Source organism: Oncorhynchus mykiss, chromosome 20, assembly GCF_057628025.1.
Source record: "Oncorhynchus mykiss isolate SJ-2025 chromosome 20, ASM5762802v1, whole genome shotgun sequence".
NCBI lineage: Eukaryota > Metazoa > Chordata > Actinopteri > Salmoniformes > Salmonidae > Oncorhynchus > Oncorhynchus mykiss.
The window spans coordinates 11535408-11668304 of NC_143041.1; the positions used below are offsets into that span (position 1 = coordinate 11535408).

A 132897-nucleotide genomic window follows, 5' to 3' on the forward strand; every position below is an offset into this window, starting at 1 on the left:
AGGTTCGATTTGACACACTGAACTCTATCTGAGAAGTAGTTGGTGAACCAGGTGAGGCAGTCATTAGAGAAACCAAGGCTGTTGAGTCTGCCGATAAGAATACAGTGATTGACAGAGTTGAAAGCCTTGGCCAGGTCGATGAATACGGCTGTACAGTACTGTCTTTTATCGATGGCGGTTATGATATCATTTAGGACCTTGAGCGTGTCTGAGGTGCACCCATGACCAGCTCGGAAACCAGATTGCATAGTGGAGAAGGTACGGTGGGATTCAAAATGGTCGGTGATCTGTTTGTTCACTTGGCTTTCGAAGACTTTAGATAGGCAGTGCAGGATGGATATAGGTCTATAACAGTTTGGGTCAAGAGTGTCTCCCCCTTTGAAGAGGGGGATGACCGTGGCCGCTTTCCAATCTTATACGATACGTAAGAGAGGTTGAACAGACTAGTAATAGGGTTGCAACAACGGCGGCGGATAATTTTAGGAAGAGAGGGTCCAGATTGTCTAGCCCAGCTGATTTGTAGGGATCCAGATTTTTTTCCATGGACTTTACAGTGTCCCAAAACTTTTTCTGTTTGAAAAAGCTAGCCTTTGCTTTCCTAACTGACTGTGTGTATTGGTTCCTTACTTCCCTGAAAAGTTGCATATCGTGGGGACTTTTCAAATCAAGTGCAGTACACCACGGGGTGTTTTTGTGCTGGTCAAGGGCAGTCAAGTCTGGAGTGAACCAAGGACTATATCTGTTTTTAGTTCTACATTTTTTGAAAGGGTAATTCGTATTTAAGATGGTGAGGAAAGCACTTTTAAAGAACAACCAGGCATCCTCTACCTACGGGATCCCTGGGCCAGGTTAACTAGAAAGGCCTGCTCGCAGAAGTGTTTTAGGGAGCGCTTGACAGTGATGAGGGGTGGTTGTTTGGCCGCGGACCCATTACGGACGCAGGCAATGAGGCAGTGATCACTGAGATCCTGGTTGAAGACAGAAGAGGTGTATTTAGAAGGCAAGTTGGTCAGGAGGATATCTATGAGGGTGCCCATGTTTACAGATTTGGGGTTGTACCTGGTAGGTTCCTTGATAATTTGTGTGAGATTGAGGGCATCTAGCATCAGACCCAGGTGGCAAAACAACCCATGCCATGGTGTGATGAAAGGATACTGTGGAATGTAGGAGTCTAGCGTGACACACACAGTCACACACACACACACACACTGGAGCGTGCTCTACTAACACTAGCCCAGGCAGGTCAGTTATCAGTAGGTGTCATGTGAGGTAGGAAGTAACCAGAGAAGAGCAGGTTCAACAGATACCGGCTCAGGTCTCAGCTGTTTAGGTCAATGTTTCCACTCATGCCCCAGCCCTCCACTCAGACAGTACACCTGTTAGTACGTATTCAGGAACAGATGAATTCAGGTTGTGAGCCCTGGGGTTTCGTCCCATGGTCAGTTTAGTATAACCTGAATGCATCAGTTTTAACACTGAGATATTCTTTGTCTTTAGTGATGCTAACATTTTAACATTTAACATTCCCGACCTGATAGACTGTTATTATTCTGGCTGTGACTGAAACATTTCACACCACAGTTCAACTGCAAGAGGCAATTAAGTACTAATTCATACTTGTTAATTTGAAAATCCAGAAGTCGCATCATGCGGAAAAAAACAACACACATACTGGCGCATGCACCAATATGCGTGTGTGTGGGTGTCTATGCCTGCGTGTGTGTCTGCCTGTGCGTGTGTAGTTGGGGGGCAGAGCATGTCACATGCGAGTCCTTCACATAACCCTGTGTACTTTTTCAGGCTCCCCAAAATAGAACTGTACTTGTGTCGCCCCTCAATGCCTCGTTATTTTAAGGGTCGAAGACATAGGCTGCAGGGAGGTTCACACACTATCTCTGAAGCCTCTATCCCTCAGTTCTTTCCTGCCTCGATTTACTCTTTCCTTCTCCTTTCCCTATGTATCAATCTCTCACTCCCTTACCCTTTCCTTTTTTAAATGCTCCTTCTCTCCCTTTCCCTTTCCTCGCTCGCTCCATATTCGCTGTAGCAGCTGTGATTTCTCTCTCTCTTTCTCCCTCCCTCCTCTCTCTCTGTAATATTAGCAGGCCAGTTGGCTGCAGTGTGATTAATTGGTGGATAGACAGACAGGCTTCTGGTTGTAAACAGAGATGTTGTACCCTCCTGTTTGTTTTCCTGGTTGGGAGACCAGAACGAATCACAATGCAAACTGAACACTGAGCAGCAGGACACAGAACAGGTACTTCAAGCCATACGCACAGTTGGTTGGGGATTCAATCTGATTGCGTGTGATAGTCAATGCGCCATTTAAAGGTTTAAAGGTACTTTCCGATTGAGCTGACATCTGCAGCTTTTTACCGTGAATGCAATCTCCAGTAATGCGGATGTAACACTGCCTTTATAAGCCACGATCGGGTTGAATCCCATTCTAGGAACACTGGATATACAATAGAAACATTTTGTCTCTCTATGAGAAAAATGATGGCTGTTAATCCTTTCTATTAAGATATACCAAAACAATAAAGGAGTGCCTTTGAATCCAATTACCCTCGAATCCAAAGAGCACCCTCTCTACTACCATCTAACATTATGAGCTAAGTAGCACTTCTACCACCAACCATTCTGTACAGAAACCAGCTACGCTCAGCTCCATGTACAACAGTCAGTTAGTGTATAATGTATTTTAGCCCTGGAGGTGGCCATTATAGACTGCTATCCCAGACTGCAGTGCCAGCAGGCCAGCGGTTGACACAGGTTGTTTTTATTCATGAGTCATGGGCCTGAATATACTGTCAGTCCTGTCTAGTGACTGACTGGCAGGTGGTGTGTGTATCCTGTTTCAAAGGGGATCCCATTTACACCAACACACACAGTACCTAGTCCGAAAACAATACAGTAAGTCAATTAGCAGAAGGGATCCATAGTTTCCTATATATCCATATACGGGCGTATCTTTACATGACACCTGATACTGTCAGAAATTTGATCATGTGAGGTAATGGACACAGAGAAATGGCAGTAAAATCCTGAAAATATATCTTCTGGTAAATATAGACAGTCATACTGTATATAGCCACATGCCTATTAGGACAAGATGTAAGAGGAGAGAGCGAGGACGATCAGAAAGAGAGAGAAGGAAAGAGAAACAGATAGAAAGATAAAGAGGAGAGAGTAAATATAGAGTGTCTTCCTACTCTGATGGATCAGGGGTACACTGGATTACTGTTGTTGAGTTCCTCTGCGAACATTTGAAGATGTCCCCTCTAACCCCTCACACAATCCCCCCTCCTGAGGCTCAGTTTGTGGTCCACATGTCATGTGTGAGGAGTTTGGAATGTTGGTTGCGTGGGCCTGCCTGCTTGGCCAAAACGCCCTAGAAAGCCGCCGACCTAGTTGAAGGTAATAACGCTCACCCTTGACCCTAGTGCCGGTCTTGAATGCAATTCTAGACGTTGTTGGAACCTGGAAGGACGTCTAACTTTGACTTCAAACTAGAGTGATCTCCCTGGCATGGGGCATCAGCTCTTCACTGGCACCACAGCAGCTGTAAATGTGTGAGATGTGTGTTTGTTCTCTCTCTCTCTCTCTGTGTGTGTGTGTGTGTGTGTGTGTGCGCATGTTAATGTGAGAGAGGTACAGAAATAGAGTTGCTGTTGTTGACCAGAGTTGTCCATGAATCACCCTCTGCTCTCCCTTCAGTTTTACATCAAATCTCTCTCTCTCTCTCTCTCTCTCCCTGGAAAAAAGAACCTAAGACACCACTTCACTGCATCATCACATGACAGGGGTAAAATAAGAAGGAGCTGAAGTAGACTGGTCTAGGGTATGGACATGATTGTGTCAGTAACTACCATACACCTCTAAAGACACAAACTCCACATAATTCTCCCTCAGGCAGATTGGTTTCTATATGGTTTACAAGCCTGAAAAGATTGTCTTTGAATTCTTCCAGTGTAGCTCATTTAGTGAAATGGGATTCCAGCCCAGCTGAAAAGCAAGTCGAGTCAATCAGCTGTAAACACACAATCTTTCCATAAATTGTATTTTCGTTCTGCTGAGCCCAGGGTCCCATGGCTAATTCGTCCAAACAAGATGGAAGTATCAGTGGCGTTCACTGTATTGATTAAACTGTCTGATAATTACAGCCAAGGACTCTGTGTTTCTGTAGTGCAACTTTATGTATTTCTTATCGTCCAATTTATAGCATGGCTTTGCCGCAGTACCACTTACCAGCGCAAACTGTGTATGGTAACAACATAGTTTACCGACGCAGTATGCAGGGGCGGAACTATGCATCTTTCTATTTGATGCTACAGCTCCCATATGCTTCACATACTGTATGTTTATATACTGTTCTGTAGCCTGAGACTCCATTTAACCACTGTGAGTGGAAGAGTAAGTGTGTGTAAGTGTTGTGTTCTGTTGTATACCATCTCCTTTGCTTTACTCTGTACAGAAGGTGGCCATAGGTCACTACAGAGTACAGACTCTGTCTTGAGGAAACACTGGCTAATTAGATCCCCACACAATACAAGCTCAGTCAAGCGTTAATATCAAACAAACACGCATGTGCATGCACACAGGCACACACACACGCATACACAAACACACGTACGCAAACACACACAGACACAAACATATGCACACAGACACACATGTATGTGCACACACACAAACACACATGCACGCACAGTCGCACACACAGACACATACTGGGACACACACGCACAGCCTTATCCATTGCGGGAACTGGAAATTAAGCCTGATTTGACCCTACGTTTCTGGAGGGGTGCTATAAAAGGGAACACTCCTCCTGGAGTTGTTGTTGAGATTGCGTAATGTCTGTGATGTCAGCACTCTGCTCGTCACGGTATCCAGTGACGTTGAATGGCAATAAAAAGCAGAGAGTGAAACACACACTCAGATGGGGGGAGAGAGGGAGAGAGCAAGAGAGAGAGTGAGAGTGCCTGTGAGGTAGATCAGTGAGTTGTATATAGCTAAGTCAGTAATCTGTATGGGTTAATGAGCTAAACTGAGCATGGTTAGCCATGGCTGCTGTTCAGTCTGACTGGCCACTGACACCACAGAGGAAAGCTTCATAGAAAATCCTCAGTGGGACAGTTGAGACACACACAAATAAGAACGTGAATGTCACTGACTCGGCATTCATTATGATCTCTATCTCTCATTCTCTACAACTGTGTTGAAACGATAGTGTCATATACTACATTTAAAACCAACATCTTATCTATGTCATATACATTTTATTGCTGTTATATTAGGCAAAGTGCATACGCGTTTCAACTCAGTGTAATTTGTGAAATTGTGTTGTGAAAAGTAGGATCTTAATTTGAGCCAGTTTGCTACAGCAGGAAAGTAATCCTTCAGCCTCGGGAAATGTGATTATACTTAATGGCCATTTTTGTCGGGGTTGATACATTTCAAGTCTTCAAGTGTAGATGACTAACTTCAGAAGCCTTTTTAAACCTCAAATACATTACAAGTTTTAAATGTCCTGCAATGCTGGAATGTTCTCTTGCAACAAGGCTATCGAATTAAGATCCTACTTTTGTACTTATATGACACATCTGGTGTATATACCAGTATGTCGCAATCCTCTGGTGACCCAGACAGTAGAATTAATCCTTATGATAACTATGCATCCAATATAACCACACAACAAAAGCCAGACAAATATGTGAACCAAGTAGCATTGTCATGAAGTGGTTTGTGCCAAACAAGTGACGTAATCACTGGATTGAACACCCTGATGACAGCTGGTTGAGTAAAATGCCTATTTTCCCTGTGTATGCTCAGTAATCTCTCCATCTCTATACCTCTCCACTCCTCTCCTCTTCCCAATTTTAATGTTTGACTGAAAGCCTAGAGATAAATCCCAAAATAGAAGGGCAGGAGAGAGGGATGAGTGAGTCATCCAGATCATCTGCACTGGGGTGTGTGTGTGTGTGTGTGTGTGTGTGTGTGTGTGTGTCAGGGGGGAGAACACGGTGTACCCTGATAGTTTTCCTGGCCCGTGTTCAGCTACAGGAGTCTGCATGCAGCTATGTGCCTCGGGGTCACCGACACTCACATCCTCACCCCTCTCTCCCATCTCTCCCCCTTCCTCTGTCATCCTCCCCATCATTACCCCTTTCAACCCCCTGCTCCCTCTCTCCACCTCTGTTTCCATCCCCCTCTACTTACCCCTTCTACTTATCTCGCCTTCTCTCTCACTCTTTGTCTCTCTATCTCGTTCTCTCTCCGCCGTGTCCTCTAGTATCTGAGTGGTGTAGTGGAATAGGTCATGTGAGGAGAATGTCGTTTGCTGTGCCAAGCTTGCAGGCTGGCGCCGGTAGCACAGAAACAATGCTTAAAACTTTTCCACCAGAACACCACACACGCACGTGCGCACCCACGAACACAATTATGTGAAGACCTGGCATAACCTAAACACTCTCTCTCGCACGCACGCACGCGCACGCGCACACACACACACACACACAACTTCCACCAGCCAAGGACTCTGTGGGAAGGGAACACACTGTTGTAGTCTAACCAGACTCTAACATGGGAGCATGAGGTGTGTTGGTGAGTACAATCTGTGTACCTTCTGTCATGGCCTTATGAAGCTGTATGGAAGCCAGTATTAACACTTATGAAGCTGTATGGAAGCCAGTATTAACACTTATGAAGCTGTATGGAAGCCAGTATTAACACTTATGAAGCTGCATGGAAGCCAGTATTAACACTTATGAAGCTGTATGGAAGCCAGTATTAACACTTATGAAGCTGTATGGAAGCCAGTATTAACACTTATGAAGATGTAGGGAGGCCAGTATTAACACTTATGAAGATGTAGGGAGGCCAGTATTAACACTTATGAAGATGTAGGGAGGCCAGTATTAACACTTATGAAGATGTAGGGAGGCCAGTATTAACACTTATGAAGATGTATGGAAGCCAGTATTAACACTTATGAAGATGTAGGGAGGCCAGTATTAACACTTATGAAGATGTAGGGAGGCCAGTACTAACACTTAAGGTCCAATTCCATGAAACCAGAAGGGTGGTCAATTGTTAGAATAAAGCATCTTTATTTTGTATTAAATTACCTGACAGTCCCAAATTGCCCCTTATTTAAATTCCCTTTTAAACTAGGTTAAAACGGGAAAGAAAAGCCATGAAACAACTAGGATGGAACCTCTAAGCGACGCCCCAAGTTTTTGGTCCATTTTCAGCCCCATTCCACAGTCATGCTTCTGATTCCTCTAAAGTCTCCCACTCTCTGTTCTTCAAAGCCGGCAATACCCTCCTCAGTGTGTGTGTGTGTGTGTGTGTGTGTGTGCGTGCGCCTGTGTGGGTCTCTGCTCAGTGTGATCACTCAGAAAGAGGCTGTTCACCTGTTCAGAATTCTTATGTAATTCTACTTCAAAGCTTCTGATCCGAATGCTTCCTCCCTCCTCTGAGCCCACTCTCTGGTCCCTAGACAAGACTAATAGGGAGGGGGGAGGGAGGCCGAGGGGTAGGGTAGTGAGTGATACAGAAAGATAGAGAGAGGGGGGAGAGGATGAATGATGGATGAACAAGGGAAATCAGGGTTTAAGAGCTTTGCTGTTCTTTAAAGGGAGCAAATTATACGTAGCCTCAAAACAATGGGAGAGAGGGAGAGAGAGAGAAGTCAGCCGAGATGTGACCATGTAGGAATTAATGAAGTTCTCAGACAGACGATACACCAATGAGGGATTTTACAGGCTAAGAGCCGAGCCTGAGCCCCACTCCTATAATTGTATTTGGATAAAAATGTCACATTCCTTTGCCTCAGATCTATTTTGTATTATAATTACTGATTATAAATAATGATTTTTGTCATGCAATTATAACTGTGCAAATCCATAAAAGTTGAGTTATTTAGTTACATAGGTACTAAGACTCGATTTCTATTACTTATTCATACTTCATTCATACAGAGCCTCAAATCAGACCCTATGAGACTAGACCAAAGATAGCAAATACGCTATATTATACTGTATACCACTAATTCAAATTCAGTGCCGTCACCCAAAATGAAGAAAGCCAATAAAAAACCAAGAGGGTCAGCCGACACCTACGGTATGCCTGTGCTTCACACATATCAATTCACTTCAGATCTCAAGGAGTCCCTGGAGGTGATACAGTAAACACAAACAAAGTGTTAGGAGAGGATTGTTGTGGTAGCTAGGATGTGCTAGATTTCTCTCCATTCTGAAGCTGGACTGACAGGTAATCAACATAATGAAAATGTTCTCGTCTGAAGAGACAAACAACACATCTGTGAATTCCAAGGAAAGTGATACAGAAGCGATAGAACTGTAAGTAGAGAAACGGGTCTGTATTAGACTGAGCAGGACCTACCACAGGACAGGTAGATGACTGTGTATTAATTGTATCTTCCGTCTCTCTCTCTCTCTCTCTCTGTCCTCCTCCCTTTCTTTATCTTGTGCATCAACACCAACAACTGATAAAGCAGATTGCATAATGCATGGAACAGGAACAGGAGCAGTGGAGATTTAGAGCAAATCTCTCTCTCTTTCCCTCCATCCCCGCTTCTCTCTCTCTCTCTCTCTCTCTCTCTCTCTTCTCTCTTCTCTCTTCTCTCTTCTCTCTCTCTCTCTGTTTGTGATGGAAAGATTACATAAGAGAGGAGTAGAGATGGATTCAGGTCGAGGGGTGGAGTGCTGGTGTGACTGATTAGACCAGACACTCAAATGGACAGGCTCCGGCTATGGGAGAAGGGAGCGAGATGAACCTTGTCCTGCCCAGGGCCAGAGGCATGGCTGGTTGTAGGAGCTGTTCGGTCCATTCCACTCTACTGGACTGTTCTATCCTAACCCCTGTGTGTACTGCTCCAAAAATAAACACCATAAAGGAGAGGGAGAGTGCACACACACACACACACACACACACACACACACAGGAACATACACACACGCATATGCACGCACGCACGCAGGTACATATATATACACACACACACACACACACACACACACATTTATGCACGTACGCAGGAACATGCACACACATACACACACTTTGTGTTCTATTGAAACGGTCTCTTTTGAGGTAGCATCTTCAAGCAAAACTTAAAGCAAAAAATCCCACTAAGAGCCACACTCACACTCTAATTTCTACTGCTCTCATAAACACCCATACTTAAATATTTCCCTGTTACCTCTGTGATGTGTTTATGTAATAGAGCTTACTGTAGCAGCTCTGTTGACGTAGTCCTGGACTGTTCAGTGGATCACCACGCATGCAAGGCCTGCTTTATGAGTCACTCATGCTTGAAAATGGCTCTTCAGACGTTGATGAAACGTCACAACTATGACTTTTGACATGCGATTTGAATGCCTTGGTGTTGCTTTATTAAGCTAGTAGCTTAACTACTTAAGTAAAACCAAACATCTTGCATGCATTTTAATTCACTGCTTTAGTTGTAATCCTTTTCTGGTTAACTAATGCGGTTGTACAGTCACTTAATGGCATATGGGCATGTTAAAGTGATGTCCAAATCTCAGACTACGTTTTCACCAGTCATTGTTTCTAGTACTAAAGGTCGAGGACAGTTGTGTGTGTGTGTCTCCGTAAATGCGTTAGCGTATGCGTCAAGTGTGTGCGCCGTGTGCATGTGTGTATGTATGTGTGAGACAGAGAGTGTTGTTTAGGTTATGCCAAGTCCTCACATAATTCCATAATAAGGACAACACCAGTGAAGTGGAAGTGACCATGGGCTCATTAACTTAAAGGGCTTAAATAGTGAGGTCCTTAGGCTGCGTTTACAAAGGCATCCCCATTCGGATTATTTTTTCATTAAGAATTGGGCTGACTGTGTAAACGAAGCCTTATGGTGTCATCTATCGTCTGTGTACACAGAATACATCAGAATATATCAGTCCTACACTGACACCTAGTGGAGAAAAATCCTCATTGCATTCCTCTACTGTACGTCAGAAAGTTCTGCGTTATAGCTCGATTGAAATGTAAAGGCAATGTTCGCCCGTTCGCGGAGACTGCGTTCACAGTAAACTCCGCATATGTCTGCTCAATCTTGAAATGACCTCTACAGTTTAACGAGGATCTTCCGCGATACGGATTGAATCCAGCACTTAGTTGACTTAGGTAATATTGTTAAAGTATTCTAGATCATGTTTGATTGTTAAATAAATATACACAGCAAATAAGATACATTTTATGCGTATTTATGGTGAGGGGGTTCTCTACAAACCAAACTTTTATTCTCAAATTAGGTTTTACGTTTCCCAAAGTTGTATTTGTCCTGTTGTAGATTTTTTTGTTTATCACTCCCAAAATTACAATTGTTCATAGAGAACAACGAGATTGGATGTTCTGGGTCCATGTCAATAGTTAAATAAATCACATCAGAAGGCCTGTTTTTTGTTGGTCTGGAGGAAAACAAACAAATATATATTTGATTGTAATTCCCCTTTAATTGTGCCTCTGGCCCTTAATTGCGAAATGTGCCGTCTAATGTTAGTTCTGTACTGCTGCTGCTCATTTCATGGCAAAGTTTCCAAACACCAAATAATAGATACATATTATATATATACTTACTCATTGCAGTTAACATTTAATTGAGAAGGTTTTGGGGAAGTATTTCTGTCTTCCCACAAGACAGTTATCACATCAACTGGCTACACAGAGTGGTTGACAAACGCGCGCACCACATAGACAGACCGAGGCAATATTGCTGGACATGAATAGGCAGATAGTGTTAGGTTTGGCTTTTTTAAGCCAATAGTGGCTAACCAGGGACGGGATAATGTCAATGTTGCATTGATTATAGTAGCTGGGACCTTGCGGTGTTGGATGCGTGTGAGATTTGTTTTAGATAGTTTGCAATGGAACACATGAAAAATTGCATGTACTTTCGGGAATTGTTTGCCGAGCTACTGATAGAGCTACTGGTAGCTTGCGATCGACCTGCTGGAGACCCCTGCACTAGAGGATGCTAGATGGAACCAACTCTCTCTATAGTCAGACAACAGCACCAGCAATACATTATACTTAAGCAAAAAGGTCTGAATGGGTGTGGTATATGGTCAATATACCATGGCTAAGGGCTGTTCTTAGCACGACACAACGCGGAGTGCCTGGACACAACCCTTAGCCGTGGTATATTGGCCATTTAGCACAACCCCCTTAAGTGCCTTATTGCTATTATAAACTGGTTGCCAACAGAATTAGAACAGTAAAAATACATTTTTTTGTCATATCCATGGTATACGGTCTGATATACCATGGCTGTCAGCCAATCAGCATTCAGGGCTCAAACCACCCAGTTTATAATTAAGCATAACCCTAACCCTTTCTTTTGTTCCTCATTGTTCCACCAAATAGGATTAGGAATGGATCCAATTTTTATCTAATTTAAACAGCACCTGAGTAACATTAGCTACTGCACAGTATATTCTCAGTAGACATCATTTTTCTGCACCTTTTCAATATTTCATAATATTGCCATACCAGATGAGTTAACTACAGTATTTTTTCAACAGAATTTGTCAGTAATATGGCCATACCAGATGTAGATGATGAATCTTGGGGGCCAAAACCACCCTGCTAGTTGATCTGTTCTGCAGACACTAACATATCCCAGGGGAGAATGCAGAGGCAGATAGCCATGTCCTCTCTGACCTGTATATTTCTATCAAATCTTCATGACAGGCAATCATGTACATTTTGTTTCATCTTTATCTGTGATGTGCCTCATTAAATTAGAATACAATACAAGTGTATTAATCTCCTGGGGGTAGTGTTCTGTTCTTTCATCTTGGTCCTGTAAGCCCACACAGGGTGTGCAGGCTTTTGTACCAGCCCGCACTAACTAATCTAATTCAGATAGCCTCCACACCCTAGAACTTGGCTGGAACAAAAGCCTCCCTGTGGATTCCCAGGACCAGAATGAAAGAATACTGCTTTAGAAATGTTTGTTTCAGGGCAGGAGCATCTGTTACAGCCACATGGCAATGCACAGATACTTGTAACAACATTGGCTGCGTTTACACAGGCAGCTTAATTCCAAATGTTTTCCCCCTAATTTGTAAACAGAGTAAAACCGATGGAATCTGATATTTTGACTTCCAATTTATACCACCGCAATATGTGGATCTGAATCTTGATTACAAACTTGATCCTCCATATGTAACCTCTGTCTGGACACTCAGATCAGATTTTTTTGTTCTGTGTTTTTTGTTGTTGTTGCACATGACCTGTCGTTACCATGACAACCACCCCAAAAGGAACAGTGGCAGAAAATGAGCCTTGCATCTGTGTGCCACTTCAGAGGCTACATCAATGTGAATGCTACAAATCTGATAAAGGTCCCATTTTAAAACAGTGTGGACAGTCAGCAAAAAAAAGATTGGATATAGATTTGGGTTCTAATGGTGGCTGTGTAAACACAGCCAGTGTGAGTTGCAATGGGCTTTTGAACCCAATCAACCCAATAAGAGTTGCTAATGATTATTACAAACCTAGCATACCAAAATATAACAACAACTAAATCAGATGTAGAACAAATCACCTGCAGAGAAAATAGTCAAAACTAGGCACTATAAAAACAAGGTTCACACGTGTTCCTCATATGCCGGCCTTTAATTGGAAATAAATAGTGCTATTGTAGATCCAAACCATGCATTTTTGTTTTTGAAAGTGTTGTTTTAATTGACGATTTGGAAAGAGAGAAGGATAAAAATATAATTGGTGGTGGTTTTACAATTGTTCTATCTGGCTCACTGGCTACATTGAACTGGTTTACCCTTCAATAGGTTCCCACAGTGCTCACACTGGTTAAATCAACGTTGTTTCCATGTCACTTCAATGAAATTATGTTGAACCAACATGGAATAGATGTTCAATTCACATCTGTTCCCAGTGGGTTGTTCCCTACATGTTCTCCAAAATTCCCATAAATGCTATATAATTAATTAGTTGGAGACGATCCAACTAAGTTTGGCTTGTTAGCAGATTAAGTATATACACAATAAGTGGTTTCTTTAGAATGATATGTATCCTTAAAGAGGTTGCATTTGGGGGAAGGTGGGCAGTGGGGAGGAGGGGGGGCGGGGATGGAGGGTTGCTCAATCGATGGTCTAAGTTTGGCAGGTGGGGGAGAAAGAAACTTGTAATGGTGGGAGGGAGGATAGGTGGTTGGCGGGTAGGGCGGAGGAAGGATGGGTGGCGGGGAGGGAGGATGGCTGGCGGGTAGGGCGGAGGAAGGATGGGTGGCGGGGAGGGAGGATGGCTGGCGGGTAGGGCGGAGGGAGGATGGGTGGCGGGTAGGGCGGAGGAAGGATGGGTGGCGGGGAGGGAGGATGGCTGGCGGGTAGGGCGGAGGAAGGATGGGTGGCGGGGAGGGAGGATGGCTGGCGGGTAGGGCGGAGGGAGGATGGGTGGCGGGTAGGGCGGAGGGAGGATGGGTGGCGGGTAGGGCGGAGGAAGGATGGGTGGCGGGTAGTGCGGAGGAAGGATGGGTGGCGGGGAGGGAGGATGGGTGGCGGGTAGGGCGGAGGGAGGATGGGTGGCGGGTAGGGCGGAGGGAGGATGGGTGGCGGGTAGGGCGGAGGAAGGATGGGTGGCGGGTAGGGCGGAGGAAGGATGGGTGGCGGGTAGGGCGGAGGAAGGATGGGTGGCAGGTAGGGCGGAGGAAGGATGGCTGGCGGGTAGTGCGGAGGAAGGATGGCTGGCGGGTAGGGCGGAGGAAGGATGGGTGGCGGGTAGGGGTGAGGAAGGATGGGTGGCGGGTAGGGGTGAGGAAGGATGGGTGGCGGGTAGGGGTGAGGAAGGATGGGTGGCGGGTAGAGGTGAGGGAGGGAGGATGGCTGGCGGGTAGAGGTGAGGGAGGGAGGATGGCTGGCAGGTAGAGGTGAGGGAGGGAGGATGGCTGGCAGGTAGAGGTGAGGGAGGGAGGATGGCTGGCTGGTGGGTAGAGGTGAGGGAGGGAGGATGGCTGGCGGGTAGAGGTGAGGGAGGATGGCTGGCGGGTAGAGGTGAGGAAGGATGGGTGGCGGGTAGAGGTGAGGGAGGGAGGATGGGTGGCGGGCAGAGGTGTGGGAGGATGGGTGGCGGGTAGAGGTGAGGGAGGGTGAGTGGTGGGTGGACAGCCAGGAGGGATCTCACTATCTTCCTGGCGGGTGGAAGCTGGAGAGTGGGTGTTGGGTTGGAATTGGAAGGGAAGGGAAGGAAGGTGTTCTTATGGTCTTCCACAATGTTTTTATTTTTCATGCATGCTATGATTAAATTGTACCATTTGAAACATAAAACAATGTACTAAACTTTGCCTTTGTACAGTACCAGTCAAAAGTTTGGACACACCAACACATTCAAGGTTTTTCTTTATTTTCACTATTTTCTACAAATTCTAAGTGCATAATATGGCAAGGACAGCTCAAATAAGCGAAGAGAAACGACAGTACATCATTACTTTAAGACATGAAGGTCAGTCAATCTGAAAAATGTCAAGAACATTGAAAGTTTCTTCAAGTGCAGTCGCAAAAATCATCAAGCGCTATAATGAAACTGGCTCTCATGAGGACTGCCACAGGAAAGGAAGACCCAGAATTACCTCTGCTGCACAGGATAAATTCATTAGAGTTAACTGCACCTCAGATTGCAGCCAAAATAAGTGCTTCACAGAGTTCAAGTGATAGACACATCTCAACATCAACTGTTCAGAGGAGACTGTGTGAATCAAACATTCATGGTTCAATTGCTGCAAAGAAACCACTCCTAAAGAACCCCAATAAGAACAAGAGACTTGCTGGGCCAAGAAACATGAGCAATGGACATTAGATCGGTGGAAATCTGTCCTTTGGTCTGATGAGTCCAAATTTGAGACCGTTGGTTCCAACCTCTGTGTCTTTGTGAGACACACAAGGTGTAGGTGAACGGATGATCTCCGCATGTGTAGTTGCCACCGTGAAGCATGGAGGAGGTGTGATGGTGCTTTGCTGCTGACACTATCTGTGCATACGCCATCCCATCTGGTTTGTCCTTAGTCCCACTATCATTTGTTTTTCAACAGGACAATGACCCAACACACCTCCAGGCTATGGAGGGCTATTTTACCAAGAAGGAGAGTGATGGAGTGCTGCATCAGATGACCTGGCCTCCCCAATCATCCGACCTCAACCTGATTTGAGAACATTTTGGGGTGAGTTGGACTGCAGAGTGAAGGAAAAGCAGCCAACAAGTGCTCAGCATATGTGGGAACTCCTTCAAGACAGTTGGAAAAGCATTCCAGGTGCAGCTGGTTAAGAGAATGCCACAAGTGTGCAAAGCTGCCATCAAGGCAAAGGTTGGCTACTTTGAACAATTAAACATTTGTTTTAACACTTATTTCATATTTTTGATGTCTTCATTATTATTCTACAATGTAGAAATAGTCTAAATAAAGACAAGCCCTTGAATGAGTAGGTGTGCCCAAAATGTTGACTGGTACTGTATACTGTTTGCATATGAATTATTGAGGTAAAGAGACAGTATATCTTTCAAACATAAGCTGTCAGACTATTATTATATGTACATGTTGTACATTTCTCCCTTGGGGAACATGGAATTGTCTGCCAAGACATTCCTCAATGTATAGGCTATCCTTTTCCTGGTTTTGCTGATGGAATTGAGAGATATTTGCCAGAGGGGGGACATTATCATCAAGTAAGTGGTATTTATATTGTCATCTAGATCCAGGTGCTTCTGTAAACTGTGTTTTCAGTGCTCCTGTAGCATCCTTTTATGGCCCCACACAGATTTGTTGTGAAATTCGGATGTACATGCATTGTAATACCAACGCATATCCCAACGTATATCCCAAAGGTGGAGAGGACACTCTATTCTCAACATCCATTGTAATAAGTCCATACACACACACACAGAGAGATTTGTTAGGGCAACAGGTAGCCTAGTGCAGTCTTTCCCAACTCCGGTCCTCGAGTACCCTCAACAGTACATATTTTAGTTGTGGCCTCTGGACAAGCACACCTGATTCTAATTGTAATTTAATCATCAAGCCCTTGACCCATTTGAATGAGGTGTTTTTGTCACTAAAACAAAAATGTGTGCTGTTGGGGGTACTCAAGGATCAGAGTTGGGTAACACTAGCCTAGTGGTTAGAGTGTTGGGCCAGTAACCAAAAGGTCACTGGTTCAAATCCCCAAGGTAAAAATCTGTACAGTAGATGTGGCCTTGAGTAAGGAACTGAGCACTGTACAGAAAGCTGCTGTAGGTCACTACAGAGTACTGACTCTGTCGGGGAAACAATGGCTAATTACGGTGAGTTCCACACATTGTTTGGGCTCTGTACTCCAGCTCTTTCAATTTGAAATGATACAGAAAGTGCAGACTGTCAGCTTTGATTTGAGGGTATTTTCATCCATATCGAGTGAACTGTTTAGAAATCACAGCACTTCTTGTACATAGCCCCCCCCCCACCCCATTTTAGGGGACCAAATGTATTGGGACAAATTCACTTGTGTATTAGAGTAGTCAAAAGTTTAGCATTTGGTCCCATATTCCTAACACTCAATGATTACATCATGTTTGTGACTCTACAAACTTTTTGGTTGCATTTGTTGTTTGTTTTGGTTGTGTTTCAGATTATTTTGTGACCAATAGAAATGAATGGTAAATAATGTGTGTCCTTTGAGTCACTTTTATGTAAATAAGAACATAATAGTTTTCTAAACACTTCTACATTAATGTGGATGCTACCATGATTGTGGATAGTCCTGAATGTCATACCCCCCCCCCCCCAAAAAAAAAAAAATGCAGGACAGAGTAAAAAATAAATGAATAATCCCTGTCCCAATACTTTTGGAGTTCACTGTATATCTCTTTCACACACACACACACACACACACACACACACACACACACACACACACACACACACACACACACACACACACACACACACACACACAACAAAAAAAACAACAAGCTAGTTAGTTTCTTTGTGACATTTTGTAAAATATTTTAGTTTTGCCAGAACCATTGCACAACTGTTTTTGAGCACACACACTCATCAAAACATTGGTTGTCCAGTTCTGTCAAACTTGTCGTAAATCTGAATTCCAACACCAATGCGTATGGACGGGGTCTATGGAAGAGTACTACAGCCATGCAGAGAGGTCTGGACCTTTATGGCACAGAACATCAGGTAATGTGCTTGTCCTGCCATACTGCTGGCTCAATCTCAGCTCTTTGAGTGGGCTGTGAAAAGTGGGCAGAATAATTATAGAAGGAACCACAGTACATCTCAAAAATTACCAATGTTTTATTAAGTCAATGGTGAGAATGAAATAAAGCAACAGGTAATAGATCCTGCATATATCTTCCTGATAGCTTTAAAGCTCACCATCTCCTTGTCCTTCTCTAAACCAACAAAAGCAGTTTCACAGTAGGCCTGAGGTCCCAGGTGAATCAGCCTGTACTGGAGCACCATACCTGGGGATATCTACTGCTTCCCTCCCTCTCTGGGCTCAGAGCTGAGATGGGAGAACCAGAGGAAGGCAGCAGTGGAGGAACACCCTTGTCGAACCCCAGGCCCAGAACAGGCTTCTGGCAGACCTTGAAAGACATAACTCCTGAATGGGAGTGGACCTGAGGTTTACGGCTGAGCTGCTCTACCCAATTACACAGGAATTGGAGAGACTAAACAAAACACAGTGGAGTTTTTACTGTGCCACTGGGGGCTGTGTGTGTGTGTTTGAGGGGGAGGGTGGGAGTCGAGGAAAGTGGGCGGAAAGAGGGGCGAAGGAGAGGAGCGACCAGGGTGGGCTTGGGACACGCTATTCCCCTCTCTCTTTCATCACTCCTGTCAGACAAACCACCCAGGTACAGCACTTTTACTGTATAGACGCACGCACGGTCTCTGTTGCTTTACAGTCTGAGTGGCTCATGGCGGTGGAGAAAAAACAACTGGAGAAATGCTGTCTAACTGCTACCTTGTTTCACCTTTACAATGTATGCATATGGCAGTGTATATATAGAGTACCAGTCAAAAGTTTGGGCACGCCTACTCATTCAAGGGTTTTTCTTTATTTTTACTATTTTCTACATTGTAGAGTAATAGTGAACATATCAAAACTATGAACCAACACTTGAATGAAACATGTACTAACCAAATAATTGTTAAACAAATCAAAATATATTTTAGATTTTAGATTCTTCAAAGTAGCCACCCTTTGCCTTGATGACAGCTTTGCACACTCTTGGCATTCTCTCAACCAGATTTATGAGGAATGCTTTTCCAACCATCTTGAAGGAGTTCCCACATATGTTGAGCACTTGTTGGCTGCTTTTCCTTCACTCTGCGGTCCAACCCATCCCAAACCATCTCAATTGAGTTGAGGTCGGGTGATTGTGAAGGCCAGGTCATATGATGCAGCACTCCATCATTCTCCTTGGTCAAATAGCCCTTACAAAGCCTGGAGGTGTGTTTTGGGTCATTGTCCTGTTGAAAAACAAATGATAGTTGCACTAAGCGCAAACCAGATGGGATGGCGTATCGCTGCAGAATGCTGGCGTAGCCATGCAGGTTAAGTGTGCCTTGAATTCTAAATATATCACAGACAGTGTCACCAGCAAAGCCATCACACCTCCTCCTCCATGCTTCACGGTGGGAAACGTCATGCGGAGATCATCTGTTCACCTACTCTGCGTCTCACAAAGACACAGCGGTTGGAACCAAAAATCTCAAATTTGGACTCATCAGACCAAAGGACAGATTTCCACCGGTCTAATGTCCATTGCTCGTGTGTTTCTTGGCCAAAGCAAGTCTCTTCTTATTAGTGTCCTTTAGTAGTGTTTTCTTTGCAGCAATTTGACCATGAAGGCCTGATTCACACAGTCTCGTCTGAAGAGTTGATGTTGAGATATGTCTGTTACTTGAACTCTGTGAAGCATTTATTTGGGCTGCAATTTCTGAGGCTGGTAACTCTAACTTATACTCTGGGACATCCTTTCCTGTGTTGGCCCTCATGAGAGCCAGTTTCATCATAGCGCTTGGTGGTTTTTGTGACTGCACTTGAAGAAACTTTCAAAGCTCTTGAAATGTTCCGCATTGAATGTCCTTCATGTCTTAAAATAATGATGGACTGTCATTTCTCTTAGCTTATTTGAGCTGTTCTTGACATAATATGGACTTGGCTGTAATTTCTGAGGCTGGTAACTCTAACGAACTTATCCTCTGCAGCAGTGGTAACTCTGGGTCTTCCTTTCCTGTGACGGTCCTCCTGAGAGCCAGTTTCATCATAGTATTTTGTGGTTTTTGTAATTGCACTTGAAGAAACTTTCAAAGCTCTTGAAGTTTTCCCGAATGACCGACCATCTTGTCTTAAAGTATTGGACTGTCAGTTCTATTTGTTTGACATTTATTTGGTTACTACATGATTCCATATGTGCTAGTTCATAGTTTGTCTTTACTATTATTCTACAATGTAGAAATTTTACAGTGGCCTTTTGTCCCCAGCACAATGTGCACTTGTGTCGTGATCATGCTGTTTAATCAGCTTCTTGATATGCCACACCTGTCATGTGGATGGATTATCTTGGCAAAGGAAAAATGCTCACTAACAGGGATGTCAACAAACTTGTGCACACAATTTGAGAGAAATAAGCTTTTTGTGCGTATGGAACATTTCTGGGATCTTTTATTTCAGCTCATGAAACATGGGACCAACACTTTACATGTTGCATTTATATTTTTATTCAGTACAATTATAGCTGAAATGTGTGAAGGTATTTCCTCATTCTCTCCTGTAATTTTCCCTTTACTTCCTGCGGTATATTCCAATAATTTCTTTCAGTTTATGAAACAGTAAAATATCAAAGTAGAGACAGAATCTAATATTTTATTATATATTTACACGACAACGCAGGGATATGGATATCCCTGTTTGATCTTAATACAAGACATCATAAAATATTACACAAAAGACAAACAAGGAACATAACGAGAGAACCAAATTAAGAGAATGTGCTTTGGGAATAGGTGTGAAAGCGAATCAACAGCAGAGCAAAAAAGATTACGGTACAATAAATAGTAACATATAAAAGGGGAGCATTAACGTGCCTTATTGTTGATAGATCATTCTGATTCTCAACCACTGAGAGAATATATTACAACTTAAATCAGGTGTACTGACAAAACTTAATCACACAGTATATTACACAGACACACTGTCATCGGTTCTACCAGAGAGGTAAGGGAACAGCTTCATCATCCACAGTGACAGATCAATAACACGAAAACAATCTTAAAGTAAAGTATATACACAAACATCAGAACATGTCGTTTCTGTGCAGCGCTTCCAACGAGCAAAAGTCTGCTTGGTCGATTTCCAGATGCACCAGGAGAGGCGGGAGGAGGAAAAGGCCCGAGTCTATAGGGAATGAGACAACTAGAGGGTTTGATGAATGTCTCCTCTGTTCTGATACATGGTTTTTCAATTAGAAGCCAACAGTCAGACCACAACAGAGAGCATTGGGATAAACAGACAGGTTGGCAGGGCGCATCAAGAATGTTTTGTTCAAGTGAAACTCTCAGAACAAGGTACATTATGTACAGAGCTGTGTTACATTTTTTCGGTTTTATTTACTTTCTGCTTTGAACTTTGACGTTGCGTTGAATGCAATCTTGTGGGTAGGAAAAAGGATAAAAGATTTAAATTAAAAATAAATGTGTGTGTGTGTGTGTGTGTGTGTGCAATTGTCCTCAAAGCACCCCTATCCCTCTCCCTCTGGTCTACTGAATGACGGGGAACTCTTTGAGAATGTCACAGGTGTTCTTAGTGATGACCTCTCTGAGCTTCCGTACCCGGCGTGTGTTCGACGCTCCCACATAGCTGTCCGCCTGCAGCACGGCCATGCCGTCCCTCACATCTCCCATGACGATGACCTGACCTTCGCTGATGTTGGGACATTGGCAGTTCCAGTCCATGTTGGTGAAGGTCACCTCCAGAGGCTCCTTGCCAAAGAACCGGAGGCCCATCTTCTCATCCTTCAGGATCTCCTCCACTGTGACTAGGGCTTGGCCCGAGTCCCTCTCCTCCATCAGTCCAGACAACCTCCCCAGGATCACAAAGTCACTCTTACAGAAGCTGGTCACCATCTTTCCTCTGGGTTTACAGGTTTTACAGTGGTGGTTCTTAGGGAAGGGGCACATCTCTTCACAGGCCTCTCTGGACTCAAAGTTGTTGTCGTTGCCACTACAGCCTCCGTAGATGAAGGACTGGCACTGCCTCTGGCTGCTGCTGTAGGCCCAGCGGGGCTCGTAGGCCTTACAGGGACCCTGCAGGCTGGGCAGGCCACAGGGGGAAGACACCTCCGGACCACAGCACAACATACACACCTCATACGTCTCAAATGGTTTCCTGTTGCTGTTACAGCTGCCATGGGTGAAGGAGAAGCAACTGTTCCTTTTGGGCTCATAGTACCAGCTCACCCTCTCCTTTCCACCACACTCCTCCACCGTGTCAGGGGCCCTCTGGCACTCCTCGGCCGGGCAGCGGGTCATGTTCCTGGGCTCTTCTCTCCTCAGGGGATCCCTGGGCACCACGGTGAGGGCATGGTGGGCATGGGCCGAGCCAGAGGGGTTGTTTGCAGTACAGGTGTAGACACCAGAGTCCTGAGGCTGGGCGTTGTAGATCACCAGCTGGCCAATGTTGGTGACCACCACATTCCCCCTCACATGATTGGGTCTCATCACAACTCTCTCCCTTCCATCTCCCTCCACCTGGTGCTTTTGCCAGCTAATCTCGGGCCGCGGGTGCCCCGTGACGTCACACATAAAGCTGGCCGTGTCTCCCACGGTAACCAACTGTTGTGATGAGCTGCTGGCCATGACTGGCGGCTGGGGTTCCGTCAGGAGTGGGGGCGTCTCCTGGAGGGGGGCTGTGGTTGGTCGGAGGGTGGTCTCCAGGGGCAACGGGGGGCTGGTGTTGGGCCAGGTGAGGTGGAAGCGACAGGTGACCACAGAGAGGGCGATGCCCTTGGAGCAGGCCTCAGCATCCATGTAGCACTTGTTGTAGTAGGTCATGCCGTCGGAGGCGCAGGTGAAGTGAGGTTCTCTCTCACAGCGGTCCCTGCACTTACACACAGGCTGGCCTTCCCAGATGTCACACTGAGAGCCCTGCTGGGTGCACATGAAGCTGGCACAGGTAGCTTCTTTGGGCATGCCCACTGGACCCTTTTTCCCATTAACGTCCATGTAACGTGCCGCCACGCAGCTCTGGTTTCCACATACGTTGGGACAACACTTCTCAAACTTCTCACACTCCTGTGGGGAGAGGGGAGGGATTAAAAGGATTGGTTACTGTAGAATTTTACATGTTAGAGAAGCAATTGTAAAAAATATGTATTAAAATGATTAGAATAATAATAATGTAATGTTTATTCTCATTTAATACAAAAGCAGATGTTACAAATTGCAATGCACTTTTTGAATTATACATCATATAGAATTACAAATTACTCATATTCCATCATTAATTAATTATTTTAAACCCTGTAATTTAACAACTTGAATTAAAACAATATGTTATTTCTCACTGAGTAGAGTAGGACGTGATGACAGGGAACACTCACCTGGTCAGATTCGCACTCCCGCATGCAGGTACTCATGGCGTCTACCCAAAGGTTGGGGTTCATCTCGTTGGGGCAGATGCCGGCATGGGAATAGGCTGCTCCGGCTACAGACATGGCCCTGACCCGCTGGTCCAACCACAGAACCAGGCACTGCCCCAACAAGAACCAGATCCACCGGGGAAACAGCATCCACCACATCGCCAGCGTGTACCAGTTTCAAAGAAAATTTAGAGAGAAAAATGTATGTAGCCTATTTATTGATGCAAAAATATAGATTTTTCAATGTCTCCGCCGATTATTGAGGTTTGAAATTCAAAGTTCAAAAGATAAAAAAAAAAAACAAGTCTCCAGTAACCTACAAGTTAAATTGAGTGAAATTAATCTGTCGAGTTCCTGTTCGATCAGGTATCTGAAGTCTTGAGAGATGAAGATGCTCTATTTATACTTCAGAACTTTGCTCCAAAATATCCAATCGGCTTCTTCCCAGGCGATCTCCTGACCACATAACTCGCCCTTGCTCGCAAGTGACAGTTATGAATTGCTTGTGAGATGTTGAAAGAGTGGTAAAGCTGGGCTGGGACTGGCGGGGCACCTGTCTGTTAGAAGGATTGAGCTGGTATCCCCATTTAACCCAGTATGCGCCTTGTATGCACCGGGATACAGACTTGCGCACTGGAGGAAAAAAGACGCACGAGTTACTTGGAGAGATTGAAACTGTAGGCCTACTTCTATAATCTTAACAAAAATCCACTCTGTGAAAAATGTATTTTCTAAATAAAATACATTTTGTTGATACGTTTTGCAGACTATTTGTTCCTTGCGTGTGACTGCTTTTGATGAGTTTTGATGACAGGCAGCCTAAGTCTACATGAAACTACTGTCTGTCATCCCCTCTAACCGTGAATGCCAATACTTCTGCGATATTTGAATAGTCAATTATTTTGTATAAAATTATTAGGGGACGAATTCGTTTATTCATTTGGATAACAATTACTGTCAATGTGCAATTATGACCTTATTGTAAATTATCCATTTGAATACAGAACAAATTGACATACTTTTTGCATTACTTGAATCCGTTTTAATGCATCGACTAGGCCTACTGTGATTTATTTTGGTGAGAGAAGAGGGACTAATAGTGCTTGTCATTTATCTAAATGAGGAACCTCAGTGCTTTTCACAGTCATCTCCAAGCCCAGAAGTATGAGGCTGGTGGATATCAGCACTCAAATGTGTGTGGATCAGGTATAGCACTAGGAGCTGGCATTATTAGTACACACACACACACACACACACACCTAAAATGTATTTCCATTCAAAATTTCCCTAATCACTAAACCAACCGTAACCCTAATTCTAACCCTAAAATGGACTATACTTAGACCTGGGAAATGTCCCCATGATGGATAATTGTCCTTGTTTTACCATCCTGAGGACTAGTGGAGTCTTCTGGTACACACAGCGATAGTAAAACAAGCCAGCTGGAGGAACACAGGCAAAGTTCTGCTGAGGACACTGGATGGTGCCCATACTTGTTACTAATGGATATTCTTTAGACTCTCCTTTTGAAAGAGATTATATGTGCTCTGTACACCGTGTCTGTCCTTTTCTGTTGCTTTATTGATGGATTGGTTATGATATCCAATCCATGACCTTATAAGGTATTATTGAATGTTTTGTAACTGATGTTTAGCCATGCAAATGATTATGTTCTCCTACAACCTTAATGTCTTAAGTGTCTTATATGTGAATAGGAAGAATCATCATGATCATTTGAGGGGTTTAATTGGAGGTGCGGCTGTGTGCCGTTAAATAGCACTTGTTGTACTGTGTTGTGGGTTTAGTGTCTGCGCCAGATCGTACGTGACTCACGTTGCCCAGCCGTTTGAGATGCAACTCCCTCAAGAACATTGAGCTCCCTCCAATTTGCAGTACACACAACACATCCTCCAAAACCTGCCTTTGTGCCGTGGATCAGGCGTGCATCTAAATGACACCACCCGTCCCTGTTACAGGGGTTCCTGGAACATTACTTGCCCTTAACACCTTTCTGAAAAACAGCTAACTGTACCTCAGAGAGAAAATATAAACTTCTGATCTGTGATGCTCAGAGTTGACACATGGACAGTGACAGCCCAACAACAACCGGTGTTACTATAATCCTATCAGGCAGTCTGGTGTCTGCATAATACATATGATCATTCCTACTGTCGGAGTCTAGGTAGAATAGTACTTTGGTAATGTGATTGCCATCAGGTGGGGCTGGAAATGCGATGGACAACTTGCTGAGTTGGATGAACCTCTTTCGTCAGGACAGCTTGATTTACGAACAGGAAGATACGGGGACAATGTTTCTGTCTCTCTCAGTGGAGGAAGTCACAACACAGATATAGATGACCCACAAACCAACAAATGTTCGTCACCAACAATGGCATTGACGTAAAAGAAATGTTCACAATGTTCACAAATGTGCACATTAAATTCCCTTAGAAGAATCAACTATTCAGGCTGAATTTCTACCCAGTCATGCTAATAAGGATACAGGGGCCACATGAGTGCATTTTACTGAAACAAAAGTCGGCCCTACTGTGTATTTAATCAAGCCTTAGCTGCGTGCCAGTATGAAGAATTATAGTAGGTCTAACCATTTTAATCCTCTCAGATGGATTGTTGTGTTTACAATATGTTTTCAACCAACAAACATATGTTGTTTTTCCCAAGTTAGCAATTGACAATTATAATCTACAGTCTGATGTTGGTCACATCATTTCAATGAGTTTGGCCACAGGTACTGTCTAGTCACTGGGTAATCTAACATCTAGCACTGCAGGTTCAAGTTCAGGCCAGAATGGCCTAAAGCAGTGATATGGTACATTTCTGAAGCAAGAGGGTGTGTGTGTGTATGTGTGTGTTTGGATGGGGGGGATAGATGTGCTGAAACACCCACTTTCACCAGTCAAAGCAACTCAAAGTGTGATTGATGGATAAAGAGGAAGGAACAACATCGTACAATCTGTCACGTACCCCACATAGGAAAGATCTCTTACCTTACATGCCCTCCTCCACTCCATCTGTCATTGACAAATGCAATGTTTCATTTGGAGCCGAAATTAATAAACTCCTGTCATACAGGTGAGGATGGATGGATCTTGAGGCTAAAACAGGTATATAATAATAGGGTGATTCTTTAGAAGACATGAAAAAGTCAACACAGGCAGCTTTAAAATGGAAAGAAACTCGAAATAGAATAAAAATCATTAGACATCGCTCGAGCAGCTAGAAGAGGTTATTTAAGGTGCTCAGAACTGTGCGTTCGGAAAATATTCAGACCCCTTCACTTTTTCACATTTTGTTACGCTAAAGCCTTATTCTAAAATATTTTTATTTATTTTTCTAAGTCGCATCAATCTACACACAATACCCCATAACAACAAAGCAAAATAAGGTTTAGACATTTCTGCAAATGTATTCAAACTAAAAAACAGATACCTTAGTTACATAAGTATTCAGACCCTTTGCTATGAGACTCAAAATTGAGCTCAGGTGCATCCTGTTTCCATTAATCATCCTTGAGATGTTTCTTCAACTTGATTGTAGTCCACCAGTGGTAAATTCAATTGATTGGACATGATTTGGAAAGTGGCACACATCTGTCTATTTATGGTCCCACAGTTGACAGTGCATGTCAGAGCAAAAACCAAGCCATGAGGTTGAAGGAATTGTCTGTAGAGCTCCGAGACAAGATTGTGTCAAGGCACAGGGAAGGGTACCAAAACATTTCTGCAGCATTGAAGGTTCCCAAGAACAAAGTGGCCACCACCATTCTTAAATTAAAAGAGTTTGGAATCACCAAGACTCTTCCTAGAGCTGGCCGCCCAGCCAAACTGAGCTATCAGAGGAGAAGGAATTTGGTCAGGGAGGTGAACAAGAACCGATGGTCACTCTGACAGAGCTCCTCTATGGAGATGGAGAATCTTCCAGAAGGACAACCATCTCTGCAGCACTCCACCAATCAGGCCTTTATGGTAGAGTGGCCAGACGGAAGCCACTCCTCAGTAAAAGGCACATGACAGCCCGCTTGGAGTTTGCCAAAAGGCACCTAAAGGACTCTGGTCAAGATTCTCTGGTCTGATGAAACAAAGATTGAACTCTTTGGCCTGAATGCCAGGCATCACATTTGGAGGAATGCTTGCACCATCCCTATGGTGAAGCAAGGTGGTGGCAGCATCATGCTGTGGGTATGTTTTTCAGGGACTGGGAGACTAGTCAGGATCGAGGGGAAGATGAATGGAGCAAAGTATAGAGAGATCCTTGATTAAAAACTTGCTCCAGAACACTCAGGACCTCAAACTGGGGTGATTCAAGTCATAAGTATTTTAAGCATTTCGCTACACAGGCAATAACATTTGCTAAACATGTAAATGTGACAAATACAATTTGATTTGAGGATCACCTTCCAACAGGACAATGACCCTAAGCACACAGCCAAGACAATGCAGGAGTGGCTTCGGGACAAGTCTCTGAATGTCCTTGAGTGGCCCAACAAGAGCCTGGACTTGAACCCGATCGAACATCTCTGGCGAGACCTGAAAATAGCTGTGCAGCGACATTCCCCATCCAACCTGACAGGACTTGAGAGGATCTGCAGAGAAGAATGGGGGAAATTCCCCAAATACAGCTGTGCCAAGCTTGTAGTGTCATACTCAAGAAGACTCAAGGCTGTAATCACTGCAAAATGTGCTTCACCAAAGTACTGAGTAAAGGGTCTGAATACTAATGCAAATATGATATTTCAGTGTTTTTTGTTATGTTTATAACTTTTGCAAAAATTTCAACAAAAAAAGTTTTTACTTTGTCATTATGGGGTATTGTGTGTAGATTAATGAAAAAAAAACGATTTAATCAATTTTAGAATAAGGCTGTAATGTAACAAAATGTGGAAAAAGTCAAGAGGTCTGAATACTTTCGAAATGCACTTCCATTTGGACAGTGAGGCTATACTTTAAAATGTGGCTCTATATTCCAGTAAAATCAGGATTTTTCTTAATCATGACATTATTAGGATTCATTTAAATGTGTTGAGAAACATCTTATCCACTCAAAGAAAATTACTCCAGTCGTCATTCACCATTCAGTTCCTATTGGGCAAAAAAATTACCCAAAACACAATCAAAATAAACTGCAAATACATCCAACAAGTTTGTAGAGTCACAAGCCTGATGAAGTCATTTCTAGGAATATTGGACCAAATACTAAACTTTTGCCTACTTTAATACACTATAGGCATAGGTGAATTTGTCCAAATACTTAGGACTTTTCAAATGGTGAGAGAACATGCATAAAGTGCTTTTATTTCTAAACGGTAAAACAGACATGTTTAGCAATAGGACATTCTGTACTGTTGCCTCATATCAAACGTTTGATTTAAAATCTAAAACGCAATCCTGACAATTTGTTTCTCCCTGAACTAAATTGATCGATGAATGACAGATTGCCTAGACTAGAGCGTGCATATACCTGGTTTACTAAGTCTCTCAATAAAAGAAAATATCAAAATACAGACACTGACTGCGTCCCTTGACAGCGAGAGTTCTACCCAGTACACGTGTGATCTATACTTGGAACACCTGATTTAAGTTATCACAGACAATGGTGCACAATTTACTCAATTGTCAAGCTTCTGATAAATACTTTAATCCATCAACTTCCCCTGTGGCAATGTAAGTCCTATCAATATCAGATCCTGCTAAAGAACTATGTCTGCAACTGTCAGTGTCCTTACACCACCACCTCCACCTGGGAGGCTTTCGGAAAGCAGCTCTTTGATCCAAAAGCAGCCCAGAAAATATCTACCGTGCCAAAACTGACATATTGGCATTTCTCTGCTACCACAGACATCCTATATTTGGCAATACACTGACAAAGCAGAGAAATCAAGGCCTTAGAAAAACAAGCTTGGCTTTGTTCGATCCCAGATAAACTTCTTGCTTTGTCACCACTTCACTTGAGTTGTTTTCAATCTTGATCTCACTTCTGACTCTAGTGCCTGAGGTGTAATCTCTGTGGTGGGTAGCGAGGAGTGGAGCTCCAATCCAGCTTCTCTCTCATGTGGTTTTGCCCTATAGGCTGAGACGTTACTCAGCATCCTGATTCCTGGCACCCTGAGCTTATCCATCGTCAGCTAAACCAATCACCTGTCAGCGTTTGGTGCAGCTATTCTGCCCTTAGCCACAGATCTAGGATTAGTTTACTCTCCCCAAATCTTTAGCATAACAATTAGGGGGGGAAGCTCTGGAAGCAACTTCATCCTGAGTGACCACATCAACCACCCATCACACTGCAGCAGTCATGACTAAGGTTAATTATAAAAGAGTAAAAATAGCAGCTGAGCTCTCAGGATGATTGTGGAACAGATTCACTTTCATTGCGCAAATATACTTAATGAAATGCTTGACATTTCAAATGACTAATGTTTATTGGGGTATTTTCTGCATTGAAGACAATACTACTGCGGAGTCTTTAAAGGGTAAATGTGGTCCTTTGTGGCTCAGTTGGTAAGCACGTGGCACTAGCAACGCCAAGGGGGAACATTTCAGTTGTACAACTGACTAGGTATCCCCTTTCCCTTACTCAGACAACACCAGCTCCCATCAGTACTGAAGCCCGAGTCTGTGAGGAATGATGCAGCGTGATTTAAGATCCCCCTCTAGTGCTTATATGCAGTAACTTTAGCATGAATGTATTTACCTCACCGGGGTCGCCAACCCTGGTTCCGGAGAGCTACAAGGTGAGAAGGCTTGGATAATACCTTTTGACGCGAAAATTAATCAAACTATCAATTATGATGGTGGTTTTGGCACCACTTCCTCGCCTTTGAGTGACAACGGCCTCTCACTTTGCTTTTAACAAGGGGTCCATTGTACTAGTCAGTGAGATATTCCATGAAGAAGGCTTATAGGTTCGCTAAAATGTCAATGTTAATTAATCTAGGCCAGGGCTATTCAACTGGCAGCCATTGTACTAGTCGTGGCCAGACCATTTATTAATTTAGACTGGCCCTTTGATCAATTCTGAACATTAATAAAATATCTGCAAAAAAATCCCAGCCCAAATTCTAAATTCAGTGGCAAAATGATAAGCACCTTGGTTGTCTATACTGTAGCTTTGTGCTTTGCGTTTTCACATGTGGCATGTTGATTATTTGTCTCTAGCGTTTGAACGGTGTAAGCTACAAAATATCATGACCCCATTTCTGAACGCTATGACTATCAGGAACATGCCTTCTGTTCCCCTCTCTGATGCTCACACGGACTCTTTAGAAGGGAGGTTGACAAAAAAAATGCACCTAATGACTGAGGGAAATGAAATCAAAGCATACTTCCTTAAGACTGGACTTTGGCATTACCTGATTTGACATATCTTTGTTATTTATTGAGATGCATAGTTTTCAGATGATTTTATTACCTAATATCGTAAGAAACTTTTAATAGTTGTTGAAATAATAAATAATGCAAGCTTTGCGCCATTTTCATTTTCAATTATGATAAAATCATGATTTTCGTAAAAACATTCAGCAACATTTAAATTTGTAGAAAAGTGATTTATTGGTGTGTTGCTTTTTTTTATACAGTTCTTCCAAAATAATAATAATCTCTGGCCCACGTAAGAATATAGTTGAATAGATCTAGGCCATACGTTCTATGTATGTATGCTCTGTTGTGTTGTGAGGCCATATTTATCAAACCTTAATCCACACCGTAAATCCTGTTAATTCCTATCATTCAGCTAAATGTTCTACATACTTAATACTGTTTACCTCCTACATTGCTAACTATGTTGCAGTTGTAGCGTAGGCTATAGCAGAGTAGTTAACATGTACTATGACCATAAATGTATATAAAAAATTTAAAAAATGATTCACAAAAACATACAGAAGGCAGTCTTAATGTCTTTCTTTTTTTTAATAAAGGCATAACCATCTCTCATATTTTGGTAGTACAGAATTCAAGTTTTTACAGATTTGGTTCACAAAGGAATCACACATTGAACAGAGCAAACTTCCCAATCAGACAACTCTTAATAATAAAAAGTATAGCTTAAATAATAAAAATGATACAGTACAAAAATAGCTGGATTCATCCTGAAACTCACTCGTGGAAATTACAGTGACACAGTTTTTCTGTCTTTTCTTTTTTAGAAAAAAGTAACATTTAAAAAAAATAAACTAGCGTTTTTAATCCTGGTTTTGCCGCGGACTGCAGAGTATTGTAGAGTATAAAATGATACATTCACTGGCGCTCTGTGATCTGACACAAGGCACTATAGGTTTTATCTAGGTACAGGACTGTGTGTGTGTAGAGGAGAGGCAGTGCTATTGTGCCAGTCCTGCATCTTTAGCCATACCATAGAAGATTCCTCTCCGGAATAAGAGGTTTGTAGGAGTGTCAAATTCAGCAATCTGTCCCTTGTCCAAGACCAGCACTCTGCAAAGAGGTGAAGAGGGGTTAGTCGAATGTCTCATAACTTTATTAGGTTTCTGGAGAGAATAAGACCAAACAACACAATAACATGGCATCTTAGATCAAAATATGTATTTCTTTGTCTGTCTGTCGGTTTATGCGTGTGTGCATGTGTTATGTATTGTACATTACCTAGTATAGTCCATGATGGTGTTGAGTCTGTGAGCGATGGTGAAGACGGTGCAGTCCTCAAACTGTGTCCTGATGGTTGACTGGATGAGGTCGTCGGTCTCTAAGTCGATGGCAGCTGTAGCTTCATCCAGGATCAGAATCCTCGTCTTCCTCAGAAGAGCCCTGGCTAAACACACCAGCTGCCTCTGGCCCACACTGAACACACACAAAGGCATTATTATTTTTCAGAAGAGTAAAACATGAAAGATATTAAAAAGCTAAAATAAATATTCAGAGAAGGAATACATTCTTAAGAGAAAATCCTAATAAAGACATGTCTGTATTCCACATGTTTTCAGTGTTTAATTCCCACCTGAATATACAGGTAAAAAGCCTTGTACAGGTGCAAACATGTGTGAATGCAAATGGTATCAAAGCATGCAGTTGTTGAGTGGTTAGGATTAGGTTACCTGAGGTTCTCTCCTCCCTCTGAACACTCCAGCTCCAGTTTAGCCGGCTGGTTGCTGACAAACTTGTTGAGGTGGGACAGTTCCAGAGCCTTCCATACCTCCCCGTCACTGTACCTCTCAAAGGGGTCTAGGTTCATCCTCAGGCTGCCAGAGAACAGCACTGGCTCCTGGGGAGGGAGAGAGGGTAGTGAAGGTGGAGGTGAGGACGGTGTAGGGTGTGTGGGTGTGTGTGTGTTTACCTGTGGTATAATGGTGAGTTTAGATCTAAGGTCATGCAGTCCTATCTCTGATATCTTGACCCCGTCGATGGTGATCTCTCCCCCTGCCGCCTCCAGAAGCCGAAACAGGCACAGTGTCATAGAGGACTTACCAGCCCCAGTACGACCCACGATACCTATCTGTAAGGGATACATACACAAGGCAACTGTTAAATGGCTAATAACTACTGCCCCCCCCTCACACCTACGCTTCTGCTATAATGATTATTGATGAGATGTATTACTACCACTACACTGGTGTCCATCTTTTTCCCATCAGTATCTATTTATCCTGCTACTGGTCACTATTACTCCCATTTACATGTATACAGTGCATTCAGAAAGGATTCAGACCTCTTTACTTTTTCCACATTTTGTTACGTTACAGCCTTATTCTAAAATTGATTAAAATTGTTTTTTTCCCCTCATCAATCTACACAAAAAACGGAAACATGCCATTTATATTAGTATTCAGACCCTATATTCAGTATTTTGTTGAGCACTTTGGCAGCGATTACAGCCTGGAGTCTTGGGTATGACGCTACAACCTTGGCACACCTGTATTTGGAGAGTTTCTCCCGTTCTTCTCTGCAGATCCTCTCAAACTCTGTCAGGTTGGACGGGGAGCGTCGCTGCACAGCTATTTTGTACAGTATATCCGTCTATCACATCTACACTGTCACTCTTGCACACACACCCACCCACCCACCCACCCACCACTTATGCTGCAGCCATACTGTTTATCCTGATAGACACTTTCTCCTAATCCCTGCCTACATGTATATAGCCTCTCCTTTTCTTGCTTTTTCTTTATTATATGTATTTTGTAAAAAACGTTACACTATTTTGATATGTATTACTGCAATGTTGGGTAGAGCTAACAAGTTAAGCCCTTCACTGTGCATGTGACAATAAAACTTGAACATTTCCTGCGTGACATCTGCTGGTGTAAAAAGGGCTGTATAAATGCATTTGATTTGAATGAAACCCTGCAACAACCAAAAAACTGTACACTGGAGATGCTCCCATACTCAGTGTTGTTCATCGTAGTTCACCAGTCTCAATTCAAATACTTCTTCCAGATAAATAAAAAGGTTAGATCTTTTTTTTCTGGATATCTGCATGCTCGACACACACATCAGTGCCAGCTCAGATAAACAGAACTTTATCTGTGTATGAAATGTGATGGCAGGCGTACAGCGTTTTCATGGGGGTACATTCTATAAAATAGTGTGTTAAACAAGCATTTAACTTGTTCTGATTGGCATATGAAGCAATGTTTTTCACCCCAAAATGAACATCTGCCAGGTGTTTTCGTGGTGTCAAGTTTCTCTGTTCATTTGTGACTGAAATGAAAACCTTATTGCAGTATCTGCTGTACCAGTCAAAAATTTAGACACACCTACTCATTCCAGGATTTTTCTTTATTTAAAAAAAACACCTATTTTTTACATTGTAAATATGGAATCATGTAGTAACCAAAGAAAAGTGTTAAACAAATCAGAATATATTTTACATTTGAGATTCTTCAAAGTTACCACCCTTTGCCTTGATGACAGCTTTGCACACTCTTGGCATTCTCTCAACCAGCTTCATGAGGTCACCTGGAATGCATTACAATTAACAGGTTTGCCTTGTTAAGTCCATTTGTGGAATTTCTGTCCTCCTTAATGCGTTTGAGCCAATCAGTTGTGTTGTGACAAGGTAGGGGTGGCATAAAGAAGATAGCCCTGTTTGGTAAAAGACCAAGTCCTTATTATGGCAAGAACAACTCAAATAAGCAAAGAGAAATTACAGTCCATCAATACTTTAAGACATGACGGTCAGTCAATCTGGAAAATTTCAAGAGCTTTGAAAGTTCCAAGTGCAGTCGCAAAAACCATAAAGTACTATGATGAAACTGGCTCTCAGGAGGACCGACACAGGAAAGGAAGACCCAGAGTTACCTCTTGCTGCAGAGGGTAAGTTTGTTAGAGTTACCAGCCTCAGAAATTGCAGCCCAAAAAAGTGCTTCAGAGTTCAAGTAACAGACACGTCTCAACATCAATTGTTCAGAGAAGACTGCATGAATCAGGCCCTTCATGGTCAAATTTCTGCAAAGAAACCACTATTACAGGACACCTATTAGAAGAAGAGACTTGCTTGGGCCAAGAAACACAAGCAATGGACATTAGACCAGTGGAAATCTGTCCTTTGGTCTGATGAGTCCAAATTTGAGATTTTTGGTTGTTTCAACCGCTATGTCTTTGTGAGACGCAGAGTAGGTGAATGGATGATATCCACATGAGTGGTTCCCACCGTGAAGCATGGAGGTGTGATGCTGTGGGTGTGCTTTGATAGTGTGGGTGTGTTTTGGTGACACGGTCAGTGATTTTTTGAAGGAAAAACAGCCAACAAGTGCTCAGCATATGTGGGCTCTCCTTCAAGACTATTGGAAAAACATTCCTCATGAAGCTGGTTGAGAGAATGCCAAGAGTGTGCAAAGCTGACATCAAGGCACTGGGGGGCTACTTTGAAGAATCTCAAATCAAAAAAATATTTTAATTTGTTTAACAACACGTTTTTGGTTACTACATGATTCCATATGTGTTATTTCATAGGTTTGATGTCTTCACTATTATTCTACAATGTAGAAAATAGTAAAAATTAAGAAAAACCCTTGAACGAGTAGGTGTGTGTCCAAAACTTTTGACTGGTGCTGTATGTCATGTTTAATGTGCTTGTTTTCCCTCATCAGTCTACAGAATCAAGGCCTGTATGTCTGTTGTGCTCACCTTCTCTCCTCCTTTGACACTGAGGGTGAGGTTCTTAAGGACCAGCTCCAGCCCCTCTCTGTACCTCACACTGTAGTCACTGAACTCTACGTTCCCCTGGGACGGCCAATCAGGCGAAGGCTTCTTGTCCTCCACCTCCCACGGGGCCTAGCAACATACACAATTATACACAACAATAAGCTTGAACGCTACTTGAAATTCTGTCCACATCTGCAGAGGTTTAGGAAGGACAGACACATTTCATAAACAAACACACATGCACATACTGTAGCACAGTGTAAGACTATAAACTCAATCACATGATCAGTAAAGAGGGTGGCATATTTGTTGGGTGTAATAAACAAAGTGGTCTGAAATGTACAGTATACTAGTGCCCAGCCGCCCAACATCAAAGGTAGGCCTTATACGGCACATAATATCCAAGATATAGATGTAGTTACTTTTAGTCTTTTATGGTTGTGAGTTTGATTTGGCAGCCAAACAGTCAAAGGAATGTGTAAATTCCAGATTTTTTTAATGGATTATTTTCCTGGAAAACAGCATGAACAATGTTTCTCTATTAAGAGCAAATAAAACACACTTCAAGTGCCAATTTATGAGAGACAAAAAGGTAGTCAGTAAATAACAGACTGCAGGCCACAACAACATTTCCACTGTCGCTTTGCCTTGTACTTTATGAGCGATTAGACCTGGTTTATTTCCATATGTAATGTACCAGTCTAGTAAGCACCGTGTGGATGCATTTTCTTTGTACCTCAGTCTTGGTCTCAGAGTACTCCTTGACTCTCTCCACGGCTACGATGTTGCTCTCCAGATCTGACGTCATCCTCACCATCCAGTTCAGTGACATGGTCACCTGTTACAAGGAAAACACAGTAGCATGAGAGATGCTTATGGGGGGGGAAACACAGTAGCATGAGAGATGCTTATGGGGGGGGGGGGGGGGAACACAGTAGCATGAGAGATGCTTATGGGGGGGGAACACACACGCCATTAAGCCATCAGTCTGAAGTGTCCCCACTTGCGTTGCTGAATAGCTAGCTTTCGGTGGGTTCGAGCCTCGGTATGAGCTCAATTAGGAAGAAGCGGTAGTCGCCAAGCAAGCAGTGTGACGTCCTTAACACGAGCACTACAGAATCACAGTGGCAAGCAATGGGCACCATTTGCAGCAGACAGTTAAACGGACAGTAGATATGTTGTACTGTACCAGTAGAGCGTAGGACACAGAGAGTCCCACCAGTCCAGGGTTGAGCTTGTCTTTCCCGATCACAGCAAACAGAGCAGCAAACAGTACGATGCAGTTCCCGATGAACTCTATACGCACCCCTAACCACCTACACACACACAAGACACAGTTAGAAACCACACTGTGCGTCAGCGCTGCTCTACACAGTAGTTACACTGAACCTGTCTATGTAAATATACTGAAGGAAAAAAATGAAACGCAACATGTAAAGCTCAGGAGGTTGGTGGAACCTTAATTGGGGAGGACGGGCCCGTGGTAATGGCTGGAGAGGAATCAGTGGAATGGTATCAAATACATCAAACATGGTTTCCATGTGATTGGTGCCAATCCATTCGTTCCGTTCCAGATATTATTATGAGCCGTCCTCCACTAATGTAAAGTGTTGGTCCCATATTTATGAGCTGAAATTAAATAGAATTGTCCATATGCCCAAAAATCTTCTCTTTTTTAAATTGTTTACATCCCTGTTAGCATTTCTCCTTTGCCAGGTGTACCTTGTGCTTGGGACAATAAAAATCCACTAAAATGTGCAGTTTTGTCACAAAACACCACACATGCGTGCAATTGGCATGCTGAGTGCAGGACTGTCCAACAAAGCTGTTTCCAGATAATTTAATGTTCATGTCTCTACTATAAGCCACCTCCAATGTCTTTTTGAGTATTTGGCAGTACGTGTCCAACCAGCCTCACAACCGCAGACCATGTGTAACCACACCAGCCCAGGACCTCCACATCCGGCTTCTTCACCTGCGGGAACATCCGAGACCAGCCACTTGGACAGCTGATGAAACTAAAAAATATTTTGGTCTGTAATAAAGCCCTTTAGTGGCGAAAAACTAATTCTGATTGGCTGGGCCTGGCTCCCCAGTGGGTGGGCCTATGCACTCCCAGGCCCACCCATTGCTGCACCCCTACCAGTCATGTAAATTCCATAGATTAGGACCAAATGAATGTATTCCAATTGACTGATTTCCTTCTATGAACTGTAACTCAGTAAAATTGTTGAAACTGTTGCGTTCATATTTTTGTTCAATATACATTACCATGCAAATACATTGATTAGATACAGTATTAGGAGCACTTATTGTAAAGTGGGACACTCATGTTTTATGTACTTTGCGATGGAACGTGTATGTGTGCTTGTTGAGCATGCTTTCAACATGAGCACCAGTCAGTGGCTATGTTCCAATTCTCAAAATCCAATGGACAGACAAATACTGTACCGTCATTTTGAAGAGAGAATCCTAGCACCCTTGGGACTTTTACCAAGACCCTTCAGGGCAGTAGCCAAAAAAGGGAGCGAGGAAAGGAAGCAAATGAAGAATTTTATATTGGAGCCATTTAGCAGACGCTCTTATCCAGAGAGACTTACAGGAGCAATTAGGGTTAAGTGAATTGCTCAAGGGCACATCAACACATTTTCCACCTAGTCAGCTCGGGGATTCAAACCAGCGCCCTTTCGGTTACTGACCCAACACTCTTAAGGCAAGGCAACCTGCCGCCCCAAAGACAATTGGAACACAGCCGCTGTCCTCCAGAGTCCATAGTGAATGTACAGTAAGATATAGACACCACCTACCTGTTGGACACTATACCAGGGTAGTAACTCTTCTGGTTCTCATCCACCTTCATGTCACTCATTAGTACAAAGGCATCGTGTCTGCAGTAGGCTCTGATGACACTAGAGCCAGTGACGGTCTCAGAGAAATGGGAGTATATAGGAGACCTGCTGACCGACTCCAGACGCTTTAACTGCCGAGATGTGGCCACATAAAATCTCTACAGCCGTGGGGAAGAGAGACGAACAACGCATTATATAGTAACTGAACACGGGGATACAAGCTGTGACAGTAAGCAACTAGGAAGAGCACACTGCAGTAACACACTGTAAGGTCTGGGTTCACAAAACATCTGCAGAGTTCCTTTGACAGACTAATAGAGTAATAGATTCATTTCATAGTGATAGATATATTTAATAGTCATATTTAGCTAGCGTTTACATTAATTATGATAATGCCAGTTCTTGAACTCTGCGGATACTCTTTCCACCCGGCCCAGTCTACGAAATAAGGTATATTTAATTTGATTATCAAATCAATGTATAAATCATCCAATACTAAACACATTTGATTACACTTGATAAAATCAACACTTCAATGTCCATTAGTGCTTAAATGCCATCATAATATTGCAGTGTACGTACGGGTTGGCTTTTAAACACTAACACATCATTAAAGGTCAAATTCACACATATAGAATAATTAAAGTCCCAGTGAGTAAGAAATAGCCCTTTTTTCAATGATTGAGAGACACACGGAGAAGGTAAATAAAAGACAATGCAGATAAATCAAAAAGGAGAAGGAATATATGCGGGTGTTAGATCATGGCGACCCAGTCAACAGCGCTGCAGTTCCAGGTAGCGGACATCTCACAGAGGCACATGTGAACACACAGAACCCTGCTTACATTCACTATATAGAGCCCAGCCCGATCAATGCTTTTTTGGGGGTCAGATTCTGATTTATTAGGGGACAAAACATACCGATATGTCTTACTCACTGAATTTGCATAAATTGCCATTCAAAAGTGCAATTGTCCAATAACAATGCTTCAAATGTTGATTTCATACGTGACAAGAATGTATACAAATATGTCCCCTCGTTCTGAAAACGGCCACATTTGTTCAGAAAGGCATGAGATTTTTAAAAAATTGGTTAACGGTTGAATTATCATCTGATAACGATAGTGGTAAAAGGCCAATATCGGCCGATAATATTGGTGAACTGATATATCGGTCGGGCTCCAGAAATATATCAGTTTTCCAACTTCTGGAAACTCCTGGAAAGCACAAGCCCCAATGGCCCTCAGCGAAACATCCAAATGCAGATACTACAAACTAAACTATTTTTCGCTCGGGATCACGTAGTCTCTTTAGACCTTCTCAATCAAACTGATTGGAAGGTTGAAAGGAGGTGATTGCTTGTCGATTTCTTCAAATGAAATCAGTGTGCTGCAGGTGCGTGGACATTTCAAACAGATGAAAATCAGATCGAGAGCAGTCATGTCAATTGATGCTCAACACATTCTATCAGTGACCAGCAATTTGAAGAAGCCTTGTGGCTCCTATCAAGTGTCGTAATTTTGTGGGTCAAATCTCCAGACGCAAAAAAAAAAAAAAAACACATTACATTACAAAGCCATAGGGACCTTAAGAAGCCAAATCATCTTAGTGCGTTAGTAGTAGATAGCCAAACAGTTATTCACAACACATGGATGCTAAATGGATGTTGGATGATTTGAAGTTTAACTGATTAGGATGAGTTCTAAACGTCGGAATGAACATTCAGGAACCATGATGACACGATAATGCCTATCCCCTCCCACACACACACACACACACACACAACAGTATTCAATACAGATACCGAACGGCTGCTCACCATCTACCCCCGGTTGTTAACCGGCACGGATTCAGTCAAATTCAAAATTCAGTGCATCGAATTATCATAGTGAAGCCAAGTCAATGGAATATCAACAATCTTGGTTCTAATGCCATATGCTGAGGTTCCACATCCAGATACCTTGGGGTGGTGTGAACTAGAAGAACAGCCGTTCCACACAAACCAAACAACTAGAGACTGGAGCCTTAGCCTACACACTAAACCTCCACTCGCTAGTCTGCTACTGTGTCTACCCACCAAGCAAACCCCACTGCAACACTAAGACAACGAGAATGATGGTCACATCTACCACAGCAAACTGTACACACAACAGCAGCAATCTACCAGCCCACACACACACACACACTGTATTAGAGTTATTAATGAGTTGTGTCCTATTTACCTGGACCCACCAATAGAACACCATTAACGGCACTACGACTAGTAGGAACAGAGGGGTGAGGGCAGAGCATACGATCAGCACATTCACTGTGTACCAGAAAGTGCGCATCCATATATCAATATTGTCTGGGATGTGCGAGTCTATAATGTCCACGTCTTTGCTGAAGCGGTTGAGTACACGCCCCGTGGGGGTGCTCTCGAAGAAGCCCTGGGGTGCCCTCAGCAACCTCTGGAGCATGTGGAGGTGCATGAGTTCGGCTGCCCGCAGCATGCTGTAGGCCTTGGACAGCAGACAGTTGGCCAGCAACAGCACACCTGGGAGAGGGGGGAGGGGCACAGGTGACAACCACACTACTGTTAATTGGATCTTTCTCCCTCCCACTGGTATAGAAGCCTTTGGCAGTATAGAGTAATGACCAAAATATTAACTTCCTGGGTCAAAAACTAAAGGCATTGCATGGAAACCCTGCATACCAATACTCTATAGAGTCGGACAAGAAACAAAAGAACCTCAAACTCTCTAATGTGCGGACGGACACCTGCAGCAGCAGACTACTACTTGCCTTTCCATTCATTCACCACCAGAGGGCAGCAGCACACCAGAGTTCTCATCTTTCCTGTAAGCACAAACCTAAAACCCTCATCTTTAGATCAGGTCTAGGGGGCAACTTCATCCTACGCCACTCTAGCCTAAATCTATGTTCTCCAGCTACAATACATTCGCCACTGTGTCCCTGAGAAGGACGTTGGGTGGTAAAGAAAGCACAGTAGTGTTCTGAGCTCTCAGCTTGATCGCCTCAAGAGGACCAGAGTAAACAAACAAACAAGATCAGCTGAACTGAAGCCTCCTTCACTACTGTGTGTACACAGCACCGGCTGTGGGTGAACCAACCCTGCTGTGTGTGTCTGCGCGTGTGGGTAAACAGGCTGCAGGCAGGGCAGGAAGTGCTATAGGGCCGCTGAGAGGGAGAGAAAGGATGTGAATGCATAGTTAGGGGAGAGGAGACCGGGAGGAGAGCAAATGCTCAACAGATAACAGGAACACAAAAAGCTGCAGAGAAACAAAAAGCCAAAGGTCACAGAAACTGCTCCAACAATCAGGGTGCTGCATGCTGCATTCAGGAAGGTAAACAACCCACTTTGGAAGAAATTGAAATGAAAAGGAGGGGGGAAAAAACAAGTATTACTTGACACCATAAACTCCTGCCCTGGAGAGTAGAGCAACCAACCATTAGCTCTTCAGAACAGAACCAATACCTGGACAAAGATGTATATGAAAGCCAGCGGGGCTATGACCACGGCGAAGATGGGGGTGCTGGCCACTATGACTATCATGGTGGAGAGAGAGGAGAAGAAGGTCCCGAGGAACATGAGAACGGTGGAGGGCAGTGCCTCGTCGATGACGTAGATGTCCTTAGAGAAGCGGTTGATGACCCTGCCTATGGGGGTGGTGTCAAAGAAAGACTGGGGGGTGTGAAACTTGTTGTCCAGGAGGGCATAGTGGAGCTTCCTGGCTGCTCCGATGTTCCCCATGGCCAGGGTGAAGGAGGAGACCATGACCAGGAGCCCTGAGATGGAGGGAGGAGGAAGAGAGGGAGGGAGCGGGGGAGATGAGGGAGGAGGAAGAGAGGGAGGGAGGAGGAAGAGAGGGAGGGAGCGGGGAGATGAGGGGGGAGGGAGGAGGAAGAGAGGGAGGGAGCAGGGGAGATTAGGGAGGAGGAAGAGAGGGAGGGAGCGGGGGAGATGAGGGAGGAGGAAGAGAGGGAGGGTGGAGGAAGAGAGGGAGGGAGCGGGGAGATGAGGGGGGAGGGAGGAGGAAGAGAGGGAGGGAGCAGGGGAGATGAGGGATGAGGAAGAGAGGGAGGGAGGAGGAAGAGAGGGAGGGAGCGGGGAGATGAGGGAGGAGGAAGAGAGGGAGGGAGGAGGAAGAGAGGGAGGGAGGAGGGGAGATGAGGGATGAGGAAGAGAGGGAGGGAGGAGGAAGAGAGGGAGGGAGCGGGGAGATGAGGGGGGAGGGAGGAGGAAGAGAGGGAGGGAGCGGGGAGATGAGGGATGAGGAAGAGAGGGAGGGAGCAGGAAGAGAGGGAGGGAGCGGGGAGATGAGGGAGGAGGAAGAGAGGGAGGGAGCAGGAAGAGAGGGAGGGAGCAGGAAGAGAGGGAGGGAGCGGGGAGAGAGGGAGGGAGCAGGGAGATGAGGGGGGAGGGAGGAGGAAGAGAGGGAGGGAGCAGGGAGATGAGGGGGGAGGGAGGAGGAAGAGAGGGAGGGAGCAGGGGAGATGAGGGATGAGGAAGAGAGGGAGGGAGGAGGAAGAGAGGGAGGGAGCAGGGAGATGAGGGGGGAGGGAGGAGGAAGAGAGGGAGGGAGCAGGGGAGATGAGGGATGAGGAAGAGAGGGAGGGAGCAGGAAGAGAGGGAGGGAGCGGGGAGATGAGGGAGGAGGAAGAGAGGGAGGGAGCAGGAAGAGAGGGAGGGAGCGGGGAGATGAGGGAGGAGGAAGAGAGGGAGGGAGCAGGAAGAGAGGGAGGGAGCGGGGAGATGAGGGATGAGGAAGAGAGGGAGGGAGGAGGAAGAGAGGGAGGGAGCGGGGAGATGAGGGAGGAGGAAGAGAGGGAGGGAGCAGGAAGAGAGGGAGGGAGCGGGGAGATGAGGGATGAGGAAGAGAGGGAGGGAGCAGGAAGAGAGGGAGGGAGCGGGGAGATGAGGGAGGAGGAGGCAGTGGGTTCTGTACGTGTCCGCTCTCATGAATGCAGAGACCCTTTTCAATTTCATTCAAATCAAGCTCACAGTGTTACTGGAAAAGGACCTGAGGTGTTGAGGCCAAGGTCCTCACACAAGACCAACCACTCATAGTTAGCATCATACAGTAATAAAGTAAAACATAAAATTGTCATATACACAGCAAAATCTACAACAACAAAACCTCTTCGGCACAAATGACCCAAACACCACAGACAAATTGTATTCTTGAATACTGAGTACTTTCAGTCATCTTAAGGTGGATAGGTATTGTTATCCTAAAAGGTACTGGACAGCAGGTCTCCTCACCTTGCGCCATGCCCAAAGCAGCATACACCCCCACCCTCATGCTGACATTCTCCTGGGTCACGTTCTGAGCTGCGTCATTGGTCCACTGGCTCAGCCAGACGTTGGCTCCGATGGAGGCAGCACTCTGGCAGCCGTACAGGAAACAGATGAAAAGGGACAGCAGAGGCCCTACTGCCTTGACATACTCCCAGAACACCTTGCTCTTCACCTGAGGACAGGGAGGAAAGGGCAGTTAGAGGTCAGGGGTTAGAGATCAGTGGCTCTAAAGCTTTGGAATACTCCCATAACACCTTAATCTTCACCTGAGGACAGGGAGGAGACAGAGGTTAAAGGTCAGGGGTAAGAGGCCGTACTCTCTCGGAATACACCCGAAACAACTTCACCTGGGGGTAGGAGAGAGTAGAAGTCTACATCTTCAATCAAGTTTACTAAACTATGTATCCCCATAGCTCTACTCACCCTGCCTGTCTCAGCGGTCTCTGCTTGGATGAGTTTCTCCACCTTGGGTAGTTTCTTCTCGGAGTCAGATTCGGCATGCTTCCTCTCGCTGCACAGACGCTTCCGGACAGACCTGCTCTTTGGGTTCTCCAGGTCCCCTGAGATGATGCTGATCTGCCTGCAGGGAGAGAGGAAGTGATTGATCGGTCAATCAATCGTTGTGTATATCATACATTTGAAAAAAGTGCTTGACAGCAACTCAACTCCATAAAATATGACATTTATCTATTAAAAAGAGGTAAAACATACCAAAGAACTTTAAGCTAAATAAACAATCCCTGCATATTAAGCGAGGGCTTGCAATTTGAAACACTGCATTTTTACCAGATAAAATGGTTCAATCAAACAACACTTCAACAAACTTTTCCCCCTGTCAGCTAGAGTGACCACATGTTCCGGATTGTACGGGACAGTCCTGTATTTTGGCCCTTTGTCCCGCAACCAAACAATCATGTCCTGCATTTTATCAAACAAATTACAACGCCACTAATTTACAAAAAAAAATAGGTTGATTTGGCCCATATCTCTGTCAGACTTCCCATTAATTTGATAAGAATTGACATTCCAACCTGTCGCTTTTGCAGTCACATTGCACTTATGACAAGATATATACCATAAGGATGTGGTTCTGATGATGTTAAACACTTCTCCAATCTGTGTTGAGATCTGATATTCTGCGCAGTGCAAGATGAGACGCCAATGTGATATCGCCAACCAATCACATTTGTCAAATTTTCAGGCTAAATTCCAGCGGATAGTTATAACTACTTACAAAAAGTGTGCCTCTAATAAAGAGCTAAACAAGTAAGTCAATAGCTGTATTAGACAGAAAGATGTAAGTTAACTTGTGAGAGTCTCCATGCTCATTAGTTGCTCATTCAACATATTTGCTGCTTCTTCACTCAATCCCGTTTTTAAAAAAGTCTCCCTTCCTAATTGTTGTACATTCCCTGAGACCAACCAGAAACATTTCCTTGGACAAATAATCCTAGATTTTCATAACAACCACACATGGTCTCTCATTTCTGCATCACCACATTTTACATGAGGCAAAAAAGGTGCGCTTCAATTCATTCGCTTAGTGCAGCGGGGAGGGGGATTTTTGTCCGGGGGAGGTGCCCCCGTTGACCCGCAAGTCTTTTTTTAAATGACCCTACTGACACATTTAATAAAAACATTGCAAATTGGCATGCAAAATGTCCGAATTGCCGGAGCAAAATCAGGCATTTTGGCCCGCAACTTTCACAAAGAAAAAACAGAAGAATCCTGGAGGGACTGCCTTATGAACTGTTACAGAGACTTATAAGTACCTTATGAACTGTCTCTTTGCCTCATTGACCACTGGTTCGTTGTCCACCATGTCTGTATGGTTGCTAAGGGCGTCGTCAGGGAAGTTTTCTTCTTCGTCAATCAAAGCCTCTGTGGGTGTTGAGTCACAGCGTTACCGTGGTAATTATGTAGCAGGTATACACACTCCTATAGGTGTAAGGCAGGGACAGCTAACTCTCCTAGAGAGCTACTGGGTATTTAGGGTTTTGTTCCAACCCAACTAACAAACCTGAAACAGCTAGTAGCTTGCACACCCAGTTGCCTTCAAGGACACATGTTGGCACGTACTGGTGTAAGGGGAACAGTGGAACCCCAAGGGGATTAACATCAATAGAATCCGCCCTTCTGCTTTAGCCCTCAAATTCAAATCTGGACCTTGAAGCCAGTTTCACTGCTTTTCTTCATTCTTCCCCTCTAATCAGAAACCAATTTAAACCTGGGACCGGGGGACAGGTCGCTGACTAGTGGTGGCAATTCAGCATGATACATGTCCATTGGGGTGGGGGCAGGGTAAAAATGTCCACTGAGGTGGAGGGTTAATATGATAACATATAACGACACATAAGAAAACATTTGAAGTATTCCAAAGACATGTTCTCACACGATTTCAAGTGACCAAAAACGTATGTGGTTTTCCTTTAAGGGACACTAAGTGGGTGCAATTAATTACCAGGTGGCAGTAGAACAGAAAAGCAGCAGTGCTACAGACATCGTAGGGTAAGATTCAAATACCCCTGTGCTATAGTAACAGGTACTTCTACCTGTTGCCTCGTCCTCCTCGATGATGTCCTCCAGGGAATAGTTCCTGAGGAACTCAGCGAATGCCCCATTCTGTTTGAGCAGCTCTTGGTACGAGCCCATCTCCGACACCCTGCCCTCCACCATCACCACTATGTTATCCACCTGCGGCAGGAAGCTGATGCCGTGCGTCACCAGGATACGCGTCTTGAGAGAAAAGAAAAGAGGATCTGTCATTAAGGCTGGCAATTGCCAGGGACCTCACGATACTTTATTATCGCGATACTTAGGTGCCAATATCTGTTGCGATTCTATACGCTTCACTATTCTATATGTGTTGCGATTCTATACGCTTCACTATTCTATATGTGTTGCGATTCTATACGCTTCACTATTCTATATTGTTATTGCGATTCTATACGCTTCACTATTCTATATTGTTATTGCGATTCTATACGCTTCACTATTCTATATTGTTATTGCGATTCTATACGCTTCACTATTCTATATGTGTTGCGATTCTATACGCTTCACTATTCTATATTGTTATTGCGATTCTATACGCTTCACTATTCTATATTGTTATTGCGATTCTATACGCTTCACTATTCTATATGTGTTGCGATTCTATACGCTTCACTATTCTATATGTGTTGCGATTCTATACGCTTCACTATTCTATATGTGTTGCGATTCTATACGCTTCACTATTCTATATGTGTTGCGATTCTATACGCTTCACTATTCTATATGTGTTGCGATTCTATACGCTTCACTATTCTATATGTGTTGCGATTCTATACGCTTCACTATTCTATATTGTTATTGCGATTCAATACTGAGATTTTATTGCAATTCGATGTTCTAATAAAATCTGCTTAAAACATGTTGACTCACCATTTAAAAAGAAGATGGAGAACAAACTATAGAAGGAGAAATACCTGAGCTAGAGAATTTATATTTGGAGTCATAGAATCTATACAACATCTTCAAAAAGAATAGTGATACTGTCACTTACTGTCATGTTAGTTCAATTATTCTTAGTGTTGCATATGCAGCAGGACAGTGAACATTCAAATATAGGAAGTGACACTCACTATAATAATGAAACAACCAAACACACTACACACCCAAGTCTGTACATAAGTTTCTTATCAGAGCATTAAAGTCGTACATTTGATACTAAACCAACAAGTAGAGGATTGAAAACTATAAACCACAGATAAGAGCTACCATTTCCTCTATTGTAGGCGAGGACACTTTAAAATGGGGTTTTACTATGTGAACTAGGCAGAATATAGCTCATGTACTTGTCAGTTATGAGGAGATTCCCACTGTTGTCCTTTTTAACATCGCCATGTAGTGCCATACCACCAAATATGGTTGATAATGGACAAGATATCTAACCAGTTAATGTCTCTCTGCTACCACTCAGAATGTGTCTCTCTTCTTCTGTAGTGTATGGAGAACAGAGCAGAGTGACTCTTCTACTCACCTTGCCCTGCAGCGCCCCCTCTGGGCCAATGACCTGGTCGAAGATGTGTTTGGCCACGTGGGCGTCCACGGCAGAGAGAGGGTCGTCCAGCAGGTAGACGTCTGCCTCATTGTACAGAGCTCTGGCCAGACTCACCCTTTGTCTCTGACCACCTGAGAGGTTGATTCCCTGAGAGAGAAACAGAGAGAAAGTAGCAAGAGAAAGAGAGGAGAAAGAGAGGGGAGAAGAGAAGAGAGAAAGTCAGGAGAAAGAAAGGAGAAATAGAGAGGAGAGAAAGCCAGAGAGAGGAGAGAAAGAGAAAGAGGAGAGAAAGAGAGTAGAGAGAAAGAGAGACAAAGAAGAAAGAGAAAGAGAGGAGAGAAAGAGAGGAGAGACAGAAAGAGAGGAGAGAGAGAGAGAGAGAGAAAGAGGAGAGAGAGAGAAAGAGGAGAGAGAGAGAGAGGAGAGAGAGAAAGAGATAAGAGAGAAAGAGATGAGAGAGAGAGGAGAGAGACAAACACAAGCAAATCACTGATCTCAAAATAAGTTGCTTTGTTTGAGACTCAGACTCATCTTAGCTCCCAGAACTGATGCCTTTAGTTGTGGGCTAACGTGACCTTTAGCCCCAAAAAACAAACCAGGTTAGATTCTATTCCATCTCCCTACCTTCTCTCCGATCTCGGTCAGGTCTCCTCCAGGTAGTACTTCCAGGTCCTGGGTCAGAGCGCAGGCATCCAGACAACAGCGGTACTTGTGCTCGTTGTAGGCCTTGCCAAATAGGATGTTGTCTCTCAGAGTGGCATTCTGGATCCAGGCTTGCTGCGGGACGTAGGCCACCGAACCCTGAAAGGAGAGGAGGGAGAAAACTCAGTACAGCTGGTAGAAGAGGGAGAAAACTCAGTACAGCTGAAAACTACAACTGGACACAAACAATCAGTCTATCAATCGTTCAATCAATCAATCAAGCAATTGACCCACTAATCAATTACTCAATCGAGCAAATGCCCCAATAAAATCAAATCAACCTTCAGTTAGCATAATTTAGTTCAGTGGACATACCTGTATAGAGATGTCTCCCTCCATTTTCTCCATCTCTCCCAATAGAGCTGACACCAGAGAAGACTTTCCACAGCCGACATGTCCTACCACCGCTAGCAGTGAGCCCTGGGGCACCATCAGGTTTATACTGGGACGGACACACACACACACACACACACAGTCAGTGCATTCTTTCCCTTGAATAGTTATTGTCCTTTGCATGATGCAACTTGCCAACATACTTGTGTAGAGCAGGAGGATCTTGTTTTGCCCAGGTGAACTTCCCGTTGACAACAGTCACTGAGCTATCTGAAGGGGAGAATGCATTGCAGTTACAAAAACAGGAACCATGACACAGCATTACCAAACTGGCAAAAACAGAGGGAGTTACAGAAGAAAAAGCAATGACTGTGGAATCCGTCCATCCAAATCCCTTAAGTCACCTCAACTTAAGAGTCTAAAATGTTATTATTACAAAAGCCAAAAGTAATGACGATGCAAAACTGAAATTGATTACATAATCCCTCATAGTTTCTATATAAAACCTAACCGCCTACAGTAATGGCAGGCAGTGGTGCCATGGCAACAGGCCCATGTAAGCCTGACTCAGCAGTAACCATAGAACTAGGAATTAGAATAGTAATTGAATAGGATCTCTATGGCAGAAACATAGACAATTAGAATGCCTCAGAGGCCCCGTCCCATTAGCTTTATTCTCTACCATCCTTCATGTCAGTGAAAACCTAAGGGGTATCGGAAGGGCCTAGGGGGTAAAATGAAACCAGCCCAGCCAAGTTTGGTTCAATGTTCACCTGTGGCAGTGTTAGTCCGGTCCACAGACTCTGGGTCCAGCTCATCATGACTCAGGAAGTCCTGGATACGCTTCAGGGACACACTGGCCTTGGAGTGGCAACAGAGTCAACACACACACAGCGCAAAAGCATGCACAACATCCACAGGAGGAATGACAGAAGGAATAAGAGGAGGAGTGAGAGAAAGAGGAATGAGAGAAGTAGGGGGGAAAGAGAGTGACAGGATGAAAAAAATTGAGAGGAGTGAGACAAGAAGGAGTAAGAGAATGACAGAGGAGGAGAAGAGCCTACCTGTACGATACTGCTGATGACTTGGGGCAACATATTGAGAGGGAACCGTAAGATGTTGAACAGAGACAAAGATACAAAGGCTTTCTCCGCGTCTAAAATGTTATTTTTATCCACAGTCACATACACTGCAAACGTTGTCAAGGCAACCTGAGGAGACATAAAAAATACATTTATAAAAGCTTGGAAATAGATCCTCTGGACAACTCATCGATTTGCAGCTTTCAGTTGTACTCTGCCCATCTAAAATATCTAGCTAATAGTCAGAGTTAACCTTCCTTCCTTCATGCAAAGTGATATAGCGCATACAACAGGGATAATATAGGTGTGTGTGTGTGTGCGTGCCGGAGCGTGTCCCGTACTAGGAAAGGTGCACTGGTCCATGCCATGGTAGACAGAGCACCGAGGTAGGCCGTCTTGCGGAGCACATTGAGCTCTTTCTGTCTGATCTCCAGAACCTTCTCTTTAAAGGAGCTCTCCCAGGCGTACAGCTTCAACACTTTGATCCCATTCAGAATCTCGTTCATCAGTTTGATGCGAGCGTCCTTGTACTGCATCTGCTCCACCTTTAAGAGACAACAGGAGGGGGGTGGAGAGAGGGAGGGGGGAGAGAGGGAGGTGGGAGGTGGGAGAGAGGGAGGAGGGAGGTGGGAGATATCCTCTGTCCATGTCAAAACAATGCTACTTTAGAGATGTAGACCGCTTGGCTGTCGAAACCGTTGGTAGATAAATGAATGCGTTGGATCTAACAGAGTGTGCGGCTTTTCCTTTCCTTTTAAAATACTGTATTTTAACACTCATTAAAAAAAAAGAGGCTTTGATAGCTGCTCAAAGACAAAAAAGCACAAACATTTCCGAGCAAACTGACACACCACAAACAGAGTTTTTGAAGTACAGTACAAAAAAAAAGGTATAGAACATTTCACTCATCTTTCCACCCACAAGCCGACTAGTTTAAAGAGCAGCCTGCTACAGTACAAACTCTCAGGAGATCTTTACAGTGCTCTGGTGTTTGATCATGAGCATTTTTTTTGTTGTGGTAAAGAGTTGCACACGTTTCTACCTTCACACACTTGGACGAGAAGCCGCTTGTTCAAATCGGCGAGACTTCTCAGTCGTAATTACAATCATCATCGACACCATCCTTCTAATCGCGATCATCACCATCACCACAACCTCAAACCTCCATACCACAGATATTAAGCCGTTGTAGAAAAGCAGAGGGAGGTGTGCATACCTGGTAGGCTCGTGTCCTCACGGCGATGGCAGCATTTAAGGGGATCAGGAGGATCATCACAGCAACACCAGCCAGCACCGACGGACCCAGGTTCTACAACACAGAGACAAGGCACGACCAATCAGCACCGACAGACCCAGGTTCTACAACACAGAGACAAGGCACAACCAATCAGCACCGACGGATCCAGGTTCTACAGCACAGAGACAAGGCACGACCAATCAACACAGACACCGACCAAGGTTCTAGAAGAGAGAGACAAGGCACGACCAAACAACACAGACACCGACCAAGGTTCTAGAAGAGAGAGACAAGGCACGACCAATCAACACAGGCACCGACCCAGGTTCTACAACACAGAGACAAGGCACGACCAATCAACACAGACACCGACCCAGGTTCTACAACACAGAGACAAGGCACGACCAATCAACACAGACACCGACCCAGGTTCTACAACACAGAGACAAGGCACGACCAATCAACACAGACACGACCCAGGTTCTACAACAGAGACAAGGCACGACCAATCAACACACAACACAGACACCGACCAAGGTTCTAGAAGAGAGAGACAAGGCACGACCAAACAACACAGACCAAGGTTCTAGAAGAGAGAGACAAGGCACGACCAATCAACACAGGCACCGACCCAGGTTCTAAAACACAGAGACAAGGCACGACCAATCAACACAGGCACCGACCCAGGATCTACAACACAGAGACAAGGCACGACCAATCAACACAGACACCGACCAAGGTTCTAGAAGAGAGAGACAAGGTATTAGCAATCAAAATAAAAAACAAGGAAGGATCAAATCAACACAACAGAGATGGACCCCAGAAAGACCACGTATGACTAAGCAACACAACAGAGATGGACCCCAGAAAGACCACGTATGACTAATCAACACAACAGAGATGGACCCCAGAAAGACCACGTATGACTAATCAACACAACAGAGATGGACCCCAGAAAGACCACATATGACTAATCAACACAACAGAGATGGACCCCAGAAAGACCACGTAAGACTAATCAACACAACAGAGATGGACCCCAGAAAGACCACGTAAGACTAATCAACACAACAGAGATGGACCCCAGAAAGAGCACATAAGACTAATCAAAGCAGAGCAGGGGTGTATTCATTAGTCGGATAAAGTTGCAAAACGTTTAGTCTGTTACAAAATGTTTTGCATCGGAAAAACATTTACCGTTAACTTTAGGAGCCAAACGGAAGCAAACGGAATGAAATGAAACAGAGAGGGACCTAGAAACTCGTTTTTGTTGCTAAATGTTTTCCGTTTTGAAGGAAACGGTTTCCCTTGCAAAACATTTTCTGTTGCAAACAGAATCCCACTAATGAATATACTCCAGGCACAATCATTCTGGATCTCATCTCTTTAGATCTATTCCCCATACAGTGCACTACTTTGGCCATGGTGGACTAATAAACCCACCTCCATGGAAAGAACCCACCCACCTGCCACAGGAAGTATAGTGCCAGTATGATCTGAAGTGGGGCGGACCACAGCATGTTGAGAAAGGTGGTGAGATCCATGAAGCGCTGAGCGTCCACTGACATCAGGTTGACTATCTCTCCCACTGTAGATGTACGCTTGGCCGCGTTAGTGATAATCAGAGACTAGGGAGAGAAAGAAAGGACAGAAGAGAAAGACAAAAATACAATTTTCACCACTGTGTGTGTGTGTGTGTGTGTGTGTGTGTGTGTGTGTGTGTGTGTGTGTGTGTGTGTGTGTGTACCTTCCTGTAGATGGCTCCTATGATGGAGGTGCGAAGTCTCATCCCAGTGACGAAGCAGTACTGGAAGTGTTGGTGCAGAATGAGAGTCTGGAGGAAGGCTGCGAAGAACATGAGGAAGGCCAGGGCGTATCCCCACCAGGTGGGAGCTCCCTTCTGCTTCGTGAATGAGATCAATAACCTGGAGGGAGGAGAGAGGAAGATGGGGGGGGCGGAACAGGAGGAGAGAAAAAGATGGGATAGTAAAAACAAAGAAAACCTTGAAGGAGTAGGTGTGTCCAAACCTTTGACTGGTACTGTATATATAAAATACATAGATTCTGTAGACTGATGAGTAAAACAAGCACATTAAACATGACATACAGTACCAGTCAAAAGTTCACACACACCTACTCATTCAAGGGTTTTTCTTTATTTTTACCATTGTAGAATAATGGTGAAGAAATAAAAACAAATTAAATGACACATATGGAATCATGTAGTAACCAAAAAAAGTGTTAAACAAATCAAAATATATGTGATATTTGATATTCTTCAAAGTATGCACAATTTGCCTTGAGAGAGTTGTACACTCTTGGCATAGTCCCAACCAGCTTCACCTGGGATGCTTTTCCAATAGTCTTGAAGGAGTTCCCACATATGCAGAGTACTTGTTGGCTGCTTTTCCTTCACTTCACTCTGCAGTCCAACTCATTCCAAACCATCTCAATTGGGTTGAGGTCGGGTGATGGTGGAGGCCAGGTCACCTGATACAGCATTCCATCACTCTACTTCTTGGTCAAATAGCCCTTACACAGCCTGGAGGTGTGTTGGGTCATTGTCCTGTTGAAAGACAAAATGATAGTGGGACTAAGCGCAAACCAGATGGGATGCCATTTCGCTGCAGAATGAGGTGGAAGCCATGCTGGTTAAGTGTGCATTGAATACTAAATAAATCAATCACAGACAGCGTCACCAGCAAAGCACCCCCACACCATCACACCTCCTCCTCCATGCTTCACGGTGGGAACCACAAATGCAGAGATCATCCGTTCACCTGCTCTGTATCTCACAAAGACACGCCGGTTGGAAGCAAAAATAAAAAAATTGGACTCAACAGACCAAAGGACAGATTTCCACCGGTCTAATGTCCATTGCCTGTGTTTCTTGGCCCAAGCAAGTCTCTTCTTATTATTGGTGTCCTTTAGTAGTGTTTTCTTTGCAGCAATTCGACCATGAAGGCCTAATTCACACAGTCTCTTCTGAACAGTTGATGTTGAGATGCGTCTGTTACTTGAACTCTGTGAAGCATTTATTTGGGCTGCAATTTCTGAGGCTGTTAACTCTAATGAACGTATCCTCTACAGTAGAGGTACCAGAGTCTTCATTTCCTGTGGCGGTCATCATGAGAGCCAGTTTCATCGTAGCGCTTGATGGTTTTTGCGACTGCACTTGAAGAAACTTTCTAAGTTCTTGAAATTTTCCTGATTGACTGATCTTCATGTCTTAAAATAATGATGGATTGTCATTTCTCTTTGCTTATTTGGGCTGTTCTTGCCATAATATGGACTTGGTCTTTTACCAAATAGATAGGGGGCGGGACAGGAAGAGTTTGTATACCACCCCTACCATGTCACAACAACTGATTGGCTCAAACACATTAAGAAGGAAAGAAATTTCACTAATTTACTTTAATCAAGGCACACCTGTTAATTGAAATGCATTCCAGGTGACTACCTCATGAAGCTGGTTGAGAGAATGCCAAGAGTATGCAGAGCTGTCATCAAGGCAAAGGGTGGCTACTTAGAAGATTCTAAAATATTAACACTTTTTGGGTTACTACATTCCATGTGTGTTATTTCATAGTTCTGATGTCTTCACTATTATTCTACAAATGTAGAAAATAGTACAAATAAAGAAAAACCCAAACTTTTGGCTGGTACTGTAGATGGGTTTATGCTTCACAGAAAGCCTCCCATCATTCAAACACACACTTTCATAACAACCTACACAGGGAACACATTTGCACGTCGGCTTTACATCACAAACAAAACAACTCTTGACAGCCGAGGAGGACCATAAGGACGTAGACCAATCAACATGCAAATAATATTTTTCCTGGAAATAAGAGACCATGACACATGTTCATGTAGGTAAATGTTGTCCTTCCATAAACCACATAGGTGTCCAGGTGAATCCTGTCCAGTGGAAACACTGTGGTAGTGAGAATATTTGTTTAAACATTTGAGTCATTCAGCAGACGCTCTTATACAGAGCGACTTACAGGAGCAATTAGGGTTAAGTGCCTTGCTCAAGGGCACATCAACAGAATTCAACTAGACAGCTCTGGGTTACTGGCCCAACAGCTTCATCGCTAGACTACTATCCAGCCCATGTTGGTAAAAATAATATATTACATCGGAGCTACTTGAGTGTGTAGCTTTTCCTTATAAAATACTGTATTTTAACTCATTAAAAAGGGGCTTTGCTAGCTGCTCAAAGACACACCACAAACAAGAACAATATTGTCCTGTCACTCTGTAAAGCTACAAGGAAACAAACACCCCACCCCTATGATGAGTCTGATACAGGAAATACTGCTGCTGTCCTAAATTAGCTTTATATTCTGATCTTTATCTTTACTCAGAACGTTATCTTTATTCAGACCACATTCAGCATGTTCATCTGCATTTGACATATAGACTTGGTAAGGCTTCATAAGGGTATATAATGCTGCGTAGTGCTCTATTTACTTGAGGAGCTGTGGGTTGACGAAGGTGATGAGGTCCTGTAGGAGTTTAAATGCAGATCCGATGAGGAAGTAGGGTCCAAAGGCCTTGATGAGGGAACGGAGGAAGGAGGGCTTTTTGGGGTCTTTTTGTTTGGACAGCAACACCTCCACCTCCTCAGGACTGCTCTCCCCCCCTACATGGTTGGACTCTCCCGCTGGGGTAGGTTTGGAGAAATGAGCCTGGGTGGACTGGTCCACAGCACTGTGGAGAGAAGGGGTAGAAATAGGTTCCAAGTTGAAGAAGCATTCATCACATCCAGTTTCTACCCTTGAACATGAAGTTAACCGATATACTGTATATTTACGCATGATTTTCTCACACAATCGGAATGTGGAGGGGTTGGATTCCAAAAGTCAATGAAACGCAACTCTCCCTCACACCTCTAAACAGGTTTGAGCAATTACAGGCTTAGGTCTCTCTTTCATATCATTTTACTGGTTCTTTTGTTCACTGAAGGAAAACCAGACAGAACTTGGCAGAGAAACTGAAGAGTAGCGAAAGAGCGAGCGAACATGAGAGCGAGCGAGAGCCAAAGAGAACGCTTGGAACAATGACAAGAGGTTAGAGTTCAGCATTCAGCAGACACTCCCAAGCTGGTGTCAAGTGTGTTTGGACAAGATTTATATTGACATTTTGGTCATTTCCCAGACGCTCTTACAGTTAGTGTATTCACCTTAAGGTAGCTACATTCAACAACCACATCTCACAGTTTTCAAAACTTTCCTCAATAAAGCAGCCTTCTGCAAAGTCAGTGCAGGTAAGAAACAACAATTACAACGGTACTGTGGGGCCCATGGCTATGTAGCCTGGAAGATATACACTATACACACACGTTGTATCCGATCTTCAGGTTCTTGGCAATTTCTCACATGGAACAGCCTTCATTTCTCAGAACATGAATAGAAGAAAGGTCTTTATTTCTGGCCATTTTGAGCCTGTAATCCAACCCACAAATGCTGATGCTCCAGATACTCAACTAGTCTAAAGAAGGCCAGTTTTATTGCTTCTTTAATCAGTACAACAGTTTTCAGCTGTGCTAACATAATTGCAAAATGTTTTTCTAATGATCAATTAGCTTTTTAAAATGATAAACTTGGATTAGCTAATACAACGTGCCATTGAAACACAGGAGTGATGGTTGCTGATAATGGGCCTCTGTAGATATTCCATAAAAAATCTGCCATTTCCAGCTACAATAGTCATTTACAACATTAACAATGTCTACCCTGTACTTCTGATCAATTTGATGTTATTTTAATGGACAAAAAATTAGCTTTTCTTTAAAAAACAGGGACATTTCTAGGTGACCCCCAAACCTTTGAACAGTAGAGAGTGTGTGTGTATAATATAATATATATATATATATATATATATATATATATATATATATAAAAATAACTCAGCATCGTTGCTTGCAAGCAAGCATTTTACAACAAACTCTACACCTGTTGTATTTCGCTTTTTTTTTTTAACCTTTTATTTTACTAGGCAAGTCAGTTAAGAACAAATTCTCATATTCAATGACGGCCTAGCCCGGCCAAATCCTAACCCGGATGACGCTGGGACAATTGTGCACCGCCCTATGTGGGGTTTTGATTTGGTGTTGAAACCACACAGTGAATATCGGAGATAAAAGCTTTGGGAGAGTGAAGTTTCACATTCCATTTAGATGGCTTGTGTGTTTAGATTTTAGTTCTGGAGTGCCCTGTACTTTCCAGTTACGGGCCCAACAGAGAATAAACATTTTGCCGTTTCCAGCTACAATAGTCATTTACAACATTAACAATGTCTATACTGTATTTCTGATCAATTTGATGTTATTTAAAAATCGACAATTTAAAAAAAACTTTTCTTTCAAAAACAAGGAAATTACTAGTGACCCCAAACTTTTGAACGGTAGTGTATGTCTAGTTAAATAAGCTGAAGCAGAAAGCAGTTTCAGCTAATAGTTTTTTGCTCTCGAAAGCTTGTTTGACAAGTTTAAGCAGAATTTTTTTTTGTGGCAGCCACCTGCTTTGATAAGTTAAAGCAGACATTTTCAAAGAGAAACTTTATATAAATCCTATCAATTATTAATATCGTAGAATTGGGATGAATTATAAAAATTGTTGTCTCTTATCAGAGAAAAAGCAGGTACTCTGTGTTCAAGGCAGAAAGCAGGCTTAATATGGCTATCAGCCAGATTTTCTCTCCACTGCTTTCCAGTCACATTCCATTATTTTTTTTTAATTCACTGTAGCAGCCTGTTGGAATTCTCTGTAGGATGTAAACACATCGTGTATTATGTAAACACATCAAAACACACAATGTTTCATCTGTGTGTTTTGTAACGATTTCTCGCCAACTCATCTTACTGATCTGTGGTGCTATTTCTGTCGTTGATACTAGCATGTTTGTTTTCCTACTGTGTTTTCCACCCAAGACCAGAGATGCAGAGACACTGACTCAACATATTAAATGCTCAAAAGGTGCTGCACAATCCAGTGGCTACTATGCTAACACAGTTTTTTTTTTTACAGATATGAGCGATACTGGCTGGCGCCACATGAAAAACACACTTTATCTTTCTTACACATACATGCACATGAACAAACACAAGCGTGCACACTCAGATCCCATAAAGACAACTCTCTCCTCCTCCCCCCCCCCCCCCCCCCCCCCCCCCCCAGCTCTCCACAGTCCTGGGAAAGATGTGAAAGGGCAAACTACTGTTGACTTAGGCGGTGTCATTTGGCTGTGTAACCTTGGGGCGGCAGGGTAGCCTAGTGGTTAGAGCGTTGGACTAGTAACCGGAAGGTTGCGAGTTCAAACCCCCGAGCTGTCGTTCTGCCCCTGAACAGGCAGTTAACCCACTGTTCCTAGGCCGTCATTGAAAATAAGAATTTGTTCTTAACTGACTTGCCTGGTTAAATAAAGGTAAAATAAAAAAAATAAAAAAACAAGGGAAACCATTCTCTACACAGTCGTACTGCTGGGTCAGGAAAGATTAAAGGAAATGTGGATGCTGGTCTCAAATCTACATTTCTTAGAAATACACACCGAACAAAAATATAAAACGCAACATGTAAAGTGTTAATGAGCTGAAATAAAAAGATCCCCAGAAATGCTTTCGCTAAAATGTTGTAAACAAATATGTTTACATCTGTGTTAGTGAGCATTTCTCATTTTCCAAGATAATCCATCCACCTGACATGTGTGGAATATCAAGAAGTTGATTAAACGGCATGATCATTACACAGGTGCACCTTGTGCGGGGGACAATACAAAGCCACTCTAAAATGTGCAGTTTTAGACCAGCCACCCGAACAGCTGATGACACAGAGGTTGCACAACCGAAGAATTTCTGCACAAACTGTCAGAAACCGTTTCAGGGAAGCTCATCTGCGTGCTTGTCATCCTCACCAGGGTCTTGACCTGACTGCAGTTCAGCGTCGTAACAGACTTCAGTGGGCAAATGCTCACCTTCAATGGCCACTGGCACGCTGGGGAAGTGTGCTCTTTAAAGATGAATCCCGGTTTCAACTGTACCAGGTAGATGGCGTTGTGTAGGCGAGCGGTTTGCTGATGTCAACGTTGTAAACAGAGTGCCCTTTGATGGCGGTGGGGTTATGGTATGGGCAGGTATAAGCTACGGACAACGAACACAACTGTATTCTATCAATGGCAATTTGAATGCACGGTGATACCGTGACAAGATCCTGTTTGTCGTGCCCTTTCTCCACCGCCATCACCGGTTTCAGCATGATAAAGCACGGCCCCATGTTGCAAGGATCTGTACACAATTCCTAGAAGCTGAAAATGTGCCAGTTCTTCCATGGCCTGCATTCCCACCAGACATGTCGCCCATTGAGCATATTTGGGATGCTCTGAATCGACGTGTACGGCAGCGTGTTCCAGTTCCGCCAATATCCATCAGATTCGCAGAGCCATTGAAGAGGACTGGACAACATTCCACAACCAACAGCCTGATAAACTCTACGCCAAGGTGATGTGTCGATCTGCACGAGGCAAATTGTGGTCACACAAGATCCGGACTGGTTTTTTGATCCACGCCCCTACCTTTAAAAAAAAAAAGGTATCTGTGACCAATAGATGCATATCTGTATTCCCAGTCATGTGAAATCCATAGATGAAAGGCTTAATTGATTTATTTCAATTGACAGATTTCCTTATATGAACTGTAACTCAGTACAAACGTTGAAATCTTTGCATGTTGCATTTATATTTGTGTTCAGTATAATAATAGTTTTTCAGTTTCCTATTCTACCCCCCCACCCTCTTTTGCTCCCTCCCTCCATCTCCATCCCTCCCTACCTGTGAGTCTTGGCCTGCTCCACCTCCCACTCCCGCAGTAGCTTGGGGACGACCACCTCTGAGCTGTCCCTCTTGTTCAGTGACCACAGGTCTTTGGCTTCCAGAGGGTTCTTATAGCCCTTGATGGCCATGCTGGGAAAGAGAGGGACACAACACATTAGTGGAACTTCATGAAGTGCAAGATCCTGGAAAATAATTTATCCGTGTCCAGGAAACCAGGGCACAGAGAGAAGACTTGTTTGCGGTTCCATTGATTATTGATCAAATGTACTGATTACTTGTGGGAATAACATACTTGAACATGAAATAGCTACAAGCCATACAAATGTACAGGATAAGTCAATCCTGCACCAAGGTATAATTGTTGTATGGGGAAAATCATGTTACCTAGTGAACCACCAGAAGGTCATAGTGGAGAGGAAACCAGCAGTTGATTGAGGACAAGGATTCTGAGGAGAAAGAGTAAGAAGAGGTCACTGTCTGTCTGTGTGTCTGGTTGACTCACAGGGTCTGTGTGTCTGTGTGTCTGGTTGACTCACGGGGTCTGTGTCTATGTTGGAGAAAAGTGGAGGTTTCTCATTGAAGCAAGAGAGGATAAGCTCGGCTACGATCAGGCTGAAGTAGAAATAGAATGTGGTGAAACGCAACTTGTCTGAAATCTCACTCTGAAACACAAGAACAGAGAAAGACATTTTGTTATGAAAGCCATTTCTTAGGGAAGCTGACAGACAATGCGCTAACTGTCCTAGTCTCCTAAAATGCTCTCTTACATATCAATGATCAGTCCCCCCAAACCCTGCTGAGCTAAAAACAACTAAGTCATCCAAAATCCTTCCTTTGTCTCCCTGACCACAAGCCATTTTAAATAAAATATATAAAACACAACTAGGGGCTAATTGTTAGGATCAATGGGATTGTAAATAACCAGAGCAGACCACAGGACTGATGTTGGCATGGTTTGACCTGGCTTGGCCCCAGTGTAGCTCTGGCTAGCTGTTAGGGCATTTTATTATGTTAAGAGTATTAGACAGCCCTCAGTAGGATAGGTTAGATAAGACGGCTAAGGCCCTGCAGGTCGCTAGGACAACATACCTACTATTTCTCCTCTCTCTCACTCTCTTCACCCAACCTGGGTCCTGCCTAACCCCCAAAACAACCAACCGTAAGTTCTTTAGCCAGGGAAGGAGAGGGAGGGAAGGAGGAGGAAGAGGGGGATGGTAACCATGTTTTGAGAGAGGGAAAAGAAGGAGAGAGCTGAGGGAGATGGAGACATCTATACATTTTAAACATCTCCTTCACCTCCGCCTATACAGTACACATTAGGGGAAACCCGGATCTCACCTGATATTTGGCCTGTAGGATCTTGGAGCGGAAAGGCACTATGGCACACAGCACTGACAGGAACCAGAATATAAATAGAATCCCTGAAGACTGGACCCCCCTCAACCTCTCAAACTGTATCAGAAACAAAGCTAGCAGCTGAGAAAGAGAGGGAGAAAGGGAGGGTGAGGGAGCGAGGCGTTAAAGTGATCACGATTTAGATAAGCACAGAAACACACAGGGCATGTAAAGGTGAACATGCATCTCAGCTCTACTCTCTCACTCATGCATAGGGCACGAGAGAGAGAAATGTGAGAAGAAAAAACAACAACTTGTGAACCAGCATAGCAACTGCCTGTGAATAACAGCATGTTCACTAGGCTTATTCTACACCTCAGAGCGTGCAACATACTGTAAAGGTTAATGGAATACAATGAAAATCTAATCATCTACAAACACAACAATCAGGCTGGTCTCAGACTAGACGTAACATAGTAAACAAAAATCTGGGACACTCAACTTAGTATATGTTACCTTTGGTATGGTTACATAACAGGGAATGTTACTTAAGGCAAAAACGGTGGTTGGTTGTTATGGATGGATGAGCGTATAACGCGAATGTCTAGCAACCCAAAGGTTGCGTGTTCGAATCTCATCACGGACAACTTTAGCTGATTAGCAAATACTACTTACTTTTTTTATCTACTTTACAACTACTTAGCATTTTAGCTTCCCCTTCCCAATAACCCTTTAACATAACTCCTAACCTTAACCCCAACTTAGCTAATGTTAGCCACCTAGCTAACATTAGCGTTCGCCACCTAGCAACCTAGCTAATGCTAGCTACAACAAATTAGAATGTGTAACATATCATACATTGCAAATTTGTAACATATTGTATTAATTGCAATTCGTAACATGTCATACAAATTGGGAACGTGCTTCCACCCATCCAGTACTACTCGAAACGTGGTCGTCACGAAGGCTGTGCTTCCATCCATCCGGAACATTATACAAAATGGTGCCTGAGGAAGGCACGCAGCATCATCAAGGACCCCACACAACCCAGCCACAAGCTGCTCTCTCCCTTACCGTCTAGCAGACGGTATCAGAGCATGAGGTCTGATACCAAAAGGCTCAGAGACAGTTTCTATCTACAAGCCATCAGAGTTGAACTGGACTGACCACCTGCTCTGATTCTCTTCACCTTAGCACACATTACAACTACTGCTACCAGACTCTTGTTATACTGCTCAAGTTAAACACTTGCTCTCCATCCCCCCTTCCCCCAAACACATGTAAATATTTTACTATAAATTGTGTCTTCCTGTATTACATTTATACTAAAATTGTTAATCTATTCTACTGCCATTCACTTCATGTTCATATTCTTATTTTTAACTATTTCTTATGGTTGTTGCATTGTCGGGAAGGAACCTGGAAGTAAGCATTTCATTGGACAATGTATACCATGCGTATCCTGCACGACTAATAAAACTTACACTTAAATTACTAATTTGAGTGTCCCAGATTTCCGGTTACTATGTTACGTCTACCCCTGAGTTCAGGTTGCAACAATACATACATGATTGATTGACAAGTTATGGATTCAAAACACTGGTCACTAAGCAACAAGACCCCAAAAATAAGATATTTTCAGGAAGTGAGTTGAACACTGTACTGTATGACTGTACTGCATGTTTACAACGCCACGCCCTGTTGGTTGTGTACAAGTACCATCGTCATGCCGACCACCAGTGGAGTGACGAAGTAGATGGGTGGCTTTGAGTCCCCCTGCTGCAGCTCATGGAAGGTGCCGAAAAGATCTGTCCAACACACAATCCACAACACCAACCCAAAGACCTAGAGGAGGAAAGGGGAGGGGCGAGAAAGAGAGAAAGAAATAAACCCAAAACTGAGCAGGAGTAATTTGATCAAAACCCATCTAAACCGTCTGAACCAGCTTGAATGTCTGGTACGTTTCCCAGTACTGGTCATTAGCCTGTCTAATAAACATTCCCACTATTCCCCTATCGTGCATCAACTAACTAATCTAATAAGAGCCACGAAACAGGGTATGAATCTCAGGCAACAAACAGTATTGCATCGAGAGAGAGACCGAGACAGAGAGACAACTGGACAGACGGCGTATGCATGTCCGCATACAGCAGCCCAGTGCGTGGTGTGGTCCCTCACCGTTTTCACTCTGTTAAGGATGGACATCATGATATAACCCTTGTTGTTCCTCTGGAGGTAGAAGAGGTAGGGAGGGCAAGCAAGCCACAGGTACACACAAGGCAGCCATGACAGCACTGACAGCTGGAAACATTCCGGCAGGTCTGGACTGTCCGTGTGGAGCGTCTGATTGGCTACCTAGAATCAAATAAAGATGGAGACCAATGGGTTGAGACCAATACACTTTAAAATGTCAAATCAAACACATATCCAGTGGGGCCTATCTGAAATTGCGCCCTATAGTCCCTGTGCAGTGCTTTACTTTTGGACAGAACCCATGACATCAATATGGCCCGAAGTGGTGTCCTATATAGGCCTAGGGAATAGTGTGTCATTATGAATATACTCAGGTCTAGTGTTTGTTCTCACAGAACACCATCAGTGTATATAAATTAGTACTGAACATTATCAGTAGTCAAGCCGCTTGCTCCTGTCTGACCCCAGGTCATTTGGGGCCGTCTAGCTGTGTGGAATGTCGCATGACATCAGCTGGCTTAGGGGCCGAGAGAGGGACACGCACAGCATAGGTTGTTGCTGTACTTAGCCTAGTTACGTAGAAGGGACAGCGTTCATACTGTAAACTTCCAATGAAAATGCAGAGGAGAAAACCACAGCTTTGGGGGATGAGTTGAATCACAGACACTAAGAACTGAGTAGTGAAACTCGAGAGAGTGGGAAGCATCTTGTGATACAGAAACAAACTGCACTACTCTCAAACATCATATTTCATAATAATAATAATAATTACATTTTTAAAGCACATCATTATACAAGAATAATCTCAAAGTGCATTAAAGATCAAATATAAAATGGTTAAAAAAACAAAACAAATACACTGAGTATACAAAATATTAGGAACACCTGCGTCGGAGAGGGCGGCAGACGTTTTACGTGTCCCCAACAGATTGTGTTTTTTGTTTGTTTATTTGCGTTGTTTGTAACTTTTTTTCCCCACTTATTTTGTACATAATGTTGCCGCTACCGTCTGTTATGACCAAAAATAACTTCTGGACATCGGGCCTGCGATTACTCACCATGGACTGGCAGAATCCTTTTTTTCCCCCTTTAATGAGTCTGACGAGCCCGACGTGAACGATATACTGCTTATCGGGAACAGGCCCAGATCCCTGTGATTTGCGTGAAGAGGTGGTGGAGAAAAAGGGGCCAGAGGGCGGGCTGCATTCTGAGAATTCGTATGCGATCGAATAAACCCACACTTCCTTCCATTCTGCTAGCAAACGTGCAATCTTTGGACAATAAAATAGATGACCTACGCGGAAGATTAAACTACCAACGAGACATTCAAAACTGTAATATCTTATGCTTCACGGAGTTGTGGCTGAACGACGACACTGTCAACATACAGCTGGCTGGTTATACACTGCACCGGCAGGACAGAACAGCGGAGTCTGGTAAGACAAGGGGCGGTGGACTATGTATTTTTATAAATAACAGCTGGTGCACGATATCTAAGTCTCAAGCTATTGCTCGCCCGAGATAGAGTATCTCATGATAAAATGTAGACCACACAATCTACCTAGAGAGTTTCAGTATTTTTCATAGCTGTTTTACGTACCACCACAGTCAGAGGCTGGCACTAAGACAGCATTGAATGAGCTGTATTTTGCCATAAGCAAACAAGAAAATGCTCACCCAGAGACGGCACACTTAGTAGATGGGGACTGTAATGCAGGGAAACTTAAATCCAAATTTCTATCAACATGTTAAATGTGCAACCAGAGAGAAAACATAAATAAAATAATATAATAAAAATAAAAACTCTGGACCACATTTACTCCACACACAGCTCTCCCTTGCCCTCTATTTGGCAAATATGACCATAATGATATCCTCCTGATTCCTGCTTACAAGCAACAATTAAAGCAGGAAGCACCAGTGACTAGATCAATAAAATAAATGATCAGATGAAGCAGATGCTAAGCTACAGGACTGTTTTGCTAGCACAGACTGGAATATGTTCTGGGATTCCTCCGAAACCATTGAAGTACACATCAGTCATTGGCTTCATCAATAAGTGCATTGATAACATCGTCCCCACAGTGACAGTATGTACATACCCCAACCAGAAGCCATGGATTACAGGCAACATCCGCACTGAGCTAAAGGCTAGAGCTGCCGCTTTCAAGGAGCGGGACTCGGAAGCTTATAAGAAATCCTGCAATGCCAGCTGACGAACCATGAAACAGGCAAAGCATCAATACAGGACTAAAATCTAATCGTACTACGTGGGCTCTGACGCTCGTCAGATGTGGCAGTGCTTGCAAACCATTACAGACTACAAAAGGGAAGCACAGCCGAGAGCTGCCCAGTGACACGAGCCTGCCAGACGAGCTAAACTACTTCTATGCTCGCTTCGAGGCAAATAACACTGAAACATGCATGAGAGCACCAGCTGTTCCGGAAGACTGTGTGATCATGCTCTCTGCAGCCAATGTAAGTAAGACTTTGAAAGGCTGGCCATGGCTTATCCCAGAAACCCTAGACCCACTCAAATTTGCATACCACCCAAACAGATCCACAGATGACGCAAACTCTATTACACGCCACACTGCCCTTTCCCACCTGGACAAAAGGAGCACCTATGTGAGAATGCTATTCATTGACTACAACTCAGCGTTCAACACCATAGTGCTATCAAAGCCCATCAATAAGCTAAGGACCCTGGGACTAAACACTTCCCTCTGCAACTGGATCCTGGACTTCCTAATGGGCCATCCCCAGGTGGTAAGGGTAGGGAACAACACATCCACCATGCTGATCCTCAACACAGGATCAACTCAGTCCCCTCCTGTACTCCTTGTTCACTCATGACTACAAGGCCAGGCACAACTGCAACTTCATCAAGTGGCCGATGACACAGTGGTAGGCCTGATCACCGACAATGACGAGACAGCCTATTAGGGAGGAGGTCAGATAACAACCTCTTCCTCAACATGATCAAGACAGGAGATGATTGTGGACTAAAGGAAAAAGAGGACAGAGCACGCCCCCATTCTCATCGACGGGGCTGCAGTGGAGCAGGTTGAGAGCTTCAAGTTCCTTGGTGTCCACATCACCAACAAACTAGAATGGTCCAAGCACACCAAGACAGTCGTGAAGAGGGCATGACAAAACCTATTCCCCCTAAGGAGACTGAAAAGATTTGGCATGGGTCCTCAGATCCTCAAAAGGTTCTACAGCTGCCCCATTGAGACCATCCTGACTGGTTGTATCGCTGCCTGGTATGGCAACTGCTCGGCCTCCGACCGCAAGGCGCTACAGAGGGGAGTGTGTATGGCCCAGTACATCACAGGGGCCAAACTTCCTGCGATCCAGGACCTCTATACCAGGCGGTGTCCGAGGAAGGCCCTAAAAATTGTCAGACTCCAGCCACCAGTCATAGATTGTTCTCTCTGCTACCGCACGGCAAGCAGTACCGGAGCGCAAAGTCTAGGTCCATGAGGCTTATAAACAGCTTCTACCTCCAAGCCATAAGACTCCCGAACATCTAATCAAATGGCTACCCAGACTATTTGCATTGCCTCCCGTTTTACACCACTGCTACTCTCTGTTGTTATCATCTATGCATCGTCACTTTAATAACTCTACCTACATGTACATATTACCTCAACTAACCGGTGCCCCTGCACATTGACTCTGTACCAGTACCCCTCTGTATATAGTCTCGCTATTGTTATTTTACTGCTGCTCTTTAACTACTTGTTACTTTTTTTTTCTTATCCATATTTTTTTTAAACTGCATTGTTGGTTTGGGGCTCGTACGTAAGCATTTCACTGTAAGGTCTACTACACCTGTTGTATTCGGTGCATGTGACTAATACATGTTATTTGATCTTTCCATGACATAGCTTTCACCTGGTCAGTCTGATCCCTTATTGATGTCACTTGTTAAATCCACTTCAGTCAATGTAGATTAAGGTGAGGAGACAGGTTAAAGAATGATTTTTAAACAATGACAATTCAGACATGGATTGTGTATGTGTGCCATTCAGAGGCTGAATGGGCAAGACAAAATATTTAAGTGCCTTAGAATGGGGTATGATAGTAGGTGCCAGGCGCACCGGTCTGTGTCAAGAGTTTGTGTTTATCAAGAAGTTTGTGTTTATCACCACCCAAAGGCCATCCAGCCAACTTGACACAACGGTGGGAAGCATTGGAATCAACATGGACCAGCAACCCTATGGAACGCTTTCAACAGCTTACAGAGTCCATACCCCAATGAATTGAGGCTGTTCGGAGGGGGGAAATGGGGGTGCAACTCATTATTAGGAAGGTGTTCCTAATGTTTGGTATACTCCATTTAGTGTTCCATGTTGTGTATATGCCATTTAGCATATATTTATAGCTTATGGTCATAGTTTTCTCCATTCTGCATCAATAAAGCTAAGTTAAAGGTCCAATGCGCCTCGATATCAAAATAGCTTCTTAGCAAAGAGCCATTTCTCAAGCAAGAATTTGATAGGACTGTCGGAGTGGTCTGAGTAGGAGGGGAGAACTGAAAACTAGCTGTTATTGGCAGAGAGGTTTGGAACTCTTTCTTATTGGTGTATGAACTAATTTACCGCCTGATGTTACCAGGCAGGCCAAAACGCCATCCCACCAAAACAGACTGAAAAGACTGGCTGAAATTACAAACAGCTCTTACACTAAAATGGCATTGTCATTTTAACAATATAATTCCAACCTCATACAGTAGTGTGGAAATATATACAAAACACAGGACCATCTCATTTATGACTGCACTGGAGCTTTCATTTAGCCAGCCAGTGAGACTGGACAGCAAGGCAGGGACTCCTAATGAAGAGAAATGACTGCTAGTTACATTTCTGTTAGGGCATACTTCTTTTAAATCATTTTAGGGCTCAAAAGAGAATATATAATATTCCAGGTTAGCATATGTACAGTACGCAAATAAGGTTATTTCCCAGTAAAGTTACCAGACCCGGTAAGTCATCATAGTCATAAACAGACATTAGCTGTTATAACTCCTAATGACAGCTGCTATGACAGTCTAATGACAGTTAGTGCTATAATGCCTACATGGCACTAACACAACTAAAGTGCTACCAGTTTTGTGAGGCCATATAACAATCCCAAAAGCCAGTGAGCGTATCTATGGAAGTATTTACCATGAATAACTAAAGGATGCAGCCATATCTCAACGGCATGAGAGGAAAGCATATCGTATCAAACGTCATATCGGCAGTGTGGCAGGTAGCCAGTAGTGAATGTGCTTTTAAGGACCGGACCAGGCAGTGGTGGAACAGAGTAGAAGAGGCCCAACCCCAGATACTTGGCTAGATAAACACAGCTGCCCATGTTTCTGCCTGTCGGCACCCATCAGGGGAGTATGTGTGGACGTGTGTGCATGCCGTGTGTCTGTACGATGTGTGGGGGGGGGCTGATCCATCCCATCTGTCAGTTTCCATGTCTGTAATGTACGTGCATAAACATCCCAGGTGTCCTCCTAATAGTCTTCAGAACAACATGGAGAATGTGAGACCACAGCTACATTTATAAAAATGTGTGAATATGATAAGCAAGACATCATTTATTTGTACATATTCACGTTGGCAAACTTGATTAAAGTTAATTTGTTCAGATGCCCCTTTAAAGCCAAAGAACTCACATAGAGTTAGACACATGAACCATACCATTCCTTCCAATTAAACCAGTATAAATCAGTTGACAACAACAGAGGTGGCACTTTGGTCTTCAGTAGGCCTATAGTTATACATAGAATGACTGGCCTTTACATTTGGCCCATCTGCTTAATGGCCAGGATGAAAGAGCAGAGCATCATGACTGAATCATATTAGTGTGACAGGACACAGGAATACACAGTATGGTTGTGTAAATCAAACAGGGACTGAACTGAATGAAGTGTGACTGAATAAAGTGAAGGTTTGCCCCTAGCCTGGCTAACAACCCAAACTCTGTATAACCAGGTTACTAGTTTTCCATTGTACCACGTGGTATGTTGCATCAGGCTAGGCGCCTCCCCAGTGTGGTCATTATTTCGCTGCATCACTACAGTGGCTCAAATAAATATGACACTAGGGAACAGTCACACACGCTGAGCATTAGAAAACAAAAAACGCATTGGCTTTGCTCTCAGCGAGTCACAAAGCATGGCCTTCGCCTTTCCACTCTACGTGATGAGAACAATGCCCAGGTCTGTGGGTAGGTTGTGGTGTGTAGAGTAGAAGCTACGGTTGGATGGTAGGTTGTGGTGTGTAGAGTAGAAGCTACGGTTGGATGGTAGGTTGTGGTGTGTAGAGTAGAAGCTACGGTTGGATGGTAGGTTGTGGTGTGTAGAGTAGAAGCTACGGTTGGATGGTAGGTTGTGGTGTGTAGAGTAGAAGCTACGGTTGGATGGTAGGTTGTGGTGTGTAGAGTAGAAGCTACGGTTGGATGGTAGGTTGTGGTGTGTAGAGTAGAAGCTACGATTGGATGGTAGGTTGTGGTGTGTAGAGTAGAAGCTACGGTTGGATGGTAGGTTGTGGTGTGTAGAGTAGAAGCTACGGTTGGATGGTAGGTTGTGGTGTGTAGAGTAGAAGCTACGGTTGGATGGTAGGTTGTGGTGTGTAGAGTAGAAGCTACGATTGGATGGTAGGTTGTGGTGTGTAGAGTAGAAGCTACGATTGGATGGTAGGTTGTGGTGTGTAGAGTAGAAGCTACGGTTGGATGGTAGGTTGTGGTGTGTAGAGTAGAAGCTACGATTGGATGGTAGGTTGTGGTGTGTAGAGTAGAAGCTACGATTGGATGGTAGGTTGTGGTGTGTAGAGTAGAAGCTACGGTTGGATGGTAGGTTGTGGTGTGTAGAGTAGAAGCTACGATTGGTTGGTAGGTTGTGGTGTGTAGAGTAGAAGCTATGATTGGATGGTAGGTTGTGGTGTGTAACTGGCTGGTCTGTGTGTGATACACACCAGCCATTCCTTTCTGTAGAGTCTGCCTGTCTCATCAACCTTCAGTACAGATGGCGGATGGTTAGCAGCACTAGTCAGTATTTACTGTATGTTTTGCATCTAAAATCAGGCCTGCTGGGTTGTGTTAACCAGTTTGAGGGAGGTAGCTAGCAGCCATCGCTCTGCTAATGACTTTAGCGTCCCTGTCCAGGAGAACAAATATTACATTATGGGGGTGATACTGAATTATGTAAATAAATAGCTGTTTGTCCAAGGAAGGTCACCTTTCTTTGATGCCAGTGACGAGGCTGATTTGAGAATGAATGCAAATGTTTGGCCGGTCATTATTACTCACTTTATCATTGGGACCATTTCTGGAATCAAACTCTTTACATTTTTGTGTAGTAATTAACATTAATAGTCCATTGACATCAACACATCACAATGTCAAGAGTTATAGCTTGGCAGTGTCATGGTGAGTCTATAAGCTAGCTTCTTTTCTCCCATCCCCCTCTAGTGAAATTAATGTATGGAACACCCTCTGTGAGCATGATTGATAACTTTGCATTGCAAAGGCAGGGTATGCAAATACATCATGGGCTGACAAGTAAAGCAAAGGAGATAGGGAGGAAAAAAGGGTAGCGGTTAGCATTGCTTTTTACGGAGCATGAGTCTCATCTCCCAAATGGCTAGAATGGCGGAAACAGATAAGAGTAGTATGCACTCACTATTGTAAGTCACTCTGGACAAGAGAATCTGCTAAATATCTCAAATGTGAGAGAGATGGGGAAAATAATCCTGCAGCAACAGCAAATGTGAAAGATTATGTGGATTATTTAAGTGATAATGCCTGAGAAGCCGCTGTTTGGAGGATATTGGCACAGGTGTTATTAGGCCCGAGCTGAAGTCGAGGGTCAGCAAACCATGCCAATATATCCTCCAAACACCGGCTTTGAGGGCATTATCACTTTTATACAACGGGTTACCAACATATTCAAATAATGGTTGACATATTTTCATTAAAAACATTATTTTGATGAATTTATTCATACCATTTCTTCCTTCCACAAGAGAATAGTTCCGACACAAATCTAGGTTTGGTACCCAAGCTGGCTGGTCGTTCATTCTGTCTGTTGCCAGAGACACGACCCAGTCGTTCAGTCTTTTTGTTCTGTATCTATGGACGCGGCCCAGTCATTCGTCATAGACACCGGCTGGAATGTGGTTTTAACCAATCAGCATTCAGGATTAGACCCACTCGTTGTATAAAATTAAATTTGCATTGTAAGGATCAATAAATGTTTAGTGCAAATCAAGTATGACTTTGTTAAGTAACTGTCCAGCGTTTCCAGATTTCTATGAAATATGACCTATAATTTACCCATGAGTGTAATAGTTTTCTTTCCATTGAATTAAAAAAAGGAAAGTTCAATCAAGTACAGGCTTAACTGAATGACAGAGACAGAATGCAATTTTACTGAATAGTTTGGGGAAGGCCTCGTCTCCTAGATGCTGATGACAGATTTGCCCCCCCCTCTTCTGTGGGGAATGGTGTTGGCGTACCCCAACAACAGAATGGTGTGGGCGTATACCGTGGGAGGGGGGGGGGGGGGGGGGGGGGGTTCTATTTATGTTTTGGCCACAAATATGAGTATAGAATTAGTCAACAGCATTATTTTGGTATGAATTAACCAGATGAAGTGAGATTTTGACTGGACAGTTACTTTAAAACTTTTAACCTCAAATACACTACAATTTGCATTTAATGCTGTGCAGGAAAATTCTCTGTGACAGAGTGATCAAATTAAGATGTTATATTTCTAGTTAATTTGTCCCCAACAGGTTAATCGTGTCATGGGATGATGAATAGAGATACAGTAGACTAGTACTAGAAAGGAAGGAATATATGAATGAGTATTCTGTTCTCTCTTGGGCCCATGACTGGAAAGTACAGGGCATTACAGAACTAATGGATTTCAACTTTAAAATCTAAACACACAAGCCATCTAAATGGAATGTGAAACTTCTCTCCCAAAGCTTTTATCTCCGATATTCACTGTGTGGTTTCAACACCAAATCAAAACCCCACATAGGGCGGTGCACAATTGTCCCAGCGTCATCCGGGTTAGGATTTGGCCGGGCTAGGCCGTCATTGAATATGAGAATTTGTTCTTAACTGACTTGCCTAGTAAAATAAAAGGTTAAAAAAAAAAGCCAAATACAACAGGTGTAGAGTTTGTTGTGAAATGCTTGCGGAGTAATACACACACAAACACACACACACCTGTTCAAAAGTTTGGGGGGGTCACTTGGAAATGTCCTTGTTTTTTAAAGAAAAGCTCATTTTTTGTCCATTAAAATAACATAAAATTGATCAGAAATATAGGGTAGACATTGTTAATGTTGTAAATTACTATTGTAGCTGGAAACGGCATATTTTTTATGGAATATCTACATAGGCGTACAGAGGCCCATTATCAGCAACCATCACTCCTGTGTTCCAATGGCACGTTGAGTTAGCTAATCCAAGTTGATCATTTTAAAAAGGCTAACTCAACGCGCCATTGGAACACAGAAGTGATGGTTGCTGATAATGGGCCTCTGTACACTGATAATGGGCCTTTGATAAGTACACTAAAGGTGTTTCATGGGGAGATAAAATATATTTGAACCTCACAATGACACCACAATCTTCAAAACATGACCAAATAAATTAAGCATACTGTATAAGCCCAGAAGAAATAGCTATGATCACTGAGCAGTGTGTTTCTCATGTGAACATCCTGAATGAGACCCCTTATCATGGGTAGCTTTTTCACATCTATGAAGTGGAAAATGCATTCAGGACACAACCACAGTTATTTGAAAAGAGCTCAAAATTGATAGCTGATTCAAATATCCAACTCATCCTCAAGCTTTGACTATCTGTGTAGCGTTAGGGCAAAAACCAAAACGTGCTCCATTGGGGGGCCCTAGGACCAACTTTGGGAGTGTACATGCCAAAACCCGAGTAGGCACATGTTATATTTAATTCAACAGTTTTTGTGACAAAACTATTAGTATATTTGAAAATGTGATGGAAAAACATTGAACTTTAGATTTTTATTCAGTACATGAAAAGTTAATTTTGTGTGCACTACGTCATAACCCACTGACCTTGGTAGAAACACACTACCGGATGGGGAAATGCGCATTTTCTTCATTCGCATATTCTAAAATCTGCATTAAGATTAGGGCTGAGCGACATGGCCTAAATATCTTTAAAAAAATGTGAAACGTGCGATTCAGGATATACACACACAAAAGTATGTGGACACCCCTTCAATTTAGTGGATTCAGCTATTTCAGCCACACCCGTTGCTGACCGGTGTATCAAATCGAGCACACAGCTATGCAATCACCATAGACAAACATTGGCAGTAGAATGGCCTTAATGCTCAGTGACTTTCATCATGGCACCATCATAGGATGGTACTTTTCCAACAAGTCTGTTCAAATTTCTGCCCTGCTAGAGCTGCCCTGTCAACTGTAAGTGCTGTTATTGTGAAGTGGAAACGTCTAGGAGCAACAGCAGCTCAGCCGCGAAGTAGAAGGTCACAGAACGAAGCGGGTAACAAAGGGTCTGTCCTCAGTAGCAACACTCGCTACAGAGTTCCAAACTGCCTCTGAAAGCAACATCAGCACAAGAACTGATCGTTCGGAGCTTCATGAAATGGGTTTACATGGCCGAGCAGCCACACACAAACCTAAGATCACCATGCGCAATGCCAAGCGTCGGCTGGAGTGGTGTAAAGCTTGCCATCATTGGACTCATTGGAATCATTGGAGCATTGGAAACGCGTTCTCTGGAGTGATGAATCCCCCTTCACCATCTGGCAGTTCGACAGACAAATCTGGGTTTGGCAGATGCCAGGATAACGCTACCTGACCCAATGCATAATGGCAACTATAAAGTTTGGTGGAGGAGGAATAATGGTCTGGGCCTGTTTTTCCATGGTTCGGGCTAGGCCCCTTAGTTCCAGTGAAGGGAAATATTAACTCTACAGCATACAATGACATTCTAAACGATTGTGTGCTTCCAACTTTGTGGCAACAGTTTGGGGGAAGGCTCTTTCCTGTTTCAGCATGACAATGCCCCCGTGAGCAAAGCGAGATCCATACAGAAAGGGTTTGTTGAGATCAGTGTGGAAGAACTTGACAGGCCTGCACAGAGGCTTGACCTCAACCCAATCAAACACCTTTGGGATTGGACCGCCGACTGCGAGCCAGGGCTAATCCCTCAACCTCAGCACCCGACCTCACTAATGCGCATGTCAGAATGGAAGCAAGTCCCCTCAGCAATGTTCTAACATCTAATGGAAAGCCTACCCAGAAGAGTGGAGGCTGATATAGCAGCAAAGGGGGGACCAACTCCATATTCATGCCTATGATTTCAGAATGAGATGTTCGACGAGCAGGTGTCCACATACGTTTGGCCATGTAGTGTATATCTCATTTTTTTTAATGTTCTCTCTAAATAAGCATTGTTGTACAATTAAAAGGTCACATACACTGCATTTCAAACAGCCAGCAATAATCTAATGAATTCAGGGCTTGTGAAGTTACACCTAGGCTTAATATAAGCATCCCACAACCATAAGACCCACTAATAATTCAATGATTTTATCCAAATAGGTTTAACCTGCATTTCTTTTGTTGCAATAATCGCTGATCTGGCAGTCTATGAAAATGCCCATTTGTCTTATAAATTTAACTAGAACCATGCATAATGCACATTCACTAATGATAACTTCTTGTAGCAGGCATTAGGCTATAGAAAATTAACACAGGTTTCATCAACAATCTCTCAAGCCCATGTGCTAGTGATTAGCCAGTTAATCTTTATATTTCAAGTTTAGCCAACTTGGATCTACAGTATTTTCTAGCTAACAAGGTTGAACAGTTGAATTGTTATGAACACACCCTTCTGTCTGTCTACGACTGTTTGAAAAGCATGTTAGCCTGTCCACTTTGTTCAGATGTTGAAATCAGTTGCCAATTGAAAACAAGTTGCCAATTCCTTACACAAATTGTGCTTTATGCTTATTGCACATTTATAAAACACAAACTAGACAGCTAGTATAACAGTATTTGGTTAAAATGCTGCTAGCAGTACGTGGTATCCCAATGCCCTGAGCGATAAACTGATCATTCCTTTTCCAGAATCAATGTTCATTGATACTCTTGTTTTAGTAGTGTCTGCTCTGAGTGCAATTTGAGTAGTTGACAAGTAGTTGGAAAGGTTAGCTTCTCCTCCATTACAGTAAAATAATGTCTCAATGTGTTTTGGTGTCCATTTGACCGATTCTGTTGGCCCAAACCTCAAATTTAAACAGCGAGTTGAAACCACTTGTCAGAGAGGAAGATGTGATCTCTCTCAACTTTGTTGGCGAGGGAGGCAGGGGCTTGGTGTGTGTGTGTAAACCATAGAGGAAGAGGCGAAAGATCTAAAAGAGCTCAAATCTGTCCACGATATAAGGCCAATGCGTTTCTATGGGCTAATTTTGGACGTAAACTCATTGCCCGTCTTCCCGCCTTTGGGACAACGACTCCCATTATTAGGGAGGAGACGTGCATCTCTCAATATATACAGATCTCTGCTGTAAAATGGGAAGGTGCACGTAGCAGACGAGTGAAGGAGACGAGACCACAAATAGAACATGAGAACAAGCGGGCATAAACGCCCATAAAAAGAAAAAATAACAAAAACTTGATTCTTACGATAGAGGTATTTGGAATATCGCGCAAAAACATCCATTCAAATATATCAAATTAATTTGATATATCGTCCAGCCCTAATGAAGATCTGGTCACCAATTGGATGGAAACCTAGCTACTGATCAAAATTATTTTTCTCATAGCTATCTCTTATCCCTCTGCCCCAGACATATGGTGAGCAATATTTTTCACAATAAAAATCAGTATCGAACTGCAATACATATGGTACCGGCACTTAAGTATTTTGATAATATCATATTGTGAAGTTCCCTACTGTTACTCAATAGCCAATCTGTCACGAAAGCCTTCAATTTTGAACTACATATTCATGTCCACCACCCAAACATCAACATTATGAAAATTGCGTGTTTATGTTTTGTATTAAAAAAAAGATTGAGGGAGATACTGTAAATGTTTCTAATGACATCATTGGTGCGCATCGTGCCAATTTCTTCTACCAATTATGAGTAGGCATTGCCCACTAACTGCCTACTAATTGGTTGATGATGTCACTGGAATGGAAACACTTATCTTCCTCTATATTTTTTACTACAAAATATAGAAACAAGCCATTTTCACACATGTCGATGTTGGGGTGGAGTTGGAGATGATGAATATGAAGTGGAACAATTTAGAAATGTCCCTTTAACAGTAGCTGATTTGGTTCTGGGTGTCAAGTTTAAATCAGTGGTTATGGTAAGTGTGCAATTTCCCCATGATGCTTCGAAAAGTAATGAGCTATCTACACCGAGTGTACAAAAAACATTAGGAACACATTCCTAATATTGAGTTGCTCTCCTTTTTGCCCTCAGAACAATACCACCCTGTTCAAAGGCACTTAAATCTCGTCTTGCCCATTCACCCTCTGGATGTCACATACACAATCCATGTCTCAATTGTGTCAAAGGTTTAAAAACCCTTCTTTAACCCATCTCCTCCCCTTCATCTACACTGATTGAAGTGGATTTAACAAGTGAAATCAATAAGCTTTCACCTGGATTCACCTGGTCAGTCTCGTGCAAATACCATGTTTTGTACACTCAGTGTATTTGTTTTGTTGGCATTGGAAGAAAGCATTGATTTGTCTGATATGTGTGTGATTGGAATCTGACGTGAAGAACAGCAAAACGCTGCCTTGTTATCGGCATCTCGGTCTCGACTCAAGTTAAATGTGCCCCTTATGAGTTCTGTCAGAGGGATTGTCTCTACAGCATCTAATGAGCATTCAACATACGTTATGAACAATAGACATCTAATTACTTTGTATGATGTTGCATGAACATAATGATTGGTGTATGAACTTAATGTTGGCATAAAAGTTATCAAAAGGAGCCAGCTTGTCTGTACAGACTATACTCACTCTCCCCCCTCCATACATTATAACCAGATAGTAAGTAAATCTGAGACGTTTTGTTAATCAGATGTGTTGTGTGGGGGTTCTGTAAGCCCTACCAGATGGTTAGCACTACACCGTAAACACTGACAACCACGGTCAGGTGGAGTTCACAGATTATGTTTTTCAGAGTTTAGAATCAAAGAATGTTGAATCGTGTCTTTAAAGCTCACTTTTCTACTTAAAGTAGAACACGCCAATGGATGTGGTACTCTGGTTCCTTACAGAATTCGTCTGAAGTCATTCATCTGAAAAAGTGGAGGTTTTCAATAATAATAAAGAAATCAAAGAAATGTGAACCATCTCTGAAAGTTCACTTTTCTACTAGTAAGTGGTGTTAGGGGCAACATTCTTTAGGCTGGATGTTATGAAATCGTCTGAGGTTGTAAAAAAAATGTTAATGGCACCATCTGTTCCGCGTTAGACCAGAGAGCTCTCTGCTGGGGAAATGGGCTATTAACTACTGTACCACGAGTTGCCCGTAGACACTGACCTAAGGTCAGTTTTACATTCCATCCCTTAATGGTTAAGGGTAAGACTTGGCTAGGGTAAATTGATCCTAGATCTACAGTTGAAGTCGGAAGTTTACATACACTTAGGTTGGAGATATTGAAACACGTTTTTCAACCACTCCACAAATTTCTTGTTAACAAACTATAGTTTTGGCAAGTCGGTTAGGACATCTATTTTGTGCATGACACAAGTAATTCTCCAATAATTGTTTACATACAGAATATTTCACTTATAATTAATTCACTGTATCATAATTCCAGTGGGTCAGACTATCACATACACTAAGTTGACTATGCCTTTAAAACAGCTTGGAAAATTCCAGAAAATGATGTCATGGCATTAGAAGCTTCGGATAGGCTAATTGACATCATTTGAGTCAGTTGGAGATGTACCTGTGGATATATTTCAAGGCCTACCTTCATACTCCGTGCCTCTTTGTTTGACAAGAGAAAATCAAAAGGAATCAGCCAAGACCTCAGGAAAAAAATGGTAGACCTCCACAAGTCTGGTTCATCCTTGGGAGCAATTTCCAAACGCCTGAAGGTACCACGTTCATCTGTACAAACAATAGTACGCAAGTAAACACCATGGGACAATGCAGCAGTCATACCACTCAGGAAGGAGACGTGTTCTGTCCAAAACGTACTTTTGTGCAAAAAGTGCAAATCAATCACAGAACAACAGCAAAGGAACTTGTGAAGATGCTGGAGGAAACAGGTACAAAAGTATTTATATCCACAGTAAAACGAGTCCTATATCGACATAACCTGAAAGGCCGCTCAGCAAGGATGAAGCAACTGCTCCAAAACCTCCATAAAAAAGCCAGACTACGGTTTGCAACTGCACATGGGGACAAAGATTGTACTTTTTTGTTTTAATGACCATCGTTATGTTTGGAGGAAAACGGGGGATGCTTGCATGACGAAGAACACCATCCCAACCGTGAAGCACGGGGGTGGCAGCATCATGTTGTGGTGCACTTCACAAAAGAGATGGCATCATGAGGGAGGAAAATTATGTGGATATATTGAAGCAACATCTCAAGACATCTTTAGTTTAGTTTATAAATTTGACCATTTAAAAAAATGTCAGGAAGTTAAAGCTTGGTCGCAAATGGTTCTTCCAAATGGACATTGACCCCAAGCATACTTCCAAGGTTGTGGCAAAATGGCTTAAGGACAACAAAGTCAAGGTATTGCAGTGGTCATCGCAAAGTCCTGACCTCAATCCTATAGAAAATTTGTGGGCAGAACTGAAAAAACATATGCGAGCAAGGAGGCCTACAAACCTGACTCAGTTACACCAGCTCTGTCAGGAGGAATGGGCCAACATTTACCCAACTTATTGTGGGAAGCTTGTGGAAGGCTACCCGAAACATTTGACCCAAGTTCAACAATTTAAAAGGCAATACTACCAAATATTAATTGAGTTTATGAAAACTTTGGACCCACTGGGAATGTGACGAAATAAATCAAAACTGAAATAAATCACTACTGTTATTCTGACATTTCACATTCTTAAAATAAACTGGTGATCCTAACTGACCTAAGACAGGGAATTTTTACTCTGATTAAATGTCAGGAATGGTTAAAAAACTGAGTTTAAATGTATTTGGCTAAGGTGTAAGTAAACTTCCAACTTCAACTGTATGTCTAAGGAGGACCACTATACATAGGCCCTGATAAAAGAGGAAGTGCCTGTCGCCATGCTGCCTGTTTGTATGTTTTGGGTCTGAGAGCTGGCTGCAGGCATGCAGTAGGGGTCGTGGAGAAGTGGCACAACTGCTAGAAGGGCAATTAGGGTTAGGGTTAGGGAAACTGGAATTTTGAATAGGAATCAACTGTTTGGTCCCCACAAGGATAGTAAAACGTATGTAAGTGTGTTTCATTTTTATTTTCATGAGAAGATAGATGCCCCAGTGAAACTGTGGTCATTCTGGAGGTATGAGTATGACCGTACAGTCAGCAAATCTCATTTCCTGATGTTTTTCCAGATCAGCAGAATCTCAAGAGTTCAGAAAACATTACTATTGAGGAAAGAAAATAAGCCACGGTGAGGAAGTGTAAACTGAGGGGGTAAAAAAGTTACATTTCAGAAACAGCAAGACTGAAAAGCCGACATTTCTCAACAATAGGAAATAAATGTGAAAATATAATTATAGACAACATTAGCGTTTGGACATCAATAGATGACAAAGGAAAAATAGCACACTTACATTACATACAGTGACTGAATGATAATAAGATCCGTACGTAAGGGAAAGGTTAGGAGCTTGGAGCTGGCAGTTATTAGATGAGTCATTGAGCTAACCCAGCACAGGGCTGATTTCCTTTCTAGAAAACATCCTTTGTTAGTTTATTATCGGTGCTTTGACTCCCTCACAAGACAGAAACAATGGATGAATTAATTAATGAAAATAACACAAATAAAATATAGATGTGAGCAACATTAACAGGGTCCTAGCGATATAAATATTACCTCTTGGTCCCCATTGTGTAATAAAGGCCAGGTTTACTAGACACAACCATGGATGTTTCACTGGTCATTCATTAACCAAAGAAACATCTATGGTGTACTCTACATGACAAGATGCATCCTTGACAAAATATTTTTATCAAAGGAAGGTGAACATTTGAAAAAGATCTCAACAAATGACCAATTAAAACATCCATGGTGTATTCTTCGGGACCGTTTCCTAGACACAGATTAAGCCTCTATTTATGGACTAAAAACCAGAAACTGGCCCTTCATGACACAATATTTATTTAATAACTCAACAACTACAAATTGCCAGTCAGGACTGAATAATTGGGTCACTTTAGAATTAACAAAGATTACAGTAAGATTGCGGTTCTACATAATCTCAATAGACCAGCAGTCTTGCTATACCTGATGAAATGGATGCGGGTCGTAGAAAGAAGGTAAATGTAATATTAGTTGCTGCTCAGAAAACCATTTCCCTCAATGGAGCTGAAACTTCTATTAAATATGACCTAGAATTTAAGGTCCAATGCAACCGTTTTTATCTCAAAATTAAAGAGTTTCTGGGTAACAAGTAGATGCCTTACTGTGATTTTTCATTAATTAAAATGGTCAAACAAAAATAGCTTCTTAGCAAAAAGCAATTTCTCAATCATGAATTTTACTTGGACTGTCGGAGTGGTCTGAGTGGGTAGGAGAAAACTGAAAATTAGCTGTTATTGGCAGAAAGGTTTGGAATTATCCTTCTTATTGGTCTATTAACTAATTTACCCCCTGGTGATGTCACCAGGCAGGCCAAAACTCCATCCCACCAAAAACAGACTGATATTTCAGGCAGTCTATTCAAACATTCTCCCACTTAAAAAGATGAGGCCTGTAATTTTCATCATAGGTACACTTCAACTATGACAGACAAAATGAGAAAGAAAAATCAGTCTATTCAAACAGCTCATATACTAAAAGAGCACTATCATTATTTTCACAATTTCACAGTATTATTCCAACCTCAGTGTGGAGACACATACAGTGCCTTGTGAAAGTATTCGGCCCCCTTGAACTTTGCGACCTTTTGCCACATTTCAGGCTTCAAACAAAGATATAAAACTGTATTTTTTATTGGATTTTTTATTGGATATTTCAAAAAATTTTAACAAATCAAAAACTGAAAAATTGGGCGTGCAAAATTATTCAGCCCCTTTACTTTCAGTGCAGCAAACTCTCTCCAGAAGTTCCGTGAGGATCTCTGAATGATCCAATGTTGACCTAAATGACTAATGATGATAAATACAATCCACCTGTGTGTAATCAAGTCTCCATATAAATGCACCTGCACTGTGATAGTCTCAGAGGTCCGTTAAAAGCGCAGAGAGCATCATGAAGAACAAGGAACACACCAGGCAGGTCCGAGATACTGTTGTGAAGAAGTTTAAAGCCGGATTTGGATACAAAAATATTTCCCAAGCTTTAAACATCCCAAGGAGCACTGTGCAAGCGATAATATTGAAATGGAAGGAGTATCAGACCACTGCAAATCTACCAAGACCTGGCCGTCCCTCTAAACTTTCAGCTCATACAAGGAGAAGACTGATCAGAGATGCAGCCAAGAGGCCCATGATCACTCTGGATGAACTGCAGAGATCTACAGCTGAGGTGGGAGACTCTGTCCATAGGACAACAATCAGTCGTATATTGCACAAATCTGGCCTTTATGGAAGAGTGGCAAGAAGAAAGACATTTTTTAAAGATATCCATAAAAAGTGTCGTTTAAAGTTTGCCACAAGCCACCTGGGAGACACACCAAACATGTGGAAGAAGGTGCTCTGGTCAGATGAAACCAAAATTGAACTTTTTGGCAACAATGCAAAACGTTATGTTTGGCGTAAAAGCAACACAGCTGATCACCCTGAACACACCATCCCCACTGTCAAACATGGTGGTGGCAGCATCATGGTTTGGGCCTGCTTTTCTTCAGCAGGGACAGGGAAGATGGTTAAAATTGATGGGAAGATGGATGGAGCCAAATACAGGACCGTTCTGGAAGAAAACCTGATGGAGTCTGCAAAAGACCTGAGACTGGGACGGAGATTTGTCTTCCAACAAGACAATGATCCAAAACATAAAGCAAAATCTACAATGGAATGGTTCAAAAATAAACATATCCAGGTGTTAGAATGGCCAAGTCAGTCCAGACCTGAATCCAATCGAGAATCTGTGGAAAGAACTGAAAACTGCTGTTCACAAATGCTCTCCATCCAACCTCACTGAGCTCGAGCTGTTTTGCAAGGAGGAATGGGAAAAAATGTCAGTCTCTCGATGTGCAAAACTGATAGACATACCCCAAGCGACTTACAGCTGTAATCGCAGCAAAAGGTGGCGCTACAAAGTATTAACTTAAGGGGGCTGAATAATTTTGCACGCCCAATTTTTCAGTTTTTGATTTGTTAAAAAAAGTTTGAAATATCCAATAAATGTCGTTCCACTTCATGATTGTGTCCCACTTGTTGTTGATTCTTCACAAAAAAATACAGTTTTATATCTTTATGTTTGAAGCCTGAAATGTGGCAAAAGGTCGCAAAGTTCAAGGGGGCCGAATACTTTCGCAAGGCACTGTACATACATACGTACGTACACGTGTGCGCGCACACACACACACACATATATGTATATTTATTACACACATATATACGCACTTATTTTCCACCATAATTTGCAAATAAACTCATTAAAAATCATACATACATATACACACACACGTATGTATGCGTCTCCACACGGAGGTTGGAATAATACTGTGAAATTGTGAAAATAATGATAGTGCTCTTTTAGTGTATGAGCTGTTTGAATAGACTGCCTGAAATGTCAGTGTATAAACACACATAGATATTTGATGTATTATGCACACACACACACACACACACACACACCTCAAAAAATAAAGGGAACACTTAAACAACACAATGTAACTCCAAGTCAATCACACTGTGAAATCAAACTGTCCACTTAGGAAGCAACACTGATTGACAATACATTTTACATGCTGTTGTGCAAATGGAATAGACAACAGGTGGAAATTACAGGCAATTAGCAAGACACCCCTAATAAAGGAGTGGTTCTGCAGGTGGTGACCACAGACCACTTCTCAGTTCCTATGCTTCCTGGCTGATGTTTTGGTCACTTTTGAATGCTGGCGGTGCTTTCACTCTAGTGGTAGCATGAGACGGAGTCTACAACCCACACAAGTGGCTCAGGTAGTGCAGCTCATCCAGGATGGTACATCAATGCGAGCTGTGGCAAGAAGGTTTGCTGTGTCTGTCAGCGTAGTGTCCAGAGCATGGAGGCGCTACCAGGAGACAGGCCAGTACATCAGGAGACGTGGAGGAGGCCGTAGCAGGGCAACAACCCAGCAGCAAGAGGAGCACTGTCAGAGCCCTGCAAAATGACCTCCAGCAAGCCACAAATGTGCATGTGTCTGCTCAAACGGTCAGAAACAGACTCCATGAGGGTGGTATGAGGGCCCGACATCCACAGATGGGGGTTGTGCTTACAGCCCAACACCGTGCAGGACGTTTGGCAGTTGCCAGAGAACACCAAGATTGGCAAATTCGCCACTGGCGCCCTGTGCTCTTCACAGATGAAAGCAGGTTCACACTGAGCACATGTGACAGACGTGACAGAGTCTGGAGACGCCGTGGAGAACGTTTTGCTGCCTGCAACATCCTCCAGCATGACCGGTTTGGCGGTGGGTCAGTCATGGTGTGGGGTGGCATTTCTTTGGGGGGCCGCACAGCCCTCCATGTGCTCGCCAGAGGTAGCCTGACTGCCATTAGGTACCGAGATGAGATCCTCAGACCCCTTGTGAGACCATATGCTGGTGCGGTTGGCCCTAGGTTCCTCCTAATGCAAGACAATGCTAGACCTCATGTGGCTGGAGTGTGTCAGCCGTTCCTGCAAGAGGAAGGCATTGATGCTATGGACTGGCCCGCCCGTTCCCCAGACCTGAATCCAATTGAGCACATCTGGGACATCATGTCTCGCTCCATTCAACAACGTCACGTTGCACCACAGACTGTCCAGGAGTTGGCGGATGCTTTAGTCCAGGTCTGGGAGGAGATCCCTCAGGAGACCATCCGCCACCTCATCAGGAGCATGCCCAGGCGTTGTAGGGAGGTCATACAGGCACGTGGAGGCCACACACACTACTGAGCCTCATTTTGACTTGTTTTAAGGACATTACATCAAAGTTGGATCAGCCTGTAGTGTGGTTTTCCACTTTAATTTTGAGTGTGACCCCAAATCCAGACCTCCATGGGTTGATACATTTGATTTCCATTGATAATTTTTGTGTGATTTTGTTGTCAGCACATTCAACTACGTAAAGAAAAAAGTATTTAATAAGAATATTTCATTAATTCAGATCTAGGATGTGTTATTCTAGTGTTCCCTTTATTTTTTTGAGCAGTGTATATAAAATGTGACAGCATTGGGCCTTTAATTACAATACGAGTGAAATTGTTATCCTTCCAAAAACGTATGGATGTTGTGAACCACTTTTTCAAAGTTACTTTACTAAACTGTATTTTTCTTAAGGGTAACTTTAGTGCAGCTTAACTTCTTCCAGTGTGAAGTAATTGGTAGCTTGGTAAATTATATTTTCAGAGTAGCTTCCCCAACACATGTTAAAAAGCTGATTTTCTGTGTTGGAATCAGGGTTTCCGTGAGCCGGTAATGGCTGTCTTTTGTCCCCCCACCAAAAAAATAGAGAAGTCAGATTTCCGAGTTCCCAGTTGTTCTGAACACGGCATCAAACCGCGATGGAAGGCAGGTTTCATCAACACGTCCCAGAACACTTTGCAATTTAATTAAATTTTTAAAAGTTTTACCTTTAATTTCACTATGCAAGTCAGTTAAGAACAAATTCTTATTTTCAATGACGGCCTAGGAACAGTGGGTTAACTGCCTGTTCAGGGGCAGAATGACAGATTTTTACCTTGTCAGCTCAGGGATTCGATCTTGCAATCTTTCGGTTACAAGTCTAACGCTCTAAACACTTGGCTATCTGCCGCCCCAATGAGCTGGAGGAAGTATGCATTTTGAAACGCATAATTCATTGTTTGAATCCTGGATGTTTTAATACATACGAGGCCTTACCTTGCTTCAAAGTTGCCTAATAGAAATGTAGAAAGAGGAGATCTAACGGATATTTTAATCTCTGTCACATGAAACCACTCGCTTACTGCATTATGGAATGAACATTTGCATCAAGCATTTCGCTACACTCACATTAACATCTGCTAACCATGTGTATGTGACCAATAAAATTTGATTTGATCAGGTTACGTACCCAATGCATATCTGTTCGGTAAATTTCTCAAATTCCCGGTAAATTAAAATGTTGCCAGTCAAAACCCTGGTTGGAATGGTGTGGGCGTATACCGGTCATTAAAAATATTAATGTGAGTATACCACTGATCTGCCAGCTCATCCTCCTCAGGAGGATGACATCATCTTCCTGAGGAAATGGCTAACTTTAACGGTATGTTTGAGATGGGTTTAAAAAAAGTTCCCCCTCAAATACAAGTATAGGATGAGTCAACAAATTATCTGTGTATGAATTAACAAAATAAGAACTTTTAAAAGTGAGATTTTCACTGGACAGTTACTTTAACGCTCACAATTTTACAAATTGTGAGATGAGTGAACCAAAGGATTAGCTTTACCGCATGTCAACAGTACACCTGTTGCAGCATATAGGGAATTAAAGTGGTGAAAAACTGAAACCATACTACGTATCTGTAAAATAAAGCTTTAGGGGTGGAGTTACACGCTGTCCTCCTGTGTCAAAGACATTACTGTAATCCTTCCTAGCCTACGAGCCTAAAACCACCTTGAACTCATTTCAAATTAGGCCTTAGCCACTACTGCACTAAAGCCCTTCAGATCTCCCTCTCACACACATGCACTCTATTTATCTTTCTCTCCTCTCCATCTGTCTGTTCTCACAGCATAAGGTGTCTTAAGAACTAGGTTAGTCTACTGAAAAAAAGGGAGGTAACATACTGTATATTGACTTTACACACAAAAAAAAAAAAAAAGAGAGAGAGAACGGGGGAGTGGTGGGAGAGAAAGACATGCTCTGGTCAGACATCATACTTGTTTGTTTGCTGAAAACATCATTGGTATGATGAGCACATGCTACACACTCTGTAGGACTCCATCTAAGATCTGAGATCGATAGAGAGTGAGAGCAGAGAAAGCCGAGAGAAGGAAGCTAAGGGGAGGGGCGCAGGACAGGGGGAACCTTATATGCCCTGTGTGCTTCTGTGCTCATCTAACGCCTCAAACAGACCTACAGCGTTATCGGGCAGCATCATCTGGATATGTGTGCAAAAAAAGTTCAACATTCACCGTCTGCTACCATTTCTGTCAAGCCGTCTTCGCGTACAATTTGACGTATACCTTCGATTTATCCATTCTGAAAGTATTCAGACTCCTTGACTTTTTCCACATGTTGTTACATTACAGCCTTATTCTAAAATGTATTAAATTGTTTGTTTTCCTCATCAATCTACACACAATACCCCATAATGACAAAGCAAAAAGTTTTAGACATGTTTGTAAATATAAAAAAATGATAGTCAAGTATTCAGACCATTTACTCCGTACTTTGTTGAAGAACCTTTGGCAGCGATTACAGCCTTGCGTCTTCTTGGGTATGAAGCTACATGCTTCAATGAGTTTCTCTCATTCTTCTCTGTAGATCCTCTCAAGAGCTGTCCGGTTGAAAGGGGAGCGTCGCTGCACAGATATTTTCAGGCCTCTCCAGAGATGTTCAATCGGGTTCAAGTTCAGGCTCTGGCTGTGCCACTCAAGAACATTCAAAGACTTGTCCCGAACCTGCTCCTGCGCTGTCTTGGCTGTGTGCTTAGGGTCGTTGTAAGGTGAACCTTCACCCCAGTCTGAGGTCCTGAGTGCTCTGGAGCAGGTTTTCGTCAAGGATCTTTCTGTACTTTGCTCCGTCCATCTTCCCTCGATCCTGACTAGTCTCCCAGTCCCTGCCGCTGAAAAACATCCCCATAGGATGATGCTGCCACCACCATGCTTCACCGTAGGGATGGTGCCAGGTTTCCTCCAGACGGGATGCTTGGCATTCAGGCCAAAGAGTTCAATAGAGAATCTTGCTTCTCATGGTCTGAGAGTCCTTTAAGTACCCTTTGGCAAACTCCAAGCGGGCTTTCATGTGCCTTTTACTGAGTGGCTAACGAAGGCCCCTCTCCCCCGATTGCTCAGTTTGACTGGGCGGCCAGCTCCTGCCCGAGTCTTGGTGGTTCCAAACTTCTTCCATTTAAGAATGATGGAGGCCACTGTGTTCTGGGGGACTTTCAATGCTTCAGACATTTTTTGGTACACTTCCCCAGATCTGTGCCTTGACATAATTGTCCGTAGAGCTCAGAGACAGGATTTTCTTAGACCTCGTGGCTTGGTTTTTGCTCTGACTTGCACTGTCAGGTGTGTGCCTTTCCAAATCATGTCCAATTAATTGGAGTCCACCTGTGGTAAATTCCATCAAGTTGTAGAAACATCTCAAGGATGATCAATGGGAACAGGATGCGCCTGAGCTCATTTCGAGTAACGTAGCAAAGGGTGTGAATACGTATGTAAATAAAGTATCTGTTTTTTATTTTTAATACATTTGCAAAAATGTCTTAACCCGTTTAATTTGTCATTATGGGGTATTGTGTGTAGATTGATGAGGGAAAAAAAAACAATTGAATCCATTTTAGAACAAGGCAGTAAAGCAACAAAATTGGGAAAAGGTGAAGGGGTCTGAATACTTCCCAAATGCCCTGAATGCACCACACTGAACGCTCTGCAATGCTGCAAGGCAAACGCAGCGTTCCATTGGAAATGAATGTACATCTGGTGTACTTAAACGCAATGATGCTGTATGTGTGATCGAGGCCGAAATCATGTTCTCTAAATCCCTCTCTCTCACTTCCCAGCCAACCCCATCCCGCTTTCACTCTCCTTCTCCCTGTACATCAATTCAATTCAAGGGCTTTATTGGCAAAAAAACTGTCCCTCAGCACAGTAGTCCAAGAAACGTCAATGCCACTGTCTGTCAGACACACACAGACCAATAAAGAGTCTAAATAGGCTGGGGGTATTTAGGTTGAACTAGTTGAACTTGTAAGGTACAGTATTATAGTCCTAACCTTGACTGAGACCTCTAAAGTCCACAATCTCTGGACCAGAAATGTGTTGGCCTGTTCTCCTGTTGACTTTGGGGAGCAGAACACTGGCAACCAACTGCCAAGGCCCCAACATTTTAAGGAACCAAATGTAAGATGGATGTGTCCTTGAATGTGAAGATCTGTTAGTGATGTGTTGCTCTCATACCATGAGAGCTAGACCCTGAGTTCAGGGGGATTACCAAACATTTTTAAGTAACCTAGACCAAGCAAAGTCAGGCAGCACAAATACTTGAGGTCTTCACCTCTCGTGACCTCGTAAACAAGGCATTTTTGTGGAATACGCACCAGAGTGAGGGAAATCAGGTGCCTAGTATAATACCAAAACAGACAAGCACAGTTGACCTATAATGTGCTCATGCGCTGTGAACTTTAAAAAGGTCAGGTTGACTGAGGTCACTGTGTGGTTTCACACAGAGATTAATGGATTTAAAAGGGTAGGTTACATGTTCATCAACATTGTAACAATTACATTTTGATATTCCGCTTTTTGGTCCGCTCTGGACAGGCCTTGATATGGACCTAACATAGACATCTATAATTGGTCCAAATATGTTTGGTTCAAATTTTGTCTTGTTTGGGGGCGGATCCAATTTAAATAATACCCCTGTGCTTTGCAAGTGTTCATTTTTACATTTTGGTCATTTAACAGACGCTTTTATTCAGGCTGATTTACAGTCAATGGATTTAACTCTGGTAGACGAACAACTACATAGGAAGTAAAACATTTCTGTAACCATCAATGAAAATGTTGTTGTGGTTAAAGTGTTCTGTTTGTGTCAGCAAACTTGGAATATTAACTCCATTTTGCTATTTAAATAGGAAATAAACTGTTTAACGTGAAATAATGCTCTCTTCATTAACATGTACATTAAAGTGAAATGATTTACTGTTGACATTTGGCCCTAGAAACAACGACCAAAGAAAATGTCTGCAAAATACGTATTTTCAAAATACTTTTGCTTACTGGGTAGTCTCCAGGTTGAGTTGATGAAAGCCTCCAGGACCGAATATTTATTTCCTTGTCTTATAATATATATTTTTTTCAGCTGCGCTCGTTGTCATGTTTAACTCGCCAACATGGGGGTATTGTACTGTAGGCTAAAAACCCAAGAACCATGAAACGTTACTAGAATAGTCAACTATACAAAGTGAAACAAATATTCTTATATCTAATGTGAGGAACACAGAGAAAACACTGAGGCCAAGGCAATGGCCTTGTTTCAGATCCTTGTGATATGCACGAGGTGATCACAACCGCGAACTCTACTGACTGCCACCGACAAGCCCTACTTACCCAGAACGGGAGTTTTGGTCCACATAAGCGCTCCATGTCCACGGGGCTTCGGTACAACGAACGAATTATCTTTTCCCGGCGTTAACAGGTCGCTCCCTCTCTTTTACCGTCTTTTGTTATTGCACATACAGAGACTTTCAACAAACACACTAGTGGAGCTCGTAGTTTATTTAATCTGGATTAGTAGTTTGTCTCTGCTTTCGAAGAACCCTCCTCTCTCTCCTCTTCTGCCTCCAGAGAGTTGTAAGAGAGAGGAAAAATTATAAGGAGGTTGTTATGATGATATGACGAGTCCGCCCACTCCCTGGCTGTAGCCTAGGTCCCTCCCATCACACACACACACACACACACACACACACACACACACGGCTGTGGAAAAGGTAATTGCATAAAAGTAAAGATACCTTTAATAGAAGATGACTCAAGTAAAAGTCACCCAGTAAAATCTGACTTGAGTAAAAGTCTTAAAGTATTTGTTTTTAAATATACTTAAGTATAAACCATGACAAATTCCTTATATTAAGCAAACCAGACGGCACCATTTTAAAATGTATTTTATTGATGGATAGCCAGGGGCACACACCAACACTCAGACATAATTTACAAACAAAGCATTTGTGTTTAGTGAGTCCACCAGATCAGAGGCAGACCAGGGGTGTTCTCTTGATAAGTGTGTGAATTGGACCATTTTCCTGTCAAAATGTAATGAGTACCTACCTACCTACCTACGGGTGCCCTGGAAAATGTATGAAGTAAAAAGTACATTATTTTCTTCAGGAATGTAGTGCAGTAAAAGTACAATTTGGCAAAAATATAAATGGTAAAGTACAGACACCCCAAAAAACTACTTAAGTAGTACTTGAAAGTATTTTAACTTTACATCACTGCACATACACACGCACGCATGCACTCTTCTTGATGCAAGAACTATTGGATATAAAAGCGATGACAACTTACCAACATTACGACCAGGAATACGTCTTTCCAGAAGCGGATCCTTTGTTCGGACCTCCACCCTGGACATGGGATCTTATCCCAGAGGCTGACCCAAAACAACGCGGTCGCCGCAAGAGAGGCAAATGGAGCGGCCTACTGGTCAGACTCAGAAGGCGAGCACACCATCCACCGCTCCCGAGCATATTACTTGCCAATGTCCAATCTCTAGATAACAAGGTGAACGAAATTAGAGCACGAGTTGCCTTCCAGAGAGACATCAGCGATTGTAACATTCTCTGTTTTACGGAAACATGGCTCACTCGGGATATGTTGTCAGAGTCGGTACAGCCACCCGGTTTCTTCATGTATCGAGCCGACAGAAACAACCATCTCTCTGGTAAGAAGAAGGGCGGGGATGTATGACTTATGATTAACGACTCATGGTGTAATCACAACAACATACAATAACTTAAGTCCTTTTGTTCACCTGACCTAGAATTCCTTACAATCAAATGCCGATCGCATTATCTTCCAAGAGAATTCTCTTCGATTATAGTCACACTCGTGTATATCCCGTGTATTTTAACAAAGCTAACCTGAGAACGAGACTTCCTAAATTCTATCAGTATATCGAATGCGCGACACGGGCTGCTAGCATTCTGGATCATTGCTACTCTAACCACTGCATAGAAAGCCCTTCCCCGCCCTGCCTTTGGCAAATCTGACCATGACTCAATTTTGTTGCTCCCAGCCTATAGACAGAAACTAAAACAGGAAACGCCCGTGCTCAGGTCCGTCCAACGCTGGTCTGACCAATCAGATTCCACGCTTTAGGATTGCTTCGATCACGTGGACTGGGATGTGTTCCGGATGGCCTCAGACAACAACGTTGATGTATGCGCTGACTCTGTGAGAGAGTTTATAATTTTTGTTATTTAATGAATATATCCAAATCATACAATATACTTGCAGTGAAGCTGCTCAACAACTACACCATACCAGTCATCCAACAGATTCCCATTCAGAGCGACACACAGAAGCATCCAGGTTCAATGCCCTGCTCAAGGACACGTTGACAAATCTACCACCAGGCCAAAAAATGTGAACCCGAACCCTCCAAGATCCCCCCCCCCCCCCCCCACCACCACACACACACACACACACACAGTTCCCCAATAGCTGTCCCTCAACCATTCGAGACCCCTCCCACAGCCCCCCCCCCCAAGAAAAATAAAATGTAAAAACACAAATAATTCCATTCCTCGCCCCCAAGAACCCCCCAATGCACCAACATCCAAGAGAATGAACTAAAGAGAAGAAAGGAAGACAGAAGTAAACAACAGTGCAAAAAATATATAAAACAACATAATACATTTAAAACAAAGGACATCAAGGACAATTAAAATCATAACAGCAATGCCAACTGTATATGTTTGTGTGCATGTCTGGCACTATTACATGTATGTGTGTGTTCTTGTATGTGTTTATTTGAATGAATGTGTGTGTATATGCAAAACTGAAAGCGCGAACCACCGCTTTTAATCATGGCAAGGCGACTGGAAACATGACCGAATACAAACAGTGCAGCTATTCCCTCCGCAAGGCAATCAAACAAGCAAAGCGTCAGTATAGAGACAAAGTAGAGTCGCAATTCAACGGCTCAAACACGAGGCGTATGTGGCAGGGTCTACAGTCAATCACAGAGTACAAAAAGAAAACCAGCCCAGTCGCGGACATCGACATCTTGCTAACAGACAAATAAAACAACTTCTTTGCTCGCTTTGAGGACAATACAGTGCCACTGACACGGCCCGCTACCAAAGCCTGTGGGCTCTCCTTCTCCATGGCCTTGCAAGGCTGCCGGCAAAGACGGCATCCCTAGCCGCGTCCTCAAAGCATGCGCAGACCAGCTGGCTGGTGTGTTTACGGACATATTCAATCAATCGGCAAGGATCACCACTTTATTTTAAGAATGTGAAATGTCAGAACAATAGTAGGGAGAACAATTTATTTCAGCTTTATTTATTTCATCACATTCCCAGTGGGTCAGAAGTTTATATACACTCAATTAGTATTTAGTAGCATTGCCTTTAAATTGTTTAACTTGGGACAAACTTTTCAGGTAAACTTCCTCAAGCTTCCCACAATAAGTTGGGTGAATTTTGGCCCATTCCTCCTGACAGAGCTGGTGTAACTGAGTCAGGTTTGTAGGCCTCCTTGCTCGCACATGCTTTTTCAGTTCTGCCCACATATTTTCCAAAGGATTGAGGTCAGGGCTTTGTGATGGCCACTCCAATACCTTGACTTTTTTGTCCTTAAACCATTTTGCCACAACTTCGGAAGTATGCTTGGGGTCAATGTCCATTTGGAAGACCCATTTGCGACCAAGCTTTAACTTCCTGACTGATGTCTTGAGATATTGCTTCAATATATCCACATAGTTTTCCTCCTCATGGTGCCATCTATTTTGTGAAGTGCACCAGTCCCTCCTGCAGCAAAGCACCCCCACAACATGATACTGCCACCCCCGTGCTTCACGGTTGGGATGGTGATCTTCGCCTTGCAAGCCTCCCCCTTTTTCCTCCAAACATAACGATGGTCATTATGGCCAAACAGTTCCATTTTTGTTTCATCAGACCAAAGGACGTTTCTCCAAAAAGTACGATCTTTGTCCCCGTGTGCATTTGCAAAACCGTAGTCTGCCTTTTTTATGGCAGTTTTGGATGAGTGGCTTCTTCCTTGCTGAGGTGCCTTTCAGGTTATGTCGATATAGGACTCGTTTTACTGTGGATATAGATACCTTTGTACCTGTTTCCTCCAGCATCTTCACAAGGTCTTTTGCTGTTGTTCTGGGATTGATTTGCACTTTTCTCAGTAAAGTACGTTCATATCGTACTTTACTGCGTCTCCTTCCTAAGTGGTATGACAGCTGCATGGTCCCATGGTGTTTATTGTTTGTACAGATGAACGTGGTACCTTCAGGCGTATGGAAATTGCTCCCAAGGATGAACCAGACTTGTGGAGGTCTACAATTGTTTTTCTGAGGACTTGGCTGATTTCTTTTGATTTTCTCATGATGTCAAGCAAAGAGGCACAGAGTTTGACGGTAGGCCTTGAAATACATCCACAAGTACACCTCCAATTGACTCAAATTATGTCAATTAGCCTATCAGAAGCTTCTAATGCCATGACATCATTTTCGGGAATTTTCCAAGATGTTTAAAAGCACAGTCAACTTAATGTAAACTTCTGACCCCCTGGAATTGTGATAAGTGAAATAATCTTTCTGTAAACAATTGTTGGAAAAATTACTTGTGTCATGCTCAAAGTAGATGTCCTAACCGACTTGCCAAAACTATAGTTTGTTAACAAGAAATTTGTGGAGTGGTTGAAAAACGAGTTTCAATGACTCCAACCTAAGTGTATGTAAACTTCTGACTTCTGAATCAAATCAAATGTATTTGTCACATACACATGGTTAGCAGATGTTAATGCGAGTGTAGCGAAATGCTTGTGCTTCTAGTTCCAATAATGCAGTAATAACCAACTAGTAATCTAACTAACAATTCCAAAACTACTACCTTATACACAGAAGTGTAAAGGGATAAAGAATATGTACATAAAGATATATGAATGAGTGATGGTACAGAGCGGCATAGGCAAGATGCAGTAGATGGTATCGAGTACAGTATATACGTATACAAATGAGATGAATAATGTAGGGTATGTAAACATTATATTAAGTAGCATTGTTTAAAGTGGCTAGTGATATATTTTACATCAATTCCCATCAATTCCCATTATTACAGTGGCTGGAGTTGAGTCAGTGTGTTGGCAGCAGCCACTCAATGTTAGTGGTGTTAGAGATAGAAGCTGTTTTTCAGTCTCTCGGTCCCAGCTTTGATGCACCTGTACTGACCTCGCCTTCTGGATGTTAGCGGGGTGAACAGGCAGTGACTCGGGTGGTTGTTGTCCTTGATGATCTTTATGGCCTTCCTGTGACATCGGGTGGTGTAGGTGTCCTGGAGGGCAGGTAGTTTGCCCCCGGTGATGCGTTGTGCAGACCTCACTACCCTCTGGAGAGCCTTACGGTTGTGGGCGGAGCAGTTGCCGTACCAGGCGGTGATACAGCCCGACAGGATGCTCTCGATTGTGCACCTGTAGAAGTGTGTGAGTGCTTTTGGTGACAAGCCGAATTTCTTCAGCCTCCTGAGGTTGAAGAGGCGCTGCTGCGCCTTCTTCACGATGCTGTCTGTGTGGGTGGACCAATTCAGTTTGTCTGTGATGTGTACGCTTGATGATTGAGTTGGAGGCTTGCGTGGCCACGCAGTCGTGGGTGAACAGGGAGTACAGGAGAGGGCTCAGAACGCACCCTTGTGGGGCCCCAGTGTTGAGGATCAGCGGGGTGGAGATGTTGTTACCTACCCTCACCACCTGGGGGCGGCCCGTCAGGAAGTCCAGTACCCAGTTGCACAGGGCGGGGTCGAGACCCAGGGATTGGAGGGTACTATGGTGTTAAATGCTGAGCTGTAGTCGATAAACAGCATTCTCACATAGGTATTCCTCTTGTCCAGATGGGTTAGGGCAGTGTGCAGTGTGGTTGAGATTGCATCGTCTGTGGACCTATTTGGGCGGTAAGCAAATTGGAGTGGGTCTAGGGTGTCAGGTAGGGTGGAGGTGATATGGTCCTTGACTAGTCTCTCAAAGCACTTCATGATGACAGAAGTGAGTGCTACAGGGCGGTAGTCGTTTAGCTCAGTTACCTTAGCTTTCTTGGGAACAGGAACAATGGTGGCCCTCTTGAAGCATGTGGGAACAGCAGACTGGGATAAGGCTTGATTGAATATGTCCGTAAACACACCAGCCAGCTAGTCTGCGCATGCTCTGAGGGCGCGGCTGGGGATGCCGTCTGGGCCTGCAGCCTTGCGAGGGTTAACACGTTTAAATGTTTTACTCACCTCGGCTGCAGTGAAGGAGAGTGAATGTTTTGGTTGCGGGCCGTGTCAGTGGCACTGTATTGTCCTCAAAGCAGGCAAAAAAGTTATTTAGTCTGCCTGGGAGCAAGACATCCTGGTCCATGACTGGACTTCAACTGTACACACATAGGCTATGAAAGAGGTGAACTTCTCTTATTATGTCTCTTTGAAAATGTTGTGTAATGTTCTTCATTGTCCTATATTATTGTACAGTAGCTATGTCCTCTCCGTTACTGTTGTTTGTAGAGGCTTGTATTCCAGGAAATAACTACAGTAGGCTATTGACATCAAAGGAAAAGTTTCTCAGAACACTTGTGTGTTGGACGCCACAAATACAGTTAAGTCATGCTCTTATCCAGAGCAATTAGGTTGCTTAAGGGCACAGACAGATTTTTCGCCTAGTCGGCTCAGGGATTCAAACCAGCAACCTGTCGGTTACTGGCCCAATGGTCTTAACTGCTAGGCTACCTGCCACAGCTAAAAGCTAAATGTTACGAGCTAAATGTCACCATGGTGTCAGCTAATGGGAATCCAAATAATCGAATCCCAAAATGGCTCTGTCTCGCTCATTCACATTGTAAACACACTATATCCAGGCCATGAAAACCCCACCTAGGTGAATTTGTTTTATATATAGGCCTTCCTGAGCTGCGCTGTGCTCGCCCCAGGGCTATTCTTCATGATTTGACACACGTTATGTATGAGAGATGAGTAATATAGGACTACAATTGGAGAAGGCTCTCTCCATGGCATTCAATTACATTTATTTTCAGTAGGATGGTATAATTATTTAAAAAATCACAGAAGAAGAAGAAGGATGTTCTAGATCTGGAGGTGAATGAATATTGCATTTCTGACATGGAACTTCCCCAAGAAGATGGAAAAATATTATGAGATGGAGTTACGTCGGGATACCACCGGGCCGCTAGCAAAGCTGGGGGGAGAGGAATATTGGGCCAGGGACACGGAAAGGTGGATTTCGGGGGAGGAATGGAGGAGGAAGAAGAGGTCGAAGAGAAGGAGGAAAGAAGAGTTTGAATTTGATGAAGATTTTGATAAAAAGGGAGATGGTGTGTCGAAGAAGACTGTGGTCAGGTAAAAACAGAGTGAGATGTCTGCCAGACTGAGTTCTGAAGGTGAAATGGAAGTGAATGAAGGAGATTTTAATCAAGTGAGGTGTAAGTTGTGGTGAGGAGCTTGAAGCCAGAGCCTTGCATCGATGGATGTGGTTAAGATTAAGATTGACCCAGTGGGAGTGAGATTCTTGGTGAAAATGGATCCAAGCATTTTGGCTGATCCATCTGTGGTATCAGATTGGATGGAAAAGATGAGTGCTGTTGATGTAACGCTCTGAGTGTGATGGGTGAGAAGTCAGGCGCAGGAAGCAGAGAGTTCAGGGGAGTGCTACTTTAATGCACAAAAAACGGCGAACATAAGCCAACCCCACGAAAACACAGGGCGTATAATACAACAAACAAACGTACATCAGCTGATATCCCAAAGTGATGTACAGAAAACCAGCCTATAACCCCAAACAGAAAGCAATGCAGGTGTAGAAGCACGGTGGCTAGGAAAAACTCCCTAGAAAGGCCAAAACCTAGGAAGAAACCTAGAGAGGAACCAGGCTATGTGGGGTGGCCAGTCCTCTTATGGCTGTGCCGGGTGGAGATTATAACAGAACATGGCCAAGATGTTCAAATGTTCATAAATGACCAGCATGGTCCAATAATAATATGGCAGAACAGTTGAAACTGGAGCAGCAGCACGGCCAGGTGGACTGGGGACAGCAAGGAGTCATCATGTCAGGTAGTCCTGAGGCATGGTCCTAGGGCTCAGGTCCTCCGAGAGAGAGAGAGAAAGAGAGAATTAGAGAGAGCACACTTAAATTCACACAGGACACCGAATACTGACCCTAGCCCCCCGACACATAAACTACTGCAGCATAAATACTGGAGGCTGAGACAGGAGGGGTCAGGAGACACTGTGGCCCCATCTGAGGACACCCCCGGACAGGGCCAAACAGGAAGGATATAACCCCACCCACTTTGCCAAAGCACAGCCCCCACACCACTAGAGGGATATCTTCAACTACCAACTTACCATCCTGAGACAAGGCCGAGTATAGCCCACAAAGATCTCCGCCAGACAGGAAGATCACATCAGTGACTCAACCCACTCAAGTGACGCACCCCTCCCAGGGACGGTATGAAAGAGCCCCAATAAGCCAGTGACTCAGCCCCTGTAATAGGGTTAGAGGCAGAGAATCCAAGTGGAAAGAGGGGAACCGGCCAGGCAGAGACAGCAAGGGCGGTTTGCTGCTCCAGAGCCTTTCCGTTCACCTTCCCACTCCTGGGCCAGACTACACTCAATCATATGACCCACTGAAGAGATGAGTCTTCAGTAAAGACTTAAAGGTTGAGACCGAGTTTGCGTCTCTTACATGGGTAGGCAGACCATTCCATAAAAATGGAGCTCTATAGGAGAAAGCCCTGCCTCCAGCTGTTTGCTTAGAAATTCTAGGGACAATTAGCAGGCCTGCGTCTTGTGACCGTAGCGTACGTGTAGGTATGTACGGCAGGACCAAATCAGAGAGATAGGTAGGAGCAAGCCATGTAATGCTTTGTAGGTTAGCAGTAAAACCTTGAAATCAGCCCTTGCCTTGACAGGAAGCCAGTGTAGGGAGGCTAGCACTGGAGTAATATGATCACATTTTTTGGTTCTAGTCAGGATTCTAGCAGCCGTATTTAGCACTAACTGAAGTTTATTTAGTGCTTTATCCGGGTAGCCGGAAAGTAGAGCATTGCAGTAGTCTAACCTAGAAGTGACAAAAGCATGGATTCATTTTTCTGCATCATTTTTGGACAGAAAGTTTCTGATTTTTGCAATGTTACGTAGATGGAAGAAAGCTGTAAGAGCATTGAAGATGGGTCGTGGCTGGGTCTTCCAGCATGACAATGACCCGAAACACACAGCCAGGGCAACTAAGGAGTGGCTCCGTAAGAAGCATCTCAAGGTCCTGGAGTGGCCTAGCCAGTCTTCAGACCTGAACCCAATAGAAAATCTTTGGAGGGAGCTGAAAGTCCGTATTGCCCAGCGACAGCCCCAAAACCTGAAGGATCTGGAGAAGGTCTGTATGGAGGAGTGAGCCAAAATCCCTGCTGCAGTGTGTGCAAACCTGGTCAAGAACTACAGGAAACGTATGATCTCTGTAATTGCAAAAAAAGGTTTCTGTACCAAATATTAAGTTCTGCTTTTCTGGTGTATCAAATACTTATATCATGCAATAAAATGCAAATTAATTACTTAAAAATCATACAATGTGATTTTCTGGATTTTTTAGATTCCGTCTCTCACAGTTGAAGTGTACCTATGATAAAAATTACAGACCTCTACATGCTTTGTAAGTAGGAAAACCAGCAAAATCAGCAGTGTATCAAATACTAGTTCTCCCCACTGTATACGTTATCCTGTTTCAGTGGGAAAAGTTGTATGTTAACTGTAGGGGTGCCCATGTTGCTGGGGATCGGAGGTGTCTGGTGTGAGAGAGGCAGGTTGAGGTGGCCAGGGTCAGAGATGTGCAGAAGGTGTCGTATGTTGAGGCAGTGAAGAAAGTTGAGGAGGATGGATCAAAGGTGAGGGGATTCTGAGAGGATCACTGTGAGTAGTAGATCTGTGCCAGCACAAAGGGATAGGTTGGCTTCTTAACGTTCATAGCAATTATTATCAGCTGTACTGCGGAGATGGAACATGACTCACAGAAAATAGATGTTGAGGTGTCAGCTGCAGAGAAGTACTTGGGTGTACGAGATTTGACTTTAGAAGAGTTACAGGATGTGCTGAGTGGTGGTGTCCTGTCCTCCCAGAACGTTGGCCTGGTGTAGGATCAGAGAGTTAGAATAGTGGAATAGGGCGGTGGGTTTTAATTAGTGTAGGGTTAGTTATCACAAAGTATAAGGGATTTATACTATAGTCCAGTTGGGGGCGGTAATGCCACATATTGGATGCCAACCACCATTAAATCCCAACGAAGAAGAGGTTCAATGTTTCCGGGCTGCCGCCCACGCATGGTGGATAGTTGTCGACATTAGAGTTTATAGCTGAAATGTTTGAGAGCACATGGCAAATTGACTTTGTGCTGTATTACTAAATCGGAGAAAATATGGATACCTGCCGGTTTGCCTGCGTCACTGTCTGTGCCCCTTTGTTTCCTCATGTTGTATGTGTGTCTGATGATTTCAAAAGTTCATATTCTGTTTAACTCACACCCAAATAATGTTGTTGACTCACCCTATACTCATATTTGTGGCCAAACCATAAATATCAAAAAAATCCCCACCTCAACTTGTATCTTGAACATACGTACCATTTAAAAATGCTTTATTTAAAATGCTGTCTACTCACATTCATACTATAATGACCACTATACATCCGCACCATTCTGTTTTTGAGGTATGCCCACACCATTCCAACACAGAAAAGCTGCTTTTTAACATGCTCAATTACTATTTTTTGGAAGGGAAACCATTTCACTCATATTGCAATTAATTATGGTCATATCATAAAAATCTGGAAACACTGGACAGTTCCTCTAAAAGAAAATGGTATAAGCCTCCTGAAATGAAGCATTATAATTAAACTGTGAAAACAATGTGTTTAAACTTGATTGCTGAAACGGTGACAATTGAAAACCAGGCATTACATTTGGAAACTATTTTTGTTGTCTGCCTCTGCTTCACTTTGTCTGCTCAACCCAGACCATAGAACCTGTCACTTTTCCACCTAATGACACTTATAAAACCAAATCCTATATCCTTTAATGAGCCGCGGAACAAAACTCAGTAGTTGTGAATAGCCTTTATGAGCACCAGGCCTTATAATGACAGTAGAGCTTTAGAGCCATAATGGGCTCATTTTTGGAGGGGAACATTTTATTTGTATTCATTTTGGAATAGAATGTCTTACGCATGCCAAGAGGAACCCCCCTGCCCTGGCCCTTTGCAACCTATGCCACCATTGCTAAAAAAAAAAATGAATCCAGGGGGAACACTGCAGTTGCGCTCTAATATATTGGGACTCTTGTGTGATTCTACATTTCATTAAAAAATGTATTCTCAAATAAGTTTAAATTGAAAAAAAAAAAACGTGTGATGTTCACACATGTATTGTTTGATTTACTGGGGCATTCACATGCTCGTGGGAAGCTGAGAACTGAGAAGTGGGAAGTCCTGTAGGCCTTCGTCATGTGGAAGGGCCAACTAGTCACAGCCTTGCCTGGCATGAACTTATTAACTTTTTATGTGGGTGGGTGTATGATGGGGTGTTATTCTATGTACAGTATGTTCTGTCAATTGAATCTGTATTTATGTGGAAGCAGCAGCAATCTCTATTGTCTAAGTCAAATTTCTCTTAAGGGACAATAAAGTGCATCGTAAGTCATACATCCAAGAAGATTGTGTTCAAGTGCTTTTGAAGTCAGACATTTTTTAGCTAGCTTCATAAGCTAGCAAACATAGCTAATAATAAAGTTAGCTAGCTTGCTTAACATTGACAATATGGTCACACTAGCTACATTATCCATATTGATAAGGTTGTAATAGTCCAAAACGGATTTGTCGTCATCTTTTTGCTGAAAAGGTAAACGGTCAGTGTGAAATATAAGAAAATTGAAAAGAATAGTAATTATGTCAACCAAACAGCTGGTATCAGGCAAGATTTGGTCTAGACTTCAGGTATTGGAATAACTATTTAGGGTTGTTTCTCTCTCTCTCTCTGTGGCTAGCTGTAACATCTTGCAATTCATTCCATTTGACACTTTTTTTTATTTTACCTTTATTTAACTAGGCAAGTCCGTTAAGAACATTCCTATTTACAATGATGGCCTTGGAACAGTGGGATAACTGCCTTGTTCAGAGGCAGAAGGACAGTTTTTTCCCTTGGCAGCTCGGGGATTCAATCTAGTAACCTTTTGGTTGCTAGATCAAAGGCTCCCTGCCACCCGTGACTGCGCTGACCACTAGACTACCTGCCGCCCCATGACTGACTACAAAATTGTCAGTCACGGGTCAATAGTATACGGATAGTAGAAGCATGTCTATCTAATACATTTAATGACAAACCATCTAACTACTTAGATAAACATAGTAATTACCTGTTGCATAATGTTTGGCGCTGGTAAATGGTTTGCCATGTTCAGAACATGCAGGCACAGGGGGGAAGATTTGGTGCGTCAGACTGTCTACTTAAGTAGGCAATAGAAAAAAAGCCTGTATCACTTATTTGTCTTTTATTAACAACAAATCAATACAGGAAGTACATGTGGGAACAAGTATATATACATACTATACAAAGGACAATGGGGCTAGGGGGTACAATATCACATTACACAAGGACCTTAAGGGACATACATACATACACTTAGAATTCTAACAGCTTTTATGTTAGAGTATTTAATTGTCTTAAAATATAGTTCAATTTATTTTTGTAAGGTAAGAAAATGTGGTGTTTTGTTTGTAAATACATTTGTGAATATGACATTTGGCCAAAAGAATAATGAAATGAATTACATAAAATTGTTTCAGCTTATTTCTATCGTAGGTAAAGAATCCAAGCAATACATCCCTCCACAATAGTGTAAAATCTTCATAAATGTGTTCAATTATAAATCTACTGATGTCTTGCCAAAGTTTCCTTACATGAATACAATGCCAAAAAAATGCAACACGAATTTCTGGGTGGTCATTACAAAAGGTAAAGTTTGAGTTTGTTTTCCTTAAACTTCTTCATATAGCGGTTGTCAGGATAATATTTATGAACAATTTTAAAAGGAAACTTCCTTCATTTTGTTAATAAGTGGGTATGTGTGTGGTGTTGGGGTTCGTTCCTTGTCAATCATTGGCTCATTGGTGAAATTAGCATTCAGACAATGTGTTTAATTAAATAATTCAAAAACCTTTATTAATGCAATTGCAGACAGAAGTTGACAACAGGAACATAGCACATGTTTCCGAGTAAGTTCTGCAAAATAGAAAAGGGTCAGTTGTTTTATTATTCCTACAGTCATATATCTTAGTGATGTCACTGCCTACATCATTACCTTCTACTCATCGAAAAGCTCAGCAGTAAATGTCCACTCCCCTAGTTGATGTCCAGTAAATGTCCACTCCCCTAGTTGATGTCCAGTAAATGTCCACTCCCCTTATCCCTTACACTCCCCTGCATGGTTCTGTCTCACAGTCACACATTTCTCAGACAGTTTATTTATTAGAGGCAGAGATTAGAAAGGACTGTGGAACAATATTAAACCTTTATAATGAATATATATATATTGTTAATCTGTAGTCTAGTACCCCATAAATGTAAGGAGGTAGGGGTCTTGTAACCCCTCCCCTTCTATTAATACAACATAAGCATCATCAATTATTATAATACATCAAACATTTGGTACAGCCCCTATCATGACCCCAAGGTGAACCCGACAGTGGCAACATCCAAAATATATTATTAATCAAACCATTCCAATAAGGCATGACATAACACCCTGGTGAAACAAGGTTCTGTTGTTGAATGGAACAAAAGAGAAACAAATCTTTCCTACTGCTGAGTCAACAGGGTTAATGGAAGGTAGGCTCTGAGGGTCAGGTCTTGACAGGCACCTGAATAATAAATAAACACCTGAGGGAATGGCATCTAAAACAATTGCAAAATATTTAGTTGTTACAGGGACCTTGAAAAGCAATTCCTTATAAGTAAGTAAGTAAAAAAAAAAAACTCTGCATTTACAAGTTGGCTCACCAATAGGATATTATTTCGGAACCAATATTCTAAAAACAAAGAAGTATTTTTATACAATATATCCCGATTATTCCATATATAATATCTGTGTGGAGAAAAATTATGCTTATAAATTAAGGACCATGACAAGAACCTGCCGATGAAAATAATAAGGTTTCACTGGAACTTTGTCAATATTATAATTACAAATCAACATGAAGTTAAGACCACCAAAAGTAGGGAAGACATGATGAGGAATATAATTCCACATAGAAGTGGGTCTATTTAGGAATTGTTTTATCCAACTGATTTTAAAAGTGTTATTTAAGGTAGTAAAATCCAGAAAATTCAACCCACCATACTCATAAGTGTTCATTACAACAGTTTCCTAATGTAATGGGAATGGTTTCTCCACAGAAAGTTGAAAAGCATCTGGTCTATCTCCTTGCTTATTTTACCATAAAGATATAACGATAGACCTCCATATGTTAGCCTAGAGATGTCACGCCCTGACCTGAGTATTCTTTGTTTTCTTTATACTGTATATTTTGGTTAGGTCAGGGTGTGACGAGGGTGGTATGTGTGTTTTTGTCTCATCTAGGGTGTTTGTACTGTCTAGGGATTTTGTAGATTTATGGGGTTGTTTCCATCTAGGTGTTTATGTAGGTCTATGGTTGCCTAGATTGGTTCTCAATTAGAGGCAGGTGTTTATCGTTGTCTCTGATTGGGAAACATAATTAGGCAGCCATCTTCTTTGGGTATTTCGTGGGTTATTGTCTATGTCTAGTTGCACGTTAGCACATTGTTTATATAGCGGTCACGGTCGTCTTATCGTTTTTGTTTAAGTGTTCTTCATTAAATAAAGAAGAATGTGTTCTAACCACGCTGCGCTTTGGTCTACTCCATACGACGATCGTGACAGAATAACCCACCAACCAAGGACCAAGCGGCGTGGTAACGGGCAGCAGCAGCAGCGAACACAAGACTCCTGGACTTGGGAGCAGATATTAGACGGCAAGGGACCATGGGAACAGTCGGGTGAATATCGCCGTCCCAAGGCAGAGCTGGAGGCAGCGAAGGCAGAGAGGCGCTGGTATGAGGAGGCAGCACGGCAGCGCGGCTGGAAGCCCGAGAGGCAGCCCCAAAAATGTATTGGGTGGGGGCACACAGGGAGTGTGGCAAAGCCAGGTAGGAGACCTGCGCCAACTTCCTGTGCTTACCAGAGAGAGAGAGGAACCGAGCAGGCACCGTGTTATGCGGTGGAGCACACTGTGTCCCTGTTGCGTGTGCATAGCCCGGTTAGGTATATTCCAGCTCCTCGTATCGGCCAGGCTAGAGTGGGCATTGAGCCAGGTGCCATGAAGCCGGCTCTACGCATATGGTCTCCAGTGCGTCTCCTCGGGCCAGCATACATGGCACCAGCCTTACGCATGGTGTCCCCAGTTTGCCAGCACAGCCCAGTGCGGGCTATTCCACCTCGCTGCACTGGCCTGGCTACGGGGAGCATACAACCAGGTAAGGTTGTGCAGGCTCGGTGCTCCAGTGCGCCTGCACGGTCCGGTTTGTCCGGTGCCACCACGTATTAGCCCTCCGGTGGCAGCCACCCGCACCAGGCTGTCTCTCCGTTTCATCCCTACAGGTGCTCCCGCCTGTCCAGCACCGCCAGAGCCTTCCTCCTGCCCAGCGCCACCAGAGTCTTCCGTCTGTCCTGAGCCGCCAGAGTCTAACGTCTGTCCTGAGCCGCCAGACTCTCCCGTCTGTCCTGAGCCGCCAGTCAGCCAGGAGCTGCCAGTGCCGTCAAGCCAGCCAGGAGTTGCCAGTGCCGTCAAGCCAGCCAGGAGCTGCCAGAGCCGTCAAGCCAGCCAGGAGCTGCCAGAGCCGTCAAGCCAGCCAGGGGTACTGTCACGCCCTGACCTGAGTATTCTTTGTTTTCTTTATATATTTTGGTTAGGTCAGGGTGTGACGAGGGTGGTATGTGTGTTTTTGTTTCATCTAGGGTGTTTGTACTGTCTATGGGTTTTGTAGATTTATGGGGTTGTTTCCATCTAGGTGTTTATATAGGTCTATGGTTGCCTAGATTGGTTCTCAATTAGAGGCAGGTGTTTATCGTTGTCTCTGATTGGGAACCATATTTAGGCAGGCATCTTCTTTGGGTATTTCGTGGGTTATTGTTTATGTCTAGTTGCATGTTAGCACATTGTTTATATAGTGGTCACGGTCGTCTTATCGTTTTTTGTTTAAGTGTTATTCATTAAATAAAGAAGAATGTATTCTAACCACACTGTGCTTAGGTCCACTCCATATGACGATCGTGACAAGAGATGCCTTCAGCCTTGGTTATTAGGACTCTTCCTTTTAAAGATAAGTCCCTCTGTAGCCATAGCTTTAGCTTCTTCTGGGTTTTTTAATAAGAGGGTTAAAATGTAGTAAGCCTCTAGACTTCTGATCCTTAGTAATGGTTATGCCTAAATATGTAAGTTATTCTTTCACTGGAATACCATAATATGAAGGTGTCACACAATCTTTGACAGCCATGAGTTCACATTTATTAATGTTAAGATATAGACCAGACACTTTGGAAGGGATTGTATAACATTGATCGAAATGGGAATTTGGTTAGCATCTTTCAGAAAAAGTGCAGTATCAGCCAGCTGGCTTATAAAAATGTCTTTACCAGCTATGGAAATACCTTGTACAGGACTATTATTTAAATAATCTGTAAGAAGTTGGGTGATTAATAAAAACAGATACGGAGAGATAGGACAACCTTGCCTAATTCCTCTCTTTAACTCAAATCTAGGTGAGGTGCCATACTTCAATTTGATAGAGCTGTTACCATTTGTATAGAGTCTTAATAGCCTTACAGAAAACATTCTCAAAGCCAACTTTCTCAAGGGAGTGGAAGAGGAACTGATGCTCTGTGTCAAATGCTTTATAAAAATCTAAAATTAATATAATGCTATGCTCTGTTATTAGGTCTGAGTGGTCAAGTATGTCTAATACTAGTCTGATATTATTAGACATACAGTGCCTTGCGAAAGTATTCGGCCCCCTTGAACTTTGCGACCTTTTGCCACATTTCAGGCTTCAAACATAAAGATATAAAACTGTATTTTTTTGTGAATAATCAACAACAAGTGGGACACAATCATGAAGTGGAACGACATTTATTGGATATTTCAAACTTTTTTAACAAATCAAAAACTGAAAAATTGGGCGTGCAAAATTATTCAGCCCCTTTACTTTCAGTGCAGCAAACTCTCTCTAGAAGTTCCGTGAGGATCTCTGAATGATCCAATGTTGACCTAAATGACTAATGATAAATACAATCCACCTGTGTGTAATCAAGTCTCCGTATAAATGCACCTGCACTGTGATAGTCTCTGAGGTCCGTTAAAAGCGCAGAGAGCATCATGAAGAACAAGGAACACACCAGGCAGGTCCGAGATACTGTTGTTTAAAGCCGGATTTGGATACAAAAAGATTTCCCAAGCTTTAAACATCCCAAGGAGCACTGTGCAAGCGATAATATTGAAATGGAAGGAGTATCAGACCACTGCAAATCTACCAAGACCTGGCCGTCCCTCTAAACTTTCAGCTCATACAAGGAGAAGACTGATCAGAGATGCAGCCAAGAGGCCCATGATCACTCTGGATGAACTGCAGAGATCTACAGCTGAGGTGGGAGACTCTGTCCATAGGACAACAATCAGTCGTATATTGCACAAATCTGGCCTTTATGGAAGAGTGGCAAGAAGAAAGCCATTTCTTAAAGATATCCATAAAAAGTGTTGTTTAAAGTTTGCCACAAGCCACCTGGGAGACACACCAAACATGTGGAAGAAGGTGCTCTGGTCAGATGAAACCAAAATTGAACTTTTTGGCAACAATGCAAAACGTTATGTTTGGCGTAAAAGCAACACAGCTGAACACACCATCCCCACTGTCAAACATGGTGGTGGCAGCATCATGGTTTGGGCCTGCTTTTCTTCAGCAGGGACAGGGAAGATGGTTAAAATTGATGGGAAGATGGCTGGAGCCAAATACAGGACCATTCTGGAAGAAAACCTGATGGAGTCTGCAAAAGACCTGAGACTGGGACCGAGATTTGTCTTCCAACAAGACAATGATCCAAAACATAAAGCAAAATCTACAATGGAATGGTTCAAAAATAAACATATCCAGGTGTTAGAATGGCCAAGTCAAAGTCCAGCAAAGTCCAGACCTGAATCCAATCGAGAATCTGTGGAAAGAACTGAAAACTGCTGTTCACAAATACTCTCCATCCAACCTCACTGAGCTTGAGCTGTTTTGCAAGGAGGAATGGGAAAAAATGTCAGTCTCTCGATGTGCAAAACTGATAGACATACCCCAAGCGACTTACAGCTGTAATCGCAGCAAAAGGTGGCGCTACAAAGTATTAACTTAAGGGGGCTGAATAATTTTGCACGCCCAATTTTTCAGTTTTTGATTTGTTAAAAAAAGTTTGAAATATCCAATAAATGTCGTTCCACTTCATGATTGTGTACCACTTGTTGATTCTTCACAAAAAAATAGTCTGAAATGTGGCAAAAGGTCGCAAAGTTCAAGGGGGCCGAATACTTTCGCAAGGCACTGTATGTACAGTTGAAGTCGGAAGTTTACATACACTTAGGTTGGAGTCATTAAAACTTGTTTTCAACCACTCCACAAATTTCTTGTTAACAAACTATATTTTTGGCAAGTCAGTTAGGACATCTACTTTGTGCATGATGTCATGGCTTTGATGTCATGGCTTTAGAAGCTTCTGATAGGCTAATTGACATAATTTGAGTCAATTGGAGGTGTACCTGTGGATGTATTTCAAGGCCTTCCTTCAAACTCAGTGCCTCGTTGCTTGACTTCATTGGAAAATCAAAAGAAATCAGCGAAGACCTCAGGAAAAAAATTGTAGACCTTCACATGTCTGGTTCATCCTTGGAAGCAATTTCCAAACGGCTGAAGGTACCACGTTCATCTGTACAAACAATAGTACGCAAGTATAAACACCATGGCACCAAGCAGCCATCATACCGCTCAGAAAGGTGACGCATTCTGTCTCCTAGAGATGAACGTACTTTGGTGCTAAAAGTGCAAATCAATCCCAGAACAACAGCAAAGGACCTTGTGAAGATGCTGGAGGAAACAGGTACAAAGGTATCTATATCCACAGTAAAACTAGTTCTATATCGACATAACTTAAAAGGCCGCTCCGTTAAGGTAGACGCAACTGCTCCAAAACCGCCATAAAAAAGCCAGACTACGGTTTGCAACTGCACATGGGGACAAAGATTGTACTTTTTGGAGAAATGTCCTCTGGTCTGATGAAACAAAAATAGAACTGTTTGGCCATAATGACCATCGTTATGTTTGGAGGAAAAAGGGGGAGCTGAAGAACACCATCCGTGAAGCACAGCGGTGGCAGCATCATGTTGTGGGGGTGCTTTGCTGCAGGACCGACTGGTGCACTTCACAAAATAGATGGCATCATGAGGAGGAAAATTATGTGGATATATTGAAGCAATATCTCAAGATTAAAGCTTGATCGCAAATGGGTCTTTCAAATGGACATTGACCCCAAGCATACTTCCAAAGTTGTGGCAAAATGGCTTAAGGACAACAAGGTATTGGAGTGGCCATCACAAAGCCTGGACCTCAATCCTATAGAACATTTGTGGGCAGAACTGAAAAAGAGTGTGTGCGAGCAAGGAGGCCAACAAACCTGACTCAGTTACACCAGCTCTGTCAGGAGGAATGGGCCAAAATTCCCCCAATTTATTGTGGGAATCTTGTGGAAGGCTACCCGAAACGTTTAACCCAAGTTAAACAATTTAAAGGCAATGCTACCAAATACTAATTGAGTGTATGTACACTTCTGACCCACTGGGAATGTGATGAAAGAAATAAAAGCTGAAATAAATCATTCCCTCTTCTATTATTCTGACATTTCACATTCTTAAAATAAAGTGGTGATCCTAACTGACCTAAGACAGGGAATTGTTGCTAGGATTAAATGTCAGGAATTGTGAAAAACTGAGTTTAAATGCATCTGGCTAAGGTGTATGTAAACTTCCGACTTCAACTGTATGTTCCTCATAAAGCCAGACTGTGTTTCATCAATTATTTTTGCAAGTAGTAAGGCAAATTTCGTATAGTCATAATTAAGAAGACAAATTGGAGACCAGTTATCGATGAGCAGCACGTCTTTTTTTTAGGCTTAGGTATCAGTGTTATTAGCCCCTGACTCATTGTAGGAGGGAGAAGATTGTTTTTAATACTCTCTAAAAAAGACTTCAAATAGGAAGGGAGCTACTTGGTCAGAAAATAATTTGTAAAATTCTGAAGTAATTCCATCAACACCTGGTATTTATTGTTCTTTAGATGTCTGATAGACTTTATAATCTCTTCACCTTTGATGGGTTCATCACACTGTTTAGATTCTGTAACACTGATAGAGTGAACATTATTCAGTGTGTCAAAAAACATCTGTGTATTCCTGACAGTACGAAGAGCTATACAATTTCCTGTAAAAATTGCTACAGTATCTAGCGATTCATTTTTGGTTATCTGTAATAACACCATCAAATTTTTACTTATGCATAGTGTTATTTGTGGAGGGAAATGTCTCAAGTCTAAAGAAATAGGATGAATTCTGTTCTCCCTCAATCCATTTTTTCCTAGATCTAATAAAGGCTCCTTCTGCTTTTAATCTATATATATTATCCAGCTTATTTAATCTTTATACATTATCCAGTTGATTTAATCTATATATATTATCCAGCTTATTTAATCTTTATACATTATCCAGTTGATTTAATCTCTATATATTATCCAGCTTATTTAATCTTTATACATTATCCAGTTGATTTAATCTCTATATATTATCCAGCTTATTTAATCTTTATACATTATCCAGTTTATTTCAACTCTATATATTATCCAGTTGATTTAATCTATATATTATCCAGTTTATTTAATCTCTATATATTATCCAGTTGATTTAATCTATATATTATCCAGTTTATTTAATCTCTATATATTATCCAGTTGATTTAATCTATATATATGTATTATCCAGTTTATTTCATCTCTATATATTATCCATTTTATTTCATCTCTATAAATTATCCACTTTATTTTGTAAAGTGAAAGGGAAGTTGTCTTAATGATCACATTTTCCTCCTCAGCTCTTCTAGTTTTAGCAGCATTACTACCATATTTTCAAAGGTATTTGGACACCTCAAATTTAAAGAGCAGATCTGAACCTCAAATTTAACTATATCAAAATTATGCAAAATTATTCAGCCCCCTTAAGTTAATACTTTGTAGCGCCACCTTTTGCTGCGATTACAGCTGTAAGTCGCTTGGGGTATGTCTCTATCAGTTTTGCACATCGAGAGACTGAAATGGTTTCCCATTCCTCCTTGCAAAACAGCTCGAGCTCAGTGAGGTTGGATGGAGAGCATTTGTGAACAGCAGTTTTCAGTTCTTTCCACAGATTCTCGATTGGATTCAGGTCTGGACTTTGACTTGGCCATTCTAACACCTGGATATGTTTATTTTTGAACCATTCCATTGTAGATTTTGCTTTATGTTTTGGATCATTGTCTTGTTGGAAGACAAATCTCCGTCCCAGTCTCAGGTCTTTTGCAGACTCCATCAGGTTTTCTTCCAGAATAGTCCTGTATTTGGCTCCATCCATCTTCCCATCAATTTTAACCATCTTCCCTGTCCCTGCTGAAGAAAAGCAGGCCACCACCATGTTTGACAGTGGGGATGGTGTGTTCAGCTGTGTTGCTTTTACGCCAAACATAACGTTTTGCATTGTTGCCAAAAAGTTCAATTTTGGTTTCATCTGACCAGAGCACCTTCTTCCACATGTTTGGTGTGTCTCCCAGGTGGCTTGTGGCAAACTTTAAACAACACTTTTTATGGATATCTTTAAGAAATGGCTTTCTTCTTGCCACTCTTCCATAAAGGCCAGATTTGTGCAATATACGACTGATTGTTGTCCTATGGACAGAGTCTCCCACCTCAGCTGTAGATCTCTGCAGTTCATCCAGGGTGATCATGGGCCTCTTGGCTGCATCTCTGATCAGTCTTCTCCTTGTATGAGCTGAAAGTTTAGAGGGACGGCCAGGTCTTGGTAGATTTGCAGTGGTCTGATAATCCTTCCATTTCAATATTATCTTGCACAGTGCTCCTTGGGATGTTTAAAGCTTGGGAAATCTTTTTGTAGCCAAATCCGGCTTTAAACTTCTTCACAACAATATCTCGGACCTGCCTGGTGTGTTCCTTGTTCTTCATGATGCTCTGTGCGCTTTTAACGGACCTCTGAGACTATCACAGTGCAGGTGCATTTATACGGAGACTTGATTACACACAGGTGGATTGTATTTATCATCATTAGTCATTTAGGTCAACATTGGATCATTCAGAGATCCTCACTGAACTTCTGGAGAGAGTTCTGCACTGAAAGTAAAGGGGCTGAATAATTTTGCACGCCCAATTTTTCAGTTTTTGATTTGTTAAAAAAGTTTGAAATATCCAATAAATGTCGTTCCACTTCATGATTGTGTCCCACTTGTTGTTGATTCTTCACAAAAAAATACAGATTTATATCTTTATGTTTGAAGCCTGAAATGTGGCAAAAGGTCACAAAGTTCAAGGGGGCCGAATACTTTCGCAAGGCACTGTACCTAGCATAGGAACAATGGATGTCAAACTGTGGCCAGATAAGCTGGCAGCAAATAACAAATGAAACATTTTAATGCCTCAAACAATTTCACAGTAACCTACTGGATTCAATTTGCCATTTGAAACATTGTGAAACCCTAGGCCACCATAGCAAATTGCCTGTGTGAAAACATGCTTACATTCCTCATAGGTTCTCATGTGTGCAGATAGTAACATGTCAGTTTTTGAGCAAACACAAACTGTTACTAGGGTTGCACACAAGACAGTCATGACCAAACAAGACAGTCATGACCAAACAAGACAGTCATGACCAAACAAGACAGTCATGACCAAACAAGACAGTCATGAACAAACAAGACAGTCATGAACAAAGAGGATGTTGATGATAAAATCACTCCTTTCTCTTGGTCGTAAGGGCACGTGGGCTTGGCCACTCAACCCTGCATGACCGATGGGATGGTTACTTGCTCATATTGTTGTTTGCCTTCCATTGGTCCTGAAAGACAATATTCATTCATTGCTGGCTCATATGCATAGTGTTTACTGTGATGGGTTTTTGTTTTGTCATTATGGGGTATTGTGTGTAGATTAATAAGGGGGAATTTTTAAAAAAAAACAATTTTTGAATAAGGTTGTAACATAACAAAATGTGGAAAAGTCAAGAGGTCTGAATACTTTCCGAATGCACTGGGTATATATATATATATATATGGGGGATTAGAAATTATGCAATTACATTGATGGAAGCCACAATCTATCTGCAATATTAAAGCTGATCTACCTCCTAAAATATATATATATATATATATATATATATATATATATATATATATATATATATATATAGGCTAACACACATGATTGCATAGCCATTGTCACAAATACAGTTACAGTTCTATGAAATGTAATAAAATACAGTTTGAGTTTCAATGAAGGATTAAGGTAATTAGTAAGAGATAAAAAGCTTGAGAGCATACCACAGCCTCTGCATGAAGTTACTGTGAAACAAAGGTAAATAAAAGCCCTTTTTCTCAGTTATACACTGAGCAGTTACTGCCTTTTTGCTTGGTAGGGCAGAATACTCCTGTGCCCTCTGGTAATATTATAACCACATCAATTAATGATTCATAAAATGTTTAATGATTCATTTTCTCTGTATTGAAGAGCTGGATAAGTATCTCCATATTAGAGATTGAAGAGCTGGATGCATGCCATGAAATCACAGTGTGCAAAATATGACCATAGTGCACTTGCTTATTTAAAAAAAAAACGATTGTGTCAAAAGCCAGTTCAACTTTTCCCCTGATGCCTTGAGATGGATGAAATCATACCTTGAAGGCAGAACTCAGTGTGTCAGAGTGAGCAATGAGCTGTCGCCCACTCGTAGCTATGATGTGGGCGTGCCCCAAGGGTCAATACTGGGGCCCCTCCTGTTCAGCCTGTACATTAATGATCTGCCTTCTGTCTGTACTGGGTCTGAAGTTCAAATGTATGCAGATGATACAGTGATATATGTGCATGCAAAGAGCAAACAACAAGCTGCACAAGAACTCACTACTGTAATGGTCCAGGTTACAAAGTGGCTCAGTGACTCGTGTTTGCATCTCAATGTGAAAAAAACTGTTTGCATGTTCTTCACAAAGAGGGCAACAGATGCTACTGAGCCAGATGTCTATGTGTCAGGGGAGAAGCTCCAGGTGGTATCCGATCTTAAGTACCTTGGCATCATACTTGATTCCAACCTCTCTTTTAAAAAGCATGTGAAAAAGGTAATTCAAATAACAAAATTCAACCTAGCTAATTTCCGATTTATACGAAATTGTTTGACTACAGAGGTAGCAAAACTGTACTTCAAATCTATGATACTCCCCCACTTAACATACTGCTTGACTAGTTGGGCCCAAGCTTGCTGTACAACATTAAAACCTATTCAGTCTGTCTACAAACAGGCTCTCAAAGTGCTTGATAGGAAGCCCAATAGCCATCATCATTGTCACATTCTTAGAAAGCATGAGCTCTTGAGTTGGGAAAATCTTGTGCAATACACCGACGCATGTCTTGTATTCAAGATCCTTAATGGCCTGGCTCCCCCTCCACTCAATATTTTTGTTAAACAGAAAACCCAGACATATGGCAGCAGATCCACAAGGTCTGCCATGAGAGGTGACTGTATAGTTCCCCTAAGGAAAAGCACCTTTAGTAAATCTGCATTCTCTGCGAGAGCTTCCCATGTCTGGAATACACTGCCATCAGACACACATAACTGCACCACATATCACACTTTCACAAAATGCTTGAAGACATGGCTAAAGGTCAATCAGATTTGTGAACATGGTCCCTAGCTGTGTGTTGCCGCTTTCCATGTTGTCTGTTGTCTGTAGCTTGTGAGGTGTGGAAACACTTTGTTGCTTTTATGAATTTTGTCTTGCTGCTTTTTGTTTTATGTTGCTCTGTCTGTATTCTACGTCTTGCTTGTCCTATGTTGCTCTGTCTGTATGCTATGTCTTGCTTGTCCTATGTTGCTATGTCTTGCTTGTTCTATGCTGCTATCGTCTATATTGTAATTGTTTTTAATAACCTGCCCAGGGACTGCCGTTGAAAATTAGCCGGCTGGCTAAAACCGGCACTTTTACTGAAACGTTGATTAATGTGCACTGTCCCTGTAAAAATAAAAAAATAAACTAAACTAAACTAAAAGCACAGCCTGTCTTGAAAGTGCACTTCATTGCTTGTCTCTAAAGTACACTGGTCCTCAAAGTACACTTCATCGCTTATCCTGGAAGTGAACTTGATGAAGCCCACTCAGCATTTAGTGATGGTTGGTGTACTAAAGTGCTGACACTCGCCTCCATGTCACCTGCTCTCCCTGCCCTGTCGGCATCCTCGTGCTCTCTCTCTCTCTACACTGAACGCACCAGAGTGAACATGAAATAAATATTATCTGTAAACTAATGATTAGAAAGAATGTCGATACACATATGGAGGTCAACAGGAGTCGTCTGTACATTAGGATTAGACTGTTGTGATGTCATTATTCGTAACCAACTAACTACAGGTCAGTTGCAATGATGGTCCTGGAGCAACATTAATTATGATGTCGTAGGGACAACACTAACACAGCGATATCAGATCGTGCAAATTTTGGTGATTAAGACTCTTTAACCACCAATATTTGCACGATCTGATATCGCCGTGTTGGTGTTGTTCCTAAAACATCATAATTAAAGTTGCTCCAGGACCATCATTGCAACTGACCTGTAGTTAGTTGGTTACCCCTGTCCAAAGACAGAATATTCCCCTGCCCCTCGGCAGGAGGCCTGTGCCTAAACCTAACCTCAGCTGTGCCAACATTAATTATGATGTGGTAGGAACACCAACACGGTGATATCAGTTCAGTCATCAGTACTGGGTGGGTATAATTTGTGGAACGTTCCAACAGGAATCCGTTCCAAAAACTTCGTAAATAACAAGGTTGCCAACAAGCAACGCATACAGAGTCGTATAACAGTAGAATGAGATACCGGGTAGGGAGTGAGCTATGTAATTACGTTTTTCACTCACCACGTTTATTCGGAAAAAATGTCTCTTCGTTCTAGTAGCCTCCACCATTTCTCATTCGTTGGTTTAGTTATTATTTCCGGTGTTCCTGCATTTGCGGGTGAACTCTGTTGCGCCTCAGTTGGGGAATCGCTGTGGTTGAAATGTAACTAATGACCGCAAGCCCCAGTATTTTATTAGCTAGGTGGCTTGTACACAATTGTTATCGATGATACTGTATATACCTACTCGTACTACAGAAGCATGCATTGTATTTTGCCAAGTTCTCTCTGTGTTAATCATTTTCCCCAAATATAGCAGGTAACTTGTGTCTATGTCGATGTTTTTGAGTTCATCTTGCCTAGTTAAATAAAGATTAAATCAATTAGAACATGTAAAATATATACTTTGACCTATTTCAGGTAACCCCAAGATGCTTGATTCACTACACCTGCTTTTGAATAACTTTCCAGTCGCTTTACATTCCGACTTTTGAACGTCTGTTTATTGGACATATATATTAGTGTCTAATAAAAAATAGCAACTTATGTAAAGCATCCCATCTGTGTTAAGGTTAAAGTGTGTGTGTGTATATATATATATATATATAATATATATGTGTGTAGTGTAGGTCTTCTTGATGTCCACTAGGTGTCATCACAGCTTCAATAATGTCACACCAGGTTCACAACATGTTTTTCATGTGTAACAAATCAAATTGTATTTGTCACATGCGCCGAATACTACATGTGTAGACCTTACAGTGAAATGCTGAAATTAAGCCCTTAACCAACAATTTAGTTGTAAGAAAAATGTGTTAAGTAAAAAATAATAAATAAAAGTAACAAATAATTAAAGATCAGCAGTAAAATAACAATAGCGAGGTTATATACATGGGGTTCCGGTGTTCCTTTCAAGTCCAGTGGTGTAAATTACTTAACAAAAATGTATTTAAACTACTCCACTACATTTTGTTTATATCTGTTTTTTTGTATCTGTACTTTTACTCTTTCTGTTTCTTTACAACATTCAATTTTACTTCGCCAAATTTTTAAGAAATTAATATATTTTTTACTCCATACAGTTTCCCTGGCACCCAAAAGTACTTTATGCATTTGAATGCTAAGCCGGACAGGAAAATGGTCCAATTCACACACTTATCAAGAGAACATCCCTACTGCCTCTGATCTCGCGGACTCACTAAACACATGCTTCGTTTGTAAATTATGTCTGAGTGTTCCCATGGCTATTTCATAATTAAAAATACAAGAGAATTGTGCTGTCTGGTTTGCTTAATATATGGAAGGTCAAATAATTTATACTTTTACCACTGACACTTAAGTATCTTTTATCAATGAGGTTTACTTAGTATTTTACTGGTTCACTTTCACTTTTACTTGAGACATTTTCTATTAACATATCTTTACTTTTACTCAAGAATGACAATTGGGTACTTTTTCAACCACTGTTCAAGAAGTTTAGCACCCAATACCCAACATTCACTTGGTGGCTTGAAGTAGGAGTGCTGAACTAGGATCTGTTTAGCATTTGTGAGTAGAATGAATAACATTACTTTGACGGGGTGTGGGGGGTACTGATTCCAGTTCAGCATTCTTAGCCTGAGACATTTCATAAATGCGTACAGAGGAGCACTTTTCTACGATCAGCTTTGCCTAGATCATTCTGAATCAGTTGTCTCTGGAATAACTTTATATGGACAGCGGTGGGTTTGTTTGTAGATCAGCACTCCTTCTCAACACCAGTTGTTGTACCCTAACATTTTAGTATCCAATTTCCCTTAATGTCTATGTCCTTCCGGAACCCCACCTCAACATTGTTCTGTCAAGGCAACAAAAGCAAGTTGGCATGCTCTTGAAATGAATTTAACTCACAACCTCTCCTTTGGGAATTCACCACCATATCTACAACTATTTTTAAACTATCTTAACATGTGGCTTTCTTCAGGCGGACCAAGACTAGGAACACTTTTGAATGGTCTACAAAGAATGGCCCCAGGTAAAAGTTGGCTTTTGCAGAGTATGTTTGTATTGTTACTCCACAGCATAGTATGCTATCACAACTCTACTGAAATGACATTTGAAACAAGGTGTCACTTCATTCTTGCTTTTTGATGGGAACTAGCCCCCTTTCCCCTACATACCTCTGGTTTGCTCTTTCAGACCCACAAAGGCAACAAGAAAGAAGTTGCTACATTAACTGTTTCTCTGGGATTTGAACTAGGGGGTACATACCTAAAGTTAGCTCTTTCATGCCAACAAAGGTCAACGTCAAAAATGGCTCTCTTCAGATTTGAACTCTCAAACTCTGGTTTGGGGAGCAAACGCCATAACCACTACTCTACCACAGAGACAGACACTAGATGTTAAGGGGTACTTCAGAATGCACACATCAAATACAACATTTCAGAGGTTAGAGAATGGTGTGGGGGCTTGTACTTCTTGGGTCCACCAACCGTTCCTCAATCTTCTTTTGATGACTACAAACAGAGATTATGAATCTTCAAAACCTACACTATAGGATGGATGTGTTTAGGAACAGGGGACGAAATTCGAAAGAGGCGTATTTCCAATTACCAACAAATAGACCCTAGAAATGTTATTCCAAAATCTTAATATTGGAACTTTGGCCCTTCATTTGCCTACTACTGCCTATAAGCTATCCTAACACGTGGGTTTTTTCTTGGGGACAAGGTATCGGAACGCTTTTGAATGGTCTACAAAGCATGCCCCCAGGTCAAAGTTGGCTTTTGCAGACAAGGATAATATATTGTTACTCCACGACATAGTATGTTATCACAACTCTATTAAAAGGACATTCTATACAAGGTGTCACTTCAGTCCTTCTATTTGATGGGAACTACCCCTACCCCTCAACAAACCTCAAGTTAGCTCTTTCATGCCAACAAAAGTCAACATCAAAAATGGCTCTCTAAAAAAATTCTCTCTTCAGATTTGAACTCTCAAACTCTGGTTTGGGGAGCAAACGCCATAACCACTACTCTACCACAGAGACAGACACTAGATGTTAAGGGGTACTTCAAAATGCACACATCAAAGACAACATTTCAGAGGTTAGAGAATGGTGTGGGGGCTTGTACTTCTTGGGTCCACCAACCGTTCCTCAATCTTCTTTTGATGACTACAAACAGAGATTATGAATCTTCAAAACCTACACTATAGGATGGATGTGTTTAGGAACAGGGGATGAAATTCGAAAGAGGCGTATTTCCAATTACCAACAAATAGACCCTAGAAATGTTATTCCAAAATCTTAATATTGGAACTTTGGCCCTTCATTTGCCTACTACTGCCTATAAGCTATCCTAACACGTGGGTTTTTTCTTGGGGACAAGGTATCGGAACGCTTTTGAATGGTCTACAAAGCATGCCCCCAGGTCAAAGTTGGCTTTTGCAGACAAGGATAATATATTGTTACTCCACGACATAGTATGTTATCACAACTCTATTAAAAGGACATTCTATACAAGGTGTCACTTCAGTCCTTCTATTTGATGGGAACTACCCCTACCCCTCAACAAACCTCAAGTTAGCTCTTTCATGCCAACAAAAGGCAACATCAGAAATGTTTCTCTAAAAAAAATCTCTCCTCAGATTTGAACTCTCAAACTCTGGTTTGGGGAGCAAACACCATAACCACTACTCTACTAGACATGCTATAACCACTTCTTTTCACATGCTATAACCAAACAACCTTATTCTAAAATCGATTACCTTAATATTTTCCCTCAATCTACACACATTACCCTATGATCACAAAGTGAATATTGGGTTTATACATTTTAGCAAATTATTTACAAATTAAAAAACAGAAATACCTTATTTACATAATGATTCTTCCCCTTTGCAATGAGTCTCAAATTGAGCTCAGGTGCATCCTGTTTCCATTGATCATCCTAGAGCTGTTTCTACAACTTCATTGGAGTACAGCTATGGTAAATGCAATTGATTTGACATGATTTGGAAAGGCACACACCTGTCTATATAAGGTCCCATAGTTGACAGTGCATGCCAGGGCAAAAACCAAGCCAAATCAAATCAAATTTTATTTGTCACATGCGGCAAATACAACAGCTGTGGACCTTACCGTGAAGGTCTTACTTACAAGCCCAAACCCAACAATGCAGGTCAAGAAATAGAGTTAAGAAATTGTTTCCTAAGTAAACTAAAGTCAAAAAAATTAATAAATCCATAAGTAACACAAGACAATTACATAACAATAACGAGGCTATATAAATGGGGTACCGGTACCGAGTCAATGTGCGGGGGTACAGGTTAGTTGAGGTCATTTGTAAAGTGACTTTGCAGTTATAATTAACAGTGAGTAGCAGCAGTGTAAAAACACTGGGGGGGTGGGGGGCTCTTTGACTATTTTTTGGCCCTTCCTGTGACAACGCTTAATATATAGGTCCTTGATGTCAGGAAGCTTTGCCCCAGTGATGTACTGGGCCGTACGCATTATGGCCAGATGCCCAGCAGTTGCCGTACCAGGCAACCTCTCAGGATGCTCTCGATGGTGCAGCTGTAGAACTTTTTGAGGATCTGGGGATCCATGCTAAATATTGTCAGTCTCCTGAGGGGGAAAGGTTTTGTCGTGCCCTCTTCACAACTGTGTTGGTGTGTTTCGACCATGATAGTTTGTTGGTGATGTGGACACCAAGGAACTTGGAACTCTCGACTCACTCCACTTCAGCCCTGTCGATGTTAATGGGGGCCTGTTCGGCCCTCCTTTTCCTAAAGTCCATGATCAGCCCCTTTGTCTTGCTCACATTGAGGGAGAGGTTGTTGTCATCAGGCCAGGAAGTCCTGAGGCATGGTTCCAGGGCTCAGGTCCTCTGGGAGGGGGGGAGAGGGAGAGAGAATTAGAGGGTGCATGAGACAGGAGAAATACTCCAGATATAACAGATTGACCCTAGCCCTCTGACACAAACTTTTGCAGCATAAATACTGGAGGCTGAGATACGAGGCGTAGGGAGACACTGTAGCCATGTCCAATGATTCCCCCGGACAGGGCCTATGAATCCCCCGGACAGGGCCTATGAATCCCCCGGACAGGGCCTATGAATCCCCCGGACAGGGCCTATGAATCCCCCGGACAGGGCCTATGAATCCCCCGGACAGGGCCTATGATCTAGTGGACCCTACCAGAAAACATTTAGTTACTTTTTGCATTTATTATGCTTTAAGTGTTACATATACACAAGAACAACACATTTCTCAATTTTGGTGAAAGTTGGCCATTAGCTAACCACAACTGTCCTGTCAAATACATTCATGACCTACAACTTGATGATCTGACAGTGTGGGGTAGAGAAATTCCAACTAACGGATGAAAAATTAACCAGGTTCTTTCTGTGTATGTCATGTATTGTCATGTTGTGTCTTGTTTCTGTCCTTTCCTTTCACCCTGTCTCCCTCTGCTGGTCGTACTAGGTTACCGTTTCTGTCCCTCTTTCCCCCAGCTGTTCCTTGTCTTCTCTGACTACCTCATTCACCCCTTTTCCCACCTGTTCCCTTTTTCCCTCTGATTAGGTCCCTATATCTCTCTCTGTTTCTGCTCCTGTCTTTGTCGGATTCTTGTTTGTGTGTCTCATGCCTGAACCAGACTATCATCGTGTTTGCTGCAACCTTGTCCTGTCCTGTCGGAATCTACCTGTCCATCTGAGCCCACGTGTGTTCATCATTAAAGAAACTCTGTTTGTTAATTCGCTTTTGGGTCCTCATTCACGCACCTGACAGAAGAATCCGACCAAGAATGGACCCAGCGACTTCGGATCCTCTCCACTCAGCCGTCGAGATCCAGGGAGCGATGCTAGGCAGACACGAGCAGGAATTGTCTGCTGCTCGACATGCCGTTGAGACCCTGGCCACCCAAGTCTCCAACCTCACAGAACAGGTTCACCATCTCCGCCTCGATCCACCGGCCACTTCCAGGGCTTTCGAATCTCCGGAGCCCAGAATCAATAACCCGCCGTGTTACTCTGGGGAGCCCACTGAATGCCGCTCGTTCCTCACCCAGTGTGATATTGTGTTTTCTCTCCAGCCCAACACTTACGCCAGGAGCACTGCTCGTGTCGCCTACGTCATATCTCTCCTTACTGGACGGGCTCGTGAGTGGGGCACGGCAATCTGGGAGGCAAGGGCTGAGTGTACTAACCAGTATCAGGACTTTAAGGAGGAGATGATACGGGTTTTTGATCGATCTGTTTTTGGGGAGGAGGCTTCCAGGGCCCTGTCTTCCCTATGTCAAGGTAATCTATCCATAACAGACTACTCTATTGAGTTTCGCACTCTTGCTGCCTCCAGTGGCTGGAACGAGCCGGCTTTGCTCGCTCGTTTTCTGGAGGGTCTCCGCGCAGAGGTAAAGGATGAGATTCTCTCCCGGGAGGTTCCTTCCAGCGTGGATTCCTTGATTGAACTCGCTATTCGCATTGAGCGACGGGTTGATCTTCGTCACCGAGCTCGTGGAAAGGAGCTCGCGTTCTCCGTTGCCCCCCTCTCCGCATCACTACCATCTTCCTCTGCCGGCTCGGGTGCTGAGCCTATGCAGCTGGGAGGTATCCGCATCTCGACTAAAGAGAGGGAACGGAGAATCACCAACCGCCTCTGTCTCTATTGCGGTTCCGCTGGTCATTTTGTCACTTCATGTCCAGTAAAAGCCAGAGCTCATCAGTAAGCGGAGGGCTACTGGTGAGCGCTACTACTCCTGTCTCTCCTTCAAGATCCTGCACTACCTTGTCGGTCCATCTACGCTGGACCGGTTCGTCAGCTTCCTGCAGTGCCTTAATAGACTCTGGGGCGGAGGGCTGTTTTATGGACGAGACCTGGGCTCGGGAACATGACATTCCTCTCAGACAGTTAAGGGAGCCCACGGCCTTGTTCGCCCTGGATGGTAGTCCTCTCCCCAGGATTCAGCGTGAGACGCTACCTTTAACCCTCACTGTTTCTGGTAATCATAGCGAAACCATTTCTTTTTTAATTTTTCGTTCACCTTTTACACCTGTTGTTTTGGGCCATCCCTGGCTAGTTTGTCATAATCCTTCCATTAATTGGTCTAGTAATTCTATCCTCTCCTGGAACGTCTCTTGTCATGTGAAATGTTTAATGTCTGCTATCCCTCCTGTTTCCTCTGTCTCTTCTTCACAGGAGGAGCCTGGTGATTTGACAGGGGTGCCGGAGGAATATCACGATCTGCGCACGGTGTTCAGTCGGTCCAGGGCCACCTCTCTTCCTCCACACCGGTCGTATGATTGTAGTATTGATCTCCTTCCGGGAACCACTCCCCCCCGGGGTAGACTATACTCTCTGTCGGCTCCCGAACGTAAGGCTCTCGAAGATTATTTGTCTGTAGCTCTTGACGCCGGTACCATAGTCCCCTCCTCCTCTCCCGCCGGAGCGGGGTTTTTTTTTGTCAAGAAGAAGGACGGGTCTCTGCGCCCCTGCATAGATTATCGAGGGCTGAATGACATAACAGTGAAGAATCGTTATCCACTTCCTCTTATGTCTTCAGCCTTCGAGATCCTGCAGGGAGCCAGGTTTTTCACTAAGTTGGACCTTCGTAACGCTTACCATCTCGTGCGCATCAGGGAGGGGGACGAGTGGAAGACGGCGTTTAACACTCCGTTAGGGCACTTTGAATACCGGGTTCTTCCTTTCGGCCTCGCTAACGCTCCAGCTGTCTTTCAGGCATTAGTCAATGATGTCCTGAGAGACATGCTGAACATCTTTGTTTTCGTTTACCTTGACGATATCCTGATTTTTTCACCGTCACTCCAGATTCATGTTCAGCACGTTCGACGTGTCCTCCAGCGCCTTTTAGAGAATTGTCTTTTTGTGAAGGCTGAGAAGTGCACTTTTCATGCCTCCTCCGTCACATTTCTCGGTTCTGTTATTTCCGCTGAAGGCATTAAGATGGATCCCGCTAAGGTCCAAGCTGTCATTGATTGGCCCGTCCCTAAGTCACGCGTCGAGCTGCAGCGCTTTCTCGGCTTCGCGAACTTCTATCGTCGTTTCATCCGTAATTTCGGTCAGGTGGCAGCTCCTCTCACAGCCCTTACTTCTGTCAAGACGTGCTTTAAGTGGTCCGTTTCCGCCCAGGGAGCTTTTGATCTCCTCAAGAATCGTTTTACATCCGCTCCTATCCTTGTTACACCTGACGTCTCTAGACAGTTCGTTGTCGAGGTTGACGCGTCAGAGGTGGGCGTGGGAGCCATTCTTTCTCAGCGCTCCCTCTCTGACGACAAGGTCCACCCATGCGCGTATTTTTCTCATCGCCTGTCGCCGTCGGAACGTAACTATGATGTGGGAAACCGCGAACTGCTCGCCATCCGGTTAGCCCTAGGCGAATGGCGACAGTGGTTGGAGGGGGCGACCGTTCCTTTTGTCGTTTGGACTGACCATAGGAACCTTGAGTACATCCGTTCTGCCAAACGACTTAATGCGCGTCAGGCGCGTTGGGCGTTGTTTTTCGCTCGTTTCGAGTTCGTGATTTCTTATCGTCCGGGCTCTAAGAACACCAAGCCTGATGCTTTATCTCGTCTCTTCAGTTCTTCAGTAGCCTCCACTGACCCCGAGGGGATTCTCCCTGAGGGGCGTGTTGTCGGGTTGACTGTCTGGGGAATTGAGAGGCAGGTAAAGCAAACGCTCACTCACACTCCGTCGCCGCGCGCTTGTCCTAGGAACCTTCTTTTCGTTCCCGTTCCTACTCGTCTGGCCGTTCTTCAGTGGGCTCACTCTGCCAAGTTAGCCGGCCACCCTGGCGTTCGGGGTACGCTTGCTTCCATTCGCCAGCGTTTTTGGTGGCCCACCCGGGAGCATGACACGCGTCGTTTCGTGGCTGCTTGTTCGGTCTGCGCGCAGACTAAGTCCGGTAACTCCCCTCCTGCCGGCCGTCTCAGGCCGCTTCCCATTCCCTCTCGACCGTGGTCTCACATCGCCTTAGATTTTGTCACCGGACTGCCTTTGTCAGCGGGGAAGACTGTTATTCTTACGGTTGTCGATAGGTTCTCTAAGGCGGCTCATTTCATTCCCCTTGCTAAGCTTCCTTCTGCTAAAGAGACGGCACAAATCATCATCGAGAATGTTTTCAGAATTCATGGCCTTCCGTCAGACGTCGTTTCGGACAGAGGTCCGCAATTCACGTCTCAATTTTGGAGGGAGTTTTGCCGTTTGATTGGGGCTTCCGTCAGTCTCTCTTCCGGCTTTCACCCCCAGTCTAACGGTCAAGCAGAACGGGCCAATCAGACTATTGGTCGCATCTTACGCAGTCTTTCTTTTCGCAACCCTGCGTCTTGGTCAGAACAGCTCCCCTGGGCAGAATACGCCCACAACTCGCTTCCTTCGTCTGCGACCGGGCTATCTCCTTTTCAGAGTAGCCTCGGGTACCAGCCTCCGCTGTTCTCATCTCAGTTCGCCGAGTCCAGCGTCCCCTCCGCTCAGGCTTTTGTCCAACGTTGCGAGCGCACCTGGAAGAGGGTCAGGTCTGCACTTTGCCGTTATAGGACGCAGACTGTGAGGGCTGCTAATAAGCGTAGAACTAAGAGTCCTAGATATTGTCGCGGTCAGAGAGTTTGGCTCTCCACTCAGAACCTTCCCCTTAAGACGGCTTCTCGCAAGTTGACCCCGCGGTTCATTGGTCCGTTCCGTATTTCTCGGGTCATTAATCCTGTCGCAGTTCGACTTCTTCTTCCGCGATACCTTCGTCGCGTCCACCCGGTCTTCCATGTCTCCTGTATCAAGCCCGTTCTTCGCGCCCCCGCTCGTCTTCCCCCCCCCCCCCCCCATCCTTGTCGAGGGCGCACCCATCTACAGGGTCCGTAGGATTTTGGACATGCGTCCTCGGGGCCGTGGTCACCAGTACCTCGTAGATTGGGAGGGGTACGGTCCTGAGGAGAGGAGTTGGGTTCCCTCTCGGGACGTGCTGGACCGTGCGCTGATCGAGGATTTCCTCCGTTGCCGCCAGGTTTCCTCCTCGAGTGCGCCAGGAGGCGCTCGGTGAGTGGGGGGGTACTGTCATGTATTGTCATGTTGTGTCTTGTTTCTGTCCTTTCCTTTCACCCTGTCTCCCTCTGCTGGTCGTACTAGGTTACCGTTTCTGTCCCTCTTTCCCCCAGCTGTTCCTTGTCTTCTCTGACTACCTCATTCACCCCTTTTCCCACCTGTTCCCTTTTTCCCTCTGATTAGGTCCCTATATCTCTCTCTGTTTCTGCTCCTGTCTTTGTCGGATTCTTGTTTGTGTGTCTCATGCCTGAACCAGACTATCATCGTGTTTGCTGCAACCTTGTCCTGTCCTGTCGGAATCTACCTGTCCATCTGAGCCCACGTGTGTTCATCATTAAAGAAACTCTGTTTGTTAATTCGCTTTTGGGTCCTCATTCACGCACCTGACAGTGTATATGCAGAACAGTATACAAATACACTAATAATACATCCAGTCTCTGCTTATTGGTGATACTTTCCATTCTGCCCTATTGTGACCTTTGACCCCTTGCAAAGGGCCTTAAATTTCCACATTCTGGATGACATCCTGCTGAACTTTCATTGTTTGAGCTAGCATGTGAAAAACAATTTCCCTCTCACTTGACCCATGTGGGCTGACCTACGGTGCAGTTAGATGCAAAGGTGCTACTTGATGTAGACATGACATGTGATTTGGGATGAGGGGAAAAGACAATCAATGACAATTGAAATTGCTAATTTATTCTGCAAATTGCTATATTTGTTCATGTAGACATTGAATATGTTTCATATGTGGGTGATGCATTTCATTTGTAGTCTTTCGTAATTTGTCCTTTTGAAATATATTTAACATCATTTGGTGAGATGTCTGTAAGACATCACTTATGATGATCAATATTTCAATTTAGTGTAATGACATCAAACACTCCCTTCTCCTGAAGGGCGTACATAATATGATTCACTATTCGCCATAAATGTAAAAGCATTAGATTGCCGTATGCATGGCCCAAAAGGAGTTTCCACCATATTTCTTGTTCATGCAGAGAATTGAAAGGGGGCACTTTGGGAGAACTGAGATGTTTGATACAAATTACTGAGCAACTCCTTCCTCCCTCCTTGAAGTAATCATTGCTTAGACAGGAATGGGCAGGTGAAACCAAGGGCTCCACTACATGGCTTTAACCTGTCTAGTCATTTCTAATCAGTGATTACTTCTAGGGAGGACAAAAGGAGGGATATATATAAAGATTGAGCGAGCCACTACTGTCAGCTACACAACCCAATCCTGTTATTTGCATATAATATACTTTTGACCTCTCACCTGTAAATTGTCTGTAACCATTCCACAGATATCTTGTACAGTGGAAACACTTGAGCCTCTGCCTCGTCCACATCAGCAATAACTCATCACTCCTACTCCAGATAAATTCATTAGTAGGAAGTTTGATACCCACATGACCCCACTCAACCCCAGGGGCCAAGTGTTAACATTCAATCTAACCTGGGGCCTTACGTATCAAGTGTCTCAGAGTAGGAGTGTCCCTCTCGGATCAGTTTTGCAGTTTACAACAAGAATAAGATTATAGACACATCCTAGATCAGCAATTACTGTGAGATGATTTGTGGATGAAGTCCCAGGTCCCCCTCTGTCCATGTTATGTTGTTCATTTGGATCTTAACATGGCTTTTGGGGGCCCTAACCAATATTTGGTTTGGGGGCTGCCCACCTCGCTGGCAAAGTGTTGTTGTGTCCTCCCCCCTCTTGACGCTGGAGAGAAATTGAAATTGTTGAATTATTTACATTTCAATTGTGGCCATTTTGCCATTGTGCAGGGAAAGGTTTAGCAATGTTGAATAGACCAGCGTGCTACCATCAGGAAAATGATTATTTTCTGTGCTGGTCATTGAACTGGAAAGGTCTAACACCCTCAACTATCATTGTCAACTCTACGACGTGTAGAGGAAGGGAAGTATAGACAATAAGCAACCCCCCCTCCGTCTCCCAGATTGCCAGATTGCCCCTACACTACCCCAGGTCCCTTGATCAAGGGACCTGGGGTGCGATAGTATGCAGGGAAGGAAGCACCAGGGCTCCCAAAAAAAAGGGAGTATGAGTTGCTAGTTCACTACTTTGGTTTCCGCTGTCCCCCACCGCCCCACGGCAACAGCCAACATTACAGATGAAATGTCCAGGCGAATGATGTATTTGGGGGTGGTGGTGAGTTATTGGTCATGTCAGTATACTTTTCCAGGTGTTTCAGTCTTTCGCCTCCCTTTTTTTTGGGAGCCCTGGTGCTTCCTTCCCTGCATACTATCGCACCCCAGGTCCCTTGATCAAGGGACCTGGGGTAGTGTAGGGGCAATCTGGCAATCTGGGAGACGGAGGGGGGGTTGCTTATTGTCTATACTTCCCTTCCTCTACACGTCGTAGAGTTGACAATGATAGTTGAGGGTGTTAGACCTTTCCAGTTCAATGACCAGCACAGAAAATAATCATTTTCCTGATGGTAGCACGCTGGTCTATTCAACATTGCTAAACCTTTCCCTGCACAATGGCAAAATGGCCACAATTGAAATGTAAATAATTCAACAATTTCAATTTCTCTCCAGCGTCAAGAGGGGGGAGGACACAACAACACTTTGCCAGCGAGGTGGGCAGCCCCCAAACCAAATATTGGTTAGGGCCCCCAAAAGCCATGTTAAGATCCAAATGAACAACATAACATGGACAGAGGGGGACCTGGGACTTCATCCACAAATCATCTCACAGTAATTGCTGATCTAGGATGTGTCTATAATCTTATTCTTGTTGTAAACTGCAAAACTGATCCGAGAGGGACACTCCTACTCTGAGACACTTGATACGTAAGGCCCCAGGTTAGATTGAATGTTAACACTTGGCCCCTGGGGTTGAGTGGGGTCATGTGGGTATCAAACTTCCTACTAATGAATTTATCTGGAGTAGGAGTGATGAGTTATTGCTGATGTGGACGAGGCAGAGGCTCAAGTGTTTCCACTGTACAAGATATCTGTGGAATGGTTACAGACAATTTACAGGTGAGAGGTCAAAAGTATATTATATGCAAATAACAGGATTGGGTTGTGTAGCTGACAGTAGTGGCTCGCTCAATCTTTATATATATCCCTCCTTTTGTCCTCCCTAGAAGTAATCACTGATTAGAAATGACTAGACAGGTTAAAGCCATGTAGTGGAGCCCTTGGTTTCACCTGCCCATTCCTGTCTAAGCAATGATTACTTCAAGGAGGGAGGAAGGAGTTGCTCAGTAATTTGTATCAAACATCTCAGTTCTCCCAAAGTGCCCCCTTTCAATTCTCTGCATGAACAAGAAATATGGTGGAAACTCCTTTTGGGCCATGCATACGGCAATCTAATGCTTTTACATTTATGGCGAATAGTGAATCATATTATGTACGCCCTTCAGGAGAAGGGAGTGTTTGATGTCATTACACTAAATTGAAATATTGATCATCATAAGTGATGTCTTACAGACATCTCACCAAATGATGTTAAATATATTTCAAAAGGACAAATTACGAAAGACTACAAATGAAATGCATCACCCACATATGAAACATATTCAATGTCTACATGAACAAATATAGCAATTTGCAGAATAAATTAGCAATTTCAATTGTCATTGATTGTCTTTTCCCCTCATCCCAAATCACATGTCATGTCTACATCAAGTAGCACCTTTGCATCTAACTGCACCGTAGGTCAGCCCACATGGGTCAAGTGAGAGGGAAATTGTTTTTCACATGCTAGCTCAAACAATGAAAGTTCAGCAGGATGTCATCCAGAATGTGGAAATTTAAGGCCCTTTGCAAGGGGTCAAAGGTCACAATAGGGCAGAATGGAAAGTATCACCAATAAGCAGAGACTGGATGTATTATTAGTGTATTTGTATACTGTTCTGCATATACACAGAAAGAACCTGGTTAATTTTTCATCCGTTAGTTGGAATTTCTCTACCCCACACTGTCAGATCATCAAGTTGTAGGTCATGAATGTATTTGACAGGACAGTTGTGGTTAGCTAATGGCCAACTTTCACCAAAATTGAGAAATGTGTTGTTCTTGTGTATATGTAACACTTAAAGCATAATAAATGCAAAAAGTAACTAAATGTTTTCTGGTAGGGTCCACTACATCATAGGCCCTGTCCGGGGGATTCATAGGCCCTGTCCGGGGGATTCATAGGCCCTGTCCGGGGGATTCATAGGCCCTGTCCGGGGGAATCATTGGACATGGCTACAGTGTCTCCCTACGCCTCGTATCTCAGCCTCCAGTATTTATGCTGCAAAAGTTTGTGTCAGAGGGCTAGGGTCAATCTGTTATATCTGGAGTATTTCTCCTGTCTCATGCACCCTCTAATTCTCTCTCCCTCTCCCCCCTCCCAGAGGACCTGAGCCCTGGAACCATGCCTCAGGACTTCCTGGCCTGATGACAACAACCTCTCCCTCAATGTGAGCAAGACAAAGGGGCTGATCATGGACTTTAGGAAAAGGAGGGCCGAACAGGCCCCCATTAACATCGACAGGGCTGAAGTGGAGTGAGTCGAGAGTTCCAAGTTCCTTGGTGTCCACATCACCAACAAACTATCATGGTCGAAACACACCAACACAGTTGTGAAGAGGGCACGACAAAACCTTTCCCCCTCAGGAGACTGACAATATTTAGCATGGATCCCCAGATCCTCAAAAAGTTCTACAGCTGCACCATCGAGAGCATCCTGAGAGGTTGCCTGGTACGGCAACTGCTGGGCATCTGGCCATAATGCGTACGGCCCAGTACATCACTGGGGCAAAGCTTCCTGACATTAAGGACCTATATATTAAGCGTTGTCACAGGAAGGGCCAAAAAATAGTCAAAGAGCCCCCCACCCCCCCAGTGTTTTTACACTGCTGCTACTCACTGTTAATTATAACTGCAAAGTCACTTTACAAATGACCTCAACTAACCTGTACCCCCGCACATTGACTCGGTACCGGTACCCCATTTATATAGCCTCGTTATTGTTATGTAATTGTCTTGTGTTACTTATGGATTTATAACAATTTTTTTGACTTTAGTTTACTTAGGAAACAATTTCTTAACTCTATTTCTTGACCTGCATTGTTGGGTTTGGGCTTGTAAGTAAGACCTTCACGGTAAGGTCCACAGCTGTTGTATTTGCCGCATGTGACAAATAAAATTTGATTTGATTTGGCTTGGTTTTTGCCCTGGCATGCACTGTCAACTGTGGGACCTTATATAGACAGGTGTGTGCCTTTCCAAATCATGTCAAATCAATTGCATTTACCATAGCTGTACTCCAATGAAGTTGTAGAAACAGCTCTAGGATGATCAATGGAAACAGGATGCACCTGAGCTCAATTTGAGACTCATTGCAAAGGGGAAGAATCATTATGTAAATAAGGTATTTCTGTTTTTTAATTTGTAAATAATTTGCTAAAATGTATAAACCCAATATTCACTTTGTGATCATAGGGTAATGTGTGTAGATTGAGGGAAAATATTAAGGTAATCGATTTTAGAATAAGGTTGTTAGGTTATAGCATGTGAAAAGAAGTGGTTATAGCATGTCTAGTAGAGTAGTGGTTATGGTGTTTGCTCCCCAAACCAGAGTTTGAGAGTTCAAATCTGAGGAGAGATTTTTTTTTGAGAAACATTTCTGATGTTTCCTTTTGTTGGCATGAAAGAGCTAACTTGAGGTTTGTTGAGGGGTAGGGGTAGTTCCCATCAAATAGAAGGACGGAAGTGACACCTTGCATAGAATGTCCTTTTAATAGAGTTGTGATAACATACTATGTCGTGGAGTAACAATATATTATCCTTGTCTGCAAAAGCCAACTTTGACCTGGGGGCATGCTTTGTAGACCATTCAAAAGCGTTCCGATACCTTGTCCCCAAGAAAAAACCCACGTGTTATGATAGCTTATAGGCAGTAGTAGGCAAATGAAGGGCCAAAGTTCCAATATTAAGATTTTGGAATAACATTTCTAGGGTCTATTTGTTGTTAGGGTCTATTTGTTTGTTGTTGTAATTGGAAATACGCCTCTTTCGAATTTCGTCCCCTGTTCCTAAACACATCCATCCTATAGTGTAGGTTTTGAAGATTCATAATCTCTGTTTGTAGTCATCAAAAGAAGATTGAGGAACGGTTGGTGGACCCAAGAAGTACAAGCCCCCACACCATTCTCTAACCTCTGAAATGTTGTATTTGATGTGTGCATTCTGAAGTACCCCTTAACATCTAGTGTCTGTCTCTGTGGTAGAGTAGTGGTTATGGCGTTTGCTCCCCAAACCAGAGTTTGAGAGTTCAAATCTGAAGAGAGCCATTTTTGACGTTGACCTTTGTTGGCATGAAAGAGCTAACTTGAGGTATGTACCCCCTAGTTCAAATCCCAGAGAAACAGTTAATGTAGCAACTTCTTTCTTGTTGCCTTTGTGGGTCTGAAAGAGCAAACCAGAGGTATGTAGGGGAAAGGGGGCTAGTTCCCATCAAAAAGCAAGAATGAAGTGACACCTTGTTTCAAATGTCATTTCAGTAGAGTTGTGATAGCATACTATGCTGTGGAGTAACAATACAAACATACTCTGCAAAAGCCAACTTTTACCTGGGGCCATTCTTTGTAGACCATTCAAAAGTGTTCCTAGTCTTGGTCCGCCTGAAGAAAGCCACATGTTAAGATAGTTTAAAAATAGTTGTAGATATGGTGGTGAATTCCCAAAGGAGAGGTTGTGAGTTAAATTCATTTCAAGAGCATGCCAACTTGCTTTTGTTGCCTTGACAGAACAATGTTGAGGTGGGGTTCCGGAAGGACATAGACATTAAGGGAAATTGGATACTAAAATGTTAGGGTACAGCAACTGGTGTTGAGAAGGAGTGCTGATCTACAAACAAACCCACCGCTGTCCATATAAAGTTATTCCAGAGACAACTGATTCAGAATGATCTAGGCAAAGCTGATCGTAGAAAAGTGCTCCTCTGTACGCATTTATGAAATGTCTCAGGCTAAGAATGCTGAACTGGAATCAGTACCCCCCACACCCCGTCAAAGTAATGTTATTCATTCTACTCACAAATGCTAAACAGATCCTAGTTCAGCACTCCTACTTCAAGCCACCAAGTGAATGTTGGGTATTGGGTGCTAAACTTCTTGAACAGTGGTTGAAAAAGTACCCAATTGTCATTCTTGAGTAAAAGTAAAGATATGTTAATAGAAAATGTCTCAAGTAAAAGTGAAAGTGAACCAGTAAAATACTAAGTAAACCTCATTGATAAAAGATACTTAAGTGTCAGTGGTAAAAGTATAAATTATTTGACCTTCCATATATTAAGCAAACCAGACAGCACAATTCTCTTGTATTTTTAATTATGAAATAGCCATGGGAACACTCAGACATAATTTACAAACGAAGCATGTGTTTAGTGAGTCCGCTAGATCAGAGGCAGTAGGGATGTTCTCTTGATAAGTGTGTGAATTGGACCATTTTCCTGTCCGGCTTAGCATTCAAATGCATAAAGTACTTTGGGGTGCCAGGGAAACTGTATGGAGTAAAAAATATATTAATTTCTT

The 132897-nt window shown here is 43.1% G+C and overlaps 2 protein-coding genes across 11 annotated transcripts; both read right to left on the reverse strand.

Annotated features, from left to right (window-relative positions):
• Positions 1-19695: 19695 nt before the first annotated feature.
• Positions 19696-23313, reverse strand: LOC110498871 (WAP, Kazal, immunoglobulin, Kunitz and NTR domain-containing protein 2). Its single transcript, XM_021575542.3, has 2 exons — positions 22663-23313; positions 19696-22354 (listed from the first exon to the last, which is right to left on the reverse strand). The coding sequence occupies exons 1-2, from the start codon at positions 22858-22860 to the stop codon at positions 20822-20824; spliced, it is 1731 nt and encodes a 576-aa protein (XP_021431217.1). The 5' UTR covers positions 22861-23313; the 3' UTR covers positions 19696-20821.
• Positions 23314-30604: 7291 nt separating this feature from the next.
• Positions 30605-89669, reverse strand: abcc3 (ATP-binding cassette, sub-family C (CFTR/MRP), member 3). Of its 10 annotated transcripts, XR_016489314.1 has the most exons (32): positions 89365-89669; positions 62707-62883; positions 62248-62373; positions 60532-60669; positions 59730-59855; positions 59578-59639; positions 59191-59322; positions 54838-55077; positions 52109-52286; positions 51828-51989; positions 50341-50433; positions 49466-49669; positions 49107-49253; positions 48816-48903; positions 48246-48312; positions 48025-48151; positions 47632-47808; positions 46987-47154; positions 45515-45698; positions 44735-44843; positions 43386-43542; positions 42927-43134; positions 41139-41449; positions 39883-40196; positions 37619-37818; positions 36001-36127; positions 35548-35649; positions 34794-34940; positions 32002-32160; positions 31763-31929; positions 31314-31508; positions 30605-31145 (listed from the first exon to the last, which is right to left on the reverse strand). XR_016489314.1 is itself a non-coding variant. In XM_036955670.2 (31 exons), the coding sequence occupies exons 1-31, from the start codon at positions 89398-89400 to the stop codon at positions 31034-31036; spliced, it is 4629 nt and encodes a 1542-aa protein (XP_036811565.1). In that variant the 5' UTR covers positions 89401-89669; the 3' UTR covers positions 30605-31033. The 10 variants fall into 10 exon arrangements, 7 of the variants coding, with proteins under 7 accessions (XP_036811565.1, XP_036811566.1, XP_036811563.1 ...); XM_036955670.2 differs by lacking the exon at positions 41139-41449; XM_036955671.2 differs by lacking the exon at positions 39883-40196.
• Positions 89670-132897: the final 43228 nt, after the last annotated feature.

Coding starts and splice junctions, on each gene's coding strand:
- LOC110498871 (XM_021575542.3), bottom strand. CDS start 22,860: ATGTGGTGGATGCTGTTTCCCCGGTGGATCTGGTTCTTGTTGGGGCAG. Junction 22,355..22,662: donor GGGAGTGCGAATCTGACCAG/GTGAGTGTTCCC, acceptor CTCTCCCCACAG/GAGTGTGAGAAGTTTGAGAA.
- abcc3 (XM_036955668.2), bottom strand. CDS start 89,400: ATGGAGCGCTTATGTGGACCAAAACTCCCGTTCTGG. Junction 48,904..49,106: donor TCATCAGCAGTATCGTACAG/GTAGGCTCTTCT, acceptor TGCCACTCCAAG/GCCAGTGTGTCCCTGAAGCG. Junction 31,146..31,313: donor ACCATCATGGACTATACTAG/GTAATGTACAAT, acceptor ACCTCTTTGCAG/AGTGCTGGTCTTGGACAAGG.